Here is a 120617-nt window from a genome sequence, read left to right on the forward strand (position 1 = left end):
TTCCTTCAGCCGCGTCTTAAAGTGGATCTTAGTGGCGGAGGAGCGCTCCAGCATCCAGTCCTCTGCATCCAGTGCGCCTCGGAGACACACATACACGCGGTCTCGCGCTCTCTCTCCCTCTCTCTCTCTAGCATACTCTCTATGTCTCTCACTCTTTCACACAGCACAGGATAGAGGGAGAGACCGACGCGCAAGAGCTCTTTTCATCTTCTATATTTTTTCCCCTATTTTGTTCCTTTCGCTCGCGTCGCCGACTTTATTCCAGCTCTTCATTCTCTGAGAAACTGTTATATTCCAGCATACAGCAATCCTCTGTGCCCTGCGCGTATTCTCATTTTTCCCCCCCGCAGGAGTTCAGGTTGTCCCCCTCTTCATCAAAAGGGTAAGTAACCTTGTCCTCGGATACCTCCCTCTCTTGTTCTCGTTCTGCCTCGCCTGCGCACGGTGGGCGGAAAAAATAAACAAATCAAACATCGTTAACGGGGAAATTTATTATGGTAATCAACTGCTAATCATTTCGATACGACATTATTTGCTCTGTTTCGTACCCTCATCTTGATCTGTGGTGAGAGTTGCGCGAGCAGCCCGTGTTTGTCTCGAGGATGATTTGCGAGCGGTAGCCCAGCCTTCCTCATCAAAGCACAGAGATCAAGTTGATTTCCAACTTTAAAAAAGTAAGTTTGGGAAGCGAGTTTTTGTGCGAAAGGAATCGTGATTTCTAACACGGGCTGTTTTTGGGTGGTTTTTTGGTTTTGTTTTTTTGTTTTTTTTAGGCTTCATGTGTTTGGCTCTCCTCCGCGCTTATTGTAAACTGTGAATTTGCTATGACCTCATATTGTCTTTGTCCCATTGGCTAAGTCTTATTTCGACTCATTACGGTATTTTTTAATTGATAAGTCAAACAAAAAGTCTTGCACAGTAAACTACCGAGGTACTCAGCCCTCCCGGTTGGTAAATGGGGTTTCTATCTTGTGCGGTAGCTCTCTAGGACAGATGTGATAAAGCGCAGTGTTTCGACTGTGTGCGCAACTCTTTTGATATCCAGGTCTGTTCGCTGGCAACTAAACAGATATCCAAACCAACAGATTTCAGTCTCACTTGAAGAAATGTTGCCGGACTTTTAGTTCAAACCTTAAAGAATTATTTTTAATTGAGTTTAAAACTTGAACTTTGCTCCTTTAAAAAAAACTTTTTGCATTTTCCTTTTTTTCCGTGAGAGGTTTAAATGGTCCGTTTATGCGTGTATTGTTTATGAGTTTTTAATTAAGGTGTATCCTTAAAGTTTGAGTGAATTTCTGTATATGAGTATGACAGATGCTTAAAATTGTTGCAAGTTTTTTTCTTTAAGAGAGAGAACAAGAGAGTGTGAGAGTGCGCATGGGCAATAGGGGACAGGTGCGTGTTCGGCAAAGACAGGTGCTGGTGACTATTTCAAGCAAGTTTCCCGAGGCAGTGAAGTGCGTTTCTTCTTCTTTCTTTCTTTCTTTTTTTACTCGTGTGGATGTATCAGGTCTTGTCTGTATGCCTGGATATGGCTATCACGACCTGAGCCAAAGGCATTTATCAAATGTTTTATTTTAGAATACTGGTGTCACAGTTTAACCCAGTGTGCATCCAGTAAGTCTGTACTTTCACAGTTTTATCTGCTACAAAATGTCATTTTTCCTCCCTAAATTACATCAAATACCATGTGCAACATGTGCACCACACTGCACAGTTTGCAACAAAGCCAACAGCAATGTTGTGTGTGTGCGTGTGTGCGCGTGCATGCAGTGTGAAAGTGTGAGCCTTAGTGGCAAGACAGAAGTCTTTTAAAAAGTCTTTTCACATGCACTGACAATGTAAAGATGATACGTTTCTTTTAGTCAGAGCTGAGGAAAAAGTATTCCTGAATCAAAAGAGAGAAATTTCTCCTGCTGTTTGCTTTCACTTGCACTTCAAAGAGAGCCTTCGAAATGAATGCCTTTGAATGTTAAATTATAAACATAGATCTGAACCCGCCATGTGACATGACTGCAGCTGCATTTCCATGTGAGCCAAATCAATATTTTTTATGTTTGCACACTATAAAAATTTAAGTTACCTTAAATTCATTAGATTTTATCATTTTCTGACTGAGCCATTGTGAGTCCTGACAAAAACTGTCTTGTTTAAAAAAAAAAAATGCCCACCTACACTTTTATCCTAAGAAAACACTGAAACAATTCACAAATTACTCACCTCAAAATATGTAATTTTTTTACAGAAACATTAAATTGTTTCTGACAATTACATTTGAGATAGGCTGCATCTGATATGGCTCTGACTGAGGCACTGCCACCGCTGCTTACATAGCATTATTGATGCAGCCCTGTACTGACAAAACGTTTTGCTTTCAGAAGGGCATTAGGGTTTTTTGTAAGAGCGCTTTAAGTTGCTCCTTGCCAGAGTTGACCCGCGTGACCTATTCATTTGAGCAGAATTAACTGCCCTTGCCAGATGAAAAGACAAACAAAAAACACAGAAGTGAGCTCATGCTGGCACCAAAATCAATAGGCCTATTTTGTGTTTCTTTTTTGTGTCACTTTTCCCATTGAGTATGATATGATGGCCATATTGATTAATGTGAATGCAGGACTTTTACAATTGCGCAAAGACTAAACGTGGTTTTAAATATTTTGAAATTTCTTGTTGAATTGACCGACAGCGTTTTAGGCTTCAGTAAAGTGTGTGCAGTGATACGTAGAATGTGTACGGCCTCCTCCATGCTTTTTTGTTTTTTGATGATCTTAACCCTGTTTCTTTTTATTTGATTTTGTGAGCTCCTACGTTGGCTCTCACTGCACAATCATGGAAATGAGGACAAGTACTTAAGTAATTATCATAATTTTATGCAGCTTTGTGTTCCGTGGGAATTGGTTCAGTGTCGCGCAGCATGTAACATGGGACAGGATAAAATGTAGGACTTTGCCCTGGAATGTCGAGCCAAGGCCTAATTCTGACCCCGTCTCCCTTTAGCCCTGTGTACTTACTACCTAAATGTAATGATGAATGTTTAACGTTCATCACTTGCAGAAACTAAGACGAGGTACTCTCTGCTGCTTTGAGAGAAATATCTTTAGTTTAGACCCATTGAATCGGCTACTCCAATTCTCTAGAGGTTAACGGATTCTGACTTTTTCAGTATATGAAAAAATGTTTAAGCTTTTTTCTTTCTTTTTCTTTTTTTTGGTACAGCTTTGGTTCTTGCTTAAGGACAGGCCAAAGTGAGGGAGTTAGATTCTGAAAATATTTTTCACTTTGGTGAGTCATGCAGCTGTGATTTTTCCCCCCTCCAGGTACTCAGAGGCTTTGATCCTAGAGGACTGGGTGTGTGGGATATGGCCCAATAGCAGCAGCCCGTGATGCCGGACCATGACAGCGACTCCCTCCTGAACAGACAGACCAAGCGAAGACGTGTGGACATTGGTGTTAAGCGGACCGTGGGCAGCACATCCTCCTCCACAGCAGCAGTCACCGCAGCCACCACTGATAACATTGCCCGCGCCAAAGCAGCCATTTTTAGTGCCATGAACTCTTTGAGCTCCCATTCTCACCACGGATCAGACACCGACTCCATGGAGTGCTCCGTTGTGCAGCCACATGGTGGGCCTGGCGTTGTGTCAGCTAGTGACAGTGAGTCCAAGTCCAATGTACTCCGAAAGCTACTGAAGAGGGCCAACTCATACGAGGACACCATGATGCCCTTCCCTGGCACCACCATTATCTCTCAGCTTCTCAAGAATAACATCGCCAAAAATGGAGGAGGGCCCGAGAGGGGAGAAAGAGGGGACAGGGGTGATAGAGGGGACTCTGGCTTCCCTGGATCAGGGCTCTCTAATGCAAGTTCTGATGCTCCCCAAGAGGATGCCTGCAGTAACTCCTCCCAGGACAGCACCCCACAAGAGTGTTTGTCACCATTTGGCCGTCCTCCTGGCCTGGCCACCTTTGACATAGAACGTCTCAATGATGAACACCTGCGTGCCAAGAGAGCTCGCGTAGAGAACATTATCCGTGGCATGAGCCATTCCCCCAGCGTGGTAGTACCTGCTGCTACCCGTCATGAGCGTGACCATGATATGGATGGAGAACGGGACATGGAGCTGGACTGCCCACCTCCTCAGTCTCAACAGCAGGCCCCCAGCAGCCCACGGGGAGGCGAGGTGTGCAGCAGTAGCCGAGAGAACAAGCGTAAACAGCGTTTGCCACAGCAGCAACAGCAGAGCTTCACCCAGCTGGTTTGCCAGAGAAAGGAACAGAAGCAGGAAGAGCGACGGCAGCTCAAACTGCAGCTGGAGGACATGCAGAAGCAACTACGGCAGCTGCAGGAGAAGTTCTTTCAGATATACGACTCAACTGATGACTCAGAACACAACGACCTCCACAATGACATAGGAAACATGTCAGAGGACAGCCCAGCCAGGTCTGATAACGGAGGTGACGATCGGGGTGGAGATGACTTGCGCTCTGACAATGAGATGTCTGACCTGGATCCGGGCCATTTCATAGACAGGGCGAGGGCATTGCTTCAGGAGCAAGCCCTGCTGGCTGACGGAGAGAAGCCAAGGAGAGAAGGGCTTAGCAGGAACAAAGGACACGGAGGTCCGGGTTCCTCGATGCATGCTGAAGGCAAACAGCTGGCAGAAACGCTGAAGCAGGAACTCAATTCTGCCATGACCCAAGTGGTGGACACAGTGGTTAAGGTGTTTGCAAAGCCTCCACGCCCTACACCTCAGCAAGCCTTTCCTACACTTTCCATACCTCCTGAAAGATTTCCTACTGCTGTCAATGGAGACAACCCCAACTTTCACACCGCCAACCAGAGGCTGCAGTGCTTTGGCGATGTCATCATTCCCAATCCGCTCGACTCCTTTACCAGCATGCCCGGGATCCCCGGCGCAACCAATGACCAAACTGAGGCACTGCCCTTAGTAGTGAGGAAAACACCCAGTGAGCACCACCACCAGGCCTCAGCTGTGGGTGCTCACGGTGGAAACCACCACCCCGCCCTTCACCCCTCCTCACTCTCTGCCTCCATGGGCTTCAGCCCCCCATCCTTTAGACACCCCTTTCCACTGCCTCTCATGGGCTACCCTTTCCAGAGTCCTCTTGGCGCACCCCCAGGTAGTTACACAGGCAAGGACCGTTCTTCACCAGACTCCATGGACCTGTCCAGGGAAGGCACTGGCTTGAGGACCAAGATGTCGTCAGGTCATCACCTGGGGCACCACCATCGTTCTTGTTCACCAGCACACCCTGGCAGCACAGCCGAGGGGCTATCCCTGTCCCTCATCAAGTCTGAGTGCAGTGATCTCCAGGACATGGCTGACATCTCACCCTACTCAGGCAGCAATGTATCCTTTAACAAATCAGGGTGGTGCACGTGTGAGTGTGCGCGTGTTATTGGTCTCAGCTGCGTTGGACGCTTGAAAGGCCAGATAAATAAATGTTTTAACATTGTGTGGTCCCGACTTACAGAGGCATCAGACTATCTCATGCCTCTGTAAGCCAGGGGGGGAAAAAAATCTGATTTCTGGTGGTAATTCCCCATAGATACAGGTTCGAAACACTGCATCTGAGCCACAAAGAGTTAAAAATCAAATCTTTTTGAGTATGTTTGAAACTAGCCTAAGAAACTGAGAAATTGTTGATGAATCACTTTTCCTCCCACTGCTGTTCTCCTCTCCATTGTACTGCATTGTTGTATTTATTTTTACACTCATACCTCTTCCTTCTCACAGCACCCTACAGCTTTTTCTTCCATCTTCAAACCTAAGTGCTTTAAAAGCCTTCTTGTCACATATCGCTTACTCGCAAAAGATTAGGCCCCCACGACATTAACCACCCCAATTCTCCTTATAAAAATGGCCTGGAAGAACAAGGAGGGGAATAGCTTCCTGGAACTTGGCACACAATAGTGTTATATAGCCTGCCTTATAGTTTAACCCCTGTGTGCCCCAATCATGCCCTGTGGATAAAGAGGCTATCCCCTACGGGAGGCTCAAATTGAATCCCCTGGGGACACGGGACTAATAGCTTAAACATTCAGTGCCTTCTCCGTTTCCTGTGTACCTCCTTAGTCCCTAAGTATTCAACACCCCTTAACCCTCATAAAAGTTTGATTGGCGTCACACTACCTTTTTTTGTCTTCGTGTCATTAACATTCATTATGTGCTTAACTAATTAATCCTATCGCTCTGTACCTGTTGTGGATATTATTAGCGAGTGAATATGTACACTTAACACTTTGGTTCCCTTGTTTGTGCACACCTGAGTGCCAAGCCTTTTGTGTGTCTGTGTGCGTGGATGCGTGTGTGCGTGTCCTTTTGTGTGTGCGTGTCACAAAAGGTTTGCCCGAGGAATCGGGAAAGATGTATATTTATGATTGCTTGTGTTTTCTCTTGTGTTCCTCTTATCATCCATCGCTGTTGTAAAAAGCCCACAATCATTGTCGTTTCTTCTCTCTTTTTTTCATTTCATAAAGATCTGTCAACAGCCCGGGGGGCCCTTCGGCTGTTGCTTGGCAGCCAAATACTTCTTTTTTTGTTTTCCCTCCCTGCAACCCCCCACACCCCCCTCCTCCCTCCTTTCTGTCTTTTCTTTGAAGCGGACGTTAACAGGTGTTTGCAGCGAGCTGTTTATCTTTCATTACCTCGCCTTGTCTTGTCTTCTGACCCAAGGGTGAACGCTTTCCAGAGATCCATAATCCTTTGCTTCTACGGGCTCCCGATGGAGGGATGAAAAGAGAGAGACATACAGAGACTGAGAGAAAGTAGAGAACAATCAAACCACATATGCCAGATGCTGTGGCTTTCATTGTAGCATTTATAAATTCAGGGCATTAACAGACGTACTCTTAAATGGAAAAGAATAGAAAGAACATGTCCACATGTGTTTGACATGTGCTTGCTTTTATTTTTTCATATTTTATTTCTCAATCCACAGGTTTCGAAGCAAAGTTTGCCATTTACGAGATATGGTTTTGCGCATTCTTTATTTTAATTAGCGTGACATGTATGAATTTGTTTGTTTGAATTTGCATCTGTTTTTATAGCAGCTTCCATTAGTGTGTTTTTTTTCCCTAAGCCTCAGAAGTCAGGGACAGCTTGTCAGACATTTTGCGAGGTGTGTTCAAGTTCACCAGGTCTCGGCAGTATTGTGGAGCAGATGGCTGCTATCAATTTCCTCATTTGTTCACAGTCCGACTCCAAATTTTCTTGTCCTTACACCTGGAATTAGGAAGTAGAGCAGCTATTTTCCTCTCATGACTTTGGGCTTTGGGGAAGTGTTGTGAGAATGATGATGTCTTGTCAGATGTGGCAGGCGAACAGTGGGCCAGCTGGTGTGAGTGCACCATCATGACAAAATAATAGCCTTGCACACCACCCCTAAGTCCAATCACAATTACATTTGCAAGCTGTGAGTGAATTGGAAATAGAAATGTCTCATTAGGAAATATGAAGCTTCTTAATTGGTGGCTCAGTGGAGGTGGTATGGTGATATAACCGGAGAGGTGAGACCTTAACATCTTTGTCTTAGAACAAATTTTAATTTCGGCGATAAGGACGTAGAGAGGGGGGGGGATGAAGCGACCCGTATACTAATTGAAAAAGCAAAAACAAATTAATCTAAGTGTAAGAGCGTGCCTTCAAACAAATCCCACCTTGCCTTATTGCAACAGAGATCTCTTTTCCTTCTGCCTCTCCCTCTCGCTCGCTCTGTCTGAGGATCCCATTGTATCCCCTCCACTCGGAGCAGATGGTGTGGTGTGGAAAGTGAAGTGCTGCTCTTTTGGCCAGGCCTGTCAGAGTAACACCAGTCTGCCAGGGTTTCCCCCACAAGACCCTCGCTGCGTATACAACTGACTCTCCCCTCTCTCTCTCTCTCTCTTACTGAATCACACAAAGTAGACAGGGTCTTTAAGGAGCCAACCCAGCGTGGTTCAGCATTTGCTGGCTTTGCCGTGTAACCCCGAGGCCAAGGGCAATCCAATCGAGCAGCTGATGCCTTCTTCCCGCTCTATAGTTACAGCTACATCTGGACACTTGACTGATTTTAACGGCCGCAGTCACCCCGGTTCATCATAAATTATGTCGAGCAATGTATCCTGTCCGCTCAAGTGTAAACAGTCTTCGGGAAAACTTAGAGCTGTATCTCCTGCGTGATTTAAATCCCTGCCTCGCTAATGAAAACCCTTGTTGAAACAGCCCGGGGTTTTAACACGTTCCCCCGCCCTCCATCCCCTGTTCCCTTTTCAATGTCTTATCCTCCAGATTGATATTATCAGTTGCATTATACGGCCGTTAATTCACCATGGAAATGGCTTGGGCCATTCGGTGGCGCAGATGTGTTTCATTCTCCCCATCACTGGCTGAGTCCAAAGCCTCAGAGCCCCTCTTCTCCTTCTCCTCCTCCTTCTTTTGCTCCTCCAAGGGTTTGGCAGCATCAGAGGAGCTGGGGGGCAGGGGTGGAGCAAGGGGGTGGAGGAGGGGGATGTAATTGAAGGCTGGAACCATGCTATCCCTCAAGGTGCCCCCACCAACCCATCTCCATCCGCTCGCTGCTGCTCAATCCAGGCGATCCATTAGGAAGACGAGGGAATCTGACGTGTATTTGAATATAGTCTCTGTGAGCACGAGCTGGGTTTTTGTGCCGGTGTTCAGGACTATCTCCTAGACCTTGTTTTGTCACTGATATGAAGCCAACATCAGACAGTCATATTCAGGCTTGGCATGTGCTGTCGCCAAGCCATTAGGCCTTCTTGCCCGTCACTGGCGTTAACTGCTGTCTTTGTCTGTGATATGCAAATGTCTCCTTTTTTCTTCTTCCTTTTTTTAGGGGGGGGCGGAGGTTAGCACAGGGTGTAGGCAAAGGCGTTTGCTCGCTTTGACTGTGAAATGAGCCTCCTTATGTAAAAGCAAGAGCTGTAGTGCTGGCCAGCGTTTTATTTACCGTGACGCTCTCACACCTGATACGCACGATGCTAATTGCAAGCAAATGGTTCTGCTTTGGTGCACTGTCTTCAGCCTCCTCAACCCCCCTCTGCAGTAACCCTGCACTCATGCCTAAAAGGAAATTTGGTTACCCACCATCCAAAAGATTATTTCTTGCCAAAATTACTGCAAATTATTACCAAGTTCTAGTTTGTGGCAATGTCTGTGTTTGCTTGATGTAGAAGTTTATTTTTGATGTTCTCCCCCCTCAAATTACTGTCGTTTTCCTTAATACCAGCTGTTTTCAGATCCAAGAAGGTCTCTCCCCAAATCATCTGAAGAAGGCCAAGCTCATGTTTTTCTATACCCGCTACCCAAGCTCTAACATGCTCAAGATGTATTTCTCTGATGTCAAGGTGAGTCCAAAACATGCTCATGATCTACAGACTTTCTTTGACCTTACAAACCTTTCCATTTTTGCCATACACCCTTCAAAAATTTGCTTTTAATTTTGCTTTGACGATCTCTGTGTTTGCTGTCTCGTGTGTAACAAATGAAAGGACAGGCAGACACCTTCTCCGACTTTCTGTCTTTTGCTCCAGTTTCTTCTCTACTTCCAACACACCTGCTTTAAAAGGGGAAGTTTGATTTGTTAATTGTGATATGCCAGCTTCGGTTGGCACGAACAATGTACACTTGTCTTCCCTTAAAATGATGTCGTTTCCTTACTAAGGCATTGGCTTTATGCAAAAGATGAAAGAAGAGGAAGTGGAATGGGTTTACGTGAGGGAGCTGTAGAGCCTATAAGTATTCTAAAGATAAAGACCGGGATGAGTAATGGAAGGGTGGAGAGGGCAGAGAGGAGGATGGAGCCTAGAGACAGAGGAGTGGTTATCCGAGCAGGTGTAAGGAGGACGGTTTGATGGAGGGAGAGGCGAAGCAAACAAGTTCAGTCGGAGAAGACGGAAGGGATAAGCGCAAGCGCCACTTGGGAGTTTAACGAAAAATTTGGAAAACGAAGAACAATACTGCACAAAAAAAAAAAGACCAGTAATACAATGGCCGTTGTAGATAACATGGTCGTTTTGTGTTATCGTTTTTTTATGTATGTGTGCTTCTTTTTGGACTACACAGAGGAGTAAACACTGTGACAGATCCAGGTTATCTCATTCAAATCAGAAGATAACGGTTTTTTTCTCCCCTCCGCTCTTGTGTGCCGTCACCACCAACCGTGACTCGCGGTTCACTTGACTTTCACTCATGATTTCTTTGGATGTTTGGAAATTCTCACATCATTTTTTTAAAAAAAAAACAACAGTACAGCGTCAGACTGATTTCAATTTTCCTGTTCTATTTTTTTTTTTTTTTAAATAGCGCAAACACTTAATATTGACGCTTTTAACCATTTTGCTCCAGTGACTAATCATTCCCATGGAGGTGGCCTCTCCTCATGAATGGCCTCATCAGATACTTAAACAAGGTCAAGATAATTAAGGGGATTATGAGTCACACACTGGTCTGTTTTTGTTTCCAGAGGAGGACAATAGACTCGAGCTGTAAGTTAGAAGACATGTATGGGAATGAGACCATCTAATTAGATTCACCCCGCGCAGCCTCTTAGTGAGTGGTTGTCTTCAGACAAAAAGTCGCGAAGGCTAATCAGGTCTTGACTAATCAAGGCTGGACTGTCAAGAACCCTGTGAACGTGGGAAGTGGGTTGCCCTAACAAGTGGAGGACGCCGTGGCTGTTGTTCCCCTTCATTAAGCTTCTTTTATGACTTTTTTTCTTTACTTTGAGGTGTTTTTTTTAATGTTTTGTCAGATGTGTCACGATTCCATTGTTGATATGACAGAATATCCTCTCACTAGCTCAAAGACATCTCTGTTATTGTTATGGATATTGTTATAATGGTTGGCGAATAATGAAATATTAGATAAACGTATTCAGTCGATTAATAAAGTCAGCTAAAGTTATTGTACTTTGGCTTTACAGTCTATGAATTATAGGTACCTTTGATTTTGCTTTTTCTACATTTCGCTTTCATTTTCAAGCAGCCCCAACCTGCCTCACCTGCACTTTTTATTTTTCTGGTCCATCTCTCTGTGGCTTTTAGCAACAAGCCTCAGCATTTGGGCCAGTCATGTGCTGTGGCGGCAGCAGAGGCCAGGACGGTTTTTCTCTTTTCTATATGTCATTCCTTCTCCTTTCTTTTTTTTCGCTGATGGTGTGGCATGGTATGTGCGCCTCGGCGGGGCCGGGGAGAAAGAAAAGCCAGCGGCTGGATTTTGAGTCACCGCAGTAACAAAAGCCCGCTTTCCAGGGCCGCTTTTTGTGTGCAGTCAGCCAATAGGCAGCCAGAGATTATCTCCCACAATTCACTCCTGCGAAAACAGGAAACGTTGGAAAGCCCTGATGACTGTGAAGGGGCTTACGAGAGAGAGAGCGGGAGAACGAGAGAACGAGAAAGAGAGAGAGGGAGGCCCGCACAGGCTTCTCTGTCTTTCTGCTCTCCTCTCCGGTTGTTCTGGATGGTAGCTTAGCGCTCTGAGGTCATCTGTGTGCTTTCTGCTCCATTGTTGACCACCATATCAGAGAAAATGTTGGCGAGAGAGACAGTTTGGCCTTTCATCTGCATGCCTTTCAGCATCTGAATAACATCTGAATAAACCCTACACCGCAAAAAAAAAAAAAAATCAACTTTAAAACTAATCTAACAGTCTACATAAATATGAATGATGTGTGTGTGAAGTTTGTGAGTGACAGTCAAAGCACTGGAATACTTTTGGCAGGCTACTAATATGGTTCAGATTAAGGATACTGCAGTGTTTTCCTTTTGTGGTCTTAAGTATGCGTTTGTGCATGAGCACAACATGCGTGTGAGCGTGTGTGCGGCGCTTTCTATCTTGTGCTCTTAACACTAAGCGCTGACCTTTCACAGGCTCTCGAGTGTGAGTGTGAGAAACACGCTTTCACTGTCTCTCTCTCATCTGCCTCTCAGCCAAGTGAGTGCACGTACACGCACACACGCACACACCTTTATATATACTTATATGCTGTGTGTGTGTGTGTGTGTGTGTGTGTGTGTGTGTGTGTGTGTGTGTGTGTGTGTGTGTGTGTGTGTGTGTGTGTGTGTCTCGCACATGCACACACAGACGTTTTCCTCACTGCATCTCATGTCTGTGCTGGCTGACCCCTGCCAGCTCTGATTAAGGAGCTGCAGTGATGTGCTCCTTTGAACCGATTCCCTCCTTTTACACTGAACACACTCGTCCTTAGCTGCTATCAGGGGGTGTCGGTCCCCCCACCAGCAACTTAATGAACCAAGACTGCTGGAAGCTGTAGGGGGACTTGCCAAAATTAAATCCCTGAGTGTATTGAGTGCAGTTAATGCGGGTATAATATAATTTAGTGTATTTACCTGCACTCTAGTAAATATTGTGTCTTTTTTTTGTATGCCCTGTGCTACTGCAGTCGTATGAGCCCTAATACATCTTCTCCCAAGCTGTCGGTATAATAAAGTAATCTTTGTCCTGAGTGACAAATGTGTCCGTCACTCAGCTGTAGTGACACCTAAGGTCTCCTGCATGAGCGATGGCAACTCTTTCACCGACTTCAATCTCAGTATGTAGTCTTCAGTCGTGCACGCGCTCAGATGCGCGCACGCACACACGCGGTCTCGTGGATTCGCCAAACAAACACCAATTTGCTAATTTGCCCCCAATAGGATACGAGAAATGCTTTACGCTACGCTGACAACTTAAGTGAAACAACGCGTTTGTGCACCGTCACACTTCGCCAGCCTGCTGCATTATGTGTGTTTAAGAATAGCCCCGCGCAGCCCAGGTATTTGTAAGTGTCAGTAGTTTGTTTGTTTGACACTCTGATGTCACGACCCCAGCTTGCTGACTGCTCACGTTCCTACCCTCTACCCCCCGCACCGCCACCCCCAGTGAAACGCCATTGTCCGACAGCACTGACCTGCACCCATCCTCCTCTCTTGCAACCCTCCCCTCCACCCCATTTATGCTCACCCTGCACTTTAGGACAGCCGCCATGCTACCCCTCCTCTCTGCACACACCCTCCTAAACCCCTGCCAAACAATGTCGAGCGGACTTATTCTTTTCCACTCCGCCATTATGTCATCCGCTGATCATTCCAGAACGGCGCGGCCCACTCCTTTAGCTCTGTTCCACCTTGGTGTGGCTGTTTCACCTCCTCTGATTCCCCAACTTTTCTGTTCCTCCCATTTTCGTGTGCTTTCGGGTGTTTGACTGCCATCCCAGATTACAAAGTGTGTGTGTCTGTGTGTTTGTGTGTCTGTGTTGTCGAACAATGGCCAGAGTCTAATCTCCATGTCAAAACCGCTCTGCCTCCCCAGCGAGCAGTCCGCTCAGCGTTTAGTAGCGTTTTGTCCTCCTATTCTTCAAGCACCACAGAAAGAGCAGAGGGGAGGGAGGAGTGAAGGCCTGTGAGTGTGCGTGCATATGTGTGTGTATTTTTGTGTGTGTGAACAAGGATGTGGGCGATGGTTTAGGGGTACAAGCTTTCCAAAATTTTGAGCTCAAGCAGTTTCAAGGAGCAAAGCAAAAATGCTCTGTGTGTGTGTTTCTAGGAAGTAAATTACAACTTTGAGTGCAACATTTTATGGTTAGGCAACTATCCTGATCCCCTGGTGTCCTTATCTAGTTGTATGGATGTTTAGACAGTGTGTTTTCACTGATGAGGCCAGCCGGAAAAAAAGAGCTGGGAGACCCGTAGAGCTTCTTAATAGGTTTACCTCGCCCTATTGAATCCAGCCGAGCGGCACAGATCAGATAGCCACAGCGCTTATCTCTGTCTTTCTCCCTCCTTTCCTTCTTTCTTTGCTCTTTTTCTTCTCCTTTCTTCCTGTGCGGGAGGTGCGGAAAGGGGAGGAGGATCAGAGTGTAATTGGTGAATGGGGTTAAGTACATGTTTGAGCCCCCCGCGGGCCAGGGCGCTTCAGATGATGACTTAATCGTTTTTCTGGTCAATTATGTGTTTGCGGTCTCACCCCCTCTGTTCCACCTCTCCCTCCACTCTCAGGGTTATGATAGGGGGGAGGTCTGCTCCCAGCGGGGAAGATGAACCACAGCCACACACATAGACTCTCTTCCACTCCCTCTTTTCTCGCCTTGCCCCCCTCGCGGCTTGCTGTCTTACTTAATATCTCTATTATCTTCCCTCACTCCATAACCCGGGTTTCTTGCCACCTCAGCTCTCGTATATGAAAAGACACTGTGTCATCCTTACACTTCTTCTCCCCTCATGCTCAAATCCAGCGGCTTAATTAGGTCTACAGAAGACAGCCTTGTCTTTGTAAAGTTTGCACGAAGCGTATTTGCATATTTCAAAATGTCTTTGAATTGAATTTCGCATGAAACAGTCTTCCTAAAACATGCTAAACCCTCCCTCATCTCTGATTCCAGTTTAACCGCTGCATAACCTCCCAGCTGATAAAGTGGTTCAGCAACTTCCGGGAGTTCTACTACATTCAGATGGAGAAGTTTGCCCGGCAGGCCATCAATGACGGAGTCACCGGAGCAGAGGAGATGAGCGTCAGCCGAGACTGCGAGCTCTTCCGAGCCCTCAACATGCACTACAACAAGGCCAACGACTTTGAGGTAAACACCGGCCAGGTTTCAGCGATTCTGTGCACGCCACACCGTAAAAACTGCACATGCTCCTAAGGAGGAACTGAGTGCACATGCCGCCCTTATGAGCAGAAAAACAAAACTGCTGAATTTCACCTGATACCTGGTGATGTAGGCGGGTACTGTGACACCGTGTCCTCTCTGACACTGTCTCACTGCAACTGTCCTCAATGCTGAGTTCAAGTCTCTTATACATCCTGTGACACTGTGCTGTAATGCACAGTATAAGGTAGCTTTTGCGCCATTACATAAAGCCCAGAGTGTTTTTGTTCGTGACGGTGCATTTTCTCAGGGTTTGTGTGAAAGGAAAGTTCAGAATCACCAGATCGGAAGATCCGTGTTTTTCACTCTAGTCTACGTGAGAAGCTCTCATCTAATGAGGAAGAAGCCTCGCTGACAACTTACCAGTTTTGCATTTAGCGTTGTTAATTTCCTCTCGGGAGGGCGCCTGTGTGTGTGTCTGCAGGTTGTTTTCTGAAAAACAACATTTTACTTCCCCGTATTCATTTACCTGTCACTGTGGCGTGACGTTTATGTGTGTATCTTCCAGCGTATTGCAATCATAAATTCTCAGCAGGCAACTTCACCTTTAATGTGTTTCATTTCTCTCACTTCTCCTTTTGCCTACCTTCGTGTGTGTGTGGCGGTGTGCGTGTGTGTCTGTGTGTGTATGATGTTTCAGGATCACCCAAACTCTCTCAATGTCAGCTGACAAAAGACCTTTTAAAAGCTTGTTTTAAGATGGCCCTGAAGAGAGTTGGATTTGGGTATGTGTGTGCGTGTGTGTGTGTGTGTGTGTGTGTGTGTGTGTGTGTGTGTGTGTGTGTGTGTGTGTGTGTGTGTGTGTGTGTGTGTATGCAGGTGAGCACTCATGTTTGTGTATTTGTTATAGAGAGATTGAGCCTGTGTATGCGAGAGTTTTGTTGTTGCTGCATTTCCCAGTGTCCTGTTCACCTCGAAGGGTACAGCCGTCCCTTGGACCGGCCTGGCATGCTGGCAAAGCACTTCTCCAGCATATGTGTGTGTGTGTGTGTGTGTGTGTGTGTGTGTGTGTCACTTTGAGGGGGGAAAAATCTCACTGTTATCAAGGTTAAGCGTCCTACTGTTTTAGTGAGGGGAAGGGGAGAGAAAGAGAGTGAGAGGGGGGTAAGGGGGAAGAGGGAGATGGATAGATAGGGGATAGAGGGTGAGAGCTTGGAGACAAAGGAGAAAGCGATGAAGGGAGGGAGGGAAAAAGGGAATTGAGGGGCGAATGGAAAGGGAAGAAAGAAGGGTAGAAGGAGAGATGGGGGGGAAAGAGAGATGACGTGCAGGAGCGAAGTGCCCTTGCGAGCAGTGGGAGTTTTGCAAGCGCTCACATTTAAAGTGCCTCACTCTCTTTCTCTGTGTTTCCGTCTATCTCTCTCTGTCATTATTTGTCCACTGGGGCTCTTCTATGTGCACCCAAACACACACACACACACAGTTCCCCACATCCATCTTCAACCCTCTTAAGGGAGGCTTTGAAAGAGTGTGGCAGGCACTTGTATATATGAGGTCTTAATATGGCAAAAGGCCATCAGAGCAAAACAGAAAGAAAGTCCTTCTATTCAACTGCTCACGAGGAGCGCAGAAATTATTGGGTGAGTCAATAAAACTCAGGTCTAAACTAAAACAACAACAGCCCTTTACCTACTCTGACAGGAGAATGGTAAGGATTTTATTTTATTTTATGTCTTTATTGTGTTCTAATCATTAAGGGTTCTTTTTTTTTTCCTTAAATTTGATATTTTCCATAAGACTGCTTCAGCTTTCATATCAAATTATGCTCTCCCTGTGAGCAATCACCTGACACCCCTAACAGGAAATGGAAGTCCCTTTTGGGAAATGAGCTACCAAAAAACACCCCACTCCAGAAACTTGCTGGGTGTACAGTCAGGCCGACATTATCAGTCAGAAATCAAAGACCTCTTCCAGAGAGCTTTTAAAACATTATTTTTGCAGAATGATATATATTAATTATATAGTTGCTCATATATGGACTGCACATTAATACTACTAATGGCTTAAACTAGTAAAGGTTGGCTGAAGATGGAGTTTAATGTAAGTAAATTTGAAAAATGTAACGAAGTGAAGCCTGCGTTACAGCGTACGAGCTCACACTACAAATGGCACCATACTTCACTGCGAAACACACGAAATGACATTCTTGGATAGGTTCGCGTGACTCTCGTAATCTCTATGACTAGAGTTTGCAAATCCTAAAAAACTATGCACGCAACATCCAGTAAATATCCCGTACTCGCCCAAACAGCGTTCACATGCTCCCCGCCCTCCTTCCTCCCGACAAAACCCCTTGTTTCTGAAGCATAAATTAGATGAGGCACCTTTTAGACAAGACTATCATTCTTCTCCTGGAACCAGGAAGTTACTGTTGAAACAGGCTTAAGGGGAACAGCCTATTTGCATACATAAATGTAAAAATTTGCAAGAAGACAGACAGAGAGGAAAAGAGTGAGAGAGGCCAGGTGAATAAGTCTTCTGTTGGCCGAGGAGTTGCAGCGGTGGAGGAGGGTGGGAAGGTGTTTTGCATATTAAGGTTTTTTTTTTTTTTTTTTTTGCTGGGCAGGTGTCTGAGAGATACAGGAGCTGATTAGAGTTTAGCACAAGGAAAATTTGCCCAGCCATGCAAATTCTAACCCCCCTGACAAACCAACCGCCTTGGTGAGCACGAAGACTCTGCGTGCAAGAGTGTTAGTGCGTGGCTTTCGGTGCACATGTGTGGGTGTTATTAATGTGTGTGTGTGTGTGTGTGTGTGTGTGTGTGTGTGTGTGTGTGTGTGTGTGTGTGTGTGTGTGTGTGTGTGAGTGCGGGTGCGTGGGTTGTGTGTTTTTTGCTTTTTGATGTTTGTGTGGGAATGATGTGTTTGTGTGTATTACATATGTGCGCGGACACATTTGTTATGTTTTTTTTTTCCCGTCTTATGTGTGTGTGTGTGTGTGTGTATGAGTGTAAGTGTGAGTGTGTGTGTGAGTCATAGAGGTAATGTGGAGATGGAAATGTACTGGATGTGTATCAGGATGCCCCCAAGGCCCTTTTCTGTGGATCTCTCCCCTTTCTCCTCCACCTCCTCCTCCTCTTCCTCCCCTACCTGCCTGCACCACCACTTGAAACAGGAGCCTACGCAGATTCAGCAAGCGCACACACACACACACACACACTCAAACACACACACACACACACTGAGTTTTCCCTTTGCCAGATTCTGCATCATCAAAGTTCCATCCACCTTGGTGGCGTCTTTGGAATGAATATGTCCTCTGTTTCAGTGATCGCACACTGAAACACACATTAACACACACACACACACACGTCTGTGGCCTTTCTTGTTTGATGCTAATCTGCTCTGTCACTGTGCTGGCCTAAAACGCTCCCCATCTCCCTCCCAGCTTCTCTTTTGTCGCGATTGTTTCCCCTTTTCCTTTCATATCCCTCCTCCCTCATTCCCTCTCGTCGTTCTCTCTTCCTTCTGTTCCCTCCCTCCTTTCATTCTTTCATCCTTCTTTTTTGCATGTCTTCCGTTCTCCCCCCACCCCCCCTCGCTTTTTTCCCCCCCTATTAGGAAGTTTTAATGGCATAATTGTCACATTCCTTCTGGCACAATGAACACCAGCAGTAATTAAAGAGCTTGCCGTTAATTATCTAGACCCCGGCTCTACTTTCCTCTTTTCTCAAACCCCCCTCCTGATCCCCTCTCTTCTTCTCTTTCTTCTCCGCTTCTCATTCGCTCTGTCCATCGCCATCAAAGTCTTCCGAAACACACCCGGCCTCCCAAAGCCTTGACTTTGAGCGAGCAGCGCTTTCATGTGAGGACTCAAGTGAAAATTCTCACTTAGTGTCCTTTTTCTTTTTACTCTGCAGCCCCTCTGCCTGTCTTTGAACCTCCAATGACAACACACATCATCTTTCATAAGACAGGAATGTGTGTGACCTGGTAATGGGTTAGAGACAGCGGGGGGAGAGAGAGAGAGTTTGAGGGTCTCATAAAGAGGCAGTTTTATGATGGCTCTGGGAAACTCTCAGATTTCCATAAGGCAGCCTAGGCCAAGTTTTCTCTGTCAGTGACCACTCCTCCCACAGAGGGCACACACACATACACACACCTGGGCGCTTAAAGAGGAAGTCCCTGTGATCTCTATGTGAGAGGGAGGTACCAGCAAAGGCTGTGAGAAGCCCTCGTCTGCATACACACACCCGGGTATCATGTGTCCTCCCTTATCAGCTGCTCTTTTTTCTATTGCAAAGATGTTTCACTCCTTTTCTCTCTCTTCCCCTTTTGTCCGTCTGTCCGTCTGTCATCTCTCTATTTGAATTGATAACATCCTGCCATGGAGATTCTGCGCTGTGTTTTTATTTGTTTCTTAAAGCAAAGGGACAAAACTTTCTTTAGTTCATCCTCTTCTTCCTTTCCCCAACTTCTCCTCCCAGCGTCTCCCTCCTTCCCGTGCTCTCAGTGTCTCTCCAACTCTCCATCCATTACCAGAGCCACAGAGAGCTGAGAGCAGATGCTGTCTGTCCAACCGCCGTGCCCCATAGCATTGTGTGCTTCACCTCTCCTTCCCCCCGCTCTCCCTCGTTCCTCCTCTTCACGTCCCTCTCGGGGCTCCATTTGTTCTCCACCCAGAGAGGCTAATGTCTGTTTTCTCCTCCTCCTGCCGCCGCTGTTGCTTATCCCCTCCCCGTCTTGCACTCCTTCATTCCTGGCCCCCTTTTTTTCCCCTATTCCTTCACCACATACGCTACGGTGTGTTTGTGTGTGTCTGTGGGGCTCTGGGGTGGGATGGGGTGGCATTGACCGCGTTTGACCTCAGGGAATTTGAGGTGAAAAGGTCAGAGCCACTGCATTGGATGCACAGTGACGCAAACAAGTATAAACATACATAAGTACCTAAAAACACACGCTTTCACACAGGTGTAGCGCTTGTACTCAAACGGCTCTAGGGTTCTCTTTGAAAAGCGATTGAAGACAAAAGGAGGTAGAAGATGGAGCACGAGAGATGAGAAGCTGGCGGTATAGATTTAGGTTCAGACCTGCCAAAAATACAAGCAGTACAATTTGCCAGTGGGTTTATGTCAACAGCACACATGCACACACACCTCCCATCGCCCTCTTCTCTCCCTCATCTTGTCTACACAGTATCTACTTTGGTTTTCTTTCCTGCCTATTAAAATCTCACCTCTCCTCCTGAACATTTAAATCTGCAGAGCAATGCGTCACGCGCAGCGGCAATACGTAAAATAATCCACTCGTCTTGTGTAAACATATTCATGAATATGTTTGCCTTTTGCTTTTCACAGAGATGATGAAAAGCCTTCAAGTTAAGGCAACGATGCTGACCTTAGGGCGGGAAATGTCTTGCGTTGTGCAATCATATTTATTGTTTTAATAAACATGAACTGAGTCACAGGTAGACCTTCGTAGATTCGGGCTGAGATAAATAAGACTGTGAGATGTAATAACTTGGTGATGATAACAGGCTCGAAAGGTCCGTTTTCCAAAGTTTTGCCATCCTAGAATTAGGGATATTACACTCTGCCATGTCACTGGAATTGAGGTGGAAGGAATTTTGTTTGTTTGTTTGAAGCTCAAAAATCAGCATCTCCCCAAAAAGCAACAGCTTTACTTACCTTTTGGATAATCTGTTCGTCAATTCTTCACTTCAATTCTGCTTTCTTACAAGCTGGCAAGATACCACCGAAAAAGAAGTGAAGACATTTGTTGTTCTGGTGCTAATTGTTCAAAGTGAGACTTGCATCAAGATTACTGTTCCCAGGTGGTATCTGCTGGCAGGAGTAAGCATATCTACAAAATGGATCTTATTCTAACCAACCTTCAGATATCAACCCAGACCTTCACTGAACCCAGGAGCGCCAGTTCAAACTTGTCTCATGACTTTTTAATTTTTTTCTTACGGAGAAGACTTAGAGAAAGAAAAGAATAGAGCGTGTGATCATCTGCTACTCGCTGAATAGCTTGGGGCTATTAAGGACCCCCGTTTGACACACTCTGACAGGTCTTTTCTTTACTGTGAAGGCTGTGTGTGTGTGTTTGCATGTATGTGTGTGTGCATATATGTGATTTACAGATTTATTCTGTGTTCCGATTAAATGACCGGAGCTGCGTGTAGAGCCTGGGGCAACAGGGGTAGCAAGGAATCACTTAAAGAACTACATGATCCCTTTGCTCCTTTTTCACCTGCTCGCGCACACAGACACACACACACACACAAACGCACACACACACCATCTTGTTGTGCTAGCTTGCTTTTTCCAACAGCGCACACCCACCTCATCCTCCTCTTCCTCTCTTCTTCTCCCCTCTGCTCCCTCCTTCTTTCGCTCCTCCTTCTGTCCCTGGTCACCTTGTGAGGGGCAGCCTGCTCTGTGGCACAGCTGCTGATTATGTCATTATTTCTGGACCATTTTGGTCTCCCTTGGTTGGTGTGTGTGTGTGTGTGTGTGTGTGTGTGTGTGTGTGTGTGTGTGTGTGTGTGTGTGTGTGAGAGAGAGAGAGAGAGAGAGAGAGAGAGAGAGAGAGAGACTAATGAAGCGTGGCAAAGGGACGCATGCCAAAATGACCAGGGCGTGCATCAGAGCTGCAGATGTGTCAAAGCAACCCCCCAATATCTTACACACACACATACACACACACACACACGCACACACACACTCATGCTTCCCCCACTGATGCCAGACGCTCCCTCCTTCAATCCAATCTGCAGTTTATTATTTTTCTTTCGTCTCCTGCCATCTTGCTCCTTCACTTGCCCTTCCATTCCATCTACTCCTATCCGTCCATCCATCTTCTATCCTCCCTCCTTTGCCGCACCTCCTTGCGCTCCATCCTTTATTGTTTGCCCACCACCCACCCAACACCCTCCTTCCTCCTACCCTTCTATTCTTCCTCTCCCTCCCTCCCCCTCTTCTCCTCCTCTCCAGATGTCCTGTTCCTATCTTCCAGACTCCCTTGCTCCTTTCTTTCCCTTCTGCCTCCTGCGCTCTCAGTCTCTCAAAGCTGAGCTGACTTCCTGACCTCAGGAGGCCCTGTTACAGCGCTCAGTGACCCCCCTCCCAGATTGGCTTCTCTCACCCATGCAAGCTGAGTCGATGAATTTTTAAGTCTCCAGACACGGGACAAACTGTGATTTCAGAGCTCCCCTGCTGTTAGCAGCTATTCTTTGTACACACCACGTTTTGTCGATTGTAGCCTTCAAACAATTGACAAGTTCTAGAAACTGAAGGGACAGCAGGAGGAGAGGAAAGAAAAATTCCCATTGTGGATGGGATAGGAGAGCGACTTCATCAGTGTCTTTGACCCTGGCATGCCCTTGACTTGCCAGCAGAGGTGCACCTTGAGAAAAGCCCATGTGACGCTTATGCTCGTGTCCACATAGGCACACCAGACAGCAAGATATACACACACATGTATGCACGACAGACCCTCAAGGCTCCCTGTTCTCAAGGCTATCAGTGGAGTGAGGGTGGCTGATGTTTGCTCAGCTTTGAGGCCCATTTCCCGTCCCAGCAGTCTCCCTAACGCTGGTGCAAACCTCTCCAATGAGAGATGTCAAGAATGAAATTGTATTTTGGACAATGTTGCGAAAATGAAGAAAAAATTTAACTACGGATCTTCTGTGACTTTACCCTTTCTTTTCCCGATTGGTCAGATTCTTCAGCCGTGGCACAGTCTTAACGGAGGGGGGGCTGGGGGGGCAAGCGTGGTGAGGGGTAGGAAGAGACATGGGACATGGGTTGTGTTTGTCCAAAATAACAGTGTGGACCAAGGGCTTATCAAGGCCTTTGTAGATTATTGATTGGAGCAGATATGTGAGGCACGGGAGGCTTATGGGCCAGTGCATGTTTGAGGTTTGCAAACCTCTGGCTTGACTCACTCAAATGTCAGTTTCAGCTCTTGTTTTCAGACCCTTTAATGTGTGCAAACTTTAGATTACTTAAGACACAGGTACCACAAAAATACTTATTGCATATCAGAGTCAGATAACCCCCCATCTGTGGCATTGAGTGCACTACAAAATCTATAAATTCCACGTCTCACAAACACAAACACAGTGACCAAAAAAGCATGGGAAGTGTTGGTATTCCCAGGCTGAGTTGGGGTTAGGAATTAACCTGGCTTGCAGCGAGGGCTTATGTTGTGTCCCTGCATTTCATCCTTCAAGGCAAAAGCTTGCTAGAACACTCACTCACACTTACACACACACACAAACACACATACAGCCTTATCTTCCAGGGTCTTGTCTTGTTTGGCTAACACTGTGCAAATAGAAGGTGCAATACATCTCCTGACAGTTCCCAAAAGCAAAGGGGAGAAACACGTTGGTCAAACAAACAGCCAACCCTGAGTCACCGAGAGAGAAGAGATTTCTCAGGCTTTACCGAAACACATGCGAAAGACACAGGCCCGTGCACGCGCGCACACACACACACACACTTACAGACTTGCACGCAGAGTGTGTAACAGTAGCCTTTATTTTGAGGGCTTGGGCCTCTGGCTACCTTTTTAAACGTTTGTCTAAGCAGTCTTAAGATGAGGGCTGCTGCTGGAGTGAATAGCTCCCAGCAAGCCGTCCACAGGCTCCTATTGTCCTCCGTCATATTTTATTATCTCATCAAAAAGCAGGAAATCCGATTCCCTCTCTCTGAAAAAGAGCTTATCCTTCTGTCTCAAAGCAACCTGTCACGGGTGAGAGAGAGATGGACAGAATGGGGAGAGAGTGTTGTGGGGGAGAGGGGGCAGCCATTGAAAAAGACTGATTTACCGCCTTAATGCTATCAACCCTACTTTCCTTTTTCTTCCACCCTGCCTTTCTCCTTGATTAGAAGGCCCCCTAACACCAAGCACAATGTAAATGTCAGGGTATTGCAGCTTTATCATCTTTGCCGATTCTTTCCACTCCTTTTCCCACTCCGTCTTCCGCTTTTCATATTGTGTTACACAGGGCGAGAGCATTCATTTTCATGAGAGCTCTTTATTGGTTGTTTTTTGAATGCTTTGCCGCTGCGTATGTCAGCCGAAATTCAACATGAGCAAGACAAGAAAGTTTACCCCTTCCTTGTTTTGCTAGTCCAAATTAAAGGCATCACATTTAAGCTTTCTTTTTTACTCCACTTTTGAAAAATGGACCAAAAGTCAAAGAGAAAAGGTTCATTTTCAGATTTAGCCTGCTTAGCAATAGATTCACTCTCAGTCACCTTGTTTGCCTTTTCCAGGCGTCACTCCTCACACACACACACACACACACGCAACTCCACATCCTTCCCTCGCCACCACTTCGCTGCCTCTTTCCATCCATCCCTCTCTCCTCCCTCTCTCTTTGTACATCTGTCCTTTAATTTTGGGCTCTGCTGAGAAGTTGTTAAAAACCCCTATGAAATATGTATGAAGGATTGTGAGCCACGCGATTGGCCCCATTTACTGGACAGCCGAGCGAATGAACGGCCACACTGGATAATCCCCCACAATGCCTCTGGAACAAAGGCCCAACAGCTGACCCTAGAGAGACAGAGAAAGATGAAGAGGGAGGGAGGCAGTGAGGCGGTTTGGGGGGGTTAGAATGGGACAAGGTGGAGGGGGGGTGCAAACAGTTTAGGCTCACTGCTGGTCAGGAGGAAGCTCAGTCACACACACACACACACACAACTCACATATACTCGCAAAACAAAGGCTTGTGGGACAGGAATAACTCCCTTGTTCTGTTGCGCCGCTCTCTCTCCTTAGACTCTTCTCGGCCCCTCCTTCTCTCACCATCTCTCCCTCCCTCCCATTCTCACTCTCTCAGTCAAGAGGATCTGAAATACCAATACCCTTTTCTCCTTGACATTGCTTTCTCCTTGCAGTCAGCATTTTGCTGTCCTTTTATAGTCAAAACGTCAGGAGAAATTCCATGCAGGAATATTCTTAGTAATGCGGCACTCCCTGCATCTAACACCAGGGCGCTACGCGGCACCGTCCCGTTAGCGAGGTCTTTCGGGAAAAGTGCACGCGGGCATACACACACACACTTACTGTAGCTGGCCTCAGAGCGGGGTCATTGTGCCAGTATTCTGTGAACGACAAGCAGCCCAAACAATGAATTATATCCACTTTTATCCCACCAGACGGGAATTCAATATTTGGGGAATTGGGTTATCTTTCGTTTTTTTCCTTTCCCTCTCTCTCTCTCTCCGTCAAACACACATAGACACACAGTGCACAAGCTCCTTATTCACAACTCACCTTTTCACTTGAGTAGTGGACAGACACACACACACCAACCAGACACACAGGCATCTTAGCCTCCATTCATCACCCCGAGGGGGGTTGGTAGCTGTCCCATGTGTGTTTAAGTGCATATGTGTGTGTGGTTGAAGAGGCCTGTTGGTGTGTGTGGGTCCTTGTCCATCGGTGTGTGTGTTCCAGTGGCCACTAACCTTGCTGTGTCCTGACACTCCTGATGAGTATCTGCAGGACACTGGAGGAGAGGAGTGGAGTGCGCACTGTCAGGCATTTGGGCAGGCTGCTGCTGTATGTGTGTGAGACAATATGTGTTTGTGTGTGTGAGCATCGAGGGAGGCGGGCAGGCAGACAGTCAGCATTATCCAAGCAGGTGACCCCTGAAGGCTGCGTCGCCCTGGAGCTCTGAGTCGAGGAAAGAGACTCAGCCAAATACACCAGGGTACCCGGTGCGTGAGTGTGTATGTGTGCGTGCGTGCGTGCAGCGAGCATTATGTAGAGCTCTGTCACAGTACAGGATGTGTCATCTCCTTGGCACAAGGAGGTGTGTCCGCTGGTGTGTGTGCTCACACCAGCATAAGCGTGTGTGTCTGTGTGTGACAGAGTGTTGGCTTGGGGGAAGGTGTCACAGATCTTTGCCAGACTAATCATCTCCATGGTGTCGGTGAGCGCTGCTGTCAGGGACACTAAAGAGGCAGCGTGTCTCCCCGTTCCCAAAGCATTTAGTACTTCCTCTTTCGCCAGCACCTCTCTGTCGCTCTTCAGCTCCGCTCTCTTGTTTGGTCGCAGATTTACAGTGGGACTCATAAACATGTCACGCCCGCCACGCTGCTGGTGGAAGGTGGGGTGAAGTGGGAGGTGTGACAAACCTGAGAATTCGCAAGAAGTGACTTTTCTCAGGCCAACACCTCAACCGGCATTTAAGGAAGTAGCGACTCAAGAGACAGGAGATTTATGGTTTTACATCCACTTTGAAAATATGAACATATTCTACAACTGGGGGGCGAAGACTGTTGCTGTTTGGGAAAGTTGGTTTGGGTTTTGGCAGTCGCTCAAGTTTCGTTCCCATTTTCCTCAGTATTCAGTGGTCGAAACACTTTTAGGTTTGCATTATAACGAAGTGCCTTAAAATCAAACCACTACAACGGTGCTTTTGTGTCCGGTGACATAAAGGACGCAAACTTTGCAGTGAGACTTAACATACCTGAAAATAGGATTTCCTTCACTGCCTGTGTACTCCTCACATCTGTTTACACAATTGCTCATTCCTTCCTTTCTGTGTTCGCGAAGGTCCCTGATCGTTTCCTGGAGGTGGCAGAAATCACACTGCGAGAGTTCTTCAATGCCATCGTGGCCGGCAAAGACGTGGACCCGTCCTGGAAGAAGGCCATCTACAAGGTCATCTGCAAACTGGACAGCGAGGTCCCAGAGATCTTTAAGTCCCCAAACTGTCTCCAAGAGCTTCTACATGAGTAAATTTCACCTCCTCCTCCTCTTCCTCCTTGCTTACCGCTTTGCGCTTTCTTTGTTTTTCTGATTTCATAGAATTTCAAAATTATATTATGATTTGTTTTTTTCCCTTTTCTTCAACTTTACTTTTGATTTCCTGTTTTTTTCTTGTTTGTTTGTTTTTATTTTTATTTTTTTTTTGAATGTATGAAAGTTATGGAGTAGCATTCCCAATCTAAAGCCCCTTGTGGCAGTTCCTAAATGACCTAGCTATTGTGTTCTTGTTCTTATATTATGCTGGTTATTATATGTTTTGTTTTTCTATGACTCTGAATTGAAGAGGCTCTGATCTTATTGGGTGTTTTTATTTTTATTTTCTTGGACCGTGTGAACACTCTGTTTGGCCTGTTCTGTGATCAACACTAACGGCGCCCTCCATGTGTGGAAAGAGTTCCTGAGTTCCCATTTATACTGCTAAGAACATAGGCTGGGTTCCCTGAAGACTTGACTCGTGGCACCCACGGAGGCCCCTCCAATTCAGGGGGTATCCATGTGAACTGCCCCACCCTAACCCCCTCCTTCCCTAATACAAAGTGGGTGCCTAATAGACTGTGCTATTGAAGATGTCCCTAACAGGACAGGCACATGCACACATGCACACAAAAAGCAAGGCCTAGTGAGGTTGTTGACTGGACTAAAACTGGACTTTTGGTACTGGTCTGTGAGACTTGGACCAGTTTCAAATAGCTACTGAGCTCTACCATTTTTTTTTTTTTTTTGAAGTGTGTTTTCCCTGCAAATAGGGGCATTGTGTTTATTGGGTGTACATTATTATTTTGATTACTATTCTTATTGTTGTTGTTTATGATTATTATTTGTCACTACTGCTTGCTGAAGATTGGCACTTCAAGATTTGTTTGTCCCTTGATGCCGTTGCTGAAAGAAATAAATTATTGCTATTAATATTATTCCAAAAGATTTTTAGATTCTGAAGTATTTCCCCCCTCCTCCTCCTCCACCTCCCTCATTCCCCATTTTCCTTCTCCTTACTCACTTCCCTCAGTTTGTTCATCACTGAAGTGGACTTTGGTTTTGTTTTGTTTGTTTCGCTGTTTGGTTGCTGGGGCAACTTTGCTGGATTTGGAATTTATTCCAGGGAATTTATTAGAGTGGGCTTCTCTATTCACCTGTAGTGACAAGCTCATCCTGCACAGGATCGGTCCAGTAATGATGCTAAAAATAACCAACATAGGCTAAAGAAACATGAAGTAAATAAGAAGTATTTGGAAAAAGTGTGTTTTCTTGATTTATTATAGCTGTTCCATAAAAAAAACTAAAATTTTTTTGTAGTCGTTCCACCTTTGAAAACTAATCCGCTCCCCCTTAAAGAGCACTTCTTCATCTAATAACACAATATTTTTCTACGTCTGTGTTCCGAATTAGTGAACATACATAATAAGTGCGAGTTAGATTTTTTTTTTTTTTTTTTAATTTTTATAGCACTAAACAGCTCACGTGAAAGAAGTTAACATATTTACACTGCTGGCTCTTAATGTGGTTAGCTTATATATGGTGTAAATGGCATTATGAAGTTACTTTAATAGCAGTCGATACTTGAATATATCAAAACCTGAAGTACCGGTTTGTTAACTGAACAAACGTGAAGATAAAAGGAATCTATTGAGGCTGATAAACAGCCGTTTATTAATTCTGCCTCAAGTAGAACTTACCCTGACGACGACAACACACACACACACACACACACACACACACACTGACAATGCTCCTTCCCTCTATGTTCACCTGCTGCTGAGTGATTTAGCTTCTCTCTCAGTGCAACAATATGAGGTTAGAGGTGAGCACTCTTCCCCCAGGGGGTAGACGGAGAAGCTCTCAGCACTACAAAGACCAGGGACAAAGGCGCAGAGCAAGGAGCAACATGCACCTGAAGCCCTCTGCTCTGTCCTGCCGTCCCACACCGGCAGCTTTTAAGACCCAAAGTGTGTCTCTGTTCAAGCCACTGTGCCCAGTTTGTTAAACGGCATTCCTTTCACTTTTACCTGAGGTTCTAATCCCAAATTTTTTCACTTGAGCTGAACTTCTATATGTACTGTTTTTGATTTGTTTTTTACTTTCACCCATCCTCTCAGGCTGTTAAGATTTTACGAAGCAGTTAGTAAGTATTAGATGCCCTTTTTGAAGAGGTAAGTTTGAAGCAATGAGTGGACTTTGATATTTTGCTTGGTGCGTGCGAGCTAGCTGGTGATCTCACCTTGCGACATTGGCTTATAGTGTGTCTGTGTGTGCGGCACAAAAGATCAAAAGGGGCAGGTTGCTTAACCTGCTGACTTGTCTAAGCGAGACAAAAGGCCTGACAAAAGAAGGCAGAGAAAGACAGAGAGCTACTCCCTTCATTATGTCCCCCTTCTCCTCCCCGGACAGTGTTCTTCTTAAGATCCGGAGCCCTGAGAGAGCGAGCGGCGCACATTTCTCACTGAAGGATGGGCTAGGCCCTGCATGTCTCAGTCTCAAAGCACCAGCCAAGGGCTCTAAAGCACCACAGACAAAGGATAAAGAAAGGAAAGGACACTTTTATCTGATGCGCAGATTATTATCGTTCCACGCCCTCTCCCTTCCTGCAACTCCACCCTAAACTTAAAGAGTTCCTGCGTCTAAAAAGATTAATTCAGGATAATGAAGAACTTGTGTGCAAAAAAGAAAAAAGGAAAAAAAAAAGAATAAATAAATAAAATAAGGATTAGCAAGACCTTAACGCCGCGTTGAGAATATTTTTGTCAGGTTTCGTTTTCTGGGGTCATTTAATTTTTAGGATAACATTATTGAAATGCATATATAGCTTTTTTTTTATAATTGTAAAGTATAAATCTATGGGAAAAAATATATAGTGGAAGTTCTTTGAAAGGCACTGTTAGAAACTGTTTCATAAAAGAAATCTTGAGGGTATTTTTAGTGACAGTTTTGTTGCAATCTGTATTCTGAATGAGTTGTTGGTAGATTAGGAGCAATAGTAGTAGGTTTTTTGCAGGTTTTGTGACCAGTTTTTCCTTTTGGTTTCTTTACCTTTTTTTGTATTGTGCTGAATGGCTGTCTTCTGGAGATCAAAAAAAGAAAAGAAAAATAAACTTGGAATACCTTTTCAGAGTATGAAATATTGTTGTTGCTGCTGTAAATACTGTCAGGATGAAACAAAGAATAGCTGTACAGAGTTTTTTTTCTATTATCACTCAGAGTGCTAGAGAGGGGTGAGTGGTTAAAAAAGGAAAAAAAAGAGACTTCACCCACTCTCCAACTGGACTCATAAGCACTCTTCTGAAATATCCACAGAGGAGTGGGGTATTTTTTTTGTTTGTTTGTTCCCCCCCTCCCTCTGCCATGCCTTTAACGGGAAACGGTTTCCCATCGGCAGTGCCCTTGAAGTTGCACCAGCATTCATTTCTTTAATTTTCCGAACAGAACGATGCATCAGACGAGCGGTGGGGTAACGGTGATGTCACAGCGCGGCCCGTTGGCAGCCTGTGCTCTTTGTGTCATCCAAAAAAACAAGGGCAGATTTCCGCCAACGTAGCTCTAGATTTGACCCAAGAGGCAGACAGGAACTCATTGTCATCAGAAGACTAGTGCCATCCATGGATGGGGAACACTGTACAGTGACAGATTAAAGGGGGGAAAAAAACAGACTGCAGATTGAAGGGGAAAAAACAGCGATTTGTACCCCCTTTTCACTGGGTTTAAAAGTTGATGAAAGTTTGGAATTTTGTGGAATTTCTGTATGCTTTGCAGTACGTTTGCATGTGTGTGTGTGCACTGTATATGACTGCGTGTGTCTGCGTGAGAGAAAAGACCGATTATGAGAACCTGTGAACCAGTGTGTGACACAATTCTCAACACTGTGGCCCCTCCCCCACCCCTGGGAGTACCATCCTGACATGTAAATGACTCTCATTAAGCGTTGGCAACATGTGTTTGGTGTGTGCGCATGTGTGTGTGTGTTGCGATAATTTCCTCTGATCTGTTTTCTGACCTGTTTGAAAGAGGTTTTTGTTTCTCGATGCTTTCAGTAGTAATTCCTTTTTTATTATTATCACATTGCTCCTCTTTTATTGTAAATATCAATGACGTGGACTTACAGTGATAAATACTGCCTTTGTATAACTTTAGCAATATGTTATGTAAATAATGTTTTGTTGATGCTTTTTGTATGACATTATTATTCAATTCTAGTGCAGTAATTCCAACTGGAACAGCCATGTTTTTCGGATACAGTCTGAATAGTTACACAGGTTGTAAAAATAAAACTCATGACATGGCTGCTTTTTTTTTTTTTTTTTCCTGTTATCGGTGTCTATTTGTCTTGCAGATTTTGTGTAATTTATTGGTTTAATTTATCCTAATTTATTTGATGTTGTTTCATTTTGTTTTTTCAAACAGGGAAGGCTGTACTGCATTTGAATAAGTAGAACCAACTTAAAAGATTTTACACTTTAACGAATTTACAATTTCAAAAAGTTAAATTGACAGAAAAGATGAGTGGGGATCTTGGCAGCTACGTGAAACTGGATGGTTAAAACAAACAAAAAAACTGGATTTGACGAGGCAGAGGGTGGACTTGAAAGCTGAAACTAGTTTGAAGCAGTTTTGTATTTTCTCTTGAGATTTTTTCCCTTGTATTGCTTTGGCCCAGCCCAAAAACAACCAGTAGTCAAATTGCCTTTCGTGCCTTCACCCTCTATGAACTGAATGTATGTGCAGTATATATGCAAGCTTGTGCAAAATGAATAAAAAATTGAAATAAAAATGAAAAAGAGAGTGAAAAGTGGCAGCTGTTTGTGGTTTGTTTTCTGTGTTCGTGTTTAAAGCATGGGGGGAAAAAAATCTGACTTTATAAAGATATCTATACTTCTAAATATACATGAATGCTGTAAAAGCTGGTGCTTTCAGTGAAAAACATACTAGCAGAAATCTATTTTGTTCCGCTAGCAAGCATTAAAAAAAAGAATCATGGAAATTGAAATAATCAGATGATCAATTTAGAAGTGCTGTGGTAATTTCAGTTAGTTTCTGTATAAGCTGATGGGTGTGTAAAGCAGTTTATTGGGTTTCTGTGGCCAAAAAGCAATAGGGTTCAGCTAGTAATGGCCATAGTTGAGAGTTCTGTAATGACTAATCAGCTTCAGGGTAGCTTTTAAAATTTGAATGTAACAAATTCCTTTAACCACATGATAAAAGGGATAGGAAAACTGCAACAAAGGGGATATCTTGTCAAGAAACACAAAAAATAATAGAAGAATAGAAGAATAAAGGTATGATAACAGTCAAATCTTTTTTAGAGTAAAAAAATGTTATGGATTATCGAAGGTACACCATTTCATGCTGGGAAATCTGTCAGTACTTTACTGTAATTTAATGGTGAATGGTGTTCGCTTGAAATTTACTACCTTGCTTCCCAGGTTTTTTGGTTATCAAAGGATCACTGGCTACAGTGCAATTTATTCTGTCCTGTTTGAGTGAATCAGAGCTGTCCTGCTCGCAGAGTGATCATTAATTAGGAGTTTGGCTGCAGAGAACCGTCCTCCCATCATAGTTTCTCTACAGGCTCCGGAGACAACTGCAGGTGCTGCCTCATCAGGCTAAATGCAACAATCGAGCACGGGCACATACACACAGTGAAGTATTCTCCTCATTAGAAAAAAGGGTTGCAGGAAATAATTAAAGGATTTATGAAAGACTTTGTAAAGTGGGAAAAGGGGGATTATAAATGTTTAGAAAACAGTCTGAGGACCGAGCAAAGAGACAAACCTCTTGAAAGTGAATTCACAACTGAAGCTGAGGAGTCGTCGTTTTCATTATTAATCTGTGGATATTGTCTCTGTCACGCTTTTTTTTAGTAGTGAGAAATGCTGTGAAGCAGTTGCATTTCTACTGATCGGCTAACAATCCAAAAGAAATGAAGAAGCGACGCATCAATGCCTTGTGTGTGTTTTTATTCAAAAATGTGTCATCATTAATGTTCATTATTTGTCCATCAGGCAATTATCCATGTAATCATTGCAGTTTTAACCAATAAATCGTGTGTGTGTGCGTGTTTCTTCAAATTACAATAACGATTGGCCACAAAAAAGAGACGCTGATCAAAAATCATTTTAAAAGAAGATGCATGACTCATCCCGTTATATTTTCCCTATTTGTCAGTTTTCTAAAAATATGTGCTTGTGAGTTTAGGAATCACTTACGAAGAACGTGGGACTATTTTTTTTTTTTAAGGCACGGTTCGTTCTCTCTGTATCATTTTGCTTTTTTCTTATGGGGACCTCGGTTGTACTCTCCACCACGCCTGCCCGTTGCTGTTCCTTTTCTTCCTTTGTTCTTGCCTGACTGCTTTTCACTCTTTTTGCTTTGATGCTCATTTTTGGAGTTGCTTCTTTGTGTCTTTCTTGCTTGCTTGCTTTTATTCTTTTCTCTCTCCCTCTCTCTCGTGTTCTTTTTTTCCCTCTCGTCCTCTGCCTGCCTCCCTGCGCTCGCCTTAACCGGAGGCTACAGCTCCTTAGGTTGGGCTGAGACAGCATCTTTGTACAACACCGACCGTCTGCTCTGTAATCAAATACCATCTGTCGCTACATCTGAAGACTCACTCTCTCGCTTCCTCCACCGCGCACACACACAAGCTCGCACGCAGGCACATGCACACACACCACATCTGTGCTTCCTACTCTTGAACATTGTGTGTGCACCTGTGTGTGTATGTGTGCGCGCATGGTTTATGTACAGTGACCCGTGTACTTACAATCATTCCACCTGATTCATTCTTGGCCTGCAGAGAGGAAGCCACTGGAGTCACTTTCCCTGCTTCCTGTTTTTTCCACTGACCCTGCTGAGGGTTCAAAGGTCATTGTCTTCAGGTATCCATGTTTGTTCTGTGTGTCAGCAAGACCTTGGCTGCCGTATCACACAGGAGATAGTGGACTTTAGCTCCTCAGTCTTAGATCAACGGCCCACTATCTCAAAGGCTGCCAGCCTTTCCCAATGTTTGTCCAATGTTTGTCCCTGCTCCGGCACACAAAACGTTGACACCGTCCCCAAGGTCCCTATCCAAGTCCCTCCTCCCTTCGTGATCACTTGTTATCACACACACTCAGGTTCAAGAACATTTTCCATTTGGTTAAGAGTGTTGTTTTAAGCTGGAAAGGCTTCCTTTAAGCTTTCATCATGCATTTAGTCTAAAAGTGTGTTTTACAGCTCGGTGGCAGCGAGGGATTTACAGCACGCCGACCCAACAACAAATAGAAGAACTTTTAGTAAATATTACCACACACAAGAGCTGACGTAATTCCCCATACTGGGGAACCTTTGTGATGAAGAAACACAAGGACTTAGGATTTCATTTCGATTTCTTCTCTGTGCGATCCTCCTACTAATGACCAAATGAGCTGTCCACTCTTTGAAACATTTTGACACCTACTCCTGCAAAATGACTGCGGGCTAAAAGCCCGAATCGTAGAATAATTCCGTCTTTATACAGATAATGGACATTTGCCCGCATTTGTGCATCACCTTTTCTTGCTCATCTGTGCTTTTATTTGATTATTGGACCTATAATTAAACAGAAAAAATAATTCGGGTTTAATCTGAAACCATGAAAAACGATTTCCGCAGCGCACAGATTGATGGATTCATTCTGCATGTGTTGGTGATTTAACACTGGATTTCAGCTGTTGTCGATGGAGCAGCACACCGGTCTGCTCCAGAGCCACTGGCAGAATCTGGGATTAACTCTGGGCTGCCCACATTTGGCACCAGTGATGGGGACACCTAGTGGTTGGTATGCACAGTTTAGACTCACTGATTTTTTTTAAACATGTCCTAGCTTGTCCCTATTTGCGCGCTTCTGTTTATTCTTCATTCACTTATTTCTTCAATTCTTCTGCTTTCATTTTTCCTCCATGTGTGCAAATTCGTTTGTGCAATTGGAAGATTCCAGTTGGGCAGCTCATTGTGGCCTCTTTTTCCTCCCAGTCTCTCTCTCTTTCTCTTTCGCTCTCTCCCTGGAAGGCTTGAACGCAACTGGAGCCTCGGAGGCTCAAGAGAGGAGCCTGGGAAAGAAGGAACAAAGGGCCGTCCATCTGCAGCTATCACCACTCTGCACTTCCTCTCCTCTCTCTCTCTCTCCCCCTGTTCTTCCCTCCCTCGGTTACCCTCTCTTCCCTCTCCCCACTGGCCAGCGCCCCAAATTAAGACTTCAGACAAGAAAATGGGCTCAATAAAAAAGGGAGAGAAAGCGACAGAAAGAGAGAAAGAAGGAAGTCCGTAACAAGCCAAGAGGAGCAAAGCGACAAAGCCTCTGTTGTTGGATGGCAGGGCCCCACTGTCGCTCTGCGAGGAACTGTCACTGTGTCAACTTGGACCTCTTGTTGCGAGGAGCACAAACACAAACCATCAAGAACGAGCGCACAAAACACACACCCACCGACAGAAAACATGCTGCGGAGGACACTACGCGCGTGCTTCCATACCCACAGAATAAAAATAAATAAATAAAAAGGCTGCACAAAGATATGGGACGTAAACTCAGAGACATGCACGCACAGAAAACATGCCAAGCACATACTGATCATCCAAATTAGTATAGACAGTGTAGGTGAGAAGACAGCAACTGTGAATCCCCGCAGCACCCCTTCATTTTAGCTGCCAAGAAATGTCACAGGGGGCGAAGTGAGAAGGGAGGGACTTCCCTGAAAACTGAAAGAAAAGTGAATGTTTGTGAATGTGTGCACATGTGAGAACATGTGCTAAAAGTAGCCAGTTGAAAAGAAAAAGAAAGAAATTTTTATAAAACATACCAGCCCACTGAAGACACCCACTAAGGCCTTGAGGATGAGGTGGGTGTCCCAAGGGCAAACACCTGTTAACAGGTTTTATGAAGCACGCAAACACAAACACCCAACCTCGGTAGAGTTCTCAAATAACGATGAAAGACTCCCTTTTATATGTTTTTCTTCATTAAGAAGCTCTTTAATCACTTAAAGAGGATACGTTCACAGGGAGCGTCTTTGTGTGTACATAACTGTGCATTGGGGGCAGAGATAGAAGCTGAACTGGTTTGGCTTCTTCCAGGCTAAACTGGGTCTAGTGGGTCCAAGACAGATGGCACTCGGGGCAAAGCCAGTCTGGGATCTCTCGCTCTCTCTCTCTCTCTCTCTCACTCGCTCTGTCTCTCTCTCCATCACTCCCTCATACACACACAAACACACATCTCTTTTAATAGCCATTATTGGCATCCTTTGCCTCTTCCAGATCCCTGAAACAGAAATCACAGAGCCCCATTATATTTCCTTTTGACCCATTTGGCAAGATGATGGGAGCATCGAGTGCTGGATTAAATGGAAAGCAGTTTATAATCCAGTAATTCTAATGTTTTAATTACTTAGATGAACAGGAGGTGTTTGAGCAAAGGCTAATCTCTGAGACATAAGGGTGAGAGAGAGAGAGAGCGAGAGAGAGAGAAAGGGTGGGGGGAAGATTTGTCTTATTCTTTGTAATACACACATAGGCTTGCTTGTGGAATTTTAGCTGCGTATTAAAGTTCATCACCTGTTATCAACGCAGATTAAAAGATTCACAGACTTTATAATTGACATTAAGGTGAGCCCACCAGGGCTGAGGTGCGAAACCATTATCACGCTTGAACATCGCAGCGCATTTGCACACAGTCTACGTGGTTCTAGTTTTACGTTTCTAAACTACATTCACAAGTGTTTTGACTTGAGATCTGCTGTATCTTGAGCGACACCCATAGCTGTAACTGATCCCACAATTGTCTTTGATAGCCACCCCTCCTGTCAATCAAGCAGTAGGACAAAGGCTGCTAAAGCAAGGCTGATGACCTCATGCCTGGGGTCTGCTCCATACCGAAGGGGTCTTAACACCGTACAACTTGCCTTTTGTGTCTGGAGCCATTTTTCAGTACTGAGAATCGACATGCAGTATCTCTTGGGGTTCGGGATGCATGCACATACACACCCACACACACACACACACACACACACACACGCATGCGCCAACACACATCCCCTTGATCCATGGGCAGGAGCGTTGAGCCAGGAGTGAGCCTTAAGACAAGGAGTGACAACCGGGACAGCTGCAAGGGTTGGAAGCCAATCTTATTCCAATCCCCCCTTCACCCATCCCCGCTACCCCCAACCGCCACCACACACACACACACCGTTCCACAACCACAGCCTCCAGCCAGCCAAACAAGCCATTGTTTCTGGCGAGGGCCTGTGGTATTTCATTTGTCATGAAATGGATACGGACACGGGATGACCATGAGGCTCTTTCTCCAAAAAAGAAACTGCTACCGCTACTGCTGCTGCTATGGCTGCTGAGCACCGACTGCAAACTCACCTCATCCTTAACCTTCTAGTGCAGTTTGCCCCAAGCACCTTGCTATGAACTATTAATAAACCTGCTTTTTCCGAGGTAGAAAGGTAGGGAGGGGGCGGTCCGAATGGTATTGTTTTCCAAAGGAGCATAAGAAGAAGGAAAAAGAGATAGGGTGTGGGAGGGAGGGAGGTCAGGCTATGTGGCAATGTGTTTTTGTCATCCTTTATAATCTTCACTTTCTCAGGTTTCTGAGCAGACTTTAGACAGGTTAGGCTTGTGAGCCAGGTAGATCATCAAGGTCCTGCTCAGCTGTTGTCAGTCGCTGCTTAGGATGAGTTTGGTTCTGTGGGTATTATGGCAGAGGGGCGATATCAGCCCCCAAATAATTGACCAACCTTTACACGTTCACATGGCTGCTTGATGCTAAGCTGTTAGCACATGCCACATCCCAGAGAAACTTTCAGCACGTAGTTAAGAGCAAAAAGCAGGATCTGACAGCTGAACTTCTCCAGGCATGTATGAAATCAGCAAAGATGCTATGATGTTCATCACCCTTGCAGTTCCTTCACCTTTAGGTTTCCATGTCCACAAGAGTTCATGGACATTAAAACAATACCCCTCTATCTCCGTCAAGGGCATTCCTTGGCACAACAATAGGACCATACCCTTCCATATTTTCCTTTCCTCCCCTCCCTCCTCATTCTCCAGCCCCTCCATCAAAGAGCATTCCAGCTCCAGAGCCCCCTAAGCCCTTCACTCTGGGCCTGTCCATGTGACACGGCACGCAGACAGTCATCTTTAAGAATTGATTCACTCTGGTATCCAAAGCTAGGGAGCTTGGCTGCCAAGATACCCAGCATAGGCGCCACTCATGGGGTCCAGGTACACAACAGCTGCTCCCCAACAATAAAGGCAAAAAATGGAAGGCACTTAGGGAGAAGATGCAGCCCTAACCTCTATCCCAAGCCTGAACTGGTCACCTTGAGCCAGTTGTTGCCTGCCAGCCTTCCGAGACGACAAACCAGAGTACAACTTTGAGATGAAGTTAGTGGAAGGGGCATGAATATTGAAAGGCATATATAATTCACAAGAGAGACGAGAGAGAGCGGGCAAAAGAGGGAAGGAGAAATATTTTAATTTCCTTGGAAGAAGTGCAAAGTGACAGCTGTGCGACCAAGATTGCACAGTGACACATGGAACACCATAAATAAGACAATGGCATGTTGTTTTCTTCTGAGGCACATCGTCTCGCTCGGAGGTCAAGTGAAGGAGATGCCAGCCCATTCCAGAAACCTCACACACATTATGCACACGTAGAAGTAACCTCAGGAATGTCGTGATACTACAGATATAGATCACAAATCATGCGGAAGGAGACAGGTGAGATATTACCTCACCTGAAGTGTTTCCATAAACTCCAGTGTACCAAAGCCTTGGGAAGTAGCATCACTCTTCAATCAGGTCCTGACCCACACATACTTTGATTTATGATCATACGATCTAGCACATCATCCATCATAAATAAGGGAGATTAGGTGAATAGACTGAGGCTGTGGATACAACAATTCCAGCTTTAGAGATGATGTATTGTAACTGCACAGTCTCGAAAACTACAGCAACAAATTAAAGGATCAGTTTTCTGTATATTAAGGAGCAGAGCAAAGGTGAAGACAGAGAAAAGGGAAGTTAAGACAACAAAAGGAAGCGAGACAGACAAGGACAGAGGGGAACTTGGCACCGGCAGCCTTCCTGCTGAAACGGAAAGGCAGAAGAGGAAAAGCAAGAGCAGTGGAGAGTCGGGGAGAGAGGGGAATTTGCCAAAGCAGCTCGGGAGGGCCCTCATTACGATATTAAACAAGATTTAATAAGTGAGAGTGATTTGATGAGGTGATTATCCTGGCCCATTAATCAAGCAGGCTTCTAGCCTCGCTGTAATATGGCCCATCTTTCCGCATGTACCAAAGCCTCTTTAGATGCTGAGCTCCTTACTGTACTAACGCCGCTTCAGAAACACCACCAGCCTGGCAGGAAAAAAAAAGGCATATTACGTCTCATCTCTCAAGCCTCTGGGTATTTTTGAGACTCGCTCATCCCTCCACCTCCCCATCTGCGCTTCTGGTGCATCTGATAAATTGAACTCCTTAACATGTGGGTCAGAAAGTAAAGTCTTATCAGAGAAAGCTAAGAGTGATAACTGGCAATGATAACGAAAAGGCATCTGTTGGCTTTAAGGCTTTTGGTTTGAGAACAGAAGTTTTACGGACTCCATTGGATTGCTGGGTTTTGAAAAGAGGTAGGGGCTTCGAGTACGCGTATACGTGTGTGTGGATGGGCTGATTCATAGAATGCTTCTCGGGAAAATAAAGTAAAACTTCCATGAGAACATGTGAGAGCAAGCACAGTCCACTGTGTATTTGCAAGTAGATCACAAAAAAAACTAATGTGACCTTGTAGGACTTGCAAACACACAACTTTTGGAGGCGCTGCAGTTTCCCAAACCCCAAGAAAGTCAATTTCCAAAAGCATGTGTTTAGGATTGACCCTCAAAAACCCAGTGATATAAAAACAAACCCAAAAAATTTTGTATTCTTAAATTTGAGGCTAAAAATCACTCAACATTCAGACAAGGGTTGATATAAAAAACACTGACCGATCACTGATCTGGGCTGAGATCAATGACCGGTCAGTCAGCCTCATGTAGGTCTGATTGCATATTACTTATTGGATGTGCACCGCAGGCAAACCAGCACAAGAAAATAACACTGTAGCACTCACAGCTACAACACTAACACTAACACTAACGCTAGTATGTAGTTCGCCAAAGTAAGGCACAGAGGGAAAAGCACAAAAACATTTCTACAAGACCTAATGAAGTCCATTAGGTTTAAATCACCATCATCCAGTCAATCATGGATATTAAAAAAAAAGCTAATAAAGTGAAAAATGGATCAAAGCAATTACAAAGAAAATTATGGAAACAAGTGAAAAAAACAAAAAGAGTTGATATCCTGTTATCTGATGATTTTTAAACATACTGGAAAATGATGCAAGTTCCTGACTTTTTTTTTAACTTATGGTCAAAACCTCTTTCAGTGCCACAAACTGCAGGAAATAATGCACAAACAGAGAAAACAGCTTAAATTCACACGTTGAGGTCTGTTTTCAGTGCACTGCCTGCTAATTGGAAATCTGACTCATGCGTTTAAAATGTCTAAACACCACCTTTATAATGCATTTCAGTTATGTTTGTGCGCTACTGAGCAGCTGCCTCAAGTTGAAGATGAGGGTGAATACAATTTACAGGCTGCACCTATTTCATGATGTACGTCTCCAAAGCACATTTGGGAAAAGTAACATCCTACTTCTCTAAGCCTGGATGGCAGCATTTTGCTATTTAGCTACATTTGTGAGTAGGAATAATTTTTTTTTTTAAAGCGTCACATGCTGTGCACCAATGAATGGAAGAGCTACACAAGGTGAACTGGAATAAAAAACAAACTGTCAAGTAATTTTGATAATTTGGGAATTGTTTGATTGTTCAAGCTGAAATGCTGAAAACTGTGATTTGAAACTGAGAATTTAATGCTTTGCTTTTTCTATTATACGTGTCATCTGAAATGTTGGACTGTTAAAAGCAGCTAAACCTTATCATTACAGAACAACAATAAGATATCCTAAAATAACTCGTGTTTAAGGAGAAACTTTCTAAAGCTTTAGCCCAGTCAGGGACTTCCCGATTCCAAATATTTATAATAATTTTGTCATTTACAGTGCGCAATGATGCAGCAAGGGTAAATATAACCTCAAGAGTGGGAGAGAATAGGTATTACAAAGACAGCTAACCCCCCCAAAAACATTTTAAAAGCTCAAGTGGAAGAAGATTACATTAAAGCAGGCGTGGGACGGAGCTTTTTCTGGGAACTGCCTGAGAGTATTAATAAAATAAGCACAGAAAATATAATACAAGAATGTTTTTATCAACATAATCCAGAGAGATGAGGCCAAACCAACCTGGAATATAATCCCAAGGAGAAGGTCCCCTGGTTATCTGTCATCAGGGACACACACCCATACACACATATGGACACACGCTAATACACAGTCTCTTTCCATGTCTCGCCATCGCTTCAAATAATCGACTCATAATCTTAAAAGGATCTTGTCCTTTCGGTTTCATCTTTACTGCAGTGTCCCTACAAGAAGGGTCAAGAGGTCAACTGCTGGGTGAAGCTATCAAAGTGAATATTGACATCAATATAGCGTGCATTGAAACTGCTTTTTTTAATAGCTATTATAGTCGTACGTAACTCCTAAACGTGTTTAGATTTGATGGATTTTAGTTTGAAATTAAGTATTTTTCTCTAATTCCTTTCCCATAAATTGTGCGTGTGAAATATTCTGCTCAATTTACGGTGCCACGACTTATAATAAAAGAAGTAGCAAATATTTTGTGAGGACTGCCTGAGTGAGAGAAGTAGGCGTTTTACTTGAAGGACAGATCCAACATGAATTCGGTAGCTGACACTTGGAGGACTGTAAGACAATGTCGAGCAACTTTCTCTGTCACTCTGTCCCTCCCTCCTGCATCCTCTCTCTCGCTCCCTCTCTCTCTCTTCTGTATCTAAGCAGCATAATTTGAGTAAATGACAGGGGAACATCTGCTGTGCATAAGAGAGAGGCCAACACTTTAACATGCAGATGTCTCTCTCCATCTGCATTAATTCAATAATTACCGCAATGGAGGGAGGAGAAAAAATCTTTTTTATAGCTTAAGACAATGTTATCTGTGCCAGTTGGTATGGGGAGGGCAAATGGGGGGTGTGGGGGGTGCGTGAATGAGTGTGTGTACGAGTGCATGTGCTGCTGGAGGTTTGCGAGAGGAGGGGTAGATTATTACACCATTTAGCCAGAGCAAGCTGTCACATTGCAGAGAATCTCACTAATTCCATTGTGCCCTTGGTGAGTCACTGACAGACTCCAAGTGACTGATGATGCCTCAACGCCACCACTTGGCCACTGGACGACCAACCAGCTTCACTTAGGATATAAACGCACATGTCTTACATTTAATGTGCGTGTGCGCAATGGGGGATGATTAACCCGAGTATTTTAATGCCTGCAGGGGTATGACAGGGTATGCATGGGTATTTAGTGGATGGTGTACGTGGTGGACATAGTGCTCGGAGTTGTGCTCAACGAGTTGAGTTTTTTGTTGAATAAGACCAAAGAATCCCTTCCCTCGTGCCTTCAGAGCTGTTAAATGCCATTTGGAAAACTCCCAGTGTCGTAAGATTTTGACTCAAAGGAGGTTTCTTTGTAGCTACTCTATCATAAAGACCTTTTTAAAGGAAGCACTAATGGGATGGTGGTCTTTCCAGCAGGTTTCGCCCATATTTGCAAAGGATTTCCAAAGTTATGTTCGACTGACTTTGACCAGTCCTTATTTTTTAGTTATTTATTTTGTCCAAAAGCTTAGAAAGTTAGTTTTAAACTTCCCTTTTAGAGTTACTGAGGTTGCAGAATTTAGAAATAGTCTGATCTATGTTTTGCCACATCTTCTTTAAATATTTATAGCAAGTTTCTTGGAGTTGATTTATTTACCCGACATGAAGTGAGATTTAGCAAATTCCAGTAAAGTTCCCGATAATTAACAAAAAGGAAGAAAAATAGGATGTGCCAAAATGGACAAAATTTGCCGGTGCTGTGATAAATTGTCTAAATATTTTTATAAATGACAGGTTTGACTTTTGAGAACAGATTGGGGGGCAAAAAGTGGCAATTTTATTAATTTACCTTTGAATTAACAAAATAATTGGGGAAAAAGTGAAAATGTCTGAACACTTAATGAATTTACTGCAAAGACACCAGTCTTGAACTACTGACTTCAATCTTGTGACATTTAAAATATCAGATAATCATATTTCGATTGGACACTCTCAACTAAAATGAATAAAGGATCACAGAGAACATTAGCATGTAATGGTTTCCATTCAAATAAACCTAATTACTTTATTGAAATGTTGGCTCCAATATCTCATTTTCAAGAAAAAGCACTTAAAAGCCATTCAGAAAAGCTCAAAGAACGTTAGACGAAATGTGAAAACAAAACTTTAAATTACCATGCACACTGTACCCAATCTCTTCCGTTTATAACGCATACTTGTGCACCAATACAGCATGTTGTAAAATGTATTAATGTGGTCCATCTAACAGAAATACCCCAACAATCATTTAATGCACCTGAATTCTCGAATAAAAGGTCACACAGTCTGTGAGTGACTTACAGACACACTCAAACTGACAAACACAAATCATTCCAGGATGTCTCATCGTACATGTATGATAACACACATAAATAAACAGACATCCTAACATAATCCCATCAGCACGCATGCACTTGCTTCTGCAGGCACACAGCACCTTCATCCAGGCAGAGTCTCTCACACACACATATCTGACTCTTACATGCCTGCTAAACATAGGGACAAAGGAAAATATCTGTATACTTGGCAGGCCAACTTCCTTTGATTGCAGCAGTGCTGCTGTAGGAAACAATGCACAGGCACTATTAATACACCAAGGAGAAAGAGAATTCCTCTTAGAGGAAAGCTCAAAGGAGCCATCGGCCAGGCTATTTACAGACTTACTGACTGATTGGATGACTGACTGCACTATACTTAACCGTAGTCTCTGCATCTTGTCTTACGTGACTCTTTTTTTTCTGCAAGGACTGGTGATGAATACAGTATAATGTACATTTGAGGATGAGTGGTACATATTCTTCCATAATACTCCCCTTTTATTTGTTTATACATCCTCTTTTGCTAAGTTTTGTGACACTTTCAGTGCACAGATATTAATTAGAAGCAAGTGCTTAGGAAATGTAACAGATCTCTTACGTACTTGCTCTGCTGTGTCACATCGACACGCCTGTGACATTTGACTGGCGGTGAATAGCTGCCCAGCCACACTTATGATCGCCTCTCCTTTCTAAAAGTGCCCAGTTAAAGAGCATCAAATCCCCACTCGCTAAACCCACACAAGCCCAACCTTCATTAGCATAGCTAACAAACTCCCTGAAAGAGCAACAGTGGAGAGAGAGAACAATGGCAGTCTATTAAAGGGGAAGATGAGGGGGTGAGACGAAGCGCAGAGGGGGAGAAGCTATTGTTCTGGTCTTATTTAGCCCTTGCTGTCACCCTGCAACTGTTGTCACTTCTAAGTTTAGCTGGACGGCTGAAGAGGACGGTGAAGAGAAGAAGGAGGAGGGAAGGAGGAAGAGGATAGGAATAGGGTAGGGAAAGATGGAAGACAGAAAGAAGATAGGGAGGAACTGAAGACAGTTTTGAACCAAACAGTTTTGTGGACTCCCTACAAACTTGGGAGCTCCCCAGTAACTAAAAACCTTCAAGGGCTTTTTTCTTGCATTTGCATTGCCAGTGGAAATTCTGTAGCAACACAAAAGCTGCTTGGTACAGCCAAGGTTAAATTGAATACTGCATCCAGAGCATACGGGCTCAATAAACCCAAGACAGTAGTGTTTTGAATTAACATTAAATACTGAAGTTTAAACACCAACTCAAGCTTGATTTAAAGCCTGAATTACGGAAGGATGAGAGAATACAAAAATTGAAAAAAAAAAAGGTACAAGTAGGTATACATGTTCGGTTGAATGTTAATCCAAATATCTAATCAGTCAATCACAGCAACATTTAAGCATTTAGACATGGGTACGACGACCTAGTGAAAACAAACCAAGCATCAGAATGGGGACGAGAGGAAGAAAGGTCATTTAAGTGACTTTGAATGTGGTTTGGTTGTTGGTGCCAGACAGGCTGGTCTGAGTATTTCAGAAATTGCTGATCTACTGGGATTTTCCCACACAACCATCTCTAGAGAATGGTCTAAAAATGAAAAGCAAAAAAAAAAAAAGAAGAAGAAAATACCCAGTGAGAGGCAGTTCTCTGGGTGACTATGCCTTATTGATGCCAGAGGTCAGAGGAGAATAGCTGGACAGCTTCGTGCTGAAGCAGGGTAACAGTAATAGTAGCAGAAGACCACATCGCGGGCCGCTCCAACAGGAGTGTCAACAGGAAACTAAAGCTACAATTCACAAAGGCTCACAAAAACTGGACAAAAAAGACTGGACAAAATGTGCCTGATGTGATGAATCTCAATTTCTGTCGCCACATTCAGAAGGCTGGGTCAGAAATTGGCATTTGGTGGAACAGGATATTCATATTATGGAGTTCCAGTCGACAAATCAGTTTCGTGTTCATTAACTGAAAACCACCTTGAAACTGAAGAAGATGTCATTTCCTTTACACGAGAAATTCTTTTGTTGCATGTCAAGGGAAGAAACACAGTATTTGTTAATGCCCATAGGTTGTAGACTTCAGGAAGACCGACTGAAAATTATTAATACTAGCGACAGGGTGAGGAACTTGGTTATTTGAGAGGGAAGGTTTGGATAACTTTTTTTCCTTTAATAAATGAAATCATCATTTAAAGCTCCATTTTGTATTTAAAAACAAATAAAATTGGAATATTCAAAAACTCCTAAATCGTTTCTGTTTAGGATGAATTTTGTGTTCTGTAACCTAAAGTGGTTTTAATTCAAATAAGATTAAAATGATTAAATTGATCTGCATAATATCTAACCTTATTTATATTTATCTTCATTGTCTTCAAAGTCCATGAACTCAGAGGTTATGCCTCTGGGAGATCCTCTGCTTTGAGTTCAACTAGCATATACAGTACTAAGTACTTTATTTACTTACCTACGTACTGTAATGGCTTTGAGCTTTGATAACTTTGTGAGAGTTATGAGAAAATAAAATAACATTTGTGCACGCTACAACAAAAAAGTTTTGCGTAATGTGGGAAGAGACCGGAAGTCTGTTGCCCTCTCTACTTTTACCTCTCTGCAACACCCATCTCTAAACCTGGATTTGCTTTTGAACAAACCAGATGGCTTTAAAGTTTTCTGACTATGTCTTGCATGGTTTTGATGCTACTGATAAAGACAAACACACACACACACACATAGTGACGGACAGACTCAGAAGGTAAAAACAATAATGGTCTCATTGTCACAAGTGGTAAAAGAAGAGGAAGACTGAGACAGAATAGCCCAGCTGTCTGCTCATAAAGCAGCCGATGGCTGAGGCGCTAAGCCCTACAGTGAAAGCAGAGCTTAGGTGGGTGACACAGGGCAGTAGACCCCAATCAGCCCATGGGGGGTCTATAGTGTAAGGCAAGAGCCAAAGCAAAGACACATGGATAAACAGTGGGAGATGAGGGTCTGCGCCTGCAAAGCTCACAGAGCTAAGACGGCAGAGTAGGCAAGCAGGGACTGCATTCCCCCCCTATCCAGGAGTGGAGACAGTGGGGTTAAGGCTTTAGGTTTGGCTCCCCAGCTGAAAGACAAAGGACAAAGTAGGATGAAAGACACTGTCTCAGTCAAGTCAACGAGTTCATCAGAAAGACTGAGGAATTACTGTAAATTGCCTCAACTCAGCTGTGGGGAATATAGGGACAATTACACAGGGTCTTGGCATGTACCCACTCCTAAAACACAGCCTGGAATTATCAATTACTCTGTCCTCACTTCTCTCCACTACATGCAAACACACAACACTGTCCATCTCTCAAGCCGTGCACTGCTGTTGACCTGTAGTTAGCACAGCAGCCTGGAAACAGCTTGCGATGACAAGGTCACGAGTATGAGGTGACGAGGGCTCGGTCACTGCCTCTCCAAATCCGAAAGTAGCAAAGGTCTTTAACCACAATGGATTTCACACACAACCCTCTTCCACGACCTCACAGTAAAGAGGTATTAGCAGGTGCTGTTTTATGAGCTCCACAATGCAACAATATACTGCATATTTCCATTAATAGTGTGGCCACAATACAGTGTCTTATGAGACCCTGAAAACAGCAACAGAAGAAGTGTGAGAGAAAAAGAGGTCTGGTGATATGAAGATGGTAAAACTGATTTGTTATAAGCTTTTTGGTTTGATCAGGTTGGAAAAAACTACACAAACCAGCACTGACACTGTACACAATTGCATATTCTTACCTAGTCCACATCTCCAAAGCATGAAAACACACTCTTTAATTCACTGGCCCAGTCTTGTTTAAACTGGGAAGACTGAGTCACAGCCTTTTCTTTATTTTCTTTAGGGCTTAACCCAAGGACTAAAAATCTACCTATTTATACAAAAGACTTTCTTTTGGGCCAAACAGGCCTTGAGTCTACAACATCTTGTTCTAACTTTAACTCTTTCCCCCTTGGACACCAGTACGGATAACCCTTGTTTTTCTTTTCTGAACTCAGCAGTTTGTGTCATATTTTGGGTCTGCTTCTAGAACAAAATGATTGGGTATGTATCAGAGAGTGAGAGTCAGTGAGAGTGATCTCTGCCTCTACAGTTTACTAGGGCTACCCTTGGAAAAACACAGAACCTGTTCTAATGGTCGTCGAACCAAAACTCAGCATTAAAGGTACACTGGAGGTCACAAATGTCATCTTTATGGGATGGTACTGTGGTTAGCACTCTTATCTCACAGGAAGAAGGCCAGTGGTTTAAGCCCTGACTGTGTTTTTCTGCATGGGGTTTTCACCAATATTCTCCCACAGTCCAAAAACATGCATGGTCAGTTATATGATCAATCAAGTGCTGTTTGAATGATTTGAATAAATACTCAAATTGAGGCCAAAAATGTGTTTAACGGGGTCATAAATACCTTCAGCCCTTGATTACAAAACTGAGTTTATTTAAGTTTGTTGTGAAATCCCAGAAATGCATTCAAGAGATCTCCCATTCACACGAATTAAATCGATGGTAGACAAAGTGGGCTCAATCAAATTCCTGACAGCAAGATAAAAAGAACTGAACTTGTTTTAGGCCAAACAGGTCAGACCTACTGTATCTATTTAATACCTCTGTCCTGTCTCGTCTTTTGATTTACCCTAACAGGGTTTTCTTGAGAACTAAATCTACTTAGGATTTATTGTTTCTTATTGTTCCTCATCATTGGAAAATTATAATCCATTCACCTAATCTCTTCCTACCTCCCTCTCTTTTAGATCATATTCATCAAGATCATCCCCTCTGACAGAGCAAGAACTCAGCACAACGGGGAGGTCTAAAGAGATAGCGTACTGGAACAAGGGGGTTTCTTCCAAATCAAATCAGGTTCCTCTGATGTAATCAAGACGAGACGCCAGAGACGACCGCATAATCTCCCAGGGACATGCTTCCCTTGCTTGCCACGTTATTAAAAAATGAGGAGGAACAAATCTTTAGATTGAAAGACTGGAAAAATGGAATTATAATAAATCGGGGGAATCTGGGGCAAGGTTGGATAAAGCCTTCAGATACAGATGAGGGGCAAATCTTCACAGTGGTTTGTGCTTGTATGTGCGTGCATGTGTACGAGAAAGCGAGCAGGCACGCGCACATGTACTGTAATGTGTGGGCATGGTTGGTTATGAAATATTTCAATTTGCTCAAGATCAAGTACCTGACCTGAGCCTGTCTGCGCTGGTGGGGAAAAAACAAAACAACCTCCCCCGAAAAAACCCCCACAGGAGTCCTAGTTGTCCCATCAGATAATCTGTCTGTATCTAAGGTGGCTTGTGGACTGTGATGCTTCCTGGATGGGTTCTCAATCACTTGAGGCTGTGCTTACAATAAAGCACCACATGATGGCACAATGTGACAAATGTGGATGCCAGATAGAAAAGGAAAACTCTCTCTCTCTCTTAATCTGGGCACTCATGATCTCCAAGATGAATAATGTCCCACTTTTATTACACAAAGTAATCAAATATTATTATAGCTAAATGTTTAACTTTATTATTTTTATGGTAACTTCAAAAAACAGCGCCCACAACACAACGACTTAACCTGTACCACAGCGTGAGCATCAAGTGTCAAGACCTTCCTGGCCTTTACCACCAGATGGCCTTGTTGAATTGTACTTTAAAAGAACATAACACTGTGGATCTACTGCAGGCCATACATATGTCTTACACCTTTCTTGTGTATTCATAGTCCATTAAGATATGCAGCACAGCAAAGAAATAAAACTGAAATAGTGAAATAACTGAAAATAAGAGAACTGGTTATTGTTCCAATACAATGATTAGCTATACCACAAATTAAAAGAATTAAGAAACTCTTAAAAGCAACACCTTCTGCACAGGTGACTAAACAACCAGTCGTGGTTATTATATAGTTAACTCAAATAATTAGATAATCAAAAATAAAAACTTTAAAAAAAATAATAAACACTGACCAATAAAAAAAATACACAGACACTAAATATTTATAATAAATTAAAACTAAACGAGATTTAACAAACTTAATGAAGAGAAAACCGAAGTCCTTGTTTGTGGTCCCAACAGATTCGTGCCTTAGGTAATAGAAACTCTTGGTAATCCTGCCACATTTACTAAATCTTCTATCAGGAACTTCCTGGGTGACTTTTGATGAAGCTTTCTTTTTTATCACTTATCACTGTGCCACACTCTGAGCTTTACATTGCATTTTATCAATTAACACCTACAGAATTATTGTAATCAATTTTCACTTGTCCTTATAAAACCTACCAGAAATGCCTGCAGGTTGCTCAGAGTATCGGTGCGAGGCTTCTAACGAAGTCAACTATGTATCAACATGTCACACTGGTGCTAATTCAGCTGCACTGGCTCCCCATTGACTTCAGGGTGATCATTAAGATCTTAGTTTTGACTTTTAGGGTTTCACAGGAACACACACCAGTATGCATGAGAGAAATTTTATATTCATACGTACCCAGCAGGTCCCTGAGATCATGTGATTGGGGCCTGCAGGCTGTGCAGCATCTCTCCCACTGAGCTTAAGAACTTTTGACTCTGTGGTATTTGTGCCATTTATACTGAAAGGTGATACATAAATAAAACATTACTTTACCTTTTACTTTCAGAAGGAGCAAAGTCACTTCACTTCAACAACTCATCAACACAAGATGATGTCAGAGGTCAGAAGAGACCAGTCTGCTCTGAGCTGAAAGGAAGGCCACACCAACCTAAATAACCTCCTGTTACAACCAAGGTATGCAGAAGAGCATCCGTGAATGCACAACAAGGCAAATGAGCTACAGCAGTAGAAGACTACACTGGATGATACTCCTGCCAGCTAAAAAGTGGAAACTGAGGCTATAATTGGCACAGGCTCACCAAAATTGGACTAAAGAATAATGTGGTGTATCCTACCTTTTATTAACGCCTCAGCCTCATGGTAGTGCTTTAAAGATGTGGGCGACATTTTCCCTGGCATACTCAGATGCCCTCCACAATCACCAGAACAAGAAACGTGGGACAAAAATCTGTGAGCAATGTTTCCAGCAACTTAGCAAAGCTGGGGTTAAAGAAAGCTCAACGGCACTGAAGATGTATCAGAGAGAAATGTATCGGTGAATTTGTAAGACATTACTTGACGCCAAAGAGAATCCATACCTTTCACGGAGATGAAGAGCTCAACATCACACCTGCAGGAATGCGGAATGTTTCACGTTAATCATACTAATTTCCTGTTGGGTGTAATGTTGTAATGTTGATTGTCGATTGTTACTCTTTTAACTCCGTGTCCACTAGGGGCGATGTTGCACTCATTTTTGGTTGCTCCACATATCTTTCAAAAACTTGGGGTGGGAAAGAAGTTCAGTGATAAAGACATTTACACTTCGGGGGGCATGAGTGACTTTTGCCAAGAGGTTTAACACTTTAATAGCTGCGAAATCGCTGTGTAGCTCCGAAAACCCATCGGCTGCTTGTTTGCTGAGTCCATTCTGTGCCTGGATGCCACTGTGAACTATTATTGGGATGGTGACGCCCTAACACTTGAAGCTGGGATGCCACACACCCCTCCTCTTCCAAGTCTCTGGGCTCATTCTAAGAGAAGACACCGGCAGGAGGCACAATGACCGGCAGCATCGAAGGACTGGAGAGGTTTGACAGCCCGGGGAAGGGACGAGGGCTCCGGGTAACCAGACCATTTGAGGTTGGAGAGCTCCTGTTTTCCTGCCCTGCCTACTCCCACGTGCTGTCAGTGAAAGAGAGAGGCTGCTACTGCGAGTTCTGCTTCACCAGGTTAACACTTTGGCAGTGCATCTTTTCCTAACCTCATTAAATTTATACATATATAAGCGCATTCTCTTAGGAAATTACAAAGCCACTGTGATGTTTGTTTGTTTGGTTTTTTTACTGGAAATGTGCTTATTAGTAGTTAGGACGATGTGAATTGTAACTAATGCACTACTTGTGAATTTTTCCTGCAGGATCATATAAATTCTGCATACTTAAACACAAATATCGGTGCTTGTGCTGTATGACATTTTTGTTTCTGCATGCAAGAAATTTGAATAAATGACTGCCAGTGCATCTTCTGAGCTGTCAGCAGCCAAGAAGAGCTAGATGATGGAGCCAGGTTGCAAGAAGTATTGGTTTGATCCTAAAAGTTAGCTTCACAGTTACAAACAGGTGTTGAATGGTCATTTTAACATCCTATTAACACAATAATAGTCATAAATAGAGACCCTGAATCAACCACCAGAATCTGTTATGCCATATTCAAAAGCCAGCATCTCATATAAGCCCCAAGGGGCAGGTTTAATATTTGTGTTTATTTTGACAGTCTAGTAAGATTTGGCTAACAAAATGTAGAGACTGTTGGTCAGTTGCCAAGTGTTTTAGGAATTAAAAAGATATTTTTACTATTTCTTGAATTTTATTTTGAAAGTCTGTCAAACTTCTTGTAACACAGGAAGTTCCTGTAACTTTAGTTTTTGGCACTTAAAATTGTAAAGTAGCAAGAGTAAAGGTACGCCACATTATACATAGCCTGTTCCACAAATTTGCAACAAATTTGCAATTTAAAGTGAAAAAATATAGTCTGGTAATATGTTATCACAGTGTCCGGGCTTTAACCATGTCAATCTAAGAGATGTGTGACATATTCTAGTAGAAAATTAGAAGAAAAAAGGTTTGGAAAGGCTTTTAATTAACTTTCAGTTTGGAAACAGAATCTGTGGAGGCAGATCTGTTCATAAATTGGTTCGACATACTGAAAGATCATTGTTGATCAAGAACCATTAAAATCAGTTGTGTAAAGCTTGCTTTAACTCAACAGTTGAGCAAGAGACAGCATCCTAGAGACAACGTCCTTTGTGACTTGCTCAACTTTACACAGTTCAGTGGTAAGTTGACCCCTGAGTTACAGTTGCTCTTTGCAATAGGTAGTTTTAGTGCGTCATGTTTTCCCACTGGTTGCTCCGGCCTGTAAGTGCCTTATGTAAATCTAGTGTGACTGCGGATGGTAAGAGCCTCAGAATTATACTGGTGAACTTTTTGGCAGCTTTACTGTTTCAGTGTGTTAAAAAGACAGCTGGCCTGTCAGAGGGTCTGCTCTATTAATAACACAGTAGGTTTTAAAGCCCTCCATTGCTATCAGTTACAACAAGCCACTAGCAACTGCTATTTCATGTGTCAAAGTTATGGAGCAAACATTTAAATGTCTATACATGCACAACTTAATACTATTATGTTACTACAATTCAGTATTACATAACCAGATGCATTCTTGTGGATACGTTATCCCTTTGAAAATAAATGGTGCAAAGACGTGTACGGTCTCAGGGTGATTTCTTTTATATTAACTCAGTGCCATCCGCAGGGTAATAAAAAAAAACTTTTTTTGTAATTTATAGGACACAGCATTTGGCAAGATGTGGGAAGTGCAAGAAAGCCTTCTACTGCAATGTGAAATGTCAGGTAAGAGAACATCCGGCAAAGTTACAGCTCTTGTGTGAATTCTTTAAAGTGCACTGCGCAATAATTAAAAAAAAAAATAACCACGTCTATATTAAAACTTGGAGCTTAAAAAGTCTGTTCCAGTAGTCATAAAGCCAGGGTACATCACTGACAGGTCGCCTGTCCACCAAAGGGGCCAACACATGGAGAAACACAAGCACAAACCCTCACATCTTATACTTGCAGCCAAAATAGATCTACCAGTTGGACCGTGGGAAGAAACCTACACAGGCATGGGGCCTCTTTGAATCATTCGATTTGAACCCAGAACCCTCTTGCTTTGCTAACCACTGTTCCATGCACTGCATTCACTACTACATTATATATCTTATCATTATTTTATGGGTAAACATGACATCTAATCAATGTCTTTAGGCTCTTCAAATGTAAATCCTAAGAAGTGTAAAATGACAAAAAAATGTGCGACTGTAGAGAGGACAAGCAAGTGGCGACACATCCTCAAGCTAAGCTCTATATTTCTGCTTCAGTACTGCTAAAGGTACAGTTGACAATAAGTGATAAAAGCCAAAAAGATTTTCAAATTACCCTGCTCTTGCAGATCTGCTTTCAATGTTCCTCCCAGCAGACAAGCGCAGGCATTTGCAGATGCCTCATGTGCACATATAAACAAAGTAAGTCAATTATAACATTTGATTTTATGTAAGATTGAAACCCGATTCTCCTTGGTTAAAGTCATCAGCTTAACTCATTGCACCATGAGAGCTTAGCTTACATCTTGAAAGGATTTCTATGATCTTCATTTAAATATCTCAAAAGACCTGCTATTGGCCAAAGTCTCCCAACATTTGCTCAATTATTTTAGCCTGAAAACAGATCCCAGAGCAGGTGTACTGGTCTCTACTAGTACTAGTTCTCTCTCAGACCTATCAAATTAGAATTTAGTTTTCATATCCAGTGTCCAATGACATAAATGTATCATTCATGTGTCTTGTAATGTAGTCTCAGCAGATGTACAGCTTAGCTGAACTTGGTTGTTCTATGCAGTTCTATATGCATGTGTACATAGCATGCTCTATTTTGGAGTGTGTAGGATGCAGTGTTGTTTATAAAGTTGGGGACTAAGCAGATAATTGAGTGGACCATTCCATGTTGGAGGAGTGAAGAGGCAAGGGTAACATTAGATTAACAGAGTGCCAGCATGCCACCATGCTACAGCTTAATGCTACAGCTGGTGGTGTCGCTTAGGGGTTGCCAACTGTTAGGCCTTCTGTTGTAGTGGGACATAAACTGTCAATAGTTGACTGAATTGAATGTACTCACATTTCACTTGGCCATAAAGTAAAGAGGTGCTTTTTGTTTTTTGTATGCTATTATTACATTTACGCGTTCCTTAGAAAGGGGACTGGGCCATGCACAAGCTGGAGTGTTCAGCAATGGTTGCTTTTGGAGAGAACTGGTGCCCGTCAGAGATATCCAGGCTGGTGGCGCGAATCCTTGCAAAGAAGGTTGGGCAGTGAATAATACATAAAATACAATAATCTCTTCTTGAAGCTCTGTCCAGCACATGAGGAGTTTCTTAAGGTCATTTCTGCTAACCATGTCTATTTTCTGCAGAAAATGCAGAAAGAACGATGTGTTTGTGAGAAGATGTTGCTCATAGGAGAGATGCAATCACGTGAGTACTTATCTCTTTACAACACAAGGAGAAAAAACATACATGATTTCTTGATGGTGGCTTGGCTGTGGTTGCTCTTTATGAACTACACTTATCTAGCCACCTGTGTAGTGTCTGTGCAGAAACACTCTACAAGTCAGTCCAAGAGATCCCTAGATACCCTCAAGATATCTCAGAGAAAAATCCACTGAGAAGCATCCCCAACCACATCTATATATACACACTATAGATGTGGGTCAAGTGGTGTCCAGACTACATAACAAGTGTAAATGCTTGAACGTGAAATAGGAGCTCTTGGGCACAGAGTGCAGATTGCATAAGTGTCTCTCGAGTCAAATGATGTTTGACCAAGTTAACAAGAAGAAACTTATAGTTCTTAGTACAGTGCAAACCATTAAAAAATGCATTTAGTTCATTTATGTGAAAATCCAAATAAATCATGTAAACGCAAATAGAGTTCAGTACAAGTGGATCAGTTTTTAGTGGCTTAACAAACAAAAAAATGGTCTGGTACAAGGACTGGGCTGAACATTAGTTCAGAGTTCAAAGAAATATTTAATAAAAACTCAACTGTAACCAGAGCTCAAAAATATAATAGATTTGAGCCTCGACATTACTGATAAGACAGGAAAATAACAGGAATCCAAAACTCAACTTACAAAACACTTTAGACCTCTCTAGACCCATCAACAAGTATAACCAAACAAAAAAGAAAATCTTAGGGTGAAAAAAGCACAGCACCGTGAAACCAGTGAAACAATAAAATATTTTAGATGAAACCAAATTCTTTTATTGTAACAGACACAGAGGACGAAGATAATGAGAAAAGAGAGATGACCCAGGCAGACATTGCCAGATTGCATCGCTTTTACTCCAAACATTTGGATGTGCCGGACCACAAAGAACTACTCACGCTCTTCTCCCAGGTAATGCTTTGTTATACCATGTAATTTTGAAACAGCGAGGAACTTAAATATAAAAAATAAATGCAGGTATTGTGGTATGAAGTGGTAAAGGTTTTCTGTATCTGTCCTTGTGGCCACTGAGCTGAAACGGGTGTTATATAAGTGGTGCAGAGGGTGGTAAGGACCCATTAATTACCCACAGCCATTCTCCACAGTCACTTGTGTTACCTCTGCATCAGTATAGGAAGGAATCAATACGGTCTGTTGATCCAAACTGGATTTTACTGACTTCTGGGTGACATGTCAAACGCCAGCTAGTTAGTTGATAGCTAAGCCAATCCAGCACACACAGTTGTAGTCTTATTTTCATCATAACTCTTCTCTGTTCTTCTCTTTGTCTTAAACAATAGGTTGCCTGCAATGGTTTCACTATAGAGGATGATGAACTTTCCCACTTGGGTACTGCAGTCTATCCAGAGTAAGACAGAAATGTCACACACATGCATATGAGCACTTTTTGATCGATGACCCAAAGGCATGGGCATAACTTGTCTTCATAAAACAATAATATATGACAATAGGAAGGGAAAGCAAAAGTCCAAGAGACTGCCTCAAAGGTCATATGGAAGTAATCAAACTATGAAATGAATTGAAATGAGCTTTAAAGACCGAAGAGACAGTGTTACAACAGCGAGTGCTGAGAACTGGAGGGAAAAGCAAACACAGGAAGTAGAAGAGCTAAGTGAAACTGATTTTGGGATTTCCTTAAAAACAGAAATTGACTTAAATACAACCCCCACACCATGAAAGGTTTTGTGAACACACGCAAGGTTTCAGCAGCACATATACGGCAAACTACTTCCTTACATAACTCTACCTACTGTTGTGTCTCAGTATTTTCTTTTTCCTGCACTTTGTGTTTTCTAATGACTTCTATGGATGTCAGTCTTTTTATTTAGCTTTAAAAAGCAGTTTGTTTGGTTCAAGCCACCAAAGGCCTAACTGTCCACAGGCAGCAATGTGCATGATCTGTTGATGTCAGTTCACCTAGTTACTTATACTGTAGAGAAGTTCATTTGTGCAGCTGCCTTAAAAATTAGGATTAGCAAAGAGTGGTGCTGGTTTAGCTCACTGGATTGAGCAGGCAACCAATATGCCATAAGGCTAATGCAGAGGCCTGGGTTTGAATCCACCCCTAAAGCCGTTTTCTTATTGTCTTTCTCCCAGCTTACCTGTCTTCTCTCTAATGTCTATAGGATAAAAGCTTAAATGCCCAAAATATGTAAATTAGCTTCGGAAAACCAAATCAACAAAAAAATGTGATGCTAAAAGGAGAGAACAGAGGAGGATGAGTATACCGCCAGGACTTTTCATTTGAGCAGGGTTGTCAGTGACTTTGCTGAGTGCAAGACCCAAAAGATGAAGTTCTGATGGGTGAGGAAATTGTGCTTTTGTAAAGGATTTTAAATATTGTTACCACATGTTGAACACTCGTACTGTAATATGCGCATATGTAATACATGTAGAAGCTGGTCAATTGGAAATGATTGCTGAATGGGGAATTCTAGGATGGGGCTTCTTTGGTACGGTGACTTCATCCAGTCAGTCTGCAAGGACCTGTGGTTTATGGGCTTCTCTGGTTTGTTCCATGCTTACAGACATTGCAGTTGTCCTTATTTTACTTTAGCAAGCTAAATCTGTTTTTGGCTTGTGGTAACCTATTTGAAAAAGATGGTGGGAGTTTGTGGCATAGGCTTAAATAAATGTGTCTGTTGCCCTGACTTCTGAATGCAGTTGTTGTTCATGATACTGATGAATAGCTGGATTATGGATTATTGCTATATGTTTCTGCACTTGCAGTGCATGTGTGTGTGTGTCTGTGTAACATAGAGAGAGAGAGAGAGTTGTGAGATGCTGTTTCGCCCGGTGGGATATGGTGGTAAAGGCCAAATGAGGCTGAATTTGCCTTCTCAGGTCTTTGCTGAGGTATTTCCAGCATGCAGCCCTGGTAATAACATATGTCAGTGTCATGCAAGAGCTCTGTGCAAGCACAGTTTTAGCATTGTAGTAATACCACTTAAAAATAGTGAGTGATTATGCAAATGCTAGGAGTAATACTAAGCCTCAGTTTTCCCTCCTTATCCATAGTAAGAAGGGTTTGCTTTTGTTTAAATCACTTTCTTTCTTTTGATATCTTTCTCTCTGCACAGCATGGCCCTGATAAACCACAGCTGCCTTCCCAGCGTCATAGTCACGTACAAAGGGACATCAGCTGAAGTTCGGGCGGTGCAGGACATGAAACCTGGAGATGAAGTGAGGAAAAGAGACAGCTGCTATTAGAGGGGGTTGGGTCTTGATCTTTTTTTTTTTCCTTTAAGTATGTGTGGAGGAGTTGGCTGGCCTTCCTATGCTAGGGCAGCACATGCTAGTTATGTCAGAGTTATTTGTCAATGGAAGATTGACTGAACAGCTTTTATGTTGGTAAAAAACTAATTTTTTATGTTAAAAATTAAACTGTGCAATCACAACTTTATTATAATCACTTAACATTAATGCTAGAAAAAGGGAAAAGAGCTAGCCTGGCAAAGGTGAAAAGGTACAATTATAATAATAAAGTTTATTTCAACTGAATTCATCTTGTTTGTTTTATCAGCATAAAACTCTTAGAATGACAAGTTACAAGTACATTACTTTAAAAAAGATAAAAGAAGAAGAACAATGTGATTGAGACACCAGTCTAAAAATTGTTAAGGGAAAGGTAGAGAACAGCAACATCGCTAATGAAAAGCACCATGTCAATGATAGGTCAGTGTGTCAAGAGAAGCAGGAGATCTGGTTTGAAGGAGGGATGCAGCAGCAGATTTCAGCCGGGTCATTTTTAGCAAAACCTTTGCCCTGCGTCTTAAGAGCTATGTGGCAGCAAAGAAGAGAAAAAACAATGTCAATGACAGAGAGTGTGCTTTATTTTGAATATGTGTGTTAAATCCCCTTCTAGGTGCTTATCAGCTACATAGACCTCCTCTACCCAACAGATGACCGCAACAACAGGCTGAGAGAGTCCTATTACTTTATCTGTGACTGCCAGGAATGTAAAAGCAAGTCAAAGGTAAGACCTGGTAAAATGTAGAATGGAGATTAAAGCCAAAAATTAATAATATGCATCATTTGGATGGGTGCACTTGTAAGGACTGGAAAATGCTACATGCCACAAGGTATGTACTCTCACCGGCCACTTTATTAGATACACCTGGCTAGTACTGGATTAAATCTCATTTTTCCTTCAGAAGTACCTCAATTCCTCGTGCCATAACAAGGTGCTGGACACTTCTCAGAGATTTTGGTCCATATTGACATGATGGCAACACACAATTTCTGCAGATTTGTCCACTGCACACCCTTGATACAAATATCCTGCTCCACCACATGTCAAAAGGTGATCTGTTAGATTGATATCTGATGATTGTGGAGGCCATTTGAATACAGGGAACTCATTTTCATGTTCAAGAAACTAGTCTGAATTTATCTGAGCTTTGTGACAGGGTACATTTTCCTGCTGTAAGCAGCCATCAGAAGATGGGTACACTGTGGTCATGAAGGGATGGAGATGATCAGCAACAATGCTCAGTTGGTACTAAGGGAACTGAAGTGTGCCAAGAAACTACCCCCCACACCATCAGACCACCAGCAGCCTGAACCATTGAATCATTGCTTTCATGTTGTTTAGACTAATTTCTGACAAAAACATCTAAATGGAATTGAGACTCATCAGATCAGGCAACATTTTTCCATTTTCCATCAACAAGGCATTTTCACCTAGAACCCTGCTGCATTTCACACAAATCTCTATAAACCCTAGAGATGGATGTGTGAGGAAAATCCCAGTAGATCAAAAGGAAGTCCTTTCTTCCCCATTCTGATGCTCAGTTTGAACTTCAGCTGGGCATCTTGACCATGTCTACATGCCTAAATGCACTCAGTTACTGCTATGTGCTTGGATCATTAAGACATCTGCATTAACAAGCAGGTGAAGAGGTGTACTTAACAAAGTGGCCAGTGAGAGAATAATTTAAGAATTTGGAAAGCATTGTTTTGACTCTCATGCTCTCTCTCCTGTCTTCATTTATAGGACAAGGCAAAGTTAAAAGTACGTAAGCAGAGGGATTCCATTGAGCCAGATGTCATCAACAACATGGTTCGCTACGCCCGGAAAACTATCAAAGAGTTCCGGGAATTCAAACACGCAAAGAATATCCTTCAGTATCAATAGATATCTTTTTGTGCCTTCTACATTTTATCGTAAACTTCATAAGGACCAAAAGGTGAAGAGAACTGTCAGAGTACTGTCAACAAGTTGAAACATATCAGCAACAGTTCAGCATTCAAGCCTAAGTTCCACATCAGTATATTATAATTATTGTCTTACAGATGAAATAGGTGCTTGACATTTATCTTTTTTAAATAATTTATTTAGCTACTACACATTTATACCAGCAGCAACACCATGACCGAGGGAAACTACAATAACAACACATTTCTGTACCTTAACACGTTTATATGACTGTTTGCCGTAAAGATAAACCCTGATATCAAAGATAAAGTCACAAAAGCGTTTAACTGGGAACAAAATAAGGATTGGAGATTTACACAAGTACTGAGTAGAGACCTTCTGAGGTGGGATGCTTCTGTCCCACAGTCTTAAGGATTTTTAACATATTTGGAACTCCACAGATATCTTCACCATATACTAGAGTGACAATGTCCCACAGTCTTAAGGATTTTTAACATATTTGGAACTCCACAGATATCTTCACCATATACTAGAGTGACAATGAAATACAGTGGGTGTGGTCTGACAAGTCCGCACACTCAGTCTCTGAGTAGACGCTCAATGAAGTTAAGACTGGTGGTTCTAAGACAACCAGTCTTCTCAGTCCAGACTTTATTATTTAACAAGGCTCACTATATCATCAGAAGCCCATTTGAATCCTTTGCCAACTATGAGCTTGTAGCCTTGACTCAGTGCCACCCCCTAGTGAGTTGCTGGAGATGTGCGAGCAGAGCCTGGAGGAAATGGGAGCCGTGTTTGATGACTCCAATGTGTACATGCTCCACATGATGTACCAAGCCATGGGGATTTGCATGTACATGCAAGATCTAGATGGAGCTATCAGATATGGCGAGAAGCTTCTCAAACCTTACAGGTATTAACATAAAAACATGTCCCCCCCTCTGCTGTTCTTTCCAAATGTATTTGTTGTTGCTGTGTTTTTGTTGTTTGTTTGTTTTGTTTTGGAGGGTGGGGGTTGTTGTTGTTTTTTGGGTGCTTAAAACTGATCAGATATTACAGACTGTATTCCTGTAGGTTTCTTTATTTTGGGTAATGTGTTCATCTAAGTTTATTTGTGCCTTAATCTTCTATTTGTTTACATCGGAAAAATCTAAATATGAATGAATTATGCTCAACTAAAACCCATAAGCCACCACTTTAGTTTTGACTATGATTCTATACCACTAGGGAACTTCTGTGTCGTGTCCTGTTATTTTCATTTTTACATATTTAAAATCAGCCTTTTTCACATCGCTGCATTTTATCAACCGTTATGATATTAGCTCATGTTATCAGCTCAAGTAGTATTTTTATTCCAATTTCCCAAAAGCTGGTATAATTTTGAAAATGTGCAAAGTTTTGTTCTTTTTTGTGTTTTTTTTTAGTAAACGTACTGTGTCTAAAAAGATCGGTTGTATCTTAGACGTGTCTCTTTTCTTTTTTCTTTTTTTCATTTGCTTGTGTGATCTCGGTCCAATGCAGCCATCTCTATCCACCTTACTCACTTAATGTGTCGTCCGTCTACCTGAAACTGGGTCGACTGTACTTGGGCCTAGAGAGGCATTCAGCGTGCACCAGCGCTCTCAAGAAGGTAATATGGCCTGCTGAGCTTTTATATTAGACTGTCTAAATATTAAATAAATACTAACCAGTGAACAACTATTAATAAGGTATCAACAATACTTTTTCTAATACACTGCCTGGCCAAATAAAAGTCACCAGCTGGATTTAACTAAACTTAAATACATAAACACTTCTCTCTGTATAATTACTGAAGCGATTGAAATGTTTAGGCTGGCAACAGGTTATTTAACCCTAACTAACTCTTGTTTCTTGAACAACCCGGTCGAAAATGTATAATTATGATTAATAGTGAAATCAAGCGCATTTCTACTTTCACAATGTGAAGAGAGAGACAGGAATTAAACAGCTGTGTAGGCCTAAGGAAACCACTTATCAATTGGTTAATTAGAAAAGATTGGCTCTGGAACAATGGATAAAGGTCTTATGAGTCTGGCTTTACCCTGTTCCACAGTAATGAGGCATCAGGATAAGAAGAGGCAGATGAAGTGATGCACACATTATGGCTAGTGCCTACAGTACAAGCCTGTGGGGGGCAGTGTTATGACCTGGGTTTACTTGAGTTGGTCAGATATTATGTGCCCCAAAAATGAGGTCAGCTGACTACCTGAATACACTAAATCAAAAGGTATATAGAAAATTGTTCAGCTTTAGTATACCTACACATACATACAGCAATTGTGTGATGTTAATTAATAATATATTTACTTGCATATCCACAGGCAATGGCTATAATGGAGGTGGCTCATGGGAAGGATCACTTTTACATTGAAGAGCTGTGTAAAATGATAGCACAAAAATAAAGAGAACAAGAGAGATATACCAAGACTGATCCATATGGACTGCATACACTTTCCAAACTTTGTCTTACCCAAATAATTTATCTTGGTTTTTTCAGGAGTATGTCTTCACTTTTATTTATCCTGCATCTTCCTATCAGTTAGATGCAGGATACTTTTGCAACAAGCAAGCATTTATTGTGGAATTTGCATGAAAATATGACTTTGTGGAAGGTGTTTTTTTTAATCAAGTAAATAACTTTGATTTGGCTTGAGACTACAGCTGTACTTTGTAATCCAAGAGTTGAGTTGTTTTTTGGAGGTACGCAAATAGGAGGATCAATATGTCATCCAATCAGGAGAGCTGCATCACCATATGGGGCCTGTTAAATAAAATGAATGTATCCCAGTGATGGCGGATGCTTCAGCACCTCCTATAACTCCTTTTATCTGATGTTGATGTTTCACTGTGATCTCGATGCTGCACTTTTAAAGAAAATAAGGCTTTATTGCATAATGAGCAAGTACAACAGCTTCAAACATGTCTGGGGAGAGAAAACTGAAAAATGCATATACAAAACATATGTACACATATTGAAATGTATTTAGAAGTTCTGCCAAAAAAATTAAAAAAAGAAAACTTGAGGGGAAAAATTAAATATTAACAAACAGTGGAATGCTGTGTGAGAAAATACTGTCAAAGAGAACAGGAGTGCAATAAAACACTTAAATGTCAAGAGAGCACGAAGCTTATATTTATCAGAGAATATATACATTGAAAAAAAATTTTTTTAATCCATGCATATGTTGCGGTATTTTAAGGGTACCAAGTCGAGGAAGGAAACTCTATAAAAACACTTGCAGAAATCTTTTTTCGCATGCCCATTATGTACAGAGTTATGCTGGACATGGCTGGCTTTGCATTACAATTCAGAGAAGCAGGAAAACATATTTAATGCAATATGGGAAAAAAATCATTCAGAATGCAATTTTACAAACAGGACATGGCAACACATTTTTCTTCAGCTGAGTTTGGATACGATTACTAGAATTTCTTTGTTTCTACAATGAAACCTAAAAAGTAATGAATTTAGCCAAAAACCTAATCAGAACAAAGAGTGTATCAGCCAATCAGCTTCTCCCCGTAGTTACATATTACTACAATAAGGCACAATGACACATTATACACAGCACTTACTGCATATGGACAAAGTTGTATCACCAATTTCAGAGTTTTGAAATGTTTATGATGGTAAATGATACATTTTATATATATATATAAATTCTTTAGATGATAAAGAATTGCTAAAGTGTACTTTGCTTGTCTGCCTGAAAGGAGCTTAATAGAAATGCCTCCTCACAAAAACACATTGGGGTTTTTCCAAAAACTTAAAAAGAGTTCAAAGGATCAAAATGGTTGCCATGGCAAAGGTGACCACAGCCTTTATAGAAATAAATAAAAACATTTCTTACAAATTTGAAGTAAATACTTGCTGCATTAAATCAATACAGGAATAAAGGATCATTTTAGAACAGCGATTTAAGAATACTTTTGTTTGGCAAACTCTTTCAGAGTATAGCAATAATACTGCTGCCACCTACTGTTCATGCAGCATAATGCCATTTCCAATGATGGCTAAATGAGAAATGTACCAGTCGTGCGATCTCTCCTAATTGAAACAGATTTAATTTCTCGAGATACTTCTTAAGAAACCTGAAGCTGAAAAAACCTGTTTCACACAAAAAGTCCAAGATCAAAGGGGGAGAAGGAACAAAATGTGAAATACACCGATTAGGAGAAATGGCTGTCAGTTTCTATACAAGCCCACCAGATCCGTTCCTCCCTTGAGGTGAGTTTTGGGTTAGAATTTACATACAGATGAAGTGCCACACAGAAAACACGAATCTCTGTTCTTCCTTCCCTCCAGCTACCAGTATACTGTGTTTGTTGTACTGTCCTCATGCTGACTTTAAGTACTCCGGATCAGCCGATAGGTGCTCGGGTTCAAATAAGGCGGGAGTTCTTGAGAAACTGGATAAGAACCTGGTGGACAAACTTATACTGGGATATGGTCTGTACCATTAGCATCCTCTGCTGCCTCAGCTCTGATAACATTGTGGGAACCTCCACGGGCTGAAGGGGAGAGAAGAAAAAAGAAAGAAAAGGACAACAGTGAGAGCCGGTCAAATGTTTTTGATTGAGGTGTAACTTTATGTAGGAATAAAATTAGATAAAAGCGGGATTATGTATATCTTGCATGTAAAATATCCTAATTTACCAAGTAAAAAACCTGTTTCTAAGGGATGCATGTATCCTGCGACTGTCAAAGAAAGTCAGGGAGTCTAAAAATGTTCTATACCTTCACTAAATTTTAAATTTGCAGCCCCTTAAGGAAAGCATCCACACACCTCATTGTGCTCCAAACACCTGATCATAAGCTCAGTTAGGATGACCACTCCAGTTCGACCTACGCCGGCGCTACAGTGCACCACCACAGGTGGATTGAGGCTCTTTGAGGTGTCCAGCATAGAGTTAGTGTGTCTCCTCACAGACTGGATCTCCTCCAGATATGCTGCAGAAAAGAAAAGTCACATTGATGTCATGTTTAGTCTTTATGCTGGCTCTGTCCTTACACATATCTGATTAAGCATATTTTTAATAAATGACGGGGTGGTCGTACTTACAGAGAAATCCCAGTACATATTCAGGACAGCCCTGCTCAGGCCAGTCTGTGTATTGCAGATGCCAGACCGTCCTCTCCTGGCCAGACAGCAGGTGTTTAACCTTCAGCCCCGTAGTGGCGTAGCACCCTGAGTCCGTGCGAAATTTGGTGGTCACCTTGAACTTGCCGTGAGTGGCTGAGTTGTGTTTGGAGCCCAGTTTAGGCCAATAGCGGTGACTCTTGGACCTGCCGCCCTCCTAGATGAAAGGACGACAAGCGCCAGATGAGAAGTGATTCGTGGGTGATGGGAATGAAGAAAAGAAGCAGATGAGGCAAAATAGATGTCAACAACGAGTCCTGACCCTTAGAAATAAACCTAAAGTCACAGTGACACACACTCACCACAGTGTCATTTCTCTCACAGACAGGAAGCTTCAAAAAAAAATCCACATCTGTGTGTATGTGTGTGTCAGTGTACCTCCTCGGCAGTAACCATGGCGATAACGTTGACCCCCTGCTCCCAGACCATCTGCCAGAAGTCAGCACAGGTGTTGGCTAGTGGACCCTGGGTAGCAATGTAGTGCCATGCCTCCCCTCTGATCATGACCTGGGAAGACATGCAGAATCAATTAGTGGGTATTACAGTATGCAGTGCATATGCAATCAGCCTCAAATATACAAACAAACGCTTTTTTGTTTATCAAGAAATTAAGCCAAATGAAAGAAAACAAACACAGGAGCAGGTCTAGTAATGAACAATGTCTGCAAGTAGCATGGGGTAAATGGAAACATTGACAGATAGCTAAAAGTAAATGACTGGCAGTTTAGATATTCAACATACAGTCATGTAAAAAACTAAGCACACCCTCACTGCTTCAGTAGGATTAAAAATGGAAAAGTTGCAGCCAGGTGCTGCTGATCAAATGCATTTGATTAAATGATCATCAAGTCCAAGAGCTACATCTCAGACTCTAAAGGCCTTAGTTAAAGGTCATCTTTATCTTTATCTTTAAATGTTAAAGTTCACAATAGTACAATTAGAAAAAGACTGAATAAGTATGGGTTGTTTGGAAGGAATGATAGGAGAGACCCTCATCTCTCTAAAAAAAAAATAATGTGGAAGCATGGCTTAGGTTTGCAAAGTTGGACAGATGAGACCACAGTGGAGATGTTTGGCCATAATGCAGCAACACCTCCAGCACAAACACCACTGCCCACTGTCAAGCATGGTGGAGGAGAGGTGATGATTTGGGTTTATTTTGCAGCCACACGACAAGAAGTATTCTAGAGTCAAATCTGAAGTCATCTGTCCGGCAGCTAAAGCTTGGCCAAAAACTGGGTCAAGTGTGACAATAAGCCAAAGCAGCAAATCTACAATCAAATGGCTGAAAAAGGAAAGAATCAAGGCGCTCCAATGGCCAAAAGTCCAGACTCAAACCGACTAAAGTGCTGCAGTAAGACCTTCAAAGAACTGTGAATAAATGAATGCACACAACCCTGAATGAACTGAAGCAGCATTATAAAAAAAGAGTGGACTTAAATTCCTCCACAACAATCTGAGCAACTAATTAAAATCATACAGAAAATCATTACATTCGTTCTACAAGCTACTGAATCATGGGATGTACTTAGAATATCACAGAACTGTATAGAGTCTAGTGAAAACTTTATTTATTTATAAAAGTACAGCCAGCGTTTAAAATTGCTGACTATAAGTAAAGTTAAACTGTTGAAAATGTTAGACTGATAATAATCAGCTGCTAAATAGAATAAAGGTTAATAGAACAATGGAAGTAAAAATAACTGATGAAAGCTAATGGCTGAAAAGACGGTACTCATTGATAAACAGCTAACGCACTTTATCGTAAATGATAAATGGCAGACTGATTGCTCAGAGTAATTGGCAAGCTAAAAGGAGTCCAGGTCAGGTTTAAAGTCTGTCTTACAGGGCGGAACAGAACAGGCTGAAACCAATGTATTAAAGTCAATGACTGTATATAAACTATAATTAAAAAATAGTGCTGGCTGCTAACAGAAGTTCAGCTCACCTACAGACGTCTATAATATTCACAACCACTGGAGGGCAGTGTAAACACCTGTTACTTTTATCCACAGCGGGATCGCTTTTCTTTCATTTATAACTCTATTAACTCCTTATCTCTAGTTTTCTTCCATTTCCCCTTCCTGATAACCACAAGACCACAAATAGCACTTAAATACATCCAATCTTTAGCTCACTCTGACCACAGAAACTTCAGTACTATTACATAAAGGGCATGTCTCAGCTGATTTCTCAGGCCACCTCGTGACTATAAACACTGTATTAAGAGACGGATGGGGAATAAACAAGGTCTTTTTGTTCTGCGGCAACCACCTTAAATGATAGGGGAGTAAGAGGGTTACACTGTGGTAGGCAGCGACTCAGTGCTGCTTTGGTGCACAACGTACACATGGCATGCAGACACACGCGTATGCACAAGCTTGCATACACATACTGTTTGCAACTAAACATGAATAAAGAGCCAGTGAGAGCGACTCAGGTTGTTTAAGAGGGTTTTGGAGTTTGGACAACATTCTTTGGGAATTCCACAAGCTCTGGGAGCTTAAAGGCACAAACAGCCTTCAATAGCTGCCTTTCATCCTTTCCTCCGAGCCATTCCCTGCTTAGCAATGACCACAACAAAGACTAGAACAAAACTGAAAGCATCAACCTTATACTCTGTTTTCATTTAGGCTGTATGATGTGGGTGTTGCAAAGCACTTTGAGACAGCAATTCTGTTTAAGAGCCATGTAGATAAACCTAAGTATTGTAAAACAACTTGTGATATATTTTATTACTCAAGCATTTCTTCTTAAATTGAAACCAACCAGCAATCAAATCACAGTTGCAGAGCTGACATTATTTGAGCCACCCGAAGAAAGTCATCTTGTCATCGCTGTCCAATGAAAAACATGCGTTTCGAATTCTGGTTTGAATAAAGACATCTTGATTGATGAGTTTAGCTTCTTAAGTTTGGATTGTGCTTTTCTTTGGACATCACTCTTCAAAATGCACAAATTTAATGGGCAGACACAGAAGGCATTAAATCTGTCAAACTCAGCACTGTGCATAAGTCATGGAGTCATGAAGTACTCATCTTTTTTATTCTTTTTTGTGTGTATATACAAAAAAGAAACAAAATATGTATATAGATATGTATAGATACAGATATATAGATATGTATAGATATCGATATATATTTGAATCTATGAAATATGACAAAGATAACTTCCACAGTTTCAGTTTGACACATATTTTCTGTTTCCGTTTGAGTAATTTTTCAACAGGAAGGTGGTTCCCAAAAACCTCTTAGCCAAATACTTTGGCTATCTCGGTGTAATGTGTAGTGTGACCTTAAAAAAAATGAGGAAACACCATTCTTAAGGAAGCCTAAACAGTAAGAAAACCTGAGGCATGTCCATTAAACAGTACTGCAAAAGCCTGGATGTGTATACCTTGATATGCGAGGCATTTATGTAGCCCGTGTTGTTCTCCTTGTTGGGTACAAGCTCAACTCGATTCTCCTCATAAGGAACAACATCACGGAAACGGTTGCGCTCTGCATTTTCGGGCAGAGTTGCTGTTGTGAGAATACAGTCTGCCCTCTTCTTGGGCACCTGCTCATACTCTGTAAAGACCCGCTCTTCTTCTAGCTTCAACTCCAAGGTCTTACACTAGAGAGAGAGAGGGAGAGAAAAAGTAGAGGGTGTTTATTATTCAGAAGTCTCTCTTTCAGTCCCCAAAAAGGCACTCATTCATTTACATTACACCCCGACAAAGGCATTCAAATCCAACACTGTTATTGTAACACACTCACGTTTTTAAATTCTCATCAGTCTCCTCATGATGCTCACAAGTATTCATACTGAATCAATATAGTCAGGAAAGAGCCGAATACGCAGCAGCAGTGGTGTTTATTAGGCCAGTCATGTCTGAGAGGCCAGAATCTCTTTCTGTCTCTCTTTCTCTGTGGCTGGCTCGCTCTCTCTCAGGTCACATTCTTAACATACCAGCAGGCCCAGAGGCGATAAGCACTACCGTGCCACACGTTCCACAGCCCACTTAGGGTTTGCCCCCATTAGCTTAGCAACAGTTGGGACAAAGACTGGGATTCACACCTCCACACTCAAAAGGGAGCCAAACACACTGGGGATCTATTTGGGCAGTGGAATTCATTAAAATTATGTGATTAATAGAGACTGTGAGTTTTGGTGTGACGATGACCAAACAAACTTTTTGGGGAGATTTAAAGCTTTTATCATTATTCTGTTTAAATAAGCTTAAATGAGACCTAATCCTGAACATCAACTCTGGCATGTTATTCTTGATATCAGTTCTTTAAATACTCGTTTTAATAATTGTGATTTTTTTTAAGAGCTTAAAAAGCCTTTTCTATCTTTAATATGATAAGTTTCCAATTACATAGATGTCAGTAAATCCCAAAGGTTTTGGGTATAGTAAATGTAGTAATAAAGTAGCAACAAAACAGATGATTAAAATGAATTCCCAGCAGCATATTTTTTAAAGGTTCTCTGTAAATTAGCAGGACTTTTTTACTATATGTTACAAAATATACAGAATAATACAAAGTTACAGTCATGAAACCCTTAAACTTTAACCATAATAATGTATATGTTGTACAAAAAGCAAGCATCCTACCCTTTCATCAGTAGCCGCCTTGGCGCCTTCCTCCCCTGGACTCTCGGGGACAGGCATTCGGGCGACGTAGAGCCCGTTGAGTGCGGCCATCATCAGCGGCCTCTTCATGGAGTCCACAGACATCTTCTGTCTCTCCAGCGTCTTCAAGAGAGAGAAAAATCCTGTTGTCATGCTTAAAGGCACCAGCAGGTTTGCAAGACTGACTGACCTGCCATTGCACGAGTACAGTGTTCACGCAGATGTGCATGAGCAGTAGTGGGTGGGGAGAATTTCACGTGCATGTGCATAAACTGCCCGTACCGATCCCCTTGTAATAAGTCCAAAGGTGAGAAACAGAAAGCCCACTACACAAAGCCTATTAAGAAAGAGTTCTTATCCATCTGGTTGCCTTCATCCTCGTTTGTCCTTCTTACATGTTATTAATTGTTTCATCTTTGTTTATTCCCACCTACCTCTTCAGCTTCTGTTTGATTACAACACACTCTCTGTCATCCTGACTCTCTTTCTCGCTCCCAAACACTGACCCACATTGCACCGTCTCCTTCCTCGAAGGATTACCTCTCCTAATCTCTGATGCTATTAAACCTCCAGGACAGCGCCGCCCTTCCCCTTTCCACCTCCTTGATCCCCGATGGGGCAGTCAAAACAACAGCTTGGGGGTCATAAGGGGTACCCTCTATGCATAAGATAAAGCAGCTGGCATAAAAGGGCTTTAACAGCTTTGGACAGCAGTAAGAAGAAAACATTCTTTAAGTTTTATTGGCTAAAATCACACACACCTGCAATGACAGACAGGTTTATCTCTAGGAGGCAATTATTTATGACTGGACTGGTGCTGGGTCAGATGTTGGCATATTAACAGAAAGCCCACCGACACAAAAACACCCAACTCAAAGAATAATCGGAAGGCTTAGTAAGGCTTTTAGCTGCCTCGGGGAATTCAGAGTTCAGTGCTGCCCTTTCAGGTGCTGAACCCCAGATTACTGCTAATCAGGAGCTTTGAAACTAGTGAGCAGACAACAGACTGTAATATTTAAAACTATACCAGTACAATGGCTTCAGAGGTGTCAGGCATTGACATTTTATTTAATAATTTCATGCTAAACATTTTTATTCCATATGGAAAGGTAATAGAAAAAAATTGTGAATGTTATAAACATAGATAATGCAACATATGATGTTAAATTTTGTGTTATTAAGTTTAAAAAAAAGTATTATTAAACAGAAAATGTTTTGCATTGTATTATTAAGTAAAAATGTGTTAAATTGTATTATTAAGTAAAAATGTGTAAAATTGTATTAGTAAGTAAAATAAGTTACATTGTATTATTGAGCAAATGTGTTATATTGTAATATTAAGTAATAAATGCATGACATTGCTTTAGGTAAAAAATTTGTTACACTGTGTTAAAATGTAAAAATGTGTTAGTTCTAAAATTTGAGGGAACGGCTGTGAAGCTGTACAATGAGTGAGTATCTTACCCTTTGAGCGATTTCCCTCTCCACTATGCTGTCTTCCAAGGAAAACATCTCTGATACTGGCCTCTCTTTGACCGGCTCCTTCCTGACCCTCTCCTTCACACTGGTCAAGTCCGGTTCTGAAATGGATGGACCTAAAACTGCTCCATTCACAACACTCTGATCCCCCCGGGTCAGTGTCCCACCACCTCCACCACCAACCCCAGGCCCACTAACACCCTGGCTCTGTCCAGTCTTTAGGGCGCAGCCATGGCCTTGGCTTGGGTCCACTGGTCCCTGGTTGCCCTGTGGTCCTTGATTATGGTTGGTGTGGTGGGTGTTGTTGTGATTGTGGGTGTGGGTGCGAGCTTGAGCATTGCTTGCAGGTCTAGGAGGGCCCGGGTATTCTGGAGGGGGTTTATTGGGAAGTTTGGCCAGAGCAGCCTGGAGCTGTGCACTGATGCTAATGTCCTCGTTGAGACCTGGAATTTGAACGTCCAGTTCAGGCCGCTCCTCTTCTTCCTCTTCCTCTTCTTCACTTTCACTGCTGTGTATGAGCATGGTGGCATTAGAAAGAGTCTTTTGGTGCTGATAAGTCACTGCCTCAGGTGCATTCTTGGCAGGCTTCATGGGCAATTCTTTTGGCTGCTGAGGTGGAGGCTGAGGTTGAGGTTGCGGCTGAGGTTGTGACTGAGAGTTTTGAGGCTGGGGCTGGGGAATGGACTGAGGCTGAGATGGCATCACATGTTCTCTCAGAGTATTCCGCCGATGAAGAGGAGCATTCATGCCTTTCATCACAAGGCCTTCCATTGCTCCTCTCATGCTGCTTATAACCTCCATGCTGTGTCTCTTGCCCAGCGTGGACCGGTGCTTAGCAGCTGCAGTTAATGGTTCACTGACCTCCTGCAGGGACTGGTGAACCACAGCTGAGCTATCGGGCTGGAAGGTTTTGACTGACAGCTGCACCATGCGGGTAACCAGTTCTGGACTGCTGCCGCCAATGCGATGCCGATGGCTCGCTAGGTCTGGCGTGCTGGTGGCTGGGCGAAAGGAGCTGGAAGGGTAAGGTGGAGGAGGCCGTGACATGTGGTTCCTCAGCATGTTGGCTGTAGCTGCATAGTTTCCCATGTTGTTCCCCTGTTGTTTGGTATTTGCCAGCTCGGGTGTGCTGACTGTATGGGAGATGGAGCTTCCTCCACCTCCACCGCTGCAGCTGCCTCCACTTTCGTTAACTTGGGGTGAATGGCACAGACCCTGGCTGTTGGCTGGTCCTCCCTGATGAGGGCCATGGGACACCGGCTTACTATATGTGATCTGCAAGATGAACAGTCACAAACAGATGCATTGAACTAGGAAGCTAAATACAATTAATTAAATTATAATCTCAGAGCATCCTAACCCTTACCTGTGGTGTATACGGAGCAGGGCTGGGTGCCACACCATGATAAGGGCCCCTCTCTCGCATCTCTGGCTGGCTGTATACTAGAGGCTCAGGCTGCCGGTAGGCACAGGCATTGCTGATGTTGAGACTGCGTAGCGACTGGCTGTGAAGGTCATGGTGAGCAGGGAGCATGCACCGCTTCTGCCGCATGACAGCATCGTACTCAGGCGTGGGCCGATAGGATGGTGCAATGATGGCACTGTGACGGTGGCTGGGGATGTAGTCAGGCCGCATGAGCTCACTGCCAGGGATGCTGAGGTTGGAGGACATGGGCGAGGGTGGGACAAAATTCTGGGAACGATTGAGGGAGCTCAGGCTGGGGCTGCTGTACATGCTTCCGTTTGGCACGTTACCGTTTCGGTAGGTAAAGTCCACTGTACAGCGATCCAGGCTGCTCTCTGACTTGTAGTACGGGTCATCATGGAAGATACTGTCTGCACAGCAAAGGAGGCATGGAAAAATGTGTAAAGAGGATCACAAGAAAATCTGAGCTGCAAACATCTTTAAGCAATTTGTGCACTAAAACTAAACTTAATCAAACAAAGATTTTATTGATCTTTGAAGCTCTATGACTGTTCACATACTTGGTACCTCAGTATTTCATATAAAAACTTAAAAGAACACACGCTTTGCACAATGAACAGTGTTGGAGCTTAAAAGAAAGAAAATCAAAAGGGAACATTCACAAATTTAAAGAAAAAAAATGAAGGGAGACCAAATGTTCCTGTAATCTTGCCAGTGGTATGGTGAAGGTGGTACTGGGGGTTTTCCAGTCTTGCAGTTTAACTGTCTAAGCTGTTATAAACAAACTGAAATAAACACCCTTTGTGGCATCCCGAAGGTGGCAAAAATGATCACTGCTGTTTTGTTGGTTTCACAGCTGCACCAACCACCACAGAAAAATATGTCATGTTATTCCTTCCCGCTGAGCAGAGCGCTCTCCCGTGTGAAACTATCCCATGTTCACAAGGAGAAGGAAGACAAGCATAATCTCTGTCCGCACAATCGGAGTATGATGCCTGAGGTCACACTCGAGACCGATCTCACGCCCACACGCAGTAGCACACCCAGAATGTTTTTCCACTCGCTCGCTTTTTATTGTCAAGCTGACATGAGTGAAGTTCTTCGGATTATAAGGCAGGCTGAGTGTGTGAACACGTCAATGAAAGAGTGAAGCATAAATGAGGTCACCGCTCTGCACCCCAAACGTTGGGCTCTAATTGGCTGGGAGACTGTTAAAATGCGAATGGGCTGTGAGTCACACGCCTGATGGGAAAGACACAATTAGGAGGACTGTTGTTTTGAGTTATTGTCAGGGAGGCAAAAATCTTAAATCACACTGTAGTTAAAGCAGGGGGAGGAAAGCCACTCTAAAACAGTAACACCTACCTTGAGAGCTCTGTGTGTCCTGATAATGGTCTCCAAACTGGGAATGCACTGACTGGAAGTTACAGGACTGTGGCCGTGGCTAAATGAAGAAATTGTAAAACGGTTAAAAAGTGTGACATTGTAAGATCTCCTGATCCTCAAAGTGATATTTCAGTTTCTTTACATCACACATGAAACCATCACTTTACTTCTCTGTCTTAACACATCAAACACAATGGCTGACTGTGACCAAGCCAGATTGAAGCTAGTGCTGCCGATCTGTCATTGGACAAAGTTTGCGGTACTCCAGACAGTCATCTGAGCACTCCAGTGGTCTGACTGAACATCTATTGTGCCACATTTAGCCTCACCATTGTCTGGCCAGCAGGGAGGGAGACGCAGAAATCACTGCCTTCGCTGTCGCACCGGAAATCAGAGCAAGCAACACCCTTTCTAACTTTCCAACAACACCCACCACACCACCAACGCATGCTAAAACCAAGGCTCCATGGCACAATTAAGAGCTTATAGAAAAAAAGGAGAACGCCAGAACTCTCAAAAAAAATGCTTCTTTATATTTATTAAAGGGCAAAAAGATGCATGTTCCAGCAATAAACCGCCATCAGCACAATTTAAGACAAACAACAATCACAATAAAAATCAGTGTGAAATTCCAACAACAATCAGAAAGCAGAGCTCTAATTGCATGATGAAAAACATCTGCATAGAAAACCATGCCAAAAGTAGCAGACATGTGCTAACAACTTAACAGTAGTTCTTCATTTGAGCCTTTAGGACTTTCTGTTTGTAGTGCATGAATCCAGTAGTATTCCCTTTATAGCAACAATCTTTCGATCGCCGCCTCTTTTAAGAAGAGGTATCATTTCACATTGGATTCATGCACTACATACAGAAAGCCCTGAAGGCTGGAATTAGAAACTACTCTTAAGCTGTTTTTTGTTTTGTTTTGGGGGATTACATGCTTCTTTCGTGTGATATTTCATATACAGCCTTTTCACATATATATAGTATGTTTCTAAGTGGTTTTGCTATTGTGTAGAATGCTTTCTAGTATTGGAATCTACCTGGCGGCAACTTATTGTGGAAATGTACACATTTGTACACAAGTATTTACACAAGTATTTATTCTGACGATGTCACAGTGTTCTCTTCTTTTCCCCTTTAACTCTTTCCTCATGAAGACAACATTAAATGACCACCCTAGTACCCTTAATTGATGGGCTTTGACACATCAGTGGTTTGATGACCACTGCAACAGTTTCGAGGGTAGCTGCATAGGCATAACCCTCATAATCCTCTGATGCAAACCCATTCATTTTGCTCTGGACCTGAATATGACAGAAACATCTCAGAGTTACTCCTAATAGGCTTTCAGAGGGTAAAGAGTTAAAGTTTTGGAGTGGAAGGCACTATTAGTCTGTATGTCTGTATTCTGGACGATTAAGAGCTTCCCTGAGTGGGAGAGCGGGGTCAGGTTGCTAATTGTGGACGTTTCTGTGTTCCCCCTCTGTCCTCCATTCTCGTCCCTTTTATATTGACCAGAGGCAATATTAAATAGCTGTATCAAATCACTTCAAAACATACAAATGCTTCTCAACATACCAGAGACAGGCGATGAGTCCAGGTGGGTCTCCTCCTCATTGGTGCAGGTGAGTGAGTGGGCCTACAAAGAAACAGACACATTATGTGACAAATTAGTATTTTATTAAATGCAACCAGGTCATGTACTATAAGGTCAGTGAATGCTACACAGTCTTTTATAGCATATGTTTTGTTGGGGGGGTTTTTTTGTATAACCTTCAACAGGTTGTTGAAATACCCATTAAAAAAAATAAATGACAGACAGTTGATATCTTAGTGTTTTAATGGCCTTCAGCTGGCCTCTCTGTGTGGCCTTGAAACTCACTCTGCACAGATCTTGTTCTGTTTGTAGAATTTGTGTCTGGCTGTGAAAAGGCGGGCGATGTACTTGGCCATTTCCATATCCTCCTGCAGACACAAACAGAGAAAAAAAATAAATTTAAGGTGAACAGAAAAGGGGTATTTCTGTGAAGTCATGAATCAACTCTCCCCAGTTCGTTTGTCCCTCTGCAGGTATTTTGTGGACGCATACTTTTCCTGCGTGTTTAACCTCCCACTATAAACCTCTGTGTCTGCAGACACAACACTCACCATGTGAAAAACGATGGTGTCGTCTCTGCTCGTTATCTCCACTGTGATGGCTGACTTGTTGTGTGCAATGGTACCAATGTCCTTCCACCTTTATAACAAACAGATGCAAACAAATGTTTTAAAAAAGGAACAACGGTTCCTCATGAGTACAGGAAATTATGACAATTCTTTCTTTCTTTTTTGAAAGGAGAAACTTACTTGTGGAGCATGATGGATCTGCCATTTCTGTGTTTAACAAACACTCCAATGAAAGACACACCGATGAATATGTCATTGGTATAGTTGTCCTGTGGAAGAAAGTATTACACAAGAACTCATTTAAAATCTCTCAATCAAACGATACTGATTAAGAGGTTGAGGGTGATGTAACGTAGCTACCTTTGCTGGAAAGCTCTCCTGGCCAAACCCATCCAGTTTTTCCACCTCCTTGATGTACAGCAGTTCTGCTTCAGCGGCCTGCATTCGACTGGAAAACACAGAATGGTACCAAGAATCTTATTGTCTCTATTTTACTTTGTCTTGGTGACACATGCATATATGTGCATACATTATACAAAGTAGCTAACAGTACCAGTGACTCTTGTGCTCCTCAGCAACTTTCTGGGTCCACTCTTCTAGCACCTCTTCTCCATTACGCCAGTTCTGAGAGAAAATAAAGACAGCAAAACATTGTGCAGCAAATAAGAGCAATGAAGAAGGAAGCTATGGGAAAGCAACCTATAGTCACTTGTCTTACAATGAACATCATGTTGCTGGGAATGTTTGAAAAAATAAAATAATGCTCCAATATTTAATATTTTGTTTCTATTTGGTAATCAGTTCATATTAATTCCATCCCATCCTCCAACTCAAATTCTTCTTTATTCTTTTTGCTTTTTGCCTGTGAGTCAGGTATGCAGAGGGAGGAGGTACACAGATGTCACAGGAATGTGTGCCTTCAGGCAGCACATACACAGAAAAACACACAAATACAGACTTTCTCTGCCTCTCTCTCTCTCTCACACACACACACACACACACACTGCTAGTATTTGAACGGTAAAGGCTCGAGGACTCACCACTGGGAAAAGCACGTACTCCCTGAGGAAGTCCTGAGACAGGAATTGAGTGAAGTCTCCAAAGTCAGCTAAAAATTACAAACACAGATGTTCACATTTATTTACACAAAAACAATGAATTTCCTTTTTACACTGTAATGAGCAGCCTTTACACTATAAACTGACTGTGAGTTTGTTATTGTGTTTGATATTGTTCAATTGAGGTGACATGATGGTGCAAGGGTTAGCACCACCTCACAGCGAGAAGGTTCTGGGTTTGCAGGTCAGCTGGGAACTTGCAACAGAGGGAGGCGAACAGGTCATCTACTAAAAGGGAGGCTGGTGGTTTGATCCCTAGCACTGGCTCAGTATTCTTGGGCAAGATACTGAACTGATGCATTAATCAGAGCGTGCCAATTGTAAGTTCTGAGTGGTCAAGTAGAGTAGAAAAAAGGAATCGGTACAGTCCAATATGAACTCACTGTGTTCACCCTGCAACCCTTCTTACGTGGGTTCTCAATAGGTATCCTGGTTTCCTCCCATCATCTAAACAAACATGTTTGGTTAACTGGAGATTATTAATTGGCCACCGGTATAAATCTGAGCACAAATATTTGTCAGAGACTGGCAACCCGTCTAGTGCGTACCCAGCCTCGCACCCCATGACAGTTGGGATAGGCTCCAGCACAACCACGACCCTGAATTGAACATGCATCGATGGCTCCATCCTGTTGGCCTTTCTCTTCGATCTATACCGTTTCCCTAATAAGAAAAAAACTACTGATTTAAAAATAAAATAAATTTATGTTATGAAGGTGCTAACCCAATAGGACAAAACGTCGGGATAAATACAGTTTTTCCAGTTAAAACTAAGGCAATTTCATTTGTCCAAATACCTGTTATATTCTGCTAGCTCTCTTTGCGAAATTACTCCTCAAGACTAGAAAAGCAAATGCTTAACATTAGAAAAAAGTCTGTTTTAACTCAACTGTCATCTCAACTCAGCTGCATCCACAATGGTCAAAGCAATGCAGGTTTCATCCATGTAGATGCTTTGTCATGCTGTTGTCATGGTTACCCAGGCAAAACCACATGAAGCTACCTGGGGCAAATGTGCTCTTCAGGCCGTGGACATGTCCATTGAGTCGTAAAGTGTCCCTGAGTGTTTCTTGTTTTATTAGATGGAAATATTTGTGAACTTGTGTACTGTGCAATACTATTAAAGATAACAAAAACAAATATCTACATAACAGAAACAAAACCACCTGCACAATCTCTATAACATGTACAGTCCTCCTGATATTGCTTGTACTAAGTACCTAAAAAGCGTTCTGCTGTTTGCCGGGCAAAAGGAGGTCTAGCACAGGATCCTCACCTCCCGACAGATAAGAGCCTTCCTGATGCTGCTACAGCTAACCTTGGAGCAGCTGATAAGCTAGCTGTCTGTTTACATTCCCCTGGGACACAGACAGCACCCAGGAACTGAAAGGATGGAGCGAGGGTGGTGTGTGTGTATGTGCATGTGTTAGGACTGATACCATAGGAACTCAAGTGGACTGGGTTCTCCCTGTGGTATGCAGCCATATAAGGTAGTGAAGTCAAGATGACCTGAGAAAGTGTGAGTTTGTGCTCACTCTCACTCTCTTGCGCTGTCTGTCTCTCATTGGGAGACTTATTCGTGTAGTCTTACCTTGTACTGCCAGGCCAGCGAGCCTGATCCCCTGCTCTACAGAGCACTGTAGACGTCCATCCAACACCTCCTTCTTTACCTGCAGGTAATACTGATACCTACAGAAAAAAACAGGAAAGGAAGGTAAAAAAACACACAACAGGGATAAAAAGATACCTAGACCGCGTTAAGTAAAATTTTTAATTTGTCCAGTGCATTGATTTATGATTTATTTATCTCCATAGGGATTTTAATAATGAGCCATTATGTTGTAACCATCCAAAGTAGAATTACTTCAAGCTAAAAACAAAATGGTATGTACTCCTATTGAAACCACACGACTATATAATGTCAGCTTTGTTTCATATGCGATCGTTGACAAAAACTCGACACATAAAGCTAAACTGAAACAGCAACATCAAAGGCGCTGTTACCATGGGAATCTTTAAACCTGCAAACATCAGGTCGAGAAACCACCTGAGCAGTGATTGCAGACGGGGAAAAAGGTCTGTACATGATCATAGCAATGCAAATTGGAAAACGGAGGATGTTAAACTTCAAAATAAAAGCTGTGTTTCAGCACTGTACCCAACACATATCAAAATGTGCAGCTTTTGATTTGAAAGTCTCCATTTCTGCTGTGTGCTGCACATTTCACTATTTTGATATCACTTGGAAAGTAGTTGGGAAGTGTTTGTAGACAACTCAACATCTTTAATGCAAACTATAAACAACCACAGTATTCTGCTAGCAATCAGGCCTAGGCCTGTGTGACTGCAGGCTTATTTACTTATAGTCACATGTCCAAAATAGAAGACAAGTTGACATTACATGATTGGCGGTCACTTGACTCCAAAATCCAATATAAGGATTTTCTGAAATATCAGTGGAGCAAATGAATGGGAAATTCACTTCTAGAGCCCTTGGAAAAAAAATAAGAGTGGTCACTTTTGAGCTCAATACCTTCAAAGCTAATTCCAATGAGGATAAACTGCACTTTGTGGAAAACCATGTGGAAGCTTTGAATCTAGGAAAAACTAAATTGAGACCATAAAAATCATTTGGAAAAATTATACTAAAGTCACAGACCAAGTGAAAATTATGATCTTTTTCTGCCATACCTGCTAAAAAGTAAGCATGCTCGCTTTTAGCTCAAAGCCTTGCAGAGTTGCTAGAAAGCATACAGACCATAACTTTTTAAAATCAGACTGCATCTGTATGCATTTTATAGCTAAACTGCACAAAACACTGACTAAGTGGGTGGCAGCATTGGCACTGTTGTTCGCTTTCAAAAACTCTTTGGTTAGTACCTTTTTTTTTCATATAAGCCACAGTGTCTCCAAACACCACTTATATAAAATCGAGTTGGAAAACATGATGGGTTCCAGTTTGACACATTTATCCAAAGAAAGTAAGAGGAGCTGTGCTCAAGGCGCTGCACATTAGCAACTGAAAGATGGCCAACATCTGCTGAGACACCACAGAGATGTATTCCTCTGCTTCTGGTCTGTGCAACTGAAAGTATGTGTCAAGAAAGTATTGGCAACGGCATTAGCTGCTCAAAACAATATCAGTAAGCCTGTTGCTGAAGTGAGGAATGAGTGAATCACCTCTATTTGAAACAGCAGTGAGTCATTTTTGACTTGAGTGGAATGCCAAATGTATGCCAACGGGGCTGCACAATATGATTTTATAAAAGGCATGTTACACGGGGCTGACGCAACTAACTCGGGGTTTAATCTTCAGCAGGAGCAACACAAGCTTGACAAAAGTGGACCATTATAATTGCAGTGCAAATGTGAGGCAAACTGGGAGTCATTTCACCGTGGTTTTAGGCAGTGGTAGCTTTGCCAAGCGTAAGCTGATATGATGACACAGCTCAGATTGCTTTCACAAAATGTGGTAAAAGTCCCAAAACCGAGAGGCTGAAATACACCAAGCTCCTAAAGTTTCTGTGCTCCTTTTGTCCACTTTTAGTCGTGGTCCAGCTGGATGTTTGTCTTTTGAAGAATGGAGTGGCCACACAAGAGGAAAGAGAGAACTGTCAGGGTGACCAGGCTCAGCTGCATAAAAACTCACACGCCGTTTCCTGTTGGCTGCCATGGCGACCACAGACCAAGTGTAAGCTGTGAGACACCTTTTCTGATGTGCACACACACACACGCACACAGTCAGAAAGAGTATGCAAGTCCATGCCAGAGTAACCAAACATCTATGTGGAAACCACTAAGTTACATGCTTAGTCATTCACCCACTCTTCTTCTTCATGCTCAGAAGTTTTAGTTCATTTTCTTTGCAAAACTTGGTTTCACTCCTCGCCTGCACATTAGCTCCCACCTATCTTTTTATTCACCCCCCAGTTTCATTTTCATGCCCGCCATTATCTCCTCACATATTTCATGATTCATATTCTCTTTGGCATTCTTTCCCCCACTTCTCCCTTCTTTTTTGAGCTCCTCTCAGCATACTCCTGGGCCTATAATCTGACCCCGCCCTCCTCCCTCACCCTGTCATTACACCCGTTGGCTAAGCTGCCATTCCGTTCCCGTGGCAACCCTCTAATTAGCCAACCCCAACCACAGTGGCTGCAGCGAGAGGCGGAGTCTGATGCGGTTTAGAGGGGAGGAGCCAAGCGGGACACAAAACCCTTCAAATGATTGTGGACTTTGCTTTTAAAAACTCTCTATGTTTTCCCAGCAATCGCTGTATGGGGTCTGGAGGAACACTGAGGTCAACAGAGGTTGGTTCTCATTCTGAGGTTCAATGGTAACAACATGATGGTGTTTATACATACGCAAAGCCAGCAGTGGTGAGGCGGACAGTAAACTGTTGAAATAACTCTGAACAAGTGGAAGCGTGACAGTAAAAGTCTCAGAGCGTTCCTCATGGGAGAGTCCACTTTACACAGAACAGCCACAAACGCAGCCACATCTTATGGAGCTGTGGTTTCCTGTATTTTTGGCTTCTGGCCTTGAAATCAAACCTCTACAGGTTGACAAAAACTGACCCCCTCCCTCAAAAAAAAAGCCAAAATTAGTTACCCTTTATGTAGAGATAAGCTTCTAACTACCAAGTGCAGTTTTTTGTAACTGATTAAGTCAGATTAAGGGAATTATTAAAATCAGATGGCTTTTAATCTTTTAAGAGTGTAATAGTGACAATAAGCACAACAATATTTTTTGCCATGTATTAAAATTTGGAACCGTTTATTCATTAATAAGCCTAGAGAGAGTCTAAGAAGTGTAGAGACTGACCCGTTTTATGATTACAACCTGATTCTGCACAAATAATAAAACCCATACAAGTCATACAGCACTTTTCATTAATCACAGTCTTATGCTTGAGGTTATTACAGTATGGTTATTCTAGAAAGAGCACATCCTTCCAGTGTTTTGAGACCAACCACAATTGGACAGATGAGGCATCTCCAGCATTTTCTGGAAGCTCTTCACTCAAAGTGGCAAAGGCTTTTAGGCCATGTGTCTTGGCTTTTTAAGGAGGGGTTTGGATTTTCCAGTTTTCAAAGATAAAAAAACTACTGGTGCATTTCTAAAAGTACATTAGAGAAATTTTTTTTTTTTGGGGGGGGGGGGGGCTTTTGGTGTATCCAATGCATATCCAAGCCAAGATGCCGTGTCACTCTTTAAGAATGCAGATTAATTTTAAAAAGCTAATAAAAAGCTTCAGTGTATTCAAAGGATAGCCAGTGATTTCCAGATTTCACTTCCACTGATGTCTTCCATCCTAATCTACAACCTGCTCAAACATGATTGGTCATTAAAACCCAGACTACAAACAGATAAGAAGAACCAGAAGGCTTCCACAAATCTTGTTCCTTGCCTATAGAGTTTGCATATTCATATACAAACATCTGCCTTTAGGTCACTTTATGAGTTTGTCTCATCAGTCCTAACTAGCTTAAATCTTTTTTCATGCATATTTTGACAGCTGTATTTTTTTCACTGTTTTTCATTTTCATGATCAGTGCTTTTAAATCTTCTGACTCAAGTATGGCATGAAATCAAATTCCTCATTAATAGCCCCGGGTGCATTTTCATCTGCAGAGCTGAAAATGTTGCTTTGAAATAAAACCTGAAACGAACTGCAGCAAAACCATCAGACAGCAAGTACTAAAAAACTATGTTAATGACCCAGGTTGTGCCATTTCAAGAGGGTTTTTAAACAAATTTGAAATAGTCATCTTTATTAAAATAAATACAACAGTCCTCAAATGTTACTATTTTGCAGGCACTGCCTTTGAATGGCAGTTAACTGTTAGCTAAATTACACAATTACATTCAAAACTCACCACAAAATGATTTTAGAATCAGATCCAGAAACTTCCAAGGTTACCAAACAAGTATAAAATGTAGGAGCTTCAATAAAGAGTTAAAACACTCAACTGCATTTAATGATACCAGTTTTTAAATAGGGGAATAAACTACTGCTGAAATTGTAGTAAAAGGGAGCAAATTTGTCCTAAAATCAGCTCATTATGTTTTCATAGAACAAGACAAACATCACATAAAATTGCTAGCAGGAGAAAAACATTTTATGACGTTCAAGACTTGCATGCTTGCACATACTTGTGCACAAAGAAACCCTTATTGTAGCACGCACCTGGCATGTATGTCAGAATGACATCACAAAGCTGTAACAGCAGGTGAATATACATACATGGACATGAGGTAGCGCTTTCCTTACTAGGGCTTTTCATGCGACTTCCACTATGGCAGAGTGCTCTGCTGGCAGTCCAGGCAGCCTCGCAGGCACAAAGAGCCCTTTATATGCCCACGCATGTTCAAACCCTGCTCAAGACATGCTGCCAGATGTCCAAGCAGTCTGGACAACAGGCCTGAGAGCATATGCGCATGTTTGCATGCATGAATGTGACTATGTGTGTACATATGTTTCAGCCCCTCCTCCATCTCGACCACCTCTGGTGGTAAGGTGACCACCCCCTCAGCCCCCGGGATGCGTCCAGACGGTTTGTGTGGGAGGCAGGAGAATATCACTTTGAAATGTGTTGAATCAGCAAGGGGCACCACCGAGTACAGCTGCGTGTGTGTGTGTGTGTGTGTGTGTGTGTATTGGTGATAACTAGCTGAACAAAGCTAGGATTTCAAGGCTATTGGTTAGCCTCAGGGGCTGCTGCGGCCAGCTGGCCATGCTCCAGTCAACGGCTCTTCGTTCAGGTTCCTCATTTTCAGTCTGCGAGCCAGCTTTTCTCTCCTTTCTATCAGAAACATACAAGTAGCAAAAGGCTTTAACCTCCTCACTCTATGCAAGAGTGTAAGATGTGTTTTTAGTGGGAACAGGTAAAAGTACTCTATTTACAAGTGAGTTGTACAGTATATCTGTAACTGCTGCCTAGTAATTGTACTGTTGACATCCATGTCATTTAAGGATAATATATAAAAATTAACGCTCAGGGGGAATTTAACAAGAGTAAATCAAAGATAATTATCACCAATTTAGTATCTGACTAAGTGTGAAATATTTTAATTGTTTAGTGAGATCACAGAGAGCTGTAACCAAAATCTATTGGGTTCAACCTTCATTCCAAGTGAAAGTGGACACATTTGAAGAAATGCCCCCAAGATATTAAAAAAATATATATATATCCGACAAGAATTTGGATAGACGCCTAGAAAAACATTATAACAGCTATGGACATATTTCATCACACAAGCACAAAGAGTCTGTGTTTTTACAAACTGAAGTAGGAGTGACCAAACATTTAAATATTATGACTATAGGGTATATTGGAGAACTCTGCATGGTGAATTTGTAAGTATATACAGTAATGGATGCAGAGACCCCAGCTTCCCCTGCTCTGACTCATTTTTGCTGCTGCAGAGAAAGGAAGCGAGGGAGGAAGAAACAGATGACTCTACGGATGGGAAGAGCGGGAGATCCAATATCAGGTTACATATCTGCCAAATACTGAACATCAAAGCCCTGACCACATCATACGACTCACATTACCTTCTCAGAAGAGATAACGTCTACAAATGTTTCTACTTGTTCTTTTTTATTGTTTTCGTATTGCTAATTTGCTGTTAAAATGCACCAAAAATGCATCACATCTTACCTTAGTGAATGTGAAAGAGTTAGCATGCATTTAAAATAATAACCTTTTTGACCTTTAATTTAACTTTTCTCAATAGTGGTTTTGCGAAATAAAACTAATTTAAAGCACCAACGCCTAAAAAGCTAGATCTACTCTGTCTCACACGGTTTTCCCAAACAAACAGACTTTACCACGTGGACACATAAGGTCTTGCGATAAACACACGCAGGCAGACAGCTCAAACCACATAAATAACAAGGCTCAAACGTGAGCTGAGTTCTGCTGCCAAGCTTTTACTTTCTCTGCCCCCACTTGTTCTTCCTCTTTGCCTTTGTCATTCTCCCGCCCACCTGACCCTCATCAGACCAGGTGTGTAAAAGCAATGATAGGGATGTGCTTCCCTGGATCTGATCCCGATCAACCTTCAGACAATAAATGATGTGTATTTTTTTAAAAAGGGAGCTGTGACTGTGCCTATTCCCATGCTGACTGGCTGATTTCTCAAAGGACAGAGCGATTTGAATTTAGTAAAACCCATCATAAGGCGTATTGGATAATAAAGATGTTTTGAGAGTTGAGGAGATCGTTTACAGCTCGATATATTTTTTATTTTTTTTTAAAGGATGAGTCTTTTGGAAAAGTCTGCCTCGTGGGTATGCGTACGCTCTCACAATGTGGTGTATTGTAACTTCTGACAGGGCTGCAGCTGGCTTCTGAGAGGATTCTTGGGGGATTGTTTGAGGTGTGTATGTGCATATGTTTTGTAAACCAGACCCCCCCCCCCCCCCCCCACCCCTTCTCTCTTCTCTCCATCCCCTTTACCCCCCGCACTTCTGCTGCAAGGAATGTGTGGTCCGCCTCCTACGCTGGACGGTCGTGCCAACATTCCTGACTAACAGATGAAAAAAAAGAAAAGAGAAAAGTGAAGGAGACACAGGAACACTGAGAAAGAGCAAAAATGTAGGACTAAACTGATCTGCTCTTGATAAAAAGTAGACGGGTGACACCATGTACAGGGATTGCAAGGAAGAGAAAGGGGGGCTTGAAAAAAAAAGACGACCATTGTTTCCTAAATTGCCCCTAAGCCCCCATCATAACCCCCTCAACCCTATAACCCCTGTGTACACACACACACACACACACGCACACACACATACACACACATTATAAAAGCCCTCAGGGGATTCCATGAATACCATCCCTTTACCAGAGCAGATCCTGGCTTCTGTATAATAAACCTGCAGACACACTCTCTCTAGACAATTTACTCTCCTCTGTCAGATCGCTCACAAATAAATTACTTCACCGCTTTCAAAACAGGCTAAGTGCGGGCATGCATGGTTCTCAGAATTACTATAAAAGGGTTAACACGCTGGCAAAAACACACACACCTTAAAACTAACTCTAGTGTGAAAACGTCAAGCTGTGACCTGCAATCAACCTTTCCCACTTCCAGAGAAGCAGAAGCCACAAATTCACCAGCTCAGTGTGAGGCAGACCTGCAGAGTTCGGTGCGTCAGTGTGTGTGAGAGTGTGTGAAGGAATATGAGACGGCAGACTGTCCGCTACACACTGACCCTTGCCTGCACTCTTCACAGCTACCCAACATGCTCATTCACACACTCATTCAAACACACACACAGTGGCACAAGGAAAGACTGGCTGCCGCTGATGACATTATCTATGTCATCAAAGAGATGTTAAAGGAAGTATCTTTGAAGTTTCTGGAAAACTCTGATTCACTGTCTTCCTGGGAATTAGCTGCTGATCAGTTTCCCCTTCATATTGGTATGCTAACTATGAAGCTAAAGCCAGGAGAAGTTAGGATGGCTTACCAATAAGCCCTCATTCACAGAGGTTTAGAGACAGGTCGGCAAACCACTGGCAACCTCTGGTCAAGAGGTAAAAATGATTATATTCCTGCGACCGGATGGCAAGTGGTGAAATCAGCCCAACAAGGATGCTACACCTAAAACCTCCTTATGTTTGCTTTGGTTCCTAGAGGATTGCCACAGTCACCTGTAGATTTTGTATGGAAGAAAGCTACTTGTTTGCAAACGCTTGCCATTTACTCACCAAGCTGTGGTGAAATTTGAAAACGAGAAAAAGAGAATGTTCACCATCCAAGGAAAAGGTGCATTGTTTAGTGCAGCATCGTCTATTTCACGCCAGCCAGCAACCTACAGCAGCCGGTCGCAAAATACACACCTTGCCTAAGCGAGCAGTGTTTATATAACCAGGGAGGTACTGGTTATCAGATGGTCGCTGACCAGTCTGAGACTGAGGCCTGAGATTGTTAACAGAGAAAAAATAAACTGGCTCTATCTGAAGGTAGAAGATGCATAATCCCCCTAAGTACAAAACATTCTCCACTTTTTTGTGTTCCTATCAAATGATATAACTTTGAAATTACTAGGGGTTTATGCTGCTTTTTATGGATATATTTTACCTTATGATAGACGCAGGCTAACCTTCCCCAAAATCTTTGCAAGAGACTGTATATAAAGGATGGACAACACCATAGTTGTTTGTTAATTTCAACATTAGCTTGAATTTTAACGACCATAATTACTCACAAGGATGGGTAGCAGTTGGCCGTGGAAGTTATCGGCTAAGAATAATAAGACTGGATAGCTAGATCCATCTATAAACTTTATGGTTGTATTGCAGCTTGTTAATAAACATAAAAAGTATATAAAAAGTAGAATGTAATTTACTAAAACTGACAGTCAGTCTAATTAACTACACAGGAAGCCATTATTATTTGTCTGATAATTTCATTAAAAAACTTCCAAAAGGCACCATGAAATAAGTCAAAAGCTCCATGAAGGCCAAGCAGACTTTTAAAACCAGCTGGTGTTTAAATGTAAAATTACATTTTTATTTCTCCACATTTTCAAAGTGACTGCTTTTAAGCTCCTGGCATGCTAAATAATGAAGAGTTATGGGACAGCAATCATCTGCTTTAGGAGACTGATCACATTTGACTTCTTTGTAGCCAGAACCACTTTGAAACGTCAACCAATATTGACAATTAGTGATGAGAGTCATGAGAAGAAGATTTTGCAGTGTTATGGCAGCGTTTGGAAAGCACTGTTACTACTGCAATTCTCTATATAAAGCTAAAGCACATCTGCATTCTGATTATGTGGCTTTCTCAGTGACTTGCGTAACTGTCTCACAGTTACCATTTGAAGATTCTTTACCTGGTGGCTTCTTGCTCCAGCCGGGAAACATTGGGAACATAGAACATGACTCCAAAGAAGAGCAGTGGCTCATTGCCAAACTTGTCCAGCTGCTTCTTGAGGGGTTTCTCGAGTTCCACCCAACGTTTTTCCGGGGTCTGGGTCTTCCCTTGGAACCACAGTCCAAAGTAATGTGTCTAAATACAGGGGGTGAGGAAACAAAAATAAGTTGTTTAAGCCAAAAGGAGTATAAAAGAGCTAAATAAATTAATTTGCAATAGTGGAAGCAAAGGGCTAATGAGAGAGGCTGTAAAGTTGTGTTCAAAGTAGAGATATACCAACTGACCAGTCAAGGGAACCGGAATCGCCCGATTTCAAGCATTCTTTGCACTTAATGGTGGGACGCCGGTCAGTCACGTGAAAATCCAATTAAAACTAGGTTTCCTTCCATGCATGCACAACACGAGCACAGTGGTGCAGGTAAATAGTCACACACTCATTCACAGCTACATGGTAATATGTTGTTAGCATGGAAGCTCCTTACTGTGAGTGAAGACAGTAAAGTGGAAAGGTGGCCACCACAAAAAACAGACCTAATCAGACACTTAAATGACCTTCACCCAGCTGAACTTTGACATTTTAAAGAAGCTAACAAAGTGGCAGACAAGCTAGCAGCCTCGGTATGAGCAATGGATCAAAAGAGAAAAGGGATGAGATCCTGATACTCTGGTTATAAACATCCTGGAAAATTATGTAACTGACATATGTTTTGTTATACAAACCTGTTGCACCTGCTTTTGTTTGCTAAAGTAAAATATGTCAGGTAAAAGTGGGTGTACAGCAACTCATTTTCAATTATTTTTACATCTTTATTTTCACTTTCTTTTCAGTTTTTTCAGTGAGCAAAGAATCAGCAAAAATCAAAATCTGCAGGTCACGCATAGAAAAAAAAAACAGAAATTGGAATCAGCCAAGAAACCTGCAGTTGGTGCATCTTTAGATGCAATTTCTCAGGAGATAAATGGTAAATGAGTTGAGAAATACACTGAAAAGTATTGAGAGATTAAGCGCCTGAATTAAAAGCACACATTTCTCCTTAAAATCTGACATCAGCAGCGTAACGCTATTAAAATTAAAGTGGAATCATTGCAATATCATTACCTAACTCACTAAATCCAGTGAAAGTCATTAGTCTTGTTATACAAACAAAACGAACATATTTAAACTGAAAGTGAAACACAAAAAGCAAGAACAGACCAGTTTATTTCACCCTTCGCGTATGATGTTTCTGATAAGAAATTGTTGATATGAGATGCCACCATGTTGTCAGGAAATCCATGCACAATGAAAACACACACATCAGCTCACAATCCATTGACTTTTGTAAAAACACAACATACTAGTGGCACAGGTTTGTCTCTGTGTAAAGATCTCGTGAACTTTTGTTCCACCGTTTTATCTCACGCAGTACATTTGGCAGAACATGTCATTTAAATGTCATGTTTTTAATGTTTGGTTATTTTGTGTATTTGTGCATTTTTCATAGGTTTCATAAAAGATTGAGCACACAGATTTGGCCAGTAAAAAGTCAGAGAGAAAGTCATAAAGCTGGTAACTGAAACGGCGCACACACATTCATGCGTGCAGACGGGCACACACTTCAGACCTCAGATTTAACAGCGAAGACCAAAACAACACGCACACTCTGACGCACACATAATCCTGAGATGGTGTGCACACGGGGGCAGGGGCAGACAGCCGCTACAGCTGGGGTGCTTCATCGCCTCATTTATAACATCACTGACACCCAGCAAATACCACAACTCTGTGTGAGTACACTACATCGCCCCTCGCTCTTCTGCGCTGTCAGCAGCTCCAGCAGGTGCAGACACACTCTTGAGCACACATGTTCATCAAATTTAATCACCCTTGAGCCAAACATGCACACAATCGTCATGTGATCTTTGACCTAGACAAACCATGCTTTTTACAGACAATTCGTTTACTTTGTGTTTTAAGGTGTAAGAACAGGAAAGGAAAGTGAGAAATCATCAGAAGTCCACCTGCTGGTAGAAAAAAAGCACTGACAATAATGGGAAATAGAAGAAGAGGAATGAGAGGGACCCACGGGGTAGGGGAGACAAGAGGACGAGCAGTATGTCTTTCTTCTGCAGTGAAGAGAGGACAGACGTAAGCACGCTTCATTAGAGACAAACAAAGACAGTGAAGGAGAGACACAGCAGAGGGCAGAGAGACATGCACAGGGTGTGGGGAGAGACGCGTGGCAGACACACAACCAAACTCAGAGTGAAAACAAATGCCCACTCCACCTCCCCATTAATTACATCCTGTAGCTGCCAACGGCAGACAATTTATAACCCTTGCAAGCTCAGATAAGACAAATGTGTCAGAAACCTATCACACGTCATACTATCGCAAACTAACGTGCACATGTGTCACAACACTAACCTCCCGCAGCTCCAGCCTTTGGGCCACCGCCTCCAGACATTCCTGTCCCGTACTCTCCACTGACAGCGTGCATTCAATCACATTGCTGTCCAGCAGGCGGATACGCGTCACAAAGTAGTTCTTGCTCAGGACATTGTAGCGCCTTGTGCGCCGCAGCTTCAGCCGGAAGGGCATGGCTGGCAGGAGGTCAAGGCGAGGTCGTGGCAGAGTCAGAGGTCAAATGTCACTCGAGAGCAAGCAAGCAGAGAGAGGGGTGGGCGGGCTCTATGACCTGGCTGCTGCCCTCCTCACTCTCGCACGACGCCAGCCACACCACCGGGCGGAGAGATGCAACCTGGCAAGGTGTTGGCCCATTCCCAAAGGTGTCCAAAGAGGAGGAGGAGGAAGATGAGGAGGAGAAGGAGTACAAACGGGTGCTGCAAAGAGAGATAAGAGAGGAGGGTCAGTCAAACACATAACTGGCTTAAAAAACTATTTAGAGTTTTATGGATACATTTCCTTTCCTAAGAATGAAGATGGTTTTCTAATCAGTGAATATTTTTTCAAATAATCCCTTCCACCTTCCATAAACAAGCAGAAACTAAAACAGATTAAAAAAAAGGAGTAGTTGTGGTGCTAGAGCATTAGCACAGCACAGGAATGGTACGGCAGCAGCCAGACAGCTTTATCCTATAGTTCGGGCAGCTGCGCTCTCTGGACTCCCATGAGGCCTGGCGTCGGGCGAGCTGGGAGACAGAGTCAGAGATGTGAGGCTATGGATGAACAGACATCAAACGGCCGTGCGCAGACATCCATCTGAACCCGGCAGCTGGCTTTGAGGAACTAATGGAGCTTCTATCTGCCTGTGTGGGAGGCCCTTCCTTTCCTTTTTATCTCTGCTCTCTCTGCTCGACAGCAGCACAGTGCCAGACATTGTGGAGTACAGTGCAGCGGTGTGTGTAAGATCACACGCCTGCGGTGGTGGCACATATGTTGCCACAGAAACACTTTTTGCCAGCTACTGACACAAAACCAAACAACAACAAAAAACCCACATCTTTGTTGTTAATAAGAAACAGAAGTGTGAACTCGTGAGGTAAACAAGAGAACACACACGGGGAAGTTTAAAAGGTTGAGCTAGGTGTTTGGGAATGACTTTGAATGCAACTGGGGGTGCTCATCAGTTCATAGCTTTCATGTCTGTAATGAGGAAAGTCCTTTGAAAAAGAGCATGACCGATATAAAGGCAAAACCACGCACATCCTGTAGGGGTGTACTCTGTATATCACACATACTCAATCATAGTAAGCTTTAAACTGAGCTGTTAGCCAGCAATCGCTAAGGAATTTCAAATAATCCCGCTAATATCAATGGGATTAAATTTAAATAGCTAAAAGCAGTGTAATTTTAAGGGTGGTGGCTACTTTGTAGTCTTGTTAGACAGGAACTAGATTACAAAACTAAAAAAAAAAAAAGCTCCACACCTTGAAAGAAGGGAAAAAAACAATTTCTCCTTAAAACACAGACAAACCAAACAGACCAGAAATTGAATGCTACAAAAGAAAGCAAGGAAAATTATGCAAAAATAAATACACACATGCATGAATATGAGGGGAAAAGAGCAAAAACATGACAAGGCAATGTTCCAACGATTAGGTGAGGAGCAAGGGAGAAGGAGGTGGAGTAAAGATGGAGTGGATGTGTTGCTTCTTGTCCTGGGCTCTGGCTATGTGCTGCTGATAGTCAGCTTGGACCCTAGCCCAGATTCCTCTCTACCCTGACTGGAAAAACAGAGCACACCTGACACAAGTATGCACCACAAGGAAGGAAAAGTGTGTGTGTGTGCGTGCGTGCGTGTGTGTGTGTGTGTGCACGCGCGTGTGTGTGTATAACAAGGCTGAGTGAGCAGGAGAAAAAGACACAGGGGAGGCAGGCTTGAATGAAAGAGGGCAAGAAGCTACAAAGTCAGGTTGTTTGCTACAATTTTAATTGCACTTGCTTCACGCTCATCTTTTGCAATGGCCTTGCCCCTTTGGGAGCCGTAACACATTCCTTACTCCTGAGTCCTTCTGAGACGGTAATGTGGCATCATCTTCTTCGTGTGTTGTTGTTTTCTTTCTTTCTTTCTTTTTTTAAAACGGCCGTTTGCACTAACACATACGCGCAGGGCGAGAAAGCCTCAATGAGTGACTAACTGGGTTACATCGGTTGAGTAAATCAGCTTCGCTTTAGGATATATGTGCACGCTGACCCCAGTCGTCACATGACCCTTAACCACAGACCCTGCGACCCTCCCCACTGTCTCCTGCTTAGGGTAAGTGACATCACAGGCTGACAGTAAAACCTTCCCAAAATGACTCAAGAGTGTTTCCCGAGCACCCAGGCCTCCAAGATCACTGTCAACAAGTACACAGACAAACACACAAAGACACAAATAAAGGCGCATACTTTCACTGTGTAGTGTACAAACATAGACAAGCATCAACAGGGCGCACCGCAAACATATACACAAGATCTCTCTCAAACACACACACACACCCCTTCACCAGGTTCCTCAGAGGTTAGCCAAAGGACCAGACAGCAGTTGGTGCAACTCTAAACTAGTAATCAGTGGCTTGGTTAGGAGTATGTGGTAGAGTAAAGCCAGACAGAAAGACAGACAATAGTTTGGGCTCTAACCCACTCCTTGATGAAAAAAAACAAAAACAAAAAAAAATGCCCTGCTTCAGTTCTGCTCCTGCAATGCAGCGACTTTTTCTCCTGACCGTCGTGTTTATTTCCAGCGTGCAAAAACACCATATACGTTTATGAATTTGCACATTGTAATTTTGTGGCACAGACGAAACGAGAGGGAAAACTGAGGAAAGAGGCTTGTTTTTCTTTTTGAGAGTGGTGAGCTCTTTCTAAATATATGTGAAACCATTCCCATCTTTTGTTATGTTTCTTGTTGTTGTTGTTGTTGTTATTATATTCCCCCACAACTGATATTGCACAGGAGTAAAAAGTTAGAATCAAGTAGCTTTTTTCCCCCCTTAATGTGCATGCTTAAACCACAAACCACATTACCACTCAAGTATATAGGGGTTTTTTGAAAGACGCACTGTGGGATGACATTTTTACACACATTTACATCAATCATGATAAAAACGATTATGCGGGAGCTAGCCGAAAAGAGCAAACGAGAAAAAATTTGACCTTTTAGTCCTGCATACTTTTAACTGAGCACCATGGCAAACAAAGGTCTGCATTTTCTCTGTCAGGCTGGTGTCAGATACATCTTTAATCGAGCATTTTTGTGCTTGTGCATCAAAGAATCAACACTACTCATTTGACGCTGCAGTGCACAAGTTGTGTCTTCCTCATTTAGCAATGAGAGTATTTAATTAAAAATGTTTTAAGCTTCCTACGTTTTTTTTTTTTTTTTTTTTACCATCACGCTTCAATCTGCTTTTGTCACTACACGATATCGGAGGTGTAACAGCTCTCCAGAAAACCACGGGTCCATTTTTTGGTCAGGGTTTCCTTTTCATATCTTGGTTTTCCCTTACTGATCACTTAATTATGATTTGATCCCCTCGTGATTAACTTGTTACCTGAAAGATCTCTGTGGAATATTAACATCATGCAACACATGGGTGTTACAGCACAGGAACACTGAAATGCATTAAAATATAATGGATATTTCTGTTGTCATTTCGACCTAGGGTTAAGAATTATGATACTCTATCCAACATGCACTCACAACTTTATATTGGGTGTAATTATCATAATTGTTGTGACTATAATTCTTTTGCACTTTTAAATGGACAAAATTTCTTGGCACAGCCAAGAGGCGGAGGAAGATGTATTGATGGGATTCTGTTGGCAACGACCTCCCGTTTGCAGCCAACTGTGACAAGTCTGAAAGGGGTGGAGGACCTACTCCAAGGAGTTGCTGCTCCAAGTTAAGAAGTTTAAGTATCTCATGGTTTTGCTCCCGGGTGAAGGAAGATGGAAGGAACCGGTTGAGAGACAGATTGGTGTTGGGTCAGCAGAGATGCAGAGGCAGAGATCTGTTGTGGTGCTGAGAAAGCACCCTCGGATGTGTCTGCACAGATTTTGCCCCTTGGCTGGCTTAGTAGTGCCTCGCGTTACTCCACAGAAAAAGTGAAAGTAGTAGTCAGGGGATGGTCACCCAGGATGGAAGGATGGATGGATCTGTGGATTTCTATACTGTGGTGGAGGTGTGGTCCCTGGCTCAGCTGCAGGGGAGGGGTGATGCAGTGAGTCCACGGGGCGGTGCCGGGGAGGCAGGTGAGAACACAGCAGGTGGTGTTTGGACTGATGACGGTCTTTTTTCCCCTTTTTAGTGAGCCGGGAGACAAGAGAGGGGAGTTGGAAAAGCTGAGACCAGCGCTGACAGACTGTGGGTTGTTGCATAAAACCCTAAATAAACGTGACATCTGTGAGCATAACCAGTGTGTGTCTCGAGTGCATTCTACATATACCTTTGTAGTTTCAGTGATTCCTTCTATTCCTTTCTGGAAAGCTTAATTACTGGTAGCTAACATAAGAAATGCTACTGATGTGCACTGAAATGCAAAGAGATATTCCTGTCGCTAACAGGGTTACTAAGCATTGTGTGAACTTATCTGACAAAGGCTTGAATGAAATGGATGCTCCTTTAGGTAAAAGTGCTACACTTTAGCTTTCTTTCTGATTCATACAGAAAGAAACGAATTGAGAGGATGTTCTTTTTTCATACTCTGTGGATGTCAAAATAATTGGACACACACAATTATGCTCAGAAAGAAAAAATAAAGCAGATTCTTGCATTAACTAACCAACTTTAACTAAGTGAGTAAAGTAAATTTGTTTGTGGAGTTTCCCTTTTTGCAGTATTTAAACTGGTTCAGGGTGTCTGAGTTTGGGCTGAGTTTGGGCTCAACAATTCAGCAACTTCAGCGAGATTGCATGACGCAGTGTCAGAAAAAAAGCAGTCTTTTATAAAGTGACACGTGGCAAATAAGAAAACAAACACTTTAAACAGTGTTAAAGGCAAGAATGGTGACTTTTAGTCTGGGATGGGCAACTTCAGCATCAGCAATATTTAAGCACATACCAAAGTCATGAAAAATTGTTTTCATCATCGTGAAGCTGCCGTGAGTCTCATCAGCTTCTGAACTAATTGTCTTCTAAGATACCTGTCCTGTTCTCCATCCTTTAAGGCCAACAATCAAAACAAGGGCACAGCAGGAAATACTCATTTCACTAGCTGGGCCCACGTCCTCATTTTAGGTTTGACAGCGTTTTAGTAGGTAAAAGTGAATGCGTTGACATGAATTGAACTGCGGTTTAGGGAAGGCCTCGAAGGGGACTGGCGATGACTCCCGGGCCTGGCAGATCCTCATGCACTAAATAGAAATGAAGAAGTTAAAGAATTGAGAACAAGGAGGTAGGGAGGGTGGGGCATGTAAACCAGAATGAACAGCTTGCAGAACTGGGGGAACCTATATAGATGACAACCGGAAGGAGCGTGTTTGGAGGCGTGGTCCTGCTCCTGAAATTCCGATACATAATCTCCAACAAAAGAAAAGTCGGGCATGCAAAAACTGAGACCATTTCCAAATAATTTCAAGTGAGATCCTTTGTATTGAGCTGGAACAGAAAGCTTGACAGGTGTAAAAACTGTTGCTAAAGTGGGCGGGATTTGAAAAGCAGCCACAGGTTAGCGCTGACAAAAGATGGATTTAAAATGAGTTGGTGTTCTTCTAAGAAATGCTGACATGGGTTTCCTCAGCTGGGGAATTTCTGCAGAAAACCAGTAGATGTTCCTCACTTGCATTGTCCCCAACTTGACTGATTTATTTTCTGCAGAAACCTCAGCTTGCCTCAGGCTGCAGTGTTTTTCTGCCAGTCACCTCTCTACCCACTCAGGGATAGATTCTGGGGCCACCTAAAAATTTACCAAATCAAAACATGCTGTGACTTACAGGCCAAAAAAAAAAGTGCTGGTTAAAGCTACTAACTTAGAATCAAAACAATCAACAGGCATAATTGCGATATCCATTTCTTTTACATTACCATCACAAAGACTCATTTTAAACATAACGTCTTCTCAGGAGCAGAGCTGCTAACGTGCGTGCTCCCCCTCTGCTCTGGTTCATGCCGGCCCCTGTGTCGCTTTGCCTCATTCACGTCCACACAATAGTGGGAACAAAACAGCACTTTGTCACCTACTGCTAAGACCATTAGATGCAGGCTGCCGAGAGGCGAGGAAGCAAGTGTAGCGTGCGTAACTCAATCAATCTCATCTCTGTTGCTTGTCTCTGTCTGAAATACCAACGCTGCCCTCCCAACACCCCCAGCTACCCTCCTGTTATACACAAGCACTGTAGCAAAACAAATGGGTGCTTCACAGCTCGTAATTACACTTCCTCCTGCGCAGTCGTTTTACTATTTGGTCTGTGAACCTAAACCGAATAGCTGGAGTGCAAATCGGGTATCTTGTGCTCAGACTTCACGTTTTTACAACTAATTAAAGCATGTGGTTTTCATAAATCAAGAAATATGGGGCTACTGGTTGTTATTTTTATATAATTAATACAAATAGAGTGTTTCATAGAAGGTTAAAACAAGCACACACTTGCATTTTTCAGTAGCTAAACTCACAAATAGTTTGAGCGCTCAGACAGTTAACAGTCACAACAAAGACCTACTTAACCTAAATTATTTTTATATGTGAACTTGCTGTATTGTCTTATCTGGTAACCCAGTGAACTGCTACTCCAAGCACAGCTAAATCAAAAGAATTTGGAAATACTGCCAGATTTCGTCTGATATTTCTAAAATCTTCTTAAGACTCTGATCCTCTTGTGGCCCACTAACTTAAAGTTGAGTTCAGTAGTGAAATGTTTTGGGGGAAACACACCTCTAAGTCCACACACACTCCTGGAAACATTCAACCAAAGTCTGTCTGAGTATTAGCTGACCCTGGACAGAGCATTATCTTAGCAGTGAATGAAGGTGTGTGTGTGTCCAGGTGCCCTTCACTTTTCTCGACAAGCGCTTATCCAATCTACTTCACACTATCACTGGAGACCTAATGATAAGCAGCACTGAGTTTGAAGTTGTTCTGATGTGCATTTTGGTCCGTTTGTGAGGCATTCAGGGAATATCTGTGATTTGTACCCAAATACACAACCACAAATAAAGTTCCAACACATGAACACTGCAAGAAATTTTCAGGTCAGCAATTAAAAATAATGGTTCTCACGACATAAGGTTCATTCTCTGGTGGTAACGTCAACCTAAACAGCTACTAGAAGGTGAATTTTCAGTTGTTTATCCAGCTGCCCCAGTTAATATTAGTGCTGCTCCTCAGGTGTTTTTCTGTTTATTAGCCACACACACGATCCTCTTGGTGCCGCCTTTTTCCTCCTGACAAAAACAAGACGATAACTAAATAAAAACTAATATACGACAAAAACTATGACGCACTGACGATGAATGAAAAATGTAATGAAAATATTCTGGAGACACGAGATGTAATCAGATCTAATTAAGCTGTGTAGAAAGGTGCGACAAGTTTGGAAGCGATCCAGTCAGAAGTAACTTCCTTGTGGTGTAAGGTTAGACACGCATATGATATGCCCCCAGGAAATAGTACTGTATACAACTAGCTCCCATGCTCCCCGTTGACTAAAACTAGACTAACGTCATTTACATTCACCGCTTCATGTGTGGATTAAAAATGCACCAAAGTAGCCCATGTTGCTGTATCATCACTAACACCTCATTATTGCAGTGGTGATGTCAAGACATGTATGCAGATGTCCAAATCTGAAAAAGCACTGTACTCACTCCGTTCATGTAGAGAGACACGTGCAGTATTTGTCTGACTGGCCTTTGCTGTACAGACTGGACAATCTGTACAGGACTAAAACATAAACTTTGCCATCTTTTGATATTTACCAATGAGTATTAAGGCCACATTAAGAAAAAAACTGTAATTCCTTAGTAGTTCACTTATTGCTAAAAAACGATTCTAGTACAACTTCACTAAGTCATCTACACAGGGCATTTTATAGAGGGTAAAGCAACGGAATTCTCCACAATTTGACTTTATTCTAAAATAATATTTTGACTTTTAGCTCAAAATTTTGACTTTATTCTCCTAATAAGCAGTAATGTGTTTTTCTTAATGCCCCGTCATAGACATTTGAAGAAAGCACAGTACTAGACAGATTATTCTCCAGACACGTCTCAGGGACATTGGCACTGTTGATCAGGCCCCTCTTTGTCATCTGACACTCTGGCCATGTGTGTTTTTGTCTGACCCAGAGGATGTGTGCGCGCGTGTCTGTGTGTGTGTGTGCTCACTTTTACGCCTAAAAAATACTTTATTAAAAAGAGAAAAATAATAATATATATGCATCTACTATTTCTTCCCCGCACACAGGCTCCACTAACTCACCCTGCACAGACACAAACATACTGTATATCTCACACAAACACTAGCAGCTGCAAACAGATGGTGGAGGCAGGCCACCAGACTGTGTTTCTAACAAGCGCATCTGCTTTCTCACTTTCCAGCTCTCTTCTTTTTTTTTTTTAACTCCTCCAGCTCCATCTCTCCGAGACAAACACACCCGCAAATAACACACTTGAGGACACGGCGGCGAGAGTGACACAAACACAGGGCAAAGCGTTCGCACAGTTGTGACGTGCAGACAGTGAAGGGGCCATGTCTGCAGCTTCCCACACACACACACGCAGCTTTATCTCGCTTCAACCTGGACTTAAATGGGTGAAGAAAATTGTTACACTAAGTGAGAGCAGACTCTCGCCAATTACATTGTTTACATACCCGTTGCTATCAGCGAATGAGACATCAGGCCCTGTTTTTAAATTCACTGAACTGCTCTGAAAGGATCACCGCACTGGCAAACCTTCAAAAACGAAGCTTAGATTCAAAGATTCGTACATACATTTGTGTGCGTTTTGCTAATTCTTTGAATCATCCCAAGCAAAGATATGTCTATAAAAAGTTTTTTTTAAGCAATCAGCAAATTTTGTCCGGTGTATCTTTTCAATCAACAGATTAAATTACTTTTTCAGCTGCTACTCATTACCTTAAAACAAGTGAAGGAGACATGCCAGTGAGCACTAACTACTATCACAATCACAAAAAACTCAAAATAACGTCACTTTGGAATTCAAATGAGATGCCAAACTGCTTATATTTAGCTTGTGACGACCGGAAATTCCATAGAAACAAAGGAAAAGTGCAGGAAAACAATAGAAGTTACAGTAGCAGTAGTGACAGTCACAGATAGGGAATGCCCAATGTTTCCCACTGGCACTGAAATCTAAACAGTGTCACTAAAACATGACGAGGAGGAGGAGGAGGATCAAAGGCAGATGCTTTACACTGTCCGTATTTTGGTTTTCCAAACCAGCAATGACGCTCCTCTGCCGACTCATATTCCAGCAGGCAAACTGGAGAACTGATGTCATGCAGGCAGACTTGGATATTTAACTGAGAGGCACAGAGTTGGATTGTGTGTATACATGTGCCCTCAAAATTCGCATATAAGTCATTCCCAGCACCTGAATGAGAAAACAAAGGCTTTAGATAAGCAAGGATATGGAAAACGCAGCAGAAAGGAAAGAGGAGACACAACGCTGGTGATTCTCAGGCTCTTATCGTGTTGGTTCAGTTGGTGAGGATGGCGAGAAAGGAAGGAGTGCGTAAACATGGACAGTGGAACTGATAGCAGGCGGCTCCCAGCCACAACAACAAAAACACAGGACCATCAATCGTCAGCCACCGCGTCTGCAGCAGCCAAACCGCGATGCTCTTCACATTTTCCATAACCCCCTCCTCTCATCTCCTCCTGGGAACCACATCACGGTCTCACAACCATACACACAAATACGACTCCACACACACACACACAAGCTCAATCACCCAAAAGCCACTCAGTATTTTCTCATGGCTGAGCCCCCAGGAGCCAACGGGGACGTCAGTAGCACTGAGTTTACAGGCCTATGAAAGCAGAAACACTTTGGTTTTGCTCGTGTTGACATCCGGCTGTATCTAAGACCCATAACGGCCTCAAAGGAAGGAAAAGTCACATTTTAAACGAAGGATCAAATGGAAAATTTCACCCGTTGATGCTCAAACCTCCTCACAAACCACTCTGTGAACAGTGAGTCCCACATCACAGGAAGAATCACATGTTTTTAAATTCTGGGCTGTTCAGAGGTAGCGGGGGTCAAACCTGTTAAGTGTGGGCGGCAGGGCTAGCAGTGACTGACACCTAGCACGAAAAACACCTGGTGGAGTGTGGGAGAGTTGGACAGGTCGCAGCACGCTCTCTACTCTGTTGTTGTCTGCTGGGCTGAGAGAACAGAGCGCTCACAGAGAGCACAAATCTGACAAAAGCATCCGTGCATGACTGAATACACTCACCACATGCACAAGAGATACTCCTCACAGTCATACGCTGCACCTACAGCCAGCCGTTATATTATCACTTTACAGTAACATCACTTTTGTTAGCTTTTTATAGACTTTTTTTAAACAATAGCTGCTTTCTTGCTAAGTAAGTGATTTATGTTCATTCATGAGCGTTTCTGCTCTTAGGTAGAAGTTCAGTATTGTTACTGATACCGACCCAGCACAGCTGATTGGTAGAACTTTAAAACGTCTTTAGAACTATTGCTTGGTAGTACCACCACGGGAGGTTTTAAAAAGTGCAGTTCCTCGAGTGGCCACTTGAGGCATTCTTTAAAAGCCTGCAAATCCCCATAGGCTCACATGTTATAATGTCCAACTTTACAGCAGAAATAAACATGTTTACAGCCTCGTAGAAGAAACAGTTTCGGTCTCTATTGCACATCTCATCCTTCATGGGGGGTGTTTTTTAATGACTCACCCATTTGCACTTTTTTGGGGCTCAAAGTTAGGGGCATGATCATTTTAATGATCATATCATTCGCGATAAAAACTGTATACGTTTTTATGTGATCCAAGCCCAGGTACCTTAAAAGGAGCTACTTCACAAATTTCAAACAAAGCTCTTTACAAACTATGTGGAAAAAAACTGCTCCCGCTAAAGATGAAGACAACAAACTTGCTTCACCACATGAGGCAAAAAACATGACATCTAATACAAGCAGGCTACAAAGGAGGAGATGCCAGCAGCCAGTGATGTGCAACCCAAATGTACACAAATGTTGACAATGACAGTATTGTGCAACATCCTGAAAAGGTACACGGTTAAGTTACTTTATTTCTTGTTAAAGTGAAGTGTTAAGCAGTCACGTACTACTTTTACTTATAATTTGCAGGAAAACATTACCTTTTGTGCTTACATTTGACTTCTGCTGTGTCACTCGATGTTATATTGCATCTCTGCTTTAACGCTGCTGTTGCTGCTGGCACCTTGTGGGAATAGATTCACACTTCACTAATTCACCCAGGGTCTTGTGGCAAAGAAAGAAACTGAAAAGCTTATTCATGCATTTGTTTTCAGTAGGCTAGATTACTGTAATGGAGTTTTTACTGGTCTTAATAAAACATCAATTAATCAGCTGCAGCTTTTTCAAAATGCTGAAAATGGATCATATTGCATCAATTTTGAACTCGTTGCATTGGCTTCCTGTGTGTAAAAGGATTGATTTTAGAATTCTGCTAATGGTTTATAAAGCATAAATATATTGCTGACCTACTTGAGGGCTATGAGGCTTCTGGGCCTCTTAGGTCCTCAGGAACAGGTTTACTTGATATTCCCAGGAATAAAAGAAAACAAGATGAGGCAGGATTTAGTGTGGGTCATTTGTGGAATAAACTCCCCTCACACCTGCAGTGTGCAGAATCCATTAGCTATTGTAAATTCAGGATTAGAAATGTCTTGTTTTCTTTAGCTTTTTTCCCCAAAAAGTCTTGTTTTTCCAAACTGCTCCATCTCCCAATGTAGATCTGTATGTCGGAGCTACTGTAGTGATTAAAATGGTGTTAAAAGCTGACATGATTGTACGCGTGTGTCTTCAACCCAGGTTACAGAAATCGATAGTGCACAACTGGCTGAAGTGAAACAATGCAACATAATTTTCTGTGTGGGCTTAAAAGAACGGTAACAACCCATCTAAGAAGTCAGAGCTCCACCTAATTATCCAAATACGGTCACTTCTCACACCAAAACGGCAACATAGTCAAAGGCAAAGCTAGCATTGAGGCTTCAAAACAGGACTTCACAGACGTGTGAAGTAGGTGACATAGAGGTGCTTACATCCATCATTTAAATACAGTCTTTGTATTCAACCAAAGTTAAAAGCATTGCAAGGACAAGAAATAACTGCTAAACATCAATTTTTCCAACACAAAAAGTATATTTAAAGGTTGAGTATTAGCATGTAAGTTGATATAGGGGACTATTATTTACACACTGAAACACTTGATTTATGTAAAATACACTACAGTGTCATTACTATTAGATGTGAGACTTTTGGTTGCACATGTGAGTGTTTTATATTGGGTATGGCCAAAGAAGCTATCAGCAGATTAGCACCTATTTTAATTGCAGATTAGTTTCATCTGTATTTAAGTCAATGCCTTGGACATGTAATCACTTTTAATCACAAAAAAGAGGTTATAGCCTTCTTCACCCCTTCCATTTTCTACTGCAGTGCAGCTACGGTGTAAAATAACAAGTGAACCACAAGCTGACTACGAAGGAATTCTATGCATTTCTTCCACTTTGGTTAAAATGTTATAACAATAACTACAATAACTGCTGCTGCTGTCTGTTTTTTCCTCTCTCTTCCTGTGGTACAGTGTGAGCACTTGACCAAAATTACAGGTATGTTCGCACCACACCGTAATCAAATGGCCTCTAGACTCAAATGACCATTGGCTACACAAACAATAGCCACTTTTCCTTTTAGACGCAGGCTCACATTAGGCAGTAAACACCTATTATGATCTTACCGGGCTGACCTTCAACAAAACACCCCTTTTGGGAATTAACATTTCAGCAATTTTCCTTGAATAAAAAGCAGGAAAGAGAGTGCCAAAAATGGCACTGAAAGACAAATTAGATTTGTGACTCTCTACTCCACAAAAGAGAAGCATGGATGGAGGTTTCTACTCTGCCTTTTAGTCCTTTAAAAATCTCCACCAGTGTTTTAAAACTGCTGTGTACACCCAAGCCACTTGCTCGGGCACCATGTAATTTACGCAGCATGCCTTTGAGCTTATAAAGACAGCCAGATGTGTGTGTGTGTGTGTGTGTGTGTGTGTGTGTGTGTGTGTGTGTGTGTGTGTGTGTGTGTGTGTGTACACCCTACGCCTCCAGCAGCTATGCCGTGTTGCCTTTACTCCCCTTTTACAGTAATGCTAGTTGTCCAAGGTGCATGTTCAAACACATTTTTCTTTTCTACACAAACAAGTACACACAGTTTGCAGCCAGGGTGTGAGGACATCAGTCCATCATCAGCTTATAGAGGAAGGCTGCTCATACTCAAACACACCATTCAGCCACCAAGCTTGTTTAATACAATTCAACGAGGTGAATTTACAGACGCACTCTCTGTCAGCGATTATGGAAATGTAATGTACACATGCAAAAATGAGAAATAAATGAGGAAGGGCCAGAAATTCCAGGTGTTGCGCACTCCACATGGCATGAGCAACCCAAACTGGATCTTACAGAGGGCTCCATTGGGTCTCCAAAGCCCAGTTCAGTCGTGTAATTTCATGATTACCTCATTAACTCCGGGAAATCTTTCAGCCACACACAGGTTCTCTAACTTCCCAGTTTTCTCTGGAATCGCATAGACTCCCATCTTATTAGATGTAGAGAGGGATTTAGAGGCTCTGTCTGTGATGGTGATGCATGTTTATGTGTAGGAGAAAGGGTGGCATTAAAATAGTTTGGATCTCCTTTTTGCCCTACGTGGCCAAGTCATTTGGCCTACATCTAAGCACTCCTACTGTGGACTTTACAAGAGTTTGGATCTACTTCCAGATCTGCAGGAAACCATGAAGAGAAAACTGAACTCTTTTTGACTGAGGTAGATTTTCGCTTTTTTTTCCCCATGCAAGAGAACTCACCCCTGATCCTGCGCTACATGCCGATTTCTTCTCCCAGCTGAAGAAAATCTTCTTTGCTTGTCGAGGTCTCACGGCAAACAGATAATCCACCTTAAGTTATTTAACTAACTTAAAAATATATATTAAAAAAAATAAAAATCCGGCATGAACAAGAAAAATCTGCGTCTTCTCACATCAAAATGAGCTCAACCTTTACAACAACCACAAAAGTCGCAGAGGCAGATCAAATCCTGAGCCTCCTTCTTCTCGCAGTTTTGTTGCCTTTTTTTTTTTTTTCTAGGGAACACAAACAGTCACAAAAAGTTGTCCGACTTGGATAAAGCGACGTGGTCTTCTCTCGCTGGGACTCTTCGTATGTTTATAGTGGTCCCTCTAGTCCAATGGAGGCGTTCAGGACAGGCGGAGAGAAGCGCTTGCTGCAGCTACGTTCAAAAGCTGAAGACTGCATCGGAAAAATGAGCTTTACGTTGAACGTCCCAAGAGGCTGAAGTTCGCGATAATAGTCAAAGGGTCCGAAAGAAAAAACGTATTAATTAATTGTCAGATTAAAGTTTTTATTTTTATTGAGTGTATTTGTTATTTTTTTAATCATATGTGAGTATTTCTCTTTTTAATTAATTAATTTATAACATTTTTCAAATTAAGAAATCAAAGGAAAGACTCGTGCACTGAATTTATCTAAATTGTACTCAGAAGCAGTAAGGTGGGAATTTGGCAGGCCTGCTTGTAATTATGACACTTAATACAGTCTTAGTGGATTGCAGTGATTGCCCACGACCTTTATGAAAGCTTTAATTATAATAAGTCTCAGTAAGTTGGTGAAAAATTGCAGTTTTACGTTTAGAATACAATTGCTTGGATAGACTGCAGTAGCCTAATCTGAGGCAGGCTTTCTTACATTAAAATAAGATAGGACAAAATAATCTAATCTAATTTTGAATAAACACAATAATACAAAGCATCGAAAATGAATTATTTTACTTGTGGAGTTTAAAAGTTTTGGAGGGTTTTTGTACTGCTAAATTATTACTGATCTTGCTTGAGTAAATGGCCATCTTGCGTCATATACAGTAGGGCTGGGGAAAAAAACCACACGAGACAACTGGGCTATGAGACTGGACGTGCCGTTTTCTCCGCTCACTTGCACCCCCCCCCCCCCCCCCCCCCACACACACACACACACACACACACACACACACACACACACACACACACACACACACATACACACCTCAGAGGTCGCACTCTGAAAGAGGACCTGAACGCAACAGCGCCGTCCCCTCCTGAGCGCCGCCCCCCTCTACTCTGACATCAGACCTGAGGAATGCGAGGAATGCCGGGCTCCTGGGAGAAGTCCTCTTCGTTTAATGGTTTTCCAGGGGGGACAGAGGTGACTAAATGTCGAACAAAGGAGTCCCCTCACTTATTTATGTCAGATCTTTTGAGTTACAGCCTTGGTGGAGCGATAATGAACTTTTTTCAAATGCATGTCGACTATATTCAGATTTCATTAAATATAAACAACTGTTTTGACCTGAGACTGACAGACTTACAATTATACAGTAATGTATAGAGTAATGACTGCCTGCATAACAAACTGCAAGTGACTTTGAGGATATTATAAAGCAAGAATATATCTTGTTTAATGGGCCTCACCCACTAGCTTCATGCCGTTACAAGCCCGAGTGACCATTTCAAAGCAACCTCCATAAATATCACCGCTGATGATCAGTCTTTGCATCCTACAGGCACACCACTGCGGAATATTTCATTATACCACAGGAGAGGAAAAATACTTTTTTTAAAGTGCAGATTCATTATTAACATCCCTCACTGCTTTATTAAAGAGGTATTCAGCTGAGCTCTTTGGGAAGATCTGAGGCTCAGTAAGAGCAATCAAAGTGCAGTAGAGTCACCTCAAAATATTGTTTTCACAAAAAAGAAGGAAAATTCTCAGCTTTTTTTATTTACTCTAAACTAAAATAGGGCTTATTTGTAGGGCAAAAATTAGCACTAATTCAAAGGTAGCACAAGCCATCTTATTTGTGACCAAATTGCAGCCTCTTGTGGCTCAAATGCAATTCACAGCAAGCAGGAGCAGAGAACCAGGATCTTGGTTAACACTAGTTAAATCATTCAAAGAATTTGAAATAAGTGAAAAGGGTAAGCTAAGAAAATAAGGACATGACCTTGTCCTTGTCCATCTGACAACTAGTCGCAATAAAACTGACTCTAATTTTGAAACAGGTGTTGATTTTGATTGACATATTGAAACAGATCATATTTAATCCTAAACCCAGCCTTTGGAACTTCCAGTAACCTGAAATAAATTATTGCTTCAGTGCAAATATTGTGTTACACCTGTGGCATTTAACAGCCTCTTTATGCACGCAGCAACTGCAATTTCGTGGGACAGACAGCTTTAAATATCCAGCATAACAAAAAACCCCTGCATTTAAGAATTATATAGTAAATATTTCTACTGAGAAACCTGACAGTTTTAGCTGTTGCCTTGAGGTCCAAATTCCATCCTCCATCTGTCTCCTGCTTTATCAGCATATTAAACATCTATTCTTCCAAGCAGTAATGATAAACTATGGTATCATGGGGGAGTAATTATTAGCAGCAGATGCATTTTGCTTCTGGAACGACAGATGAAATATCACACTGCCAACTTCTCAAACTTTATAGATAGAAGCACGAAAAAAATTTTTTTTTTAAAAATCACAAGCCCTAAGACTCAGACAGAAATGTTATTAAAGTAGATGAGGAATTATTAACAAAGTTCTTTGGAATATCAAACTAAAAAAAAAAAACAGGAAATGCTCTGCCGGGACTGTTTCTCTATCATGTGTGAAAAATTCAGCACGATGATCTCAGCCGAGTTCTGATGATCAGCAAGCTGATAAAAGAGATCTTGAAAACAACAACATGGTTCAAAAGTTGAAGGAAAAATTAAACATGTTCATGCATTCCAACAAGAGCTCCAAGTGAAACAATATGTTCTTTATTTTCTATTTCAGGCATTTTGGGGGAAAGGCCTTGCCTTTTACTTCCTGAGATTTCCTGCGGGAGATGCCTTGGGAGCGCAAAATAATATCACTGCTTCATTCCATGCTACACTTTGAAACACTCCTGAATTCAGCAGAAGTGTTGTAGTATTTCTGATGAGGCTTCAGAGAACATTAAATGGATCAACTGAAGGGTCAGGTGTATCTCTCAGGTCCTGTGTCAAGTCTTTCCTAAAATTTTTTCTATTTCTATTTATGTCTGATGCTCCTCATCTGCTACTCTTAGGTCAGTGCTGTTGCCCTACAACAGGGAAGTGTCATGGTCCCAGCTGGCCCTGGAGAGTTTGCTCCTTTTTTCTTCTGTCTCAGTCTCAGTGTTAGTGGTGGGTTGGATTTTCTGTTGGATTTTAAGGCAGCATTTAAGAACTGGCTGGTGCATACATTCCTTATCAAATCATTGTCACCAATGGGGGTAATCAGGCCCTGTGCCGAACTCATTTATCCTGTTTAGAATATGCTATCAGTAATCTGATTCTCTTGTTTGCCCTTTAGTTAACTGAAGCTGGTTTATTTAGTAAGATCTCTCCTGGAAGATCTCATCACGCTCACGTGCTTCACACTGGCTGGTATCCTTGGTTTGGAAAAGAAATCTTTCATTATCATTGTACACGTATAACACAATTGTGGAGTCAAGTTTCTAAAATTCAGTTCCACCCATTTAACTTGATTTAATTTTTGCCATTTAACTTACCAGGATCCCTTCTTGTACCCTTCTCCTGCAGAAAGAATCCCCTGTCATGTTCCTGTTGAACTGCCCTTACCTGAGTTAATTATTTCTGTTTCAGTATTACCTATGAATAAAATCTGCAAACTGCTGCCAGTGTCTGAGTCCAGTATTTGAGTCCACGTTCCTGTTAACCATGACAGGAGGTTCTGGGTTTGAACCCGGGCTTGGTGGAAGTGATCTGGAGTTTACTCTGGGAACACTGGTTGCCATCAAAACATGCCATGTTAATTCACTGCACAGGCTTCCCACTGCTGTGGCTCTAGGCTTGGATTAAATGCAGAAAATTAAATTCCCTGCTGGGTTCAATAGAGAGCATCCTGTCTTAAGTTCAGAAAAATGTTGAGCCAGAGAACGAGATCAGAATCAAAGAAAATCAGAACCACGTGTACAATGTGGAAAGAACGCCACATAATACACTGGTTTAGAAACTTCAGAATATCAGATTTTCACTTCTGCAGTAATGCTACTAGTCAAGAAATGTGTGATTCTGATTACTACCAGTTTATTTTTCTTTCAAATAAACTCAAAATGCAACTTAATGGAAGAGATGAGAAGGTCTGAAACCAAAGTTTTATTGTGAAAGTATATTTTGGTTCATAATTTAACTTGAAAAGATATAAAATATAGATTGTGCATTTCCTATATTCATTACATGTAAATTAAAACATTTTTAGCCTTTTTTCAAATTATGGCTCACGGCTCATGAAAATCAGAAATTCAGTAATACCCGGGGGACTAGTTTACGTCACTGGATCAAGCAGGTGGCCCATATGCAACCAGGGTAACGCATAGGCCTGGGTTTGAATTCACTCTGAGGCAATTTCCTGCACCTGGTCCCCACAGGGTTTTTTTTCCAGCTAGCCTGTATTCTCTCCACTGTACAATAGAATAAATGCAAAAAAAAAAAAAAACATATAAAAAAGAAAGAAAGAATTTCAGTAATCCAGCCTCTCTTGGTCTAGTTCCTTAACTGCAACGACAGTCACAAGGAAGGCTGCTGACTTGACAGTGGCCCAGATGATCAACAGTCACCACAAAAAGGGTAAGCCACAGAAGATCATTGCTAAATAGGCTGGCTGTTCACAAAATGCTCTATTGAAGCATATTAATGGAAAGTTGACTGGTAGTGAAAAATGTGGAAGGAAAAAAGTGCACAAGCAGCAGCCAACAAGTTAGCAGCACTCCACAAGGAGTGACTGAGGCTAGTGTCAGTCCATCCAGAGCCACAACACACAGGTGTCTTCAGGAAAGGAGCTGCAGCTGTCTCGATCTTAGACCAGCGTCCTACCTGGGCTAAAGAGAAAAAGAAATGGATTGTGGTTCAAAACCTCTTTTCAAATTAAAAAAAGAAATTAAAGGTCCTAGAGTCTGAAGGAAAAGCAGAGACAAGCAGAAGTCCAGTGTGTTCACACTCTCTGTGATGAGTTGGGAAGCCACGTTTTATCAAATCCAAAGTCAACACAGCTACCAGGGGATTTCTCAGCACTTCATGCTTCCATCAGCAGACAAGCTTGTTTGCAATGTTGATTTCTTTTTCCAGAAGGACAAGCTGTGAGGTATTGGAAGATGAGGAACACATGACCCCAAAATACAGACAGGTCTCAATCAAACCAACCTGGGCTTCAGTAACACCACAGCAGTATATGAAATTTTACCTTATTGAATTAAATTATTAATATATGTATCTTATCGTAAAAGGAAACACGTGAGGCTGAAAAACATCAGTTTTCATTATGCTGAGGGTCACCTGTAGACTGAGGTTTTTTCAGATGCAGTTTGGCTGTTTTAGACATAATTGTGACTGATGGTAAATTGACTCGAACCCACCCAATATTATGTGACCTTTCAAGACTGCACCCTTGCCATGTTGGATCGATAAACCCATAAATGGACTGGACATCAGTGTGTTTTCTCTCTATTAGAGCCGTGGAGAACACTTTATATATTTCACTTGAATATGTTGAGCCATGTTTAATTCAATCTCTAATTTGTGTTATTCGTCATGTTTGATCTTGATTATTTAAGTTTATGTTGTATTGAAGATATCTTGGCAAATTCGTCCTGCTTTGTTGATCTATTTTGTTGTTGTGGTAGATGTTATAAAACTGGTATGTACAAAAACAGAAACAGGAAACCAGGACTCCAACTGGAGACATTTGTTTTGTAGTTTTCAGTATTGTGTGGAATAAATTACTTTTTTCTCCTTTTTGTTTTCTTTTTTTTACATTCGCCTCTTTGTTTTTTACTACTCAATTGCATGCTAGCTTCCTCCTAAAAGTCAGAAACTTCATGCAGAAGCGGCGAAAGGTCAGAAAATTGCCACTACACACACTCAAACAAAGCCTATCCCAGCTAGAGAGAGGCAGGGTACACCCTGGATAGGTCGCCGGGGCTAACACATAGAGACAGACAACCATTCACACTCACATTCACACCTATGGGCAATTTAGAATCGCCAATTAACCAAACCCCACCAACCCCACTAACTGCATGTCTTTGGACTGTGGGAGGAAGCTGGAGTACCCAGACAGAACCCACACAAACATGGGGAGAACATGCGAGCTCCAAACAGAAAGACCCTACCCTGATGAATGGGTTCAATACCCTGGGAATTGAACTCAGGACCTTGTTCCTGTTAGGCAAATATTAGATTAACCACTAATATGTGGTTAATCCAGAAGCTCAATGTCATCTGCTTCACCTAATTCAAAGCAGTTTTGATGTGTGTTGGAGATTTTGGAGATAAATCTCCTTCATCATTATTCCATCTACTACCAGCAAAATTACCCCGGAGCATGATGCTACCACCACTATGCTTGACATTTGGTACAGTGTTCTTTGAAAGCCTCACCTCTACTCCTCCAAACATGCTTCTGGATTGATTGTGGCCAAATAACTCTACTTGTGTCACATCTGATCATAAAACCTGTCTTCAGAAGGCATTAGGCTGGTCCATGTTGGCAGCTGCATATTTCAGTCAAGGTTGAAGATGTTGATTTTGGAGTAGGAGCTTCTTTTTTGATTGGCACCTTCTCAGTCCATGGTAATGTAAAACTCGCTTCATTGCGGACAGTTTAATAATAATGATGTATACTTTATTAATCCCATAGGAAACGGCTTAGTTCTCTGCATTTAACCCATTCATTCAGTGAAACAGTGGGCAGCTACCAATCCAGTGCCCAGTGAGCAGTGTATAGAGACGGTAACTTGCTCAAGGGTAGCTGTTTGGTGGATTTGAACTCCCGACCTTCCAACTGTCCGATCATGGGGAAAACACTACATACTGAGCTACCTCTGCCCCAAGATTGTGCTAACTTTCACCGAGTGTGAGTTACAGGAAAATCCAAAACAAGTTTAAACTTGTGCACCCAATTCTTGTTTTTAAAAGTAATTAAAGATGTATGCTGCACAACCACTGACCCCTGGAAAAAGAACAATTCCCATATTTACCATGAAATTTATTTCCTTGATGAGTATACATAAACATCCACTCATCAACCCAATCCAAATATCCGAACTTTATGCATCTGCTGTTTTTATGAGACATAAAATTCTACAAATGAAAATACATATTACTCACAGTTTGAGAACAAAGAATTCCCAGCAGAAAAAAAGAAGGCCCCTCACAAAAACAAGTGTGAAAAGAATTAGCTGAACAGCTGGAGACATGACAAAGGATTAGTGAATGCCAGAAAAGCATAGCAGTCATTTATGAGTCAAATCATAATAATCATCTGAGTAATAAATGTGTCAACTAAGCTATAATAAAAAAGAAAACTCTCTAAAGGTCTGGGACTCGCAGACAGCATGTTTATAAGCTAAATCCTAATGCACACGTCTACACGACTCTCGAGCTGTGCTCGCCTGCTGTGTGATGAACCAGGGTCCATTGCTTTGCCTGAGGCAAGCTCATGCGTGGCTTAAAGCCAGAGCAGTTTTTCTCTGAAGCTTATGTTATGGGATTTGATGGTGTGAAAAAAGTTCATCCTGGGATAAAGAACCTTGTAGGCGTTTTGTTAAACTTTCTTGAACCTGTAGTGGGTTTAAGTATTAGCCAGTATGGCCTTTAAAGCCCTGATCCATGACAAGAGGTATATTTTATTTACTTGCTGAGGCCATGGCCACATAAATGAATACTTTTGAAAACGCACGTTCTATCGCTCTGTCTTGTTTTTTCAGAGATGTGCGTTTCCCACCCAGAAAAGACCCACCTTGAAAGGGGATAACTTTAAAAACATCTCCACAGTAGTTATAGAAAATGTAGCTTTTGAAAAATCTGACCTTTCTAACCTTTTGCTGCATGTAAACAGGGCTTCTCACTTTCCTTTACTTGAGTCTGTTTTCTCTAACCTCAGCTTCCTTCCCCCGTGACGCAAGGAAAGAATGAAAGCGAGTCGCATTTTCCATATGGGACATCCTTCCTTAATCTTTTTTATACCTTGAAGTGACGTCTGCCTGGTCATGACGCACAGCTGCACAGCCTGACATTCGGCTTTCATGAATTGCTCTGGACAGTCAGAAAAGTGGCAAATATTTCACCTAAAGTCTATAATTAGTTTGTAAAAGTTTACAGGCACAGTCAATCTATTCGGCTCTAGAGTAGGTAGCCTTAATATTTGATGTAATAGCCTACTCTACTGCTTGGTGGGGAAATAAATAAGTCACTATGACTGAGCTGAGATGCTTGGAAAGGAACAAGACGCCTAGCTGACTAATAAAAAGGTGGCATGACATTTTTTTATGATTCACTTATTATATAAATCACACCCTCCAAATAACTCCAAGGTGTAAAAATATGGTCACATCCTTTGTGTAGACATGGCTTTCGTTTTTCTTTCACCGTCCATAATCAAACTTACAATGACCACATGCTTTCTACTTCCTACACGGGAACCTGTGAGTACAAAAGAAAGGACACGTTAAACAAAATCAAACACAAAATATCAAATAGTTTTTTTGTTTGTTGGTTTGTTTTTAATGTCACCGACTGAAAACCTGTGAGAACCTTTGCTCTCACTGTGTGAAAATCTCTAATGTGGTATCAGAAATAATGTAGTCCTATATAAAAAAGGAAGGTTTCATATGACTCCCATAGGCCCCTTGCACAACCTTTAAAAGCAATGATTTAAAATAACTTGAAGTAATTGCTTTCTGGCTGGTTTTATCAGTCTCTCACGTCATTGTGGAGGAATTTGGCCCACTCCTCTTAACCATATTGCCTTTAAAGATTGCGAGCATTTGTTTATGCACAGCTCTTTTAAGGTCCCACCACAGTATTTCATTCAGGCTGGGTCATTGTAACACCTTGATTCTTTTCTTTTTCAGCCATTCTGGTGTAGATTCACGGCTGTGCTCATTGTCTTAACCTTACTTTAGTGCACAAGGTGTCCACAAGGTGGTGGGTCACCCCTCCACCACCGTGCTTCACAGTTTGTACTGATAAGCTGTGTTTGATTTTCACCTAACGTGGTGCTGTGCATTATGGCCAAACATCTCATCTGTCTGAAAGACATTTTTCCAGATGTTTTGTCATTGGTTCAGATTCATCTCTTCAAACCTAAACCATCCTGCCATGTTCTTTTTAGAGAGAAGCTTTCTCTGTGGCAACCCTTTAAAGTAAACCATACTTGTTCAGTATTTTTCTGTTTGTACTGTCATGAGCTTTAACATTTAACACACTAAATAAGAGTCTAAACATCTATCTCTTGGTTTGTTTTTCCAGTTTCTCAGAGCATTGCATGCTCCGACCTTGTTGTAAATTTGCTGGCATTGTGTTAATGTAGACCTGAATGCTTCAGACCAGCAAAGTTATTTTTTTATAGAGGTGCTCACACTTGCTGAGGATCAGTTAATCAAGTGCATTTGATTAGCACGACTTGGCTCCTATGGAAGCAATAAGCGTGTACTTCATATTTCACAGGACTGCACAGTCCTATGAAAACCTTTATGTTTGGTTTTTTGACCCCCAACCTCCCTGGTTCTGCCTGAAGTTTCTTCCTGTTTAAAGGGAGTTTTTCCTTCCCACTGTCACCAAAGCAGTTGCTCATAGAGGGTCATCTGGGGTTTTGGCTGTTTTCTGTATAATTATAGGATATTTACCTTACAATATAAAGGGCCTTGAGGCAACTTGGTGTGATTTAGCACTATATAAATACAGCTGAATTGAACTGAATTGGATGTATAAGGAGTCCTGCTGTAAAGAAACTAAAGACTACTTTGAAGGAAATAAGTACTTGGTAGGATGATCCTCTAGAATCCTTAACCATTAAGCGTTGTCACAAAATTCAAAATATATTCTCTGGTTTTTAGAGATACCTTCTCAACATGAAAAAAAAAACACAAAACCCATAAGAAACTTAACTCTAGTTAATATATAAGAATGCAATAATGACTCAAATGACACCTTATAAGGAGACAGGTAAGGTGTTGTATCCCCTTACCCTCCAATTCAATTTATAAACCGGGCATTCAAGCACCCTTTGTATTGGATTTTTGTATCCCTGTACTTAACACAGACTCACTGCGGATCAGTGATTCTTTGTAGGATGGAAAACATCAGTGGAAGAGCTTTCTCATCAGAGACCCCGTGAATCTTTTTTTGAAAATGTCGGTTGAAGTCTGCAAGAGCAAACGTTGGCATTGATTTAAAATGCATTCAAACAGCTGACACATTCAAAGTGATGCTGGCCAACAATCAATATCTGGGTTAGAGGTTTGCAGACAGTCAATGAGGATTTAAATAACTGGAGAAAACCTCCAGGGACGGACCTACTGATATGCAGGAGAGAGGGCACGAGGAAACATTATTACCTAATTGCCAGGACTCCTGTGGGATTAGGTTACAGCGCAGTAGCACAGGAATTACTGTTAGCTCAGAAAACCAGCCAAACAGAAGATCCACAAAGTCTTTAGGCAATATAGTGTCCTTGTGTGCAGAAGTTTATGTTCCCTGTGTGTTAATCCATTTTGCCATAACATTTGACAATCCACTCATTTAAAACTATATGATACAGGTGAAAGCTCAAAGTTACCGTGGGCTGAGTGTGTTTTGTCAGCTGTGTTAAACTTGTTAACGTCAACCTTTTCCATGAACGGTTAGCTTCTGCTTCATAACATCCTCCCCCCGACTGGCTTCATAACCGGAAATAAATCATTCTATTATAACTGTTATAGGTACTATAATGGAAAACGTACTCCTAAAAAAAAAGCAAAAGGTGTACTTTTTATACTTGTTTGTATCAAAAAAACTAAACATTTAAACAAATTAATACAAATCCAGACATCTATAGCTCATGGACATCAGCTTGGGATGTGACAGCAACTATAATACAGACAGGAATATGGCATTCCCACCTTGTGGAGTTCATCTAATCAGGTCCTGTGTGCTGTTCTTATTATTGTTTCCTTTGAGGCCTCTCTGTACTGAGCATTGCTGATGCAAGTGTCAGTCAAACATAAGGGAGTCACTCCAACATGTCCAGCACACTAAGTTCTGTGGGGCTGGGATGTCTTTGCTGAACATAGTAAACCTGCTACTCTCTGTTTATATCCAATGGTTCGTTGGTTGCTTTTTCAGTCATCTTCACTTCACTGCTGTTGATTTTCTTTACTCATTTCAGGTATTGCCAGCAAAATAGTTGCATGTTTAATCATCTGGGAATTTACCCAGATTTATTTATTTAGACAGAGATCTTGACACACACACATCTCCCCCCCCCCCCCCCCCCCCCCCCCCCTTCCCCACAAATGTTCAGCACAAAGTTACGCTGATGGGGAGGTGGGAGGGTAGTGAAATCAGGGTGAGTGTCCATTTAGTGAAGGTACGGGAACTCCAGAGGTCCAGTGAGTCCGGAGTGACGAAGGCAGGGAGGCAAGCAGGCGAAGCGAGAGGACGAGCTGGCGTGAATTATGGCTGTGGATGTGTCGGGAGACCAGCGTCCAGGAAAGTGTGAAAGCTGCAAGGATGAGTTGATGATCCAAGGGTTACTATAACAAAGGAGACGACGCAGTCAGCACAACAAGAATACAAGATAGGGCTGTGTGATTTGACCAACATCTCATATCCCGATATAAGACATCTATCGTCCATCACAAAAATTTAACATTTTCTGTAAATTCTGTGAATCTCGGGCAGCTCGACTTGCGTGAAGTGTATGAAACTATACATTTTTAGACATAAGTTTTCTTTGTAAGTATTTATTACACAGCGTGCCGCGGGGAAAAGCGTGTTCTAACGTTTGAATCTAAGGTTTATTTTTTAGCACCTGACGGCTCTTTTTTTGCTTCTCATCCGTAAATACTCTGCATACTCTTTCACGTGATTCAGTTTATTTTGAAAAGTCTCAACAGGATCTTGAGCTTTATTGTGAAAGGTTTATGTGGAAAATAAACAAGCGGACACGCGATGGTTTTACCGTTGTTGTTGCTAACGACAACGCATAAGAATAGGGACTTGTCCGTCTGTAGTGTGGTTATATTAAATATAAGAGAAAGAGAGAACTATGAGAAATTAATATAGCCACTACAGTGACCATCAAAACCATGAAAAATATTGCCGTAAACAGTTTATTTTGCGACACCACGAAACAATGATAGCGTAAAATTAAACAATAGATGTTTTTATATCGTCATCTGTACGGTATATATCGTTATGTCAAACAGCCCTAATACAAGACTTGACTAAACATTACACATTAGTTAGCCGCCGGGACTAACGAAGGTTAGCAGATGATCTGGCGAAGAGCACTGGTCTTATATATAGCCATCGGCGTAACTTTGTGCTGAACATTGGGGGGGTCAAGATCTCTGTCTAAATAAATAAATCTGGGTAAATTCCCAGATGATTAAACAGGCAACTATTTTGCTGGTAATACCTGAAATGAGTAAAGAAAATCAACAGCCTATTTATGCAAGATAATTCATAATTTTATTGGGGGGGTTATATTGGTTGGGTCTGATTATTGGGGGGGTCATAACCCCCCTAACCTCCCTGGAAATTATGCCCCTGTATACAGCCACGGAGATTAGTAGCAGGTGTAGGCAATGAAAAGGCTGACGAGGCTCCACTCAAGGGCAGAGACCAGAGCCTGGAGGAAACACACAGCCACTCAACATGACATGGTGTGCAGCATGTCCTTAAAATAACAGAGGAAACTCTGCAGGTGGAAGACAGAAGAAGAAGTAAATTGTGGAGTAGCCTCCTCAGAATCTGGACCTCATCATTACTGAAGTGGCTAGAACTGTCTAAACAGAAAGCCTTGATCCAAAAATGAAGCCTAAACTTCCACACCAGCCTCCCATTTTCCTTGCAAAAATACAAAGAAATGATGGGTAGCTCAAGACGCAGTACCGTATCTCACAAACAGGGTCAGGTTTTCTGTCAAAATAATAAACCTATATCCTTATAGTACTCACGATGACTGTAATTATATTTAGGAATCCACTAAAGCAATAACTATTCTCATTGCAATAAAATGATCCTACATTGCAAAGGACAGGTGCTTAGAAACCAACTCAATGGTAAGAATCAGATCCACGTAACTAATGCCCACTAGCCATTAGAAACCCAACGGCAATAAGCAGGGGGCCACAGGAGGAGACAGATGCTGCTGATGCTATATCATGAGTGGGAGACTGACTAGAGTACATTCCTAAAAATAGCCGAAATACTACACATATACTGAATTAGTGTGTGGACACTTTAAATAATGTGCATGACATCACTCATATATGCTGGTTATGAACACTCATTCACTGTGAAGCTGTACAGTTTAATGAAGGAACAAGTCATGTTTCTTCTCCACCACCATCTGTAACACTTCTAAAACCTAAAACGGATTAATGAGATGATAATACTTAAATAGTAGGTGTTTAGACAGAGTTATTATTTGGTGGTGATTCACATCCTGCACAGACCTGCCTTGGGGTTGCAGTGTTATTAAATAGTGGAAGCAATCAACATCAGCGGGGAGCTGAATTACACTCCTAAGTGCTGTAGGAATGCATCATCTCTGTTTGTTATAACCTTTATTTCTCCACTGAAGAGGAGGCTTAGCAAGCATGTCCTTTTTGTTTTAGCATTCGCATCCAGTAATGACTCAAATTCACAAGCAGGCGCTGTCCAGAACAAACACCACCTGCAGAGCAGGGCCACATGGAGGTTAAGCAGGTTAAAACTGCGGAGAGAGGACAGAATAGCTCCCACTTCAGAATGCCACTTCCTGTCTCGCCTTCAAGCTACAAACATCATACCCCTAAATATAACCAAAGAGTTATACTTCCTTATCACTGATGATTATCCGAGCCTTAGGCAGTTCAGGAGAATTGTGATCTGGAGGGTTTTATCTTTTTCTCTTCCTGCCGACAGTGGTGACCGGGATTTGTGATGTAACTAAAGGCTGCCAGGAAACACATTCATCTAAGTAACTAGTAGCCTTTCAGCCTTTGATGTGTATCGGTGATATTCATAGAAACTAAGCATCATTACCTAAAAAAGAGGTAATATTTTGTGTGAAAATGCTGTATATAAAGTAGAGATATTGATTTTACATTTAGGCGTATTAATGCAATAATAGAGTATTTAAAGGTTTATCTGAGGGGGCTAAGATATTTTAAAGACTGAATCTTGTATAAGTGGTTAAATAATCAGCATTTTAAATTTTATGCTTAATTCACAACTCAGCCAAAGCTTTAACACGATTACTGTAATAATTTCTTTGTTTTTCTATTTGTTACTGATCAAATTTTCTATTTTCCAAGTGTGGCAGTGCATGGCTCGCTAAAACACTTTGTGAAAACGGGATAAGCTGTGGCCAAAGCACGTCCAGGCGGACCCAAAGGGAAGATCAATACACTGTGCTCCTAGAGACTGAAGCTACAAAGTTTTCTAAATAAAGAAAGCAAGACTGCAATCAGTACAAGAAGACTTTCACAAGAAGACTGCAGCTTTGGTGTCGGTGTGTCCTCGTATTTCACAGTAAAGGATGGAAAATTTAGGTATTTGCTGATCAATCCATTAGGAGATTAGTGGGAGTATCAGAAAATAGTATATAAAGGAGATGAGCAGGAGAAATAATGACACCACAGTGTATCAAACCCACAGTGAAGCACCGAGGTGGGAAGATTCATGTCTGGGGGTGTTTTGCTTCTCCAGAGTTGGAAAACTCCACCGGATCAACTGCATCATTAGAAGCTTCAAAGCTTTACTGGCAATATGAGAAAAACAAAGCAGACCAAGATGCGCTGACTCTGAATGACTTTTCTACACAGTCACTTCAGCCCTATTTAACATGTAACAACAGAGAAAGCCGGGAATTCCTGACATGACACGAAGCTCTTTGGCAGGGAGAGAATGAACTGTTCTCTGTGAAAAAAAAATAGATTAAGTTAAATTCAAAACAGATGCTAAAATATCTTCACAAGCAGTCTCACAATTTTGGGTTTAGATAGTATATATGCTCACCGACCACATTATTAGCTGTTTATTAATGCATCTAATCTACCAATCACATGGCAGCAAATCTTTGCATTTATGCATGCAGAGATGATCAAGACGAGCTTCTGAAGTTCAAACTAAGCAAACTAAGAATCTGCAAAAAAGGGGATTTAAGTGACTTTGAATCTGGCACGGTTTTTGGTGCTGGGCAGGCTGCTGATCCCTAGGGTTTACAGATAATGGCCAAAAAAGAGAAAATCTCCAGCGAGCTTTGGTTCTTTGGGTGAAAATGATGCCAGAGGTAAGAGGAGAATGGCCACACCTCTCCTCTCCTGTTAGCTAACAGCAGGAAATTAAGGCTACACCTCACATAGACTCACTAAAACTGAAAAACAGAAAATAGGAAAAATGTTTTCTGGTGTCATGAGTCTCAGTTTCTGCTGCAACATTTGAAAGTTTTGGTCACAAATCGGTGTAAACAACATGAACACATGGATCCATCCTGCCTGGAATCAGTTCAGACTGGTGGTGTCTGACATGAATGCATAACACGTAACACAACACATCTTTGTATGTGCATCACTCATTAGATATTTGTGTCAACGAGAAGGTGAACAGGTATATCTGATGAACCTCCAATGAAAAGGTGGCAAAACTTACTTTAGGTAGTCAACATAAGACAATAATGTATCATTTTAAGGTCATTTGGGCTGATTTTTCTGTTTTAACTGTGCCATAAAGTAATAGTTCACATGTTTGCAGGTAGTCAGAAAAGACTGTTGCTTATTGATGAGTAGTTACTATCGATGTAAAGCTGCGATTGTGGATGCTTATATTAAGCATAGCCAAAGACATAATTAGGTCACGATATGTGCATTTTTTTTCTACTCTTGCTTTGTATGATGGCAGTCAGAGGAGGTATTCTCAATACGGTCAATTCAGGCACATATCTCTGACTTTGAGCACAGCAGCCTGACCCACATGCACCTGTAATTCAATATAATAGACCTTTTTTCAAATCATATGAGCATCTTCTTTCTCATTTTTCACTCACTGTGTCCTTTCAGCTATAAAATGATAACAAATAGCTGGAGATAGGCCAGTTTATGAAAGGAAAGTGTTCTATATCTCTTACAATGGGCGCTTGTTCTCCACTCGTGCTGTTCTGTGTGGCTTGTCCTTGTGCACCTAACCCTGCAGCAAACAAGCGGCAGAA

General features: G+C 42.2%; 3 protein-coding genes across 7 annotated transcripts in view; 2 read left to right on the forward strand and 1 right to left on the reverse strand.

Moving 5' to 3' along the window:
• The window catches only part of LOC134643910 (prospero homeobox protein 1-like), a 32450-nt gene extending 1576 nt beyond the window's left edge, over positions 1 to 30874 (forward strand). For 2 of the 5 annotated variants that reach the window (XM_063496600.1, XM_063496599.1), the window contains 5 exons: positions 1 to 382; positions 3318 to 5372; positions 9260 to 9367; positions 14401 to 14595; positions 26190 to 30874. The exon at positions 1 to 382 is cut by the window's left edge. In XM_063496600.1, coding sequence (XP_063352670.1) covers positions 3384 to 5372; positions 9260 to 9367; positions 14401 to 14595; positions 26190 to 26375 — 2478 coding nt within the window. In that variant the 5' untranslated portion in view covers positions 1 to 382; positions 3318 to 3383 and the 3' untranslated portion in view covers positions 26376 to 30874. Of the gene's footprint in view, positions 383 to 406; positions 675 to 3317; positions 5373 to 9259; positions 9368 to 14400; positions 14596 to 26189 lie in introns of those variants that run through there. The other 3 variants (XM_063496601.1, XM_063496602.1, XM_063496603.1) reach the window with 2 other exon arrangements.
• Positions 30875 to 50716: 19842 nt separating this feature from the next.
• On the forward strand, positions 50717 to 61857 carry LOC134643057 (N-lysine methyltransferase SMYD2-like). The gene is made up of 12 exons (XM_063495259.1): positions 50717 to 50886; positions 52503 to 52566; positions 53961 to 54071; positions 54181 to 54241; positions 55043 to 55167; positions 55557 to 55624; positions 57357 to 57459; positions 58142 to 58252; positions 59273 to 59393; positions 60173 to 60347; positions 60956 to 61064; positions 61777 to 61857. Exons 1-12 carry the CDS (start codon positions 50717 to 50719, stop codon positions 61855 to 61857), a joined length of 1299 nt encoding a protein of 432 aa, XP_063351329.1.
• Positions 61858 to 62339: 482 nt separating this feature from the next.
• On the reverse strand, positions 62340 to 104495 carry LOC134643056 (tyrosine-protein phosphatase non-receptor type 14-like). Its single transcript, XM_063495257.1, has 20 exons — positions 104170 to 104495; positions 90090 to 90505; positions 87642 to 87817; positions 78384 to 78481; positions 76715 to 76782; positions 76228 to 76298; positions 76035 to 76122; positions 75855 to 75943; positions 75657 to 75744; positions 75391 to 75473; positions 75087 to 75147; positions 73485 to 73563; positions 72060 to 72529; positions 70679 to 71968; positions 69197 to 69337; positions 67993 to 68211; positions 64975 to 65103; positions 64519 to 64753; positions 64243 to 64406; positions 62340 to 63967 (listed from the first exon to the last, which is right to left on the reverse strand). The coding sequence occupies exons 2-20, from the start codon at positions 90261 to 90263 to the stop codon at positions 63839 to 63841; spliced, it is 3852 nt and encodes a 1283-aa protein (XP_063351327.1). The 5' UTR covers positions 90264 to 90505; positions 104170 to 104495; the 3' UTR covers positions 62340 to 63838.
• Positions 104496 to 120617: the final 16122 nt, after the last annotated feature.

Source organism: Pelmatolapia mariae, linkage group LG15, assembly GCF_036321145.2.
Source record: "Pelmatolapia mariae isolate MD_Pm_ZW linkage group LG15, Pm_UMD_F_2, whole genome shotgun sequence".
Taxonomy (NCBI): domain Eukaryota; kingdom Metazoa; phylum Chordata; class Actinopteri; order Cichliformes; family Cichlidae; genus Pelmatolapia; species Pelmatolapia mariae.

Excerpts from the sequence above, each read along its gene's own strand:
- LOC134643056 (XM_063495257.1), bottom strand. The coding sequence starts at position 90,263 with ATGCCCTTCCGGCTGAAGCTGCGGCGCACAAGGCGCTACAATGTCCTG. Across the intron at positions 68,212-69,196 it reads AGGCGGCTACTGATGAAAGG|TGTAAGACCTTGGAGTTGAA; the intron begins GTAGGATGCTTG and ends CTCTCTCTCTAG. Across the intron at positions 64,754-64,974 it reads CCATGGTTACTGCCGAGGAG|GAGGGCGGCAGGTCCAAGAG; the intron begins GTACACTGACAC and ends CCTTTCATCTAG.
- LOC134643057 (XM_063495259.1), top strand. The coding sequence starts at position 50,717 with ATGACCGGCAGCATCGAAGGACTGGAGAGGTTTGACAGCCCGGGGAAG. Across the intron at positions 52,567-53,960 it reads ACTGCAATGTGAAATGTCAG|AAAGGGGACTGGGCCATGCA; the intron begins GTAAGAGAACAT and ends CGCGTTCCTTAG. Across the intron at positions 59,394-60,172 it reads GGAATTCAAACACGCAAAGA|CCCCTAGTGAGTTGCTGGAG; the intron begins ATATCCTTCAGT and ends ACTCAGTGCCAC.